We start from the raw sequence: 143,605 nt of genomic DNA, 5'->3' as shown, positions 1-143,605 counted from the left end.
GAGATTTAAATTCAAGATCAAGTCTTGAATGGCGGTGGACAATTAAACACTGAACTGGAGGAGGAGGCATCGACAATATCCCCATGCGCTGTGATGTCAGAGCCAGTCATTGCAAAAGACGGTACTGAACCCTTTGCAAAAAAAAATCAAACAAAGGTTTCATGTGAATAATCCAACTCGACCTCCTCCGGGGGTCCCCTTAATCACAGATGCCAGTCCACAGCGCATTCGATTCACTCTGTGTGATATCCAATCAAGGGATACTGCAAAAGTTATGGGCCCTGACACTATTCTGCGCAATTCTTGGTCTCCAGAACTAGTCGCACCACTAGTCACGTTTCTCACGCTACAGCCCTGACATCTGCCGAGCATTTTGGGAAATTGCCCAGTTATGCACAGTCCACAGAAACTGGATAAAATCCAAGCAGGCTAATTACGCCTCATCACTCTACTCGCAATCATCAGTTAAGTGATGGAATGTGTCATCGATAGTGCCACAATAAGGCACTTACACAGCAATAACTTCCTCCCTGATCCTCAGCTGATCTCAAGGCAGTGTTTGACCATATGTGGCATCAAGGAGCCCGAGCAAACCTGAAGTCAATGAGGGTTACGAGAAACAGCAAACTCCCAGTTGGACCTGTTACAAAGGAAAATGGTGGCAGTGGTTGGACATCAAACCTCTGCGACCCGGTGCTTCACTGCAGGAGAGTCTCACTGTATTGGTCTCAGTCCAAGCGCCTTCAGGTGCTTCACCAATGACATTCCCTCAACCATAAGGTCAGAATTGGCATTTTCACTGATAATTGTGCAATGTTTCATATCACCCACGGCTCCACAGATACTCAAGCAGTGCGTGACCATCTGATGCAATACTTGGACGGTATTCAGTCTTGGGTTGACAAGTACGAACAATATTTTTGTCACCATAGACCATAAGGCCATAAGACATAGGAGCAGAATTAGGCCACTCGGCCCATCGAGTCTGCTCTGCCATTCAATCATGGCTGATATTTTCTCATCCCCATTCTCCTGCCTTCTCCCCATAACCCCTGATCCCCTTTTTAATCAAGAACCTATCTATCTCTGTCTTAAAGACATTCAGTGAATTGGCCTCCACAGCCTTCTACGGCAAAGAGTTCCACAGATTCATCGCCCTCTGGCTGAAGAAATTCCTCCTCATCTCTGTTTCAAAGGATCGTCCCTTTAATCTGAGATGGTGTCCTCTGGTTCTAGTTTTTCCTACAAGTGGAAACATCCTCTCCACGTCCACTCTATTCAGGCCTCGCAGTACCTTGTACGTTTCAATAAGGTCCCCTCTCATCCTTCTAGACTCCAATGAGTACAGACCCAGATTCCTCAAACGTTCCTCATACGACAAATTCTTCATTCCAGGGATCATTCTTGTGAACCTCCTCTGGACCCTTTTCAAGGCCAGCACATCCTTCCTTTGATATGGGCCCAAAACTGCTCACAACCCTCCAAATGGGGTCTGATTAGAGCCTTATACAGCCTCAGAAGTACATCCCTGGTCTTGTATTCTAGCCCTCTTGACATGAATGCTAACATTGCATTTGCCTTCTTAACTGCCGACTGAACCTGCACATTAATCTTAAGAGAATCGTGAACAAGGACTCCCAAGTCCCTTTGTGCTTCTGCTTTCCAAAGCATTTCCCCATTTAGAAAATAGTCTATGCCTAGATTCCTCCTTCCAAACTGCATAACCCCAACTTTTCCACGTTGTATTTCATCTGCCACTTCATTGCCCACTCTCCTAGCTTGTCCAAGTCCTTCTGCAGCCCCCTTGCTTCCTCAATACTACCTGTCCCTCTACAGATCTTTGTATCATCTGCAAACTTAGCAACAGTGTCTTCAGTTCCTTCTTCCAGATCATTAATGTATATTGTAAAAAGTTGTGGTCCCAGCACAGACCCCTGAGGCACACCACTAGGCACCGGCTGCCATCCTGAAAAAGACCCCTTTATCCCCACTCTTTGCCTTCTGCCAGTCAGCCAATCCTTTATCCATGCCAGGATCTTACCCTGAACACCATGAGCCCTTAACTTATTTAACAGTCTCCTGTGCGGCACCTTGTCAAAGGCCTTCTGGAAGTCTAAGTAAATCACGTCCACTGGTTCTCCTTTGTCTAACTTTCTTGTTACCTCCTCAAAGAACTCTAACAGATTTGTCAGACACGACCTCCCTTTGACAAAGCAGTGCTGACTCAGTCCTATTTTACCATGCACTTCCAAGTGCTTCGCGATCTTATCTTTAATAATAGACTCTAAAATCTTACCAATGACCGAAGTCAGGCTAACCGGCCTATAATTTCCCGTCTTCTGCCTCCCTCCCTTCTTAAACAATGACAATGACATAAGTGCTGGGCAATTAGTATACGGAGCGAGAGATAATCTACTCATATTACCTTGACATATAATAACGTTTCCATCGTTGAATATTTCATGATCAACATCCTGATAGTTGCCATAGACCAAAAACTGAACTGGACTAATGATATAAATATCGAGTCTACAAGAACAGGTGGGATGCTGGGAATTCTGCAGTGGGTAACTCACGCCCTGAGTCCCCAAGCTCTGGCCAAAATCTGCAAAGTACACACCAGGGGTGTCTTGGCACACTCTCCATTTGCCTGGATGAGTGCAGATCCAATAACAATCAAGAAGATTGACACTGCCCAGGAAAAAGCAGCCCGCTGGACTGGCACTCCATTCACCAACTTTAACATCCGGTCCCTCCACCATCAACACTCAGTGGCAGCAGTGTGAACCATTTACAAGATGCACTGCAGAAAATCACCAAGATTCCGTCAACAGCACCGCTACATACCATGCTGTCTTGGATATCTATCGCCATTCCATCATTGTCACTGGATCAATATTCTGGAACTCCTCTGTAACTGGACTATGGGTGTCCCTGTTACACTTGTACTGCAGAGGTGCAAGAAATTGCTTCCGCACCAATATCTCAACCGCAATTCGGGATGGGCAATAATTGTTGGCCTCCCCTGCGGTGTCCAGATCCTGTGAAAGAATAACTTAGAATATAATTTCCTTAATGTCACTGTTGATTAAAAAATGAAAAGAAATTTGCTTATTGTCACAAGTAGGCTTCAAATCAAGTTACTGTGAAAAGCCCCTAGTCGCCCCATTCCAGCACCTGTTCGGGAGACTGGTATGGGAATTGAACCGTGCGGCTGGCCTGCTTTAAAAGCCAGCTATTTAGCCCTGTGCTAAACCAGCCCCTGGTTACATTGTTTATCGTCTGAAACCTGTGTCCGATGGTTTTTGACATTTATTCTCTATCTGAGATCAAAGCAAATTACTGCGGCTGCTGGAATCTGAAACAAAAACAGAAAATACTGGACAATCAAAAGATTTGACAAAGTGTCATCCCGACTGGAAATGTTAACTCCCTTCTCTCTCCACAGATGCTGCCAGACCTGCTGAGATTGCCCAGTATTTTCTGTTATTCTCTATCTACCCATTTTAAAGTGAGTCCTCCAACCCCGACCCCATCCTGATTTTCAGCACAATTCAATTTACTCTCAAACTTCCCTTCCCTGAGAAAACAAATGCAGTTTCTCTAATCTATCTGCAAGTTCCTCAAACCTGGAAAAACCTCACGCCCGTTTTGCGACTTTTGAAATGCGTTCACATTGTTCCTCAGGTGTAAATCTCTATCACTCCGTCTCTGGAATTCTCAGGGTACCTGTTTAACATCTTTATCCAATACAGCGATGACTGCGTTCGTTTCAATTCATTCTTTCATTCTGATTTCGGAAACCTCATTAATTTTATCTCTAATACAGGCCCAATCAAACCAACTCTCCTCAAAGGACAGTTGCTGCAATCCTGATATCAGTGTACTGAGCCTGTGCTACATGCTCTCCTTGGTAGTTATATCCGTTGTCAGGTAGGGAGCCAAAAACTGAACACAGAACTCCAGCTGTGGTCTCACCAAGGCCCTGTGTTACTACACTAAGATATGTGTACTTCTGAACTCAAATCCTCTTGCGATGAAGGCTAACTTGCCATTTGTCTTTCTAATTGTTACTGCATCTGCCTCTTCACTTTTGTTTACAAGGAAACACTTTGTACATCCACATTTCCCAAAATATCACCATAAAAACAGCGTCTTCAACGCCCACTCTTTTGTAACAGTGTTCATATCAAAGAACTAATAGAACAAAGAACAAAGAACAATACAGAACAGGAACAGGCCCTTCGGCCCTCCAAGACTGCGCCGATCACGTGTCCTATCTAGACCAACCGCCTGTATCCTACCATACCCCGTCTGTTCATGTGCCTATCCAGATAAGTCTTAAAGGTCACTAACGTATCTGCCTCAACCACCTCACATGGCAATGCATTGCAGGCCACACCGCCCTCTGTGTAAAAACCTTCCCCCCTCACCTTGAACTTGTGCCCCCTTGTAATTTTCAATTGTGCCCTGGGGAAAAGCCTCCAACTGTTCACCCTATCTATACCACTAATAATTTTATAACCTTTTTTCAGGTCACCCCTCAGCCTCCATCTCTCGAGGGAAAACAATCCCAGTTTATTCAATCTCTCCTCATGGCTAATGCCCTCCATACCAGGCAACATCCTGGTAAGCCTTTTTTCTACTCTCGCCAAAGCCTCCGCGTCCTTCTGGTAGTGTGGTGATCAAAATTGGACACAGTATTCCAAATGTGGCCTCCCCAATGTTTTGTATAACTGTAACATAATTTTCGAGCTTCCCCAGCCACCACCCTGTAAAACAATGCTAATCTCTGCCTTTGTTGTCATACTCCTGTGATGATACGCTCACTATTATTGAGACTCAAGTTTGTTCCCGATTTATTTCTTTAGTCAAATACATTCCCCCAGCTGGTGGAACTTTCACTCCAGGACTCCGAATTATTACCCCAGTAATTTAACCACTGTACTAGCGTTCCAGGTGGACATAAGGAATGTGTCACATCTGAATCATGTTATGTACATGATTTAGACTCTCTGAAGATGAGTCCAGAATATGGGTTGTTACAGTGTCAATTTATTGCATAAAATGTGTCTCAGGAGAACGCGAGTGGGCTCTCCTGGCAGCCAAGGTCAGTTTCAGAGTGAAATGGCAAGCGATGGAATGAACAGAGGTCATTGATGTATATTTCATCAATCTTTATTCTGATCAGTGGGGAATTTGGAGAAAGGTGTTCACCAGTCAATGATTTATCGACCCGCAGCGACAATTGTGACTGACTGATTACTCATGTAATAACTGTTACATTTCCGTCTCAATCACAGCCAGATAGGGGAGAGATTTCCCATACCCTCTTTTATTTAAACAGTTGTTTTTTGCCTCGAGTCTTGAGTTTTTCTTTTCCAATTCCACGTTAAGTTTTTCTCTGACATTCTGCACCATCTATTTCTTCTTAAATACTGAATGCCTTCCCCGTCATTTACCTACAAACATTGCATACATCCTATAGTTAAACCTTCTACACAACTCTCCTCTGTCCTATTTCTTACCTAACAATCAATATGTTCCATTAAGTTCCTTTCTTCTCGATTCCTAATTAAACATCACAGCACTTCATTCAAGTTATTTTTATTCTATTCTAATAATAAGTCACTTTGTCCCATTAAATCCACTTTGCTTTGACAAATTACATTATTGTTGCATTCCTCAAAATTCCAATATCCTCCAGTTACAGTTTACGAGTTACCAATTTTGAACTTCCTTTATTCCCATTGTAATTAAGCAATTCCCCTCAATTCACTTCCCTCTCTCTTCAAGGAGCTCCTGTATTACCAGCTCTCCTCTGTTTTCTCTATTTCCGGTCTTAATTCTTGAAGCTCATTAGTGCAAATTCTATCCAACTCGTGACCTCTTAACCCGATTCACCTGTTGATCGTTCCGAACTGCAGGCTCGCTGATAATACGAATGGTTTATTATATCCGTCTCCCTTTTCAATTAGCCAAAATCTCGTAGCTCCGACCAAATACACTTTTGGGTCCTGTGGTTCTAATCTACTAGCCCAGCTCCATCCTGCATTCCCTCTCCAGAATCCTTCAATGTTTTCTCGTCTGCCCAAACCTCTCATCCGCCTGAGGTTTCAGTTTTGTGCCTTTGACACAGCAGTGAAATAACCTTTCACAAAGTTTGAAAAAGGCGATGGTGTCATTCATCCTGTCTTTGACATGGTTGGAGCGCGCCTTCCACTCTAAACTCAAGGCTCCAGTTAGCAGATGGGTGGGACTGCCCTCGCCTGGTCCCACTCTTACCTCTGTGGTCATGACGAATGTGATATAAAATAGTTACTTTAGAGATATTAGTTACTGTAATGTAGAGATAGGCCAATCTCATTCTGGTGAGTTCACAGACAAAGGATTTCAGACCGCATGGCAAAGCAAGGAGGAGGTGTGTCCACCGAAGGAGGAGAAAAGGATGCTGGGTAATAGGGGCCAGAGGAAGGGATTGGAAGTGAGCTAATCAGAATGTCTGACTAGGTCAGGAGGGGTATAGGATGACCTATGGGAATCGTGTATGTGAAACTTGATACCATTTGAATTGATTTGCAGAGATCCCTTTGTCTCTTTGTTCATTCGCTTTCCGGGGTGTAGGAGACTGGATGTGTCTTATGCCTCTGTGAAATGAATCAAGCTTGCAAGCTAAATAAAATAACTAATGCTGTACCTGCAAATCCATCTCGACTTTTATTGAGGCCAGACTGACGGGTAAAGAAATTTGGGATTTGACAATTGGTGCCGAAAACCCGGGATTTCTCAAGACGGTTCTGACCAACTGCAAAATCAGAATTAGACTGATTATGAACAGGAGGATGGGGAAAAAGGGCCCACAATGTACAGCTGGAAAATGACCGCGCGTTGATATTTCCCCTCTTCTTATCGTCTGATTAGTCTGGTCACTCGTGGTTGGTACGGAAAGATCGTCTCGACGAAATCAAAGGTCAGTCTGGGGATTAGAAATTTAATTGATGGGATTTCATATTGTTGATTCGGCTTGGGTTAGGTTTTGGGTTGATGGGACATCTAAAATGATGATTCAATTCCAAGTATAAGTGTTTTTATGGCTGATCAGACTTCAGTAGTGAAGGTTCAGTCCAGTATAAGTGTTTTTATGGCTGATGTGACTTCAGTAGATGGAGGTTCAGTCAAGTATAAGTGTTTTTATGGCTGATGTGACCTCAGGATGAGGGTTCAGTTCAATGAGTGTTTTTAAATCTGAAGATGATTCAATTCCATGTGTGAGTGTTTTAAATCTATAGTTGATTAAGCTAAAAAGAAATTGTACCCTTGGACTGTAGTGGCGAAAAACGCAGTTCTGAGGACTAGTTGAGATTGTGGGGAATTGCTTGGATAAATTTCAAGACAAGAACATCCATAGAACTGGATGTTGCATATTGGTTGAAGCAGAAGTCTCTCAAAGGGTTAACAGCAGCAGCCAAAGTTAAAGACGACAGACAGTGCTTCTCACTCAGGCCTTGAGATAACAGCAGCAGCCTGTAGTGTAATCGGATACCTTTCCTTTGAGTCAGTGAACTCCAGCAAAGTTACGTTTTGAATTAATTAAAGGAAACCAGTGGGTTTCTCCACCTCTTTGATAAAAGTTATTATTTTCGAAAGCAATTGATTGAAATTGCCAGAATCTTAAGTTTTACCTACTTGAAATAATGTTTATCTCATTTTATTTGTGAATTAATAGAAACTTAAAGAAGATCACTGACACCATTTTAAAAACTGTAAATCTGGAGATGATAGTTGACTTTGCCAACATTTTTGTGAATGTAAGAAAAACTTGTTAAAAGAAAAATTGTTAAGATAAAGAATTAATTAAGTTGTAAATGTTATACAAGTTGTGTTAAGCAAATCATAAATTTAGTTCTGAGTTGAGATCAGAGCTAAGCTTGCAAGTTGCAGTAATTCAATTTGAATTTTCAAACATTTTTAAGTTTTAAAAGAACACTGTTAGAACCTTTTCAATCGTTTTGCTTAGAAAAAAAAACAAAAACGCGCAAGTAGAGACAGGAAAGTCTCGGGTCAAACAAAAGATGAGCTACGTAGTTCAATGGCTGGCCTTGAATTGACAGAAAATGATTAATTCAATAATTAAAAAATGTCAGTAAAAGTTTTGACTGCACCTGTAGCATTGTCTGCACTAATTCCAGAACCATCAGAGTATAATAATTTATATCCAGTCACTGCTCCCCATATTCCAATCCTGCCAGTAACTCCAGCCCTTTTGGATGATAGTGCGGGTTCCGATTTACCATCTTCACGATCAGTAGAGAAAGAGGAGCTCTGTTCCGCAAGCCCAGTTAGCTCTAGGACCAGATCTCGGACAGCAAGAGAAGGCTTGATCCTAACCAGAAACAATTAAGCATACCACCTAAAACCCTCCAAACCAAGGAGAAACCGCAAATTTCAGAACAAAGGGAGCTGCAACAGATGATTTTGAAGTGAAAGAACTCCCTCTAGTGACAGGGAGGGACGTCGAAGTCTTGGAAGAACCAGAGGAAATAGCTAGAGTGCCCCCTGGTGAGACTCGGAGACAGTTGCCGATTAGGAAGCTACCAATCACCTGAATTATGCTAGCCACGCCGCACTTCAGCAAGCCCATGCGTTAGACGACGATAGACGGACACAGATCCTGAATGCGTTGAGTAGCACATTTCAAAAGCCCATAAATATTTCTGCTATCTTAGACCTAAAACCTAAGACGACTGAAGAGCCAGAGGAATTTCTGGAGCGTTTTAATGAAATCTACCGTGGGCAGTCAGGCGACTTGCCATATCAAAATGGTCAGAATTCCCCTCAATATTGTGCTATGTTAATGCATTGCCTACCACCTTCTGTGGCTACTGCTGTGAAATGCAATAACATAATTGGACAGAGAACGACCCTTCCCAGGTGGCAAGGGCAGTCAGATTTTATTGGAAGGAGGGTGTAGGCCAGGAAGGAGGCTCAGTTACAAAGGTTAAGACTGAGTATGTAATGAAAAAGGATGATCTGCGACCCCAACAAGCGGCAGAAATGGTAGTTTACCAGCAGGAGCCCCAATATTGTGACTTTGGGTGGGTGGACCAGCGAGGGGAAGGCTATCAAACGCACCCAAATGGACCCTCAGCTCCTTTTTATGGCCCACCGTATGCACCAACAGCTTTACAACCGCCGCCCCTTCTGAGGGGCCATTGGTCTACTGGGAGAAGAGGACGGGGCAGATATAGAGGGAGCAATGCATGTTTTAATTGCGGCCGTGCAGATCACTGGCAACAGGAATGCCCCTTTAAAAGACAGGCAGCAGAAGGAGATTATCCGACCCAAAGGAGGGGGTACCCACCAAGGGGAGGACAGACGAGATACACTGAATTCTCCCAGGCAAACCCTTTCCCAACACAGGATTGACTAGCTAATTTAGTCATAAGGACTCTCCAATCGGACAGGGAACCTATTATCTCTCTGCAGATAGGAGATTAACATCACTCATTTGTAAACAACACTGGAGCAGCCATGTCTTCTGTGCAATCAGAACTTCGACTACCATTATCCGACCACACGCAGCAATTGTCAGGGTTCCAAGGACAGGTGTGTGAGTATCCTATTTCTGAACCTGTGACAGTCACTTACGAGAATAAGTCTGCAGATCATCAGTTTGTAGTGACTCCTGGATTGGACTGTAATTTGTTGGCCTGAGATTTACTGTGTATCTTCCAGCTACAGCTAGAGTATGGAGACGAAGGGGTAACGGTCCAATCATGGAGGATGATACAACAGTGCTATATTTCTATCACCCCCAGTGGTGGACGTTAGACATTGAACATTCATTGCATCACGTTACCCTGGCCTATGACAGAACCGGACAAAACAGGGAGTTGGAGGACAAATACCGGCCATTAATTGGGACCGAATGGCCAGTCAAAGGTACAGCCACAGTCACGGGAAAAGAAGGTACAGCTGATTTTGTTACAATACCACCACATTTATGGCCACAGTCAGCTTCAGTAAGCCCTCATATTACACGTCAGGTCCACGACCAGTACCATGCCAGGAATCTGGGGCAAATGGTAAGGAGGGCAGTGGATCATTCGGATCCAACAGAGTACGCACTTCAAGTCATGCCATAAAATATTTTGAGGTCCCTGAAACAATTAACACTCGACTGCAGCATCACAGGGGACATGATGTTTTGGAATCTGTCAATCCACAGGTCTGGGCGAAATACCCATCACAAGTGGGAAAGACAAATGTTACACCTATAAAGGTAACGATTAAGGATCATGTAAAGCTACCTTCCATTCGGCAATATCCCCTGAAATCCCAAGCTGCTCCGTCTATAGACAAATTAATTCAAGAGCTGTTGCAACAGAGTATTTTGGTCCCTTGCCAATCAGAATGTAACACCCCCATACTTGCTGTGCCTAAACCAGCCAAACCAGACCAGTACCGATTAGTACAGGATTTACGTTCAATCAATGCCATCGCATAGCCGTTACATGCTCTCACCCTCCAACAGGATATTACGGTGTATAGCTCCCACTCGGTCATCGCACTACTGAGGCAACTGCAGACTCAGCATCTTACCGCAGCTCGTCAGAATAGGTATGAGATATACCTTTTGAACAATCCACGTCTGACATTTAAACACTGTACCACTATCAATCCAGCCTGTTTTCTTAGTGGTCCCCCTGTCCATGAAGACGCACCTGGCCACGACTGTTTAGCCTTGATTCAGGAAACTACCACAATAAGGGACGATTTGAGTGACATTTCGTCAGAACAACCTGACATGATTATGTGTGGTCAAATATTCCACCGGGGTTTAGTTAATGACTTACTGCAGGCCCTTCTTATGCCCGCGCAGATTTCCGTTATTAAATGCGCTGCCCACACGAATGGTAAGACCCCAGTTGACATTGGTAATGAACAAGCAGATTGTGCAGCGCGGACAGCCGCGCAAATTCAGCAAGTGATGGTGCCTAAAATGTTAAGTCAGACTAAACGATCTACTATAAATATGTCTGCTTCTGACAAGTCAATGCCAACCATCCAAGACGTCATAAGGTTACAGGAGGATGCTCCTGAGAGTGATAAACAAATGTGGAAACGGTTAGGTTGTACATATGATTCTGTTTCCTCTTTATGGACAACGCCAGCACATCAGACTTGTATGTCTGATGTGCTGGCTTTATGGGTCATCGAATGTGTACACTTTGCACTCATTGTGTGGCTCGGGGGACTAGTGATTTGTAACTGGACACTTGGTGGCACCCTAAAATGCAGGGGTTGGCCCAGAGTACCAGTAATCGGTGTTTGATTTGTCAGCAATATAACACCGGCAAAGGTATCCCTTGTGGGATGGCGCAAACCCCGTTGCCCAGTGGTCCCTTTGAGACGCTCCAAATGGATTACATTGAGTTGGAAAGGTGTCAATGTTATAAATATGTTTTGGTCATTGTGGATGGGTTCAGCAGATGGGTTGAGGCGTATCCGACTACCGATAATAAAGCTGCTACTGTGGTTAAAGTTCTGATGCGGGAAATCATTCCCCGGTACAGTAGACCAGCTCAGTTGAGTTCAGATAACGGGCCTCATTTTCTTGGACAGATTAACCTGCCTCCCTTCTCCAGTGCTATTTTACAGGTGTGGAGCATGATGGTGTGGCTACGCACCATCTGTGTGATATTTGGCCTCACCTCGCTTGGAGTGTTATTGGCGACGGACATAGAAAAGGGGAATATTATCTACATTTGTAACCCCAACCAAGCTACAAGGACAGTTCAGTTATGCAAAGGTGATGTTCTTCGCTGCCCCCATATACGAAGACATGGTATCGACTCATGGAAGGTCGTCAAAGTTAAGGAGAATGCAGGAGTCATGAAGCAATTGCACCGGTCCCGGCGATGGGAAGGGAACATTATATGGACATTGCCTTGTTTTTGGAGTACATGTAAATTTGATTTTGGATGTGTTAAGATTGGTGCGATAAAGGTAACATCAGACCGTCAGGAGAGCGTAGGAAGAGATTGTGAGAGAGAGAGAGGGACGAGAGAGAGGACGGGGCGTGTGAGAAGGGAAGTACAGCTAGAACGTAGGTTATCGGGAGATACACTTAATTTAGTTAAAGGCCAAACTGAGGAAAACCTGGGTAGTATGAATCTCTTCTACCAGATTTACCACCGCTTGTATGGCCACGGACGGGTTGTCTGCTACCCGAGCCCCGCAGCGGTGTCTAGGTTATTTTCTGTTTCACCGCTTTGGGGCACTCCCTAAACGGTGGTTCATTGTCAGCGTTCCGAGCCACCGCCCGAGCAAGTCACTCTTCCTTACGATCCGGGTTCAGCACCACCGGCTATTTGCCTTCCCCTTCCTCGGGATAATTCCCATTCACAGTATGATAGGCTGCAACGGTGGAGGGCATATATACCTAGCCACTTCACTCCCAATAGGGATTCCCGGTCGTACGAGAATTGTTTCAGCAGTGAAGGATACGGCTGTTTGCTGGTAGAGGTGGAAACGAATATAACATGTCTGTTCCCCACATGTACAGACAGGAGGTGCCATATCACCCAGGCGTCTGGCCAATGCGTTTGTTACAACAACACTTGCGTTCCATTGAACGCCGGCCTCCAGCTCCTTTGTCTCTGGGGGAATGTCTCTCATATCACTGTTGGGACGAGGGCTTTCCGCATTGCTAGGCGGCCTGAATGGGCGTTTCGAAGCTAGATAAACTGGGCTTCTGGGGGGTTCCTTGGCTGTCAGCAATAGGAATTATTTCATTTGTGGCCTTACCATCTTGGGAAATGAAACCTTGGGAGCCCTCAGGGCAATAACCAAGGAATTGTCTCAGCTACGGTTGTTTGCAATGCAGAACCGGTATGCTCTTGACTATCTTCTGGCCCGTGAGGGTGGGGTATGCGCCATAGTGCGGGGCAAGTGTATCATGGGAGCTCAGGACTTGACCGCTAACATCACTAAATTTATGGATCACATACGGGATCACCTGGACGGAATGCAGGATCCTGGCGCTTGGGGTAACTGGGGTTTTGGAGGTTGGAAGGACTGGTTGATAAATATGGTCATGTATTTAGTGGTGGCTATCGGCTGCATCTTTGTGGGTCCAGTCATCCTTAAATGTGTGATGGGTAGAATGGGGGTTACACTGGAACAGATCAACGCCCCTAAAATCTTAGCTGTCAAAATCCATGAGGGTGCAGCAGATGAAGGGGGGCTACGCCAGGAATTGGAAATGCAGTGACAGATCTTTTTAGATGAGGGACCGTAGCTATGGATTGGATAGTTCGGTTATCATGGAATGATAAAAGGAGGGAATGACGAATGTGATATAAAATATTTACTTTAGAGATATTAGTTACTGTAATGTAGAGATAGGCCAGTCTCATTCTGGTGAGTTCACAGACAAAGGATTTCAGACCGCATGGCAAAGCAAGGAGGAGGTGTGTCCACCAAAGGAGGAGAAAAGGATGCTGGGTAATAGGGGCCAGAGGAAGGGATTGGAAGTGAGCCAATCAGAATGTCTGACTAGGTCAAGAGGGGTATAGGATGACCAATGGGAATCGTGTATGTGAAACTTGATACCATTTGAATTGATTTGCAGAGATCCCTTTGTCTCTTTGTTCATTCGCTTTCCGGGGTGTAGGAGACGGGATGTGTCTTATACCTCTGTGAAATGAATCAAGCTTGCAAGCTAAATAAAATAACTAATGCTGTACCTGCAAACCCATCTCGACTTTTATTGAGGCCAGACTGACGGGTAAAGAAATTTGGGATTTGACAGTCAGATACAGAGAGAATATCCTGGAATGATTCACCATCGAGTGCTGGCACTGCTACCTCCGCCCTTTCCACTGGTTGTCCCGCTCACCTTGTTATTCTTCATTGTCCAGGCTAACCTTGGCGAAGATATTGAGAAACACCTGATCAGATTTCACATACACATTCCTGACTCTGCCTCGACACCACTTTTCTCGACGCCCACATTGCCTCTTTGTGGTCAAATTCCTTGAGCATGTTCTGCATGTTCAGAGAACATTTTTTCTGTCATGACATTAAACCAAAAATCGGAACAGATGACTCCAGTGCAGAGAACCTAGAAGTGACTGTATAACACGGTGCACACACTTCCAGTGAGAGTAACATATTACATAGAATTTACAGTGATTTGGCCCGTCGGGTCTGCACCTTGGAAAAAGCACCCTACTTAAGCCCACACCTCTGCCGTATCTCCCTACGGCCAATCCACCTAACCTGCACATCTTTGGACTTGTGGGAAGAAACCGGGGCACCCGGAGGAAACCCACACAAACACAGAAAGACAGTGCAGCCTCCACGCAGACAATGACCCAAGCCGGGAACTGAACCTGGGACCCTGGAGCTGTGAAGCAACAGTGCTAACCACTGTGCTCCCGTGCTGCCGATTAATCCGGTTCCCACCTAAACTCAGACCCTGGGTCAGTGAGGCGTAGAACAAGCCAAAAGTAGAAGGTTTCCCATGTGATGTGGCGGGCATGTAAGGTTAGGTTACTAAGGATCAATGTTTTAGACAATACAAATGTGAGGGGCCTTTCATTGTTGCAGTTAAGGGTCCATCAATATGCGAGGGTTTGTGTCTCAAAGATTCATTGTTTGGTCCTCGGCTCCATTTGTGATGTCAGCTGGAGACGGGAATCAGCCCCTAGTTACAATTCATTACCTGGAGTTACCCTGGGCACAGAGTGGAATTACTATCACACCTAAATAAGAGGAGTTATGGCTGGACGAGATGTAGATCCTCACATTATTAATCTGTGTCTGTGCCTATTCCCCAGGTTTAAATGGGCGGAGAAAGGTTTGCAGCCTCGTGATCTTGTCATTCCGTCCCAGTGAATCCCATGGCTCCCTCCCAGAGATGGAGAGAAGCATTTGTGACTGTCTCCTGCACAAACATTTTAACCGAGGGGAAATAAAGAGGAGGAGATGCAGGGTCCCACCCAACAGATGCTTGTCTTGGTGGAGGCCCATTTAGAAGTGTGCATGAGGATGAGGCCAGGAACCCTTCCTCTGTAGCTCAGAGGGACTGCCAGCAATGTGATGGAGGCTCAATAAGTAAATAGAGCGATTTTGCACAAGAGGAGACTGACAAACTTCAGCCGCAGGTTAGTTCTCCAATCCCCACACGCACTCATTCCAGCCAGGAAGACGACAGCACAGAGAGCGGAAGCCGATTCGTAGATGCAGAGCTCAGGTCCCTGCTGGACGCCATGGAAGAAAGGTGGGACACCCTGTTCCCCAAGGTGGGAAGGAGGATGCCAACTGCCATCATACAATGGGCCTGGGCGTTGGTGGCAGAGGCTGTGAGTGCCGTGGGCACCACCATCAGGACTGGACAGCAATGCTGGAAGACGCTGCACCAGTTTCTCAGGGCCGTCAGGGTGAGTAGGCAGAATTGTGCCCCTGGCACTATCGCCCATCCAAAACACCTGTAACCCCCTCCCCCACACCAAACCCCACCCGCCGGCGGTGTGCACGCACCCCGCACTGCAACAAATATCAACACCCATATCGTTCACCATGGCTGGTGCCCTGACCACGGACGTCACCAGCTGCTCCACCGAGTGTGGCACGGGTCTGACTGCCGAACACTGTCCACTTTCTGTCTCCTCCCTCCCACAGGAGAAGATGGCGAATAACCACAGTGAGAGAGGGGACCGCAGCGGGACGGCTTGACCTCAGCAGTTGCGGAACAGCGGGCACTGGACTTTGTAGGTTGGCTCGGAGAGAGGGCAGTCACCGAGACGGAGATCTGAATCGGGCAACCAAGTGAGCTCCTCGCTGCATGGTGGATTCCCATGGCATGCATGGGCACCACGCCCACCCCACCACCACCGCACCCCACACCCACACCACCCACACACCGCCTCGCCCCACACCCACACCATCCCTCCCCCACCCCACCCCACACCACCCACACACCGCCTCGCCCCACACCCACACCATCCCTCCCCCACCCCACCCCACACCACCCCACCCCACCCCCACACCACCCGCATACCACCCCCACACCATCCCACCCCACCCTCACACCACCCCCACAGCACCCCGGCCCACCCCCACACCACTCCCTCATCACCCCACCCCACCCCCACCCCACCTCACTCTCCCACCAACCCCTCACCATCCTCTCACCACCCCAACACCATCCTCTCACCATCACCCTCCAATCATGGGTCACGAATTGTGTCTTGCAGGATCACCGGGCGATGATGCGGGCCCTCCTGGTGTCCCCAACCCCAACACCAGGAGAGCAGCGAGGAGGATGCAGACACGGGCACGGGTGGGCGCCCTCGACCCGCAGCCAGAGGTACCCCAGAGCACCAGTCTGGGGATGAAATTGACTTCCCATCAGAGCTGTCTCCAACACCCTCCACCATCCCAGAGACACTCACCTGGGCTGGGCAATTCAGTGAAGTGGGCCTTGTGGAAGGATCTGGTGCACATCACTCACGTGGAGCAGTACAGCAGGTGGAGGGAGGATCCCCCGAAGGGGTGGACGGTGGGACGGTGACCCTTTCCCAGGGACCAGCTGCCTTGTGGGCAAGTTTCGGGCTTCGGGAAAGGGCGGTCCCATCTATTGTGGAGATGCAGTCTCAGAGCCAGGGACTACATGAGGGGAGTCGGCAACCACCCATCGCCTGAAGGTGCAGTTAGAGCTGGTGAACCAGCTGTAGGGCAGGAGATGGTGCCGACCATGCGTACTACTGAGGTCAACGCCGTACGTGCAGTATCTGCAATGGAGGCCTTGAGGGCGAAGATTTCGGCCATGGGTCAAGATGTCCAAGGCCTGGGCCACTCTGCACTCTCAGTGGCCAAGGCCCAGGACAGGGCTACCCTCTCACAGGCAGCCATGTGCCAGGGCCACCTGGATTTTGCAGCAGCACTCCTGGGCATGGCCCAGTCACAGGGGGACCATGACTGAGGGCCTCGGCAGCATTGCCCGGGTGCTGGCCGCCGTGCCACAGACCCAGAGGGAGGTGGCACAGTCACTGTCCGATGTAGCACAGACCCAGAACGTGGTGGCCCAGTCCCTGGGTGAAATGGCGCAGTCCTAGAGGGATGAGTTCCACTCCCTGCCCTCCATGGCTGCGAGCATTGCGACCTTGGTCTGGGCGCCTCAAAGAGTTCATGAACCGCCAAGTGCGCCAAGGTAAAGGCGCCGCGCGCACTACCCGGGTTTCGGGCGCAGACGTGCATAATGCCCAGGTTTCGGGTGAAGAGGTGCATGATGCACATCTCATGGTCACACACCAGCTGCACGTTCATCGAGAGGAACCTCTTTCAGTTTGTGAAGACCAGCCTGTCCTGTACCGGAGCTCGTAGGGTGACATGCATCCCATCAATCACCGAGCTCTGTGAGATTCACGACAAGCCCCCACTCAGCGCTTGGAAGTTCCCCTTTTCATAAAGGATCAGGGCGACCATCACCTTGATGGCCAATGGGAGCGGGTGTACTCCCCCATTCCCCCGGGGTGCCAGATGCACCATGATCTGGTAGATATGTCTTAGACGGCATGCTCGATCCGGCAGGTCCTGGGATCACATGTGCTACCGGTACACATGAGGCTTTATGCGGAACCTCCTTTGCACCTCCTCCCCCTCGGCCTGTTGGGCGACTGCCTTCAGATACCTTCAGGTACGCGCATTTCTAAAAACACAGGTGGTGTCATTTCCGCTGCTACCCCCACACAGGATACAGGATAGGGCGGTCTCCGGCACCTGGGTAGGGGAGGGGAAGGTGTCGGACATCTACCAGGAATTTCAGGAGGCGGAGGAAGCCCCAGTGGAGGAACTTAACGGTAAATAGGAGAAGAAGCTAGGTGAGGAGCTAGATGCGGGCCTGTGGACGGATGCCCTAAACAGGGTTAATTCTTCATCATCATGTGCCAGGCTTAGCTTAATCCAGTTTAAGGTGGTCCACCGGGCACACATGACGGCAACCAGGATGAGCAAGCTCTTTGGGGTTGAGGATAAATGTGCGAGGTGTGCGGGAAGCCCTGCAGATCATGTCCATATTTTCTGGGCATGCCCGACTCTTGAGGGTTTCTGGCAGGGTTTTGCTCTGGCAATGTCCAAGATCTTAAACACGCGGGTGGTGCCGAGCCCAGTGATAGCGATCTTTGGTGTGTCAGACGTTCCGGGAGTTCAGGAAGCGAAACAGGCCGTCGTATTGACCTTTGCCTCCCTGGTAGCCCAGAGACGGATCCTTTTAATGTGGGAGGACTCAAAGCCCCCGAGTGTAGAGACCTGGGTTAGTGACATGGCTGGCTTTCTCAGTCTCGAGAAAATAAAGTTTGCCTTGAGAGGGTTCTCTCGGAGGTGGCAGCCATTCCTCGACTTTCTAGTAGAGCAGTAATGTTCAGCAGCAGCGGCATCCCGGGGAGGGTGGGGGGAGGAGAATTGTTATGTTGTATTGTTCTTTTCTTTGTATATATGATTAACTTTTACTTCATTTTGTTCTGTTAATGGTTGCGCACGGTTATGCAAAAATTATGTATTTGACAAAAATTTTGAATAAAAATAATGTAAAAAATAATAAAGACAAAGGCCATTGGGTGAAATTATATGAAATCTAAATATGGGAATCATGCTGTTTACAGGAACGATTCTAATGCTGGTTAATACAGCTTCCAATTGTTTTTTATTACATGTGATGGGACTTGTACACTCTTGTGGTAAGGAGGTGGAGTACAATTGCATCACAGAGTTTCTACAAGGGAATTCATTCAGCTGTCGAAACTTGTTTGTGGGAAATTACAAAAAAACAACTTGAACCGTTTTCTAACCTCAGCTTCCCTGGAGAGATCCTGGAGAGTATAAAATGAATGCAGTTTAATTGAGAGACATTGGTTGCTTCTCAACGGAAGAGATTCACTCCACACAGAAAATGCATCGATCAATTCAGATGGTCAGGAAAATATACTACTTGATACTTGCCATAATTGGTGTTCCAGGTAAGGGTTTATAACAAATGAAGTTCTGAAATTATGCACATGCGCTGGTTTCCGGAATTCACCTTCTCATGGCTGCTTTAGTCACAGAAAATCTTTCATCACGAAGGATTAAGAACATTATTGTTTAATTCAAGGACACTGGTTGTTGCTGTTCCTGGAAATCACAGCATTTTAAAAAGTGCCTGGAAAACGGCTTACAAGCTGTTTTTTGGTTTCGGTCTGCGTGCTGAATGCAGAAATTGTTACATAATATATGTTATGTTTGTGGCAGTAATGTGACTAACTAATCTATGTTAAGGTGTCCAGTCTCTATATCAGCTAAAGCTGTGCTTCTGTGTTGTAAAAGGCGTGGCCATTATTGATGACAACCACTTGATTATTTAAAATTCAAGCAACCAATGGAAATGTGTTTTGATTGCTGGAGATTCACTGGAGTACAGATAATTTTACAAGGAGTGGTGGTCAGTCCTAGCTAAACAGGTCATGGAACCTAGTGGGCTACAGATTATATAACCAATGGGAGAAGCCAGATCTGTGTGCAGTTTTTCAGTCTGCCAGAAGGTTTGAGTTGAATAGCAGGCTTGCCAAATGCAGTCTGGCTGGGCACAAGAGTCTGATAAGACAGAAGGATTTTCAGACTTCCTGAAAGGGAACTCTCTCCAATGGTCTGCACAAATAAGCAGGGAAAGCGTTGTGTTAACTTTACTTCTAAGTGGCATTTGAACCATCTTGGGTTGCTTAGTTGGAATATATATGGCGATGGTGTAAGGCATCAGTTTGAGATTTCCCTTATGTTTAAGAGCTCTTTAACTGATAATTGTAAAACTATCTTCTTTGCTCTAAATGTGGGTAATTCTATTCTTAAATTAAAGTTTGTTTGAAATAAAGGATACTTATTAATCAGAGTGATCACTCAGTTTAAGGGGGAATTTACTGGTAAGATTACTCTTTCAGTGAGGACGAGTTTCCTGGGTGTGGAAGAGGTTACTCTAGTTGTTTTGCAAAGAGTGGTTAAAACAAAACTTTTGGCTTTGGCGGTCAAACTGCAATTGACTTCACCTGAAGGGGTGCAGACGTTGGAGATAATTAAAGCGATAGCTCAGCATTTAAATTCACCAAAGGCATCATTCGGAATCACTAGAACTAGCTAAAATTTAATTACGAGTGAAACATTTTGAAATGGAGGAAAAGCTTGAGCTCCTCAAAAGAAAATTGAAATGAGGAAACTTGTTGTGGAAATGGAAAGATGAGCAAGGGATGAAAAGGAAAGAGGCAAACGAAGAAGAAAAGGTAAAGGAAAGAGCAGCAACGGTAGAGGGAAAAGGCAAGCAGAGAGATTTTGAACTTTGGAAAATGAATCTGCAAATAGATTACAAACTGAAAAGTTTGCAGTTAAATGCGGACGTTGAGGCTGTTGTATTATATTACTTCACCTGGTAGCATGTTATATTACTTGAAGTAATGTGTGTTACACATTTGTTTATGCCGAGAAGTTCTTAACTTTGATGATGATGAATACTCAAAGTCATCTCGTGATAGCGAATAATTTATTGAGTAACTAATCAATTAACTTGTGAGTTTGATTCTTCAATACTTTTATCACTACTTTTACTAGCAGTTAAATTAAACAAGATAGGATTGGATTAACTATGAATATTATACTTGTTCTCTGAGCTACCTCTACGCTTCTGTTCTCTAGTCACAACACACCCAAAGAGAACGGGGAAACAGATTGAGCCTGTATTTATACCCCCTATTAGTGTTGCCCTCTAGTGATCAGTTGACTGTACTGACTAACCATTAACCCTTTATGTATATACATATACAGAGATCACTACAGAGGCAAGTTCAGAGGAAGGCAGGACCCCTCTTTGTCAAAAGCCTCGAGTGAAAATGTTTGAATATATTCATGAACTTCCTACGGTTGACGAGAAAGATGTCGAAAAACGTCTTTTGTCTCGTTGAGAAATTAGCCAAATACAATGTGGGTATTGTTGGTTCAAACAAAATTGTTAGATGGAGCGAGTGAAGTGTTTGCATTGTTAGCAGAGGAGTTATCTAGGGATTATGATGAGGTGATAAAAGCCAATTAAATGCATATGGACTAGTGCCAGATTCCTATGGATGAAAGTTTAGAAATCTATGGAAGGAATCACGTCAGCTCAGGTCAGAAAGGAATCGTCTGGGTGTGGAAGAGATTGAAGAAAAGTTCAATGTTTTCATTGTAATAAGTTTGGATCCACAAAGTCACGGTGTTGATGTCTTAAGATAAAAACTTAAGAAGACTAACAGGGTTTATTAAAATGGGAAAAAAATGTGGTTACCTCTCAAGAGATGCACAATACTGCACACTGGCTCAGAGGGTGCATGTTAGGAAGGTGTCTGGTTTGTTTAAATATTTTAGATGTGGGGTAGGGTTTACACATGTCGACAAGGTGGGTATGTAAAGAGATTAAGACCTTCAGGCATACAGGAGGAAGTCAATCTTTAATGGGTGAGAGACAGTGGTATGTAGTTCAGATTAAAATTGCCCGATAAAGTGGTAAAATGTGGGATCACAATGAAGTGTGTCGTATTCCATTATGTAAAACTGGTGAAGTGGCTGCAGGGTAATTATCTTTTACAGGCAGGTCCAGTCCTTTGTGGGTAATTATATAGCGAGTGATGCCTACTGTGGTTGAAAGGCAGTGGAATGTGAAGCGACTGAGGTGTTTCAAGAATCATATCCGAGTGGTGTTACTAGATTGTGTGGGAATAAAATCACAAAGTCACAGGTTCAGACATGAGGCGGAGAAAACAAGGAGTACGGATAGCGAGATTGAGGTTCATTTATCAGGTCCAGCCTTTAACCAGATGACTGATAAAGAACAAGAGCAAGTGGAGGGTGGAGGTCAGCTGTGGAATTCTCTGTCAGCGGATCCTCCGGCCCGCCGGTAGCACACCCACACCACGTTTGCTGACGGCGAGGGTCGGCCCACAATCGGGTACTCCATTGGCCAGCTACGGGAATGGGGAATCCTGCTGCCGACGGGGGTGCGACGTGCAGGACTGGTGGACCGGAAAATTCCGCATATCTTCAGTTCCAGAAAATTAGGAGAATTACAACAGAGGAATTCAGAGATAAAGTTGATCAGAAAGTATACACAGAGATAGAATCTGAGTAGCCAGGAGTGTTATTACACAATAAATAATATATTAATAAGGAAGTGAAGCCCTTTAAATGTTCAGGTTGATGATAAAAGGTCAACGCTTGATCACATGGTATTAACAGTGCGATATAGAAATGAAGTTCTGTGGGTAGCACATGAGATTCCTGTAGGGGGTCATTTAGGAGTAAGGACAACTCCAGTAAATATACAAAAACATTTTCATTGGCCTGTCCTGCAGCGGGATGTAGTTGAACTTTGCCATACATGTCATACTTGATTGGTATTGGAAAATCTTAAACAACAAGCAAGCCAGCTACCTTAATACCCATTCTTGCATTTGAGTAAACATTTGTTGAGGCCTCAATTGTTAAGATGATAAAAAGTAATCAATGTTTGTTGACAATAATGGGTGTGGTTGCTAGATTTCCGGAAGCAATTCTGTTGCAAAATATTGCAGCAAAGAAGGTTGTAGTGGACTTAACTTTGTTTTAGCCACATACGGGCTAACAAAAGATATCTAGTCGGATCAGGGATCCAATTTTATCGCAACGTTATTCAGGGAAGTTATTAATAGCTGAGGAATAAAGTGCATCATCCAGCATCAGAAGGAGCTTTAGAAAGGTGGCGTTTGATAAGTGGAATCAGACTTTAAAGACAACATCCATATTATCATAGAATTTACAGTGCAGAAGGAGGCCATTCGGCCCATCGAGTCTGCATCGACACTTGGAAAGAGCACCCTACCCAAGGTCTACACCGCCACCCTATCCCCATAACCCAGTAACCCCACCCAACACTAAGGGCAATTTTGGACATTAAGGGCAATTTATCATGGCCAATCCACCTAATCTGCACATCTTTGGACTGTGGGAGGAAACCAGAGCACCCGGAGGAAACCCACGCACACACGGGGAGGATGTGCAGATTCCGCACAGACAGTGACCCAAGCCGGAATCGAACCTGGAGCTGTGAAGCAATTGCGCTGTCCACAAGGCTACCGTGCTGCCAACATTTTGACTGTGTTGTCTTCTTTATTTCTCTGTGAACCACAAGCTGTTTCCTATATTGACTGAATGACCACACGACTGGTGTACTAGTTCAAAGACAGTTTATTAATAACACAAGACTTATTTCTATATGCAATGATATTTAGTTTACGCACTAAACTAGACCTAATCACTAAGATGACCTTTACTTCACTTCGGGGTGACCGGCTCTGTGCAAGAGATCAGGCCTTTAACTATGTCCACGTGGGTCGGTTGGAAGTCTTCAGGTTTGTCGCGGCTGGGCTCGTCCTTCAGGTAGTGATCGTGGGTCCTTGAACTTGGCTAGTTGATATGCTGCAATTGGTCTCACACAGGCTGGTCCAAAAGAGGCCGATCTTTCGGTTTGCAGTTCTTCTTATCCCCCTGGGCTTTCGCGCCCTTTGGGGTGGTTCGAACTCCAGATCCAATAGATCAATAGAGTTCCGATCACCCTCATTGATCCTGGCCAATTAGGGGGCGGATACCTCAGTGGCTGGGCGGGTCCTAGCTACCATTGTCATAGGCACGACGGCCTTTACAACTAATGGCAAGTGGCGCCGGTTCGTCTGCTACTGTTGTAACTCCTTAATTCAAACTTGATTGTCCTGGCGGAAATGGTGATTGACTCTTTATGGGTACAAGTTTCAGTCAGGCCTGGCTTCTTTGCACAATACACAGAGGCTGTGTTCCTGTCTGTGTTCAAGCTGACCACAATTCCCATGATCTTTTGCAGGTAGCCATTTTAGATGGCTACAGATACAAAGATCGCGCAGATACAAAAGGAGATTGCAAGCATGCTTAAGAATATCATTGAAGTCAGTTACAATGATTGGAGATCAACTATTCTGATGGTACCAAAACCAGATGGAATGAAACGATTGTGTGTTGGACAAGCAAAGTGTAATATCAAAGTTTATTTACTAAAAGTATACTGAGCAGTACCTTTAACAGAAAGGGTGAAGGAGATTCTGGCTTTTGATCATAGATCATAGAATTTACAGTGCAGAAGGAGGCCATTCGGCCCATCAAGTGCTCTTGAGAGCACCCTACCCAAGATCAACACTGCCATCCTATCCCCATAACCCAGTAACCCCACCCAACACTAAGGGCAATTTTGGACAATAAGGGCAATTTATCATGGCCAGTCCACCTAACCTGCACATCTTTGGACTGTGGAAGGAAACCGGAGCACCCGGAGGAAACCCACGCACACACGGGGAGGACGTGCAGACTCCACACAAACAGTGACCCAAGCCGGAATCGAACCTGGGACCCTGGAGCTGTAAACCAATTGTGCTATCCACAAGGCTACCGTGCTGCCCCAAATGGCATGCATCAGTTTAAAGTGGTTGGGGCAACACGGTAGCATGGTGGTTAGCACAATTGCTTCACAGCTCCAGGGTCCCAGGTTCGATTCCCCACTGGGTCACTGTCTGTGTGGAGTCTGCACGTTCTCCCCGTGTCTGCGTGGGTTTCCTCCGGGTGCTCCGGTTTCCTCCCACAGTCCAAAGACGTGCAGGTTAGGTGGATTGGCCAAGCTAAATTGCCCTTAGTGTCCAAAATTGCCCTTAGTGCTGGGTGGGGTTACTGGGTTATGGGGATAGGGTGGAGGTGTGGACTTGGGTAGGGTGCTCTTTCCAAGAGCCGGTGCAGACTCGATGGGCCGAATGGCCTCCTTCTGCACTGTAAATTCTATGTATATCTATGTATAAAGTGGTGCCATTTGGAATGAATAATGCGTGAGCAACATTGCGAAGACTAACTGGACTACACAATTGTGCAGTGTACACTGCAGGTTTGGTGGTGTTCAGGTCACTGCGAAAGGAGCTTTTGGAACATCTGAAGGATTTGCTCGATTGTCCACAGTGGGATGATTTGGTGGTAAACCTGACTCAACGTCTGTTTACCAAAGCTAAATCACATTATGAAGCCACATTGTTAGTCATGGTCAGATTAACGCATGGAATGAGAAACTTAAAGCGATTGGGCACTTCACAATGCCATCGACGAGAAGAGAAGTTTTGAGATTTCTGATATTGTATCCCTTTTGGCAGAAACCCCACGCCACATTTCACCATGATGGTTGTTCCACTGTGTTCCGCCACCCTGGGCTAGTGCGCCGTCAATTCCAGCCTCACTTTACCCTGAGTCGCAGCACAATTTAAATTGACAATTAATTCTTCGAAAATATCCACGGGCTCTGGACTGTCGCTGACAAAAGACGACAGTCATCAGGTTTGTAAATGTAAACACATTTTGAAAAATTAATAACAATAACTATAATTAACTATGCAGTAGATAAAAATGGTTAACGATTATCTAATTACTAACCCACCTCTTTTACTCACCCCCACTCTCTGTACACACAAACGCAAGACTGACAAACAAACACAGAGGGGAAAAAGGTGTAAATACAATGATGGAAGTAAAAGGATAAGGGTCTTTGTTTCAAATGGTTGTATTATAGTTCAGCTTTTTCATACGTTAGCCTTCTCGTACTCCTTTCTACAGTCTAGCCCTTCAGTTCGAGGTTTTTGTTTTCAGTCCATAATGGTTTTCAATACAGATTCATCCAAGTCTAAAGAAGCTCTCCGCAGGTACACACATCCTCATTAGGCAGCATTAATGGAGGAAGAGAGAGCGAGAGGGAGAATGTGAAAGAGAAAGATACATATTCACAGCTGCTCAACTCAGCGTCCAGGCTCCGAATGTCCTTTCTATGGTGATCTGAAAACAATTCCACTCAGGTAGGACCCATCATTGCCTGTCACCGGGCAGAATATGGCCCTTTGCCAATTCATTGGCTACCAGCCAACCAATTGAACCGCCTACCTCCGATCTCTCGGGTGCCACAAAGTCTGAGTTCTGCTGTTCAAAAACTCCACAGTTCATTATTTTACAACGTTTGAGTTCCTTGCTTGCTCTTTCACCTTAAAGGGAAATGTTCAGAAAATATCCATGATCAAAATGATAACCACCAAGTAAAAGGAATGGGAAATAAAGGAATCACCACAAAAGGCACCTTACAACTGACTGACCTTGGAAGAAAGAACTAGAAATTCCTTTGGATGGCTGACCGTTTGGAGGTACTGACAAACTGAAAACTATGCTAGCTGTCGCATCAGTTTGAATCACACCGAATTACCACAAGCAATTTCAGGTGGCCATTGATGCCAGTGATGTGGGCCTTGGTGCTGTTATGTTACAAGAAAATGAAGAAGCTATGGAAAGACTTGTTTGCTCCCCCACCCCGCAAAAGCCAAATACTCGTCAAAGGATGTATTCGACCATTGAGAAGGAGGCGTTGGGTTTGGCATTGGCTTTGCAACCTTTTGGCATTGATGTTGCTACAAATTCATCAGCGATAATTGTTTACACAAACCATAATCCATTGAAGTATTTGGTGAAGTTTAAAGATTGAAACAAAATACTTATTAGATGGAATTTATTGCTACAACAATTTAACTTGAAAGTTATACATGTGGCAGGAAGAGAGAATGTGAATGCCGATATTTTATCATCATTTGAGATGAAAGAAGAATGGAACGTCAAAATTGGGAAAGACAGACTTAAATGTACTATACTGCTGTTTAAATGTTCATGCATAAATATGAGGGGATATGTATCATATAGAGCAATGTGAGTGTATAGTAATGAGTAGTGTTTAAAGTTGAAAATGTTATGCAAAATGAAGCCATATTTTCATATTGCTAGTTCATTCTGTTAAGGGGTTAAGTGTGAGGAATGTACAGAATTGGTATATTTCCATTGCATTTCATATCTGTTGCAGGAATGCTCTTCAAAGTCTGGTTAAGGTAATATCTGTTGCAGTCATATTATTAAAGAACCTTGATTATGATATCCAGACTGTGTTTCTGTTAAAACTTATTTTAAGATGAGTAAAACATTAGGTAACCATTGTTTCTATCTATTTATGTCTTTTCATACAGAAAGTTAATGAAACATTATTATTGTTTCTGGAAATCCCCTGGGTAATAGATCATTTATGAGAGATTGTATTTTGTGCTAGCTGATTAAGTGGCGGGATATTATAGTGGGATACAATGATGAAATTAATGGGACGAGCCTTGTATTGCTGTAGTTTTGCAGTGTGTAATCAGCTTTTATGTTGAACAGCAGTTATGCAAATTCTGCCAGGGCCTATTAAGACGCAGTGTATTGCATCTGCTGTTAAAAGAGTCTCTCTTTCTCCAAAAGGTCTACACCGAGATAAGCAAGTAACCTATTTTGTCAACTTTACGTAGAAATGATATTTGAACTGTATTGGGTTGTTTAATTGGAATGAGTGAGTGAGGTGCAGACAGTAAGTACACGTTTTAAAATTTTATTTAAGACCTGTTAACAAAGTTATTTATTTGATGCTAATCTTGTTAATTCTGTGTTTAAATTAACATGTGTTTTGACATAGACTATACTTATTGGTCAGAGTTATCATTCCTGGGGTGAAGTACCCTTCCTTACAGTTTTACAAATAGAAAAAGAGCTCTGGGTTCCCGTCTGGTATTCAAAGAAAATTTGGGGCCTGTCCGTTTCCCCAATAGTATTAGTTTTAAACAACATTTTGTAAGAGCTGACTGAAAGTTCAGAAATCTGCTGATAAAAGGTGTTTTTTTGGACAAACGCAGCATTTGCGTGAAATTGTTGGGAAGCGGCATATTCATTCGCATAGAGTCCAGTTGATCAGTTGAATGCAATGATTTCAACATAGGCTAGGATGATTTTTTACACTGGCAGTTGCAAGTTTGGCTTTAAAAAATAAACAATCTCTTCATATTGCTAGTTAGGGGGAAGGTATGTAGAAATTGTTATATATTACATATAATAATTATATTTGAGGCAGTAATGTTTTAATAGCCTGGATGAGGTATATATTTGATGCAGTAATATTATTACAGAATCTATGTTGTGATATCCAGACTGTATGTCTGTTAAAGCTGTAATTAAGAGTGGCAAATGGTGGGGAAATGCTTGATCCCGACCATTCACTACTTTTTACAGATAAATGGGCTATTAACTTGTGATCCGATTGCTGGAGATTCCCCGGAGTGTCGGTAATTTATGGGAGAGTGGTGCTAAATCCAAGCTAAGCAGGCCATGGAACTTAGTGGGATACAAGGATAAAATGAATGCAGGCTAGGTATATCTGTAGTTTTGCTGTCTGCTAGAAATTTTAAGTTGAACAGCGCTTTTGCCAAATGTGGTCAGCTTGGGAGGAGAATTCTGACAAGGCAGAAGAATTTTCAGTTTGTTCCTGAAAGGCAATCTCTCTCCAAAGGTCTGCACAAATAAGCAAGTAATCATGTTCTGTTAACTTTATTTATCAGTAGAATTTTAACTTTATTGTGTTGCTTTGTTGGAATAGAGAAATCGGGAAGGTGTGAGGCATGAGTTGAAGTTTTTCCTTGTGTTCAAACACTGTTTACCCGATAATTGCTGTTATTTTCCTTGATGTTAATGCGGTCACTTCTTTGTTTAAATTTGCCATTCTCATCCCGTACCAATGCAATTTTGTGTTCTGGACCAGGATCTTGACATCTGGAAGAAAGGAGAAGGATCAACTGGGTGCTTGAAGAAATCAGCTCTTTGCATTTCAGAGCGTGCCCACAGCGGCACATATTTAGAAGCTGAGTGTCTGAAGATTATTCTCATGTCCGCCTGAAAAACAGTGCAAGAGTCATGGTTGGATTTATTGAGCTATGACCCAATTGTAAGCCACACATATTACCTGGCTAATGCTTCCTGCCTGGTCTCAGGAATAGGCAATATTTTCTGTAATTCCACTCTCTTTTCCTTTTTATGTGTCACAGTGAATTTGGTGTCAATTTTGATTCTTTCCCGTGGAAAGTGCCGCCTCTCCACCTGCACCACACGCTATTTGGTGGCTATGGCAACAGCGGATCTTCTGGTCATTATCACTGAGGTCATACTAAACCGAATCGATGATTATTATTTCCCATTGAATTTCCTAAAAATCACCCCTGTGTGTAGTGTTCGCTACGTCCTGCTCCGTATAGCCATAGCCTGTTCTGTCTGGTTCACTGTCGCTTTCACTTTTGATCGATTTGTCGCCATTTGTTGTCAGAAGCTGAAATCTAAATATTGCACCAAGAGAACTGCAGCTGTGGTCCTAGCAATTATCGGCATTCTGTTCACTGTGAAAAACATCCCCATCTACTTTCGATTTAAACCGAGATGGATTATCGACAATGTACCATGGATGTGTTCAAATAAGCGGAGCTATTTTACTGACCCTGTTTGGATTGGATTCAGAAAATTTGAAAAAGTTCTAACGCCACTGATACCATTCGGTTTAATTTTGCTGCTGAACGTACTGACAGTCAGACACATTTTGGTGACCAGCCGGGTCCGTGAGCAACTGAGAGGTCAGAGCGTGGGGGATAATCACAGTGACCCGGAGATGGAGAGCAGAAGGAAGTCGATGATTTTACTCTTCTCCATATCCGGCAGCTTCATCCTCCTGTGGTTTGTTTATGTTTTGTATTTCTTTGATGTGAATGACTTCTTAGATGATGATTCATTTTACATCTTTGAAAATGTTGCCTATATGCTGCGGAACTTAAGTTGCAGCACAAACACCCTGATTTACGTCCTGACTCAGTCTAACTTCAGAGAGCAATTGAAGAGCATGCTGAAATACCCAGTTATATCAATTATTAAATTAATTAATAAACAACACACCTGAGACCAATCAGATGGTGAGGCAGTGCTGAAATGCAAGAGGGTAAAGCAGGTAGCTCGGAAAGGAAAGGCCAGGAGGAGTGGGGGAAACAAAATAACTGTTAGGGATGGGCAAGGGTGAATATGAATGTTTCAGGAGAGGAGTCAGATGATTTCCTGGTGTGCTGGAAATAAATGAGCAAACACCATCGTTCCTTTACCTCCTCTGCTTGATTTCCCATTTCCTCGCATTTTCCCAAAAGTAAAACTTAGCGGGTTCACAGAAAAACAAAATTGTTCGTATATTAGAAATATTACTGTGACAATGCATTATTCTTATTTATTTATCAATATATTCATTGAGTCAATAAACGCTTTATTAAATCTGAGTCCCGAGCTTTCTTAACGCCTGGCTGGGTAATTGGGAAGGTGGGGAATGGGAAGATGGGGAATGTGGCATATGGGAGTTTGTGGAAGGTGGGTGATGGGGAAGATCGGGTTTGGGAAAGGTGGTGTGTGGAGTGGGAAGGTTGACTAGGTGATGTGGAAGATGGGCTTAATGAACATGCGGGATGGAGCAGGTGGGACTGGAATTTGTGGGAAATGGGAAGGTGAGAGGGTGGAGAATGTGCAGGATGGAAAATGTAGTGGATGCGGATTGTGGAGGATTGAAAATGTGGGTTGGGGCAAGTTGAGGAATGGCTAAGTTGGGGGATGGGAAAATAGGCATTGGGAAAGTTGGGTGACGAGGAAGGGGGTGGGGTTGGGAATGTTTTGTTGGGGCAGGTGGGTGCGAAATTAGTGTCATGGGGGTGGAGTGGGGTATTGGCATGGTGAGGGTGGGAAAGTTAGGGGATGGGATGGTTGGGATGGCAAAGGTGTCCTTTGTGGAACATTCATGATTGGGAAGGTGGCGACAGGAGAAGGTATGGAATGTGGTACATCAGGGATGGGGAATGTTGGGAATGAGGAATGTGGAATACACAGAAGGTGGGGGGTGGGGAAGATGGGGATGGTGAATTTGCTGGACGTGCAAGGTGGGGTGTGGTCAAGCCTAGACTCTGGCAGAGCGGTGTGGAGGTTGGTCATCACCACCAGGACCCATTTTCCTTGTGGGGTGGCTGTGGGAGGACGGGGTGGGGAGGTCTTGGGGAGGGGGAGCAGAGATCCTTGGCCATGTCAGTCGGGATGGTCAGTGTCTGAAGCAGCAACTCCTGCAGGTAGATCATTCTAACTGACAGGACAATGGAACAATGATAGATGATGTTGTGATGCAACAAAGATCATTGATCAAAAAGTAGGAGTGACTGGATTCCTTTCTCAAATTGTAGCTTCATATTGCCCTGGGTTTCGTGTAGTTTTGCTTATTCAGGCTTCAGACCGAGACAGAGAGCAAGGACTTTATGTCCATTCTTTCTAAGTGAGTACCCCTCATAGCAACATCGCCGACGACACAAATTGCCACCCCTGTCCCCTGTAAAATGATGGAAAGAGCTTTCCTCTTCATTTTCAAATACTCCATTGCCTGGAGCCAACCTCTGGTCGCTGAACCATTTGGAGATGGAAAGCTTGCTCCCTCTTCCTCTTCCCCTATGCAACTGGCAACAGATGTTGAAGAAGGTGGCACCATGTAAGGGTGCAGTGTAAGCACAGGAGCAGGCAGCTCGATGCCACCAGGCATAGTGATAAACCGAATCTGCCTGCAGACTCCCGCAGGTGGAGCAAAGATGCTACATTGAGATCTGAAAGACTGATCATCATAAATCTTGCCCTACCTGGGTGTATAATCCAGGTGGCATGGTGCCTGTGTCAGCAATTCAGCTCTCTCATATAAATTTAGTTTGGCATAATTTTGAAGTATATAAAAGCCTGAATGGTATCGACAAGGTCTGTGTGGAAAGATGTTTCCTCTTTTGAGCTGAGATCTAGGGGGCGCTGTTTTTAACATCCAGGCACCCTTATGGGCTAGAGAAGATTGATTTTTCTCTGTCCATGGGTTGTCCAACTTTGAGGCTTTACCTCAGAAAGCAATGGAAGCGGGGTCACTGAATATTGTTAAATCAGAGATAAATTGATCTTGTTGGGCAGCAAAAGTTTTTGAGAGTTGTTGGGAATTTAAAAACCGAAACACAATCAAAACATCCATAATCTTATTGAATGTTGGTGCTGTCTTGAGAGGCCCAGTCACCTTCTTCTGCTCCAGTTTTGTATGTTCAAATGGAACCAATTTGAAAGCAAACACATTTGCACAGCGAATTCCTCATTGTAACGCAAAGAAAATGGCCAAATATTTTTTCAGCGAAAGAATTTAAATGGGGAAACCTTGGCGTCCTTAAAACGGATCAGTTGAAAATGTTTGCTGGGGAAAGATGTCCGCCGACACCCTCACCCATTTACCGCCTCTGGTTGGGGTCCCAGCTCCCAGCAGTGAACATTTTCCAGTAAAATCAAACAAAATGGGCTGATCCAGTCGTCAGTGGAACATCTGGATCTCGCGTCTCCCGTTGAGCACTCGGATCAATAGCTCAATGGTGACTCCAAATCTATGGCCTCGTCAATTTAATTGCAGCTACAATTACGAGGAGGTGGAGAGAGAGGAAGAAGCTCATGAGAGGGAAAGAGAGCGTGGGGAATGTTAAAGAGAGGGAAAGTGAGAAAGAGAAGGAAGGGAGAGGGAGGGATCAAGAAAAGGAAAGAGAATTTGCTTTTTCCGAATATTGGAAATGGAGCTGGCAACTCAAAGGTAAGGAGAGTATAGACGGCGTCGCTGCAAGTTAATATCTCTCTCGATGAGGAAATACCCACCCCATCCCCCTCACCATCCCTCTCACGTGGGACTACTTTCTGAGACCATCAAGTTTGTGAGATTCCTTTCCAAATTTGAAGAGAATGATGTGAAGCCATTTTTGTTCTTTTAGAAAATAGGAGGGCAGCTAAAATGGCCCCCAGATATCTGGACATTTTTAGTTCATGGGGAGCTGTTTGAGAGCGTCTAAGCGGTCTACTTCATGCTGCATTGTGATGGGCACCAGGGCCATAGGTCCCCAAGGCACAGGGCACCGATGGAGCCAGGGTTGTGGAGGGCAGAGTGCTGGAGGAGTGGCCGGGGGGGGAGGGAGCAGGACAAGTGGGGGCACAGTCTGCAGTACAGCCTGTTGGACCTGGCTGGGCATGCGAGTACGCACCATGCTAACATGTCTGACTTTTACCCCCTGCAGACAATGGCCTTCAGGCAGCACGTTAGCGCAGTGCTTAGCACAGTTACTTCACAGCTCCAGCGTTCCAGGTTCGATTTCTGGTTTGGGTCACTGTCTGTGCGGAGTCTGCACGTTCTCTGTGTGTGTGGGGGTTTTCTCCGGGTTCTCCGGCTTCCTCCACAGTCCAAAGATGTGCAGGTTAGGTGGATTGGACACCCTAAATTGCCCTCAGTGTCCAAACCGTTTCGGTGGGGATACTGGGTTACGGGGATAAAGGGGATAGGGTGGAGGCGTGGGGCTTAAGTAGGGTGCTCTTTCCAAGGGCCGGTGCAGACTCACTGGTGGCCTTTTGTGGAACATAGGAGCAGGAGGAAGTCTTTCGGCCCTTCGAGCCTGCTCCGCCATTCATCACGATCATGGCTGATCATCCACCTCAAAAGCCTAATCCTGCTGTCTCCCCATAGCCTTTGATCCCATTCACCCCAAGTGCTATATCTAGCCGCCTCTTGAATATATTCAATGTTTTAGCATCAACTACTTCCTGTGGGAATGAATTCCACAGGCTCACCACTCTTTGGGTGAAAAAATATCTCCTCATCTCTGTCCAAAATGGTTTCCCCTCAATCCTCAGACTGTGACCCCTGGCTCTGGACACACCCACATTGGTAACATCTTCCCCGCATTTACCCTGTCTAGTCCTGTCAGAATTTTATAAGTCTCTATGAGATCCCCCTCATTCTTCTGAACTCCAGCGAGAATAATCCTAACCTAGTCAATCTCTCCTCATATGATAGTCCAGCCATCCCTGGAATCAGTCTGGTAAACCTTCGCTGCACTCCCTCGAGAGCAAAAACATCCTTCCACAGAGGAGGAGACCAAAACTGCACGCAATACTCCAGGTGTGGCCTCACCATGGCCCCTTATAATTGCAGCAACACATCCCTCCTTCTATACTCGAAACACCTCGCAATGAAGGCCAACGTACCACTTTACCACCTGCTGCACCTGCATGCTTACCTTCAGCGACTGGTGCACAAGGACACCCAGGTCCCGCTGCACAGCAAAAACAGCACGGGAGCAGAGAGAGGCGGGACAGCGAAAACAGCGCCGGAGGAGAGAGCCGGGAGATTTAAAAAGCGCGGGAGGAGAGAGCCGGGACAGCGAAAACAGCGCGGGAGCAGAGAGAGCCGGGACAGCGAAAACAGCGCCGGAGGAGAGAGCCGGGAGATTTAAAAAGCGCGGGAGGAGAGAGCTGGGACAGCGAAAACAGCGCGGGAGCAGAGAGAGCCGGGACAGCGAAAACAGCGCCGGAGGAGAGAGCCGGGAGATTTAAAAAGGGCGGGAGGAGAGAGCCGGGAGATTTAAAAAGCACGGGAGGAGAGAGCCGGGAGATTTAAAAAGCGCTGGAGGAGAGAGCCGGGACAGTGCTGGGAGAGGTGAGTGCACAAAAGGTGTGGCAGGAGTGCCTTTAGTCACGGAGTGCTGATTGGAACAGAGTGCATCTGAGTTTAGGTGAGTGACTGAGTTCGGGTGAGTGGCCAGAGAGGGCTGTGTTTTTGTTGGTGCTCGGGTTTACCTTGAGGTTCGACAAAAAATGTTTTTTTTTTTTTAATATTTAAATTAATTAACTAGTTGAATATGGCTGGACAGGTGATGTGCTGTTGCTGTATGATGTTGGAACTGGTGGATCCCATTGAGACCGTCAGTGACTACATCTGCAGCAAGTGTTGGCTGCTCGAGGAATTTCGGCTCAGAATTGATGAGCTGGAGACCGAGCTGCACACACTGCGGCACATCAGGGAGGGGGAACATTACCTGGACGCTTTGTTTCAGGAGGCAGTCACACCCGGTAGAATAAGTTCTGTTAATTTGGACAGTGGTCAGGGACAGAGTGGTGTGACTGCAAGGGAGGCAGATAGGGGGATCCTGAGTTTAGGAGTTGAGGAGCCTCAGCCCTTGACCTTGCCCAACAGGTATGAGGTACTTGCTCCCTGTGTGGATGAGGAAGAGGGCTGTAGGGAGGATGCGTTGACTGACCACTGCACCGTGGTACAGGAAGCCATTCAAGAGGGGGGAGCAAAAAGACAAGTGGTAGTTGTAGGGGATTCTATAATTAGGGAGATTGATGGCATCCTTTGTAAGCCAGATCGAGAGTCCCGCATGGTATGTTGCCTGCCCGGTGCCAGGGTGAGGGACATCTCTGATCGGCTTGAAAGGATTTTGGAGAGGGAGGGGGAGGATCCAGTTGCTGTGGTCCACGTTGGGACTAACAACATAGGTAAGACTAGGAAAGAGGACCTGTTTGGGGATTATCAAACACTCGGGACTAAATTAAAGAGCAGGTCCTCCAGGGTTATAATCTCTGGATTACTACCCGAGCCACGTGCCAATTGGCAGAGGGTTGAGAAAATTAGAGAAGTTAACACGTGGCTAAAGGAGTGGTGCGGGAAAGAGGGATTCCATTTCATGGGGCATTGGAATCAGTACTGGGGCAGGAGGGACCTGTACCGTTGGGACGGTCTTCACCTGAACCATTCTGGTACCAGTGTTCTAGCGAATAGGATAAATAGGTTGGTCACAAGGACTTTAAACTAGCAAGTTGGGGGGAAGGGAAGTGTAAAGCTATGGACAGTATAATGGTTAATGAAGATCAAGGCAGCAGGTTACGTGACAGGTTATTTTGTAGAGATATGGGTTCAAAGACAAGGAGAATTAGGAGAAAGGGGAAGAGGAAAAATAAATTGCGATAAGTTGCTGATCAAGGTGTTAGGATTCAGAACAAAAACATAAAAAACAGCATAAGTGTACTTTATCTGAATGCTCGTAGTATACGAAATAAGGTAAATGAGTTGATGGCACAAATCATCGTGAATGACTATGATTTAGTGGCCATTACTGAAACATGGTTAAAAGATGGTCACGACTGGGAGTTAAATATCCAAGGGTATCAGACTATACGAAAGGATAGAATGGACGGTAAGGGCGGTGGTGTAGCTTTGTTGCTTAAGGATGGCATCCGGGCAATAGTAAGGGATGATATTGGTGCTATGGAGGACAAGGTTGAATCAATTTGGGTGGAAATCAGGAATAGTAAGGCGAAAAGGTCACTGATAGGAGTAGTCTATAGGCCACCAAATAGTAACAGAATGGTAGGGCAGGCAATAAGCAAAGAAATAACGGATGCATGTAGAAATGGTACAGTGGTTATCATGGGAGATTTTCATCTGCATATTGATTGGTTTAACCAGGTTGGTAAAGGCAGCCTTCAGGAGGAGTTTATAGAATGTGCCCGGGATAATTTCCTGGAACAGTATGTAATGGAACCTACAAGGGAACAAGCGGTCCTAGATATGGTCCTGTGTAATGAGGCAGGATTGATTAATGATCTTATAGTTCGGGATCCTCTTGGAAGGAGCGACCACAATATGGTGGAATTTAAAATACAGTTGGAGGATGACAAGGTAAAATCAAACACTAGTGTTTTGTGCTTAAACAAAGGCGATTACAATGGGATGAGAGAAGAACTAGCTAAGGTAGACTGGGAGCAAAGACGTCATGGTGAAGCAGTTGAGGAACAGTGGAGAACCTTCCGTGCAATCTTTCACAGTGTTCAGAAAAGGTTCATACCAACAAGAAAGAAAGACGGTAGAAAGGGGAAAAATCGACCGTGGATATCTAAGGAGGTGAAGGAGAGTATCAAATTGAAGGAAAAAACATACAAAGTGGCAAAATTTAGTGGGAGACTAGAGGACTGGGTAGTCTTTAGGGGACAACAGAAAGCTATAAAAAAGCCATAAAGAAGAGTAAGGTAGACTGTGAAAGTAAACTGGCTCAGAACATAAAAGCAGATAGTAAAAGCTTCTACAAATATCTAAAACAAAAAAGAGTCGCTAAGGTAAATATTGGTCCTTTGGAAGATGAGAAGGGAGATTTAATAATAGGAGACGGGGAAATGGCTGAGGAGCTGAACAGGTTTTTTGGGTCAGTCTTCACAGTGGAGGACACAAATAACATGCCAGTGACTGATGGAAATAAGGATATGATAGGTGAGGACCTTGAGAGGATTGTAATCACTAAGGAGGCAGTATTGGGCAAGCTAATGGGGCTAAAGGTAGACAAGTCTCCTGGCCCTGATGGGATGCATCCCAGAGTGTTAAAAGAGATGGCTAGGGAAATCGTAAACGCACTAGTGATAATTTATCAAAATTCACTAGACTCTGGGGTGGTCCCAGAGGATAGGAAAGTAGCAAACGTGACACCACTGTTTAAAAAAGGAGGTCGGCAGAAAGTGGGTAATTATAGGCCGGTAAGCTAAACTTCGGTTGCAGGGAAAATGCTGGAATCTATCATTAAGGAGGAAATAGCGGGGCACCTGGAGGGAAATTGTCCCATTGGGCAGACGCAGCATGGGTTCACAAAGGGTAGGTCGTGTCTGACTAATTTGGTAGAATTTTTTGAGGACGTTACCAGTGCAGTAGATAACGGGGAGCCAATGGATGTGGTATATCTGGATTTCCAGAAAGCTTTTGACAAGGTGCCACACAAAAGGTTGCTGCATAAACTAAAGATGCATGGCATTGAGGGTAAAGTGGTAGCATGGGTAGCGGATTGGTTAACTAACAGAAAGCAGAGAGTGGGGATAAATTGGTGTTTCTCTGGTTGGCAACCTGTAACTAGTGGGTTCCCTCAAGGATCAGTGTTGGGCCCGCAGTTGTTCACAATTTACATAGACAATTTAGAGTTGGGGACCAAGTGCAATGTGTCAAAGTTTGCAGACACTAAGATGAGTGGTAAAGCAAAAAGGGCAGAGGATACCGGAAGTGTGCAGAAGGATTTGGATAGGTTAGGTGAATGGGCTAGGTCTGGCAGATGGAATTCAATGTTGCCAAGTGTGAGGCAATCCATTTTGGGAGGAATAAGAGCAGAATGGATTATTATTTAAACGGTAAGATGTTAAAACATGCTGCTGTGCATTGGGACCTGGGTGTGCTGGTGCACCAGTCGCAAAAAGTTGGTGTGCAGGTGCAACAGGTGATTAAGAAGGCTAATCGAGTTTTGTCTTTCATTGCTAGAGGGATGGAGTTCAAGACTAGTGAGGTTATGCTGCAATTGTATAGGGTGCTGGTGAGGCCGCATCTGGAGTATTGTGTTCAGTTTTGTGCTCCTTACCTGAGAAAGGACATATTGGCACTGGAGGGAGTGCAGAGCAGATTCACTAGGTTGATCCCAGAGTTGAGGGGATTGGATTATGATGAGAGGTTGAGTAGACTGGGACTGTAATCATTGGAGTTTAGAAGGATGCGGGGGGGATCTTATTGAGACATATAAAATTATGAAGGGAATAGAAAGGATAGATGCGGGCAGATTGTTTCCACTGGTCGGGTAAAATGCGAGTGAAATTTGAAGAATTTGAGAAAGGAAACCAAAGGGAGGCTGCCGGTTTGCTTGCGAGGGAAATGAGCTGGAGAGGCTGAATTACCAGTGAAGGAAATTCAAAAGATACAATATGAGACTTTGAAGTGAGCTATGAAAATATTTTCATAATGGGCCCTGATAGCTCAGTCGGTAGAGCTTCTGACTTTTAATCTGAGGGTCCAGTGTTCAAGTCCCTGTCAGGGTTTTGATTATGGCTCAAGGCGTTTGCTTCCCAATGAACGGCAGGAAATAAAAATGAAAAATGCAGGATGCTTTATGGAAAGTGGAAGAACCGTGACAACGTCGTGTTTGCCAAATTGCAACAGCCGTCCAGAATTTTAAAGAATTTTTGCTAGATTTTCAGTTGATGTAAAAACTCTCTCCTGGTCTTATCCAGCATTATACCACTGTAGTAATCTGGCAATGTTTAATCACTTCCCAATTCACAAAATATTTCCTGTTTGTATACTTCTTTCCAGCATAACTGCTTTTAAATTAATAACTTTCAGAATAACTGCAATTTTTACAGTTTCAAAAGCCCAATGCCGATGAATATTTTAATTTGCACTCTCAAAGTCAGCAGGAGAAATCAACAATACTGATGTTTAATCAAAACAATTGAAATCTGCTCTACACTTGCAAAGTTGACTTGCAGATTGGTGCTGTGGCTTAGATGGTTAAAGCGCCTGTCTTGTAAACAGGAGATCCTGAGTTCAAATCTCAGCAATACCGTTGTACATTTAGGTCAGAGCATGTAACCTGTGAAGAATGCTCTTCATTTAATGGTGAACACAGAAAATGTTGACATCAATTCTGTGGGACTGACCTTCAAGCTTGTTTTATGTCAAACTTGATTCAAACTTCCATATCTCCCATTTTTCACGCAACTTCCATTTTCCTCATCTACTCCATTGCATGTAACCTCGCTTCAGCTCTGAATAAGGATCACACGGATTTGAAACATTAACTTTGTGTCTGGTTCCACAGACGTCCTCAAATTTGATGAGCTTTAATCCAATCATTTTTAGTTTCTCATGCAGATTCACAGATTTACTCTGATGAAGAGTGACCCAGCCTCGAAACGTTAGCTCGGTTCTCTCTTCACAGATGCTGCCAGACCCACTGAGATTTTCCATCATTTCCTGTTTTTTTTCAGATTTCACATCTGCAGTAATTTGCCTTTTTATTGGACGATATATGTTGCTGCATGTCAGCAAGAACGATTTGGGCGGGATAAAGGATGGGGCGTTTTCCATGAAGATGTGGCATTGACAGACCTATTTACACCCTGAAACTTTGCGATTTGCATAATTTGCTACTTTACTCGATGAGCTTACTTGCGTTCACACTCTGCCACAACAAACAACAGATGACACGCTTTATTCCCTCTCTCAAAATACAATCTGTATCTCTGCAGCTTCCCACTGATATCTCAGCGAACTAACCGTAATCTTCAATGTCTTGAAGTCCCAGTGCATGTCCCTGGGTAACAACAGTTGTCACATCACAGGTCATTGGTAAAATGCGAGTCCACGTTGAAGAATTTGAGAAAGAAAGCCGAAGGGAGGCTGCCGGTCTGCTTGCGAGGGAAATGAGCTGGAGAGGCTGAATGACCAGTGAAGGAAATTCAAAAGATACAATATGAGACTTTGAAGTGAGCTGTGAGAACGCTTTTTAAATGGGCCCTGGTAGCTCAGTCGGTAGAGCATCAGACTTTTAATCTGAGGGTCCAGGGTTCAAGTCCCTGTCAGGGCTTTGATTTTGGCTCAAGGCATTTGCTTCCCAATGAACGGTAGGAAATAAAAATAAAGAATGCAGGATGCTTGATGGAAAGTGGAAGAACCGTGACAACGTCGTGTTTGCCAAATTGCAACAGCCGTCCAGAATTTTCAAGAATTTTTGCTAGATTTTCAGTTGATGTTTAAACTCTCTCCTGGTCTTATCCAGCATTATACCATTGTAGTTTTCTGGCCATGTTTAATCACTTCCCAATTCGCAAAATATTTCCTGTTTGTATACTTCTTTCCTGCAGAACTGCTTTTAAATTAATAACATTCAGAAATAACTGCAATTTTTACAGTTTCAAAAGGCCAGTGCTGATGAATATTTTAGTTTGCACTCTCAAAGTCAGCAGGAGAAATCAACAATACTGATGTTTAATCAAAACAATTGAAATCTGTTCTACACTTGCAAAGTTTCTTTACAGATTGGTGCTGTGGCTTAGATGGTTAAAGCACCTGTCTTATAAACAGGAGATCCTGAGTTCAAATCTCAGTGGTGCCTTTATACATTCTGGTCAAAGCATGTAGCCTGTGAAGAATGCTTCTCATTTAATGGTGAATACAGAAAACGTTGACATCATTTCTGTGGTACTGACCTTCAAAATTGTTTTCGCTTGTTTTATGTCAAACTTGATTCAAACTTCCATATCTCCCATTTTTCACGCAACTTCCATTTTCCTCATCTACTCCATTGCATGTAACCTCGCTTCATCTCTGAATAAGGATCACATGGATTTGAAACATTAACTTTGTGTCTGGCTCCACAGACATCCTCAAATTTTATGAGCTTTAATCCAATCATTTTTAGTTTCTCATGCACATTCACAACATGTGCAGTAATTTGCCTTTTTATTGGACGATATATGTTGCTGCATGTCAGCAAGAACGATTTGGGCGGGATAAAGGATGGGGCGTTTTCCATGAAGATGTGGCGTTGACAGATTTATTTACACCCTGAAATTTGCGATTTGCATAATTTGTTACTTTACTAGATGAGCTTACTTGCGTTCACTCTCTGCCACAACAAACACCAGATGACACCCTTTATTCCCTCTCTTAAAATACAATCTGTATCTCTGCAGCTTCCCACTCATATCTCAGCGAACTAAACATAATCTTCAATGTCTTGAAGTCCCAGTGCATGTCCCTGCGCAACAACAGTTGTCACATCACATGTCATTGGTAAAATGCGAGTCCAAGTTGAAGAATTTGGGAAAGGAAACCAAAGGGAGGCTGCCGGTCTGCTTGTGACGAATGTGATATAAAATAGTTACTTTAGAGATATTAGTTAATGTAATGTAGAAATAAGCCACTTTGATTCTGGCAAGTAGAGACAAAGGTTTTAGACCGCATGGAAAAAAGCAGGAAGAGGTGTGTCTATGAGAGTGATGCTGCATTGATAGGGGCCGGAGGAAGGGATTGGAAGTGAGCCAATCAGAATAGATCAAACAAGTCAGGAGGGACATAGGATGACCTATGGGTGTCGAGTATGTGAAACTTGATGCCATTTGAATGTATCAGTACTGATCTCTTTGTGTGGGACATTCACTTAGCTCCCGGGGCTGCAGAGAGCAACATGTTATCTGTATCACTGTGGGCTAGGTAGCTTGCAAGCTGAATAAAATAACTAATGTTATACCTGCAAATCCATCTCGACTTTTATTGAGGCCAGACTGACGGAAAAAGAAATTTGGGATTCAACATTTGGTGCCGAAAACCTGGATTTCTCAGGGCGATCCTGGTTTCAACTGCAAAATCAGAATTAGACTGATTATGAATAGGAGGATGGGGAACGAGGGCCCTCAATGTAGAACTGGAAAATGACCGCACATTGATTGTTCCCCTCTTCTTATCGTCTGATTAGTCTGGTCACTCGCGGTTGGCACAGAAAGACCGCCTCGACGAAATCACAGGTCAGTCTGGGGATTAGCATTTTAATTGATGGGATTTCATTTGTGAGTTAATTCGGCTGGGGTAGGCTATATTGTTGATGGGACATTTAAAACTATAAATGGTTCAACTTCATTTGTGAGTTAATTCGGTTGGCTCAAGGCGTTTGCTTCCCAATGAACGGTCGGAAATAAAAATAAAGAACGCAGGATGCTTTATGGAAAGTGGAAGAACCGTGACAACGTCGTGTTTGCCAAATTGCAACAGCCGTCCAGAATTTTCAAGAATTTTTGCTAGATTTTCAGTGAATGTATAAACTCTCTCCTGGTCTTGTCCTGCATTATACCATTGTAGTTTTCTGGCCATGTTTAATCACTTCCCAATTCGTAAAATATTTCCTGTTTGTATACTTCTTTCCTGCAGAACTGCTTTTAAATGAATAACTTTCAGAATAACTGCAATTTTTACAGTTTCAAAAGCCCAGTGCCGATGAATATTTTAATTTGCACTCTCAAAGTCAGAAGGAGAAATCAACAATACTGATGTTTAATCAAAACAATTGAAATCTGTTCTACACTTGCAAAGCTTCTTTGCAGATTGGTGCTGTGGCTTAGATGGTTAAAGCGCCTGTCTTGTAAACAGGAGATCCTGAGTTCAAATCTCAGCAGTACCTAAATACATTCAGGTCGAAGTATGTATTCTGTGAAGCATGCTCCTTGTTTAATGGTGAACACAGAAAATGTTGACATCATTTCTGTGGTACTGACCTTCAAAATTGTTTTCGCTTGTTTTATGTCAAACTTGATTCAAACTTCCATATCTCCCATTTTTCACGCAACTTCCATTTTCCCAGTACCAACATTTTGAATGTCTGTCAGCGATGTCTGTGAGCAAAGATTGAATGATTAAATGATTTACTCTGATGAAGTGTGACCCAACTTCGAAACGTTAGCTCGGTTCTCTCTTCACAGATGCTGCCAGACCCACTGAGATTTTCCATCATTTCCTGTTTTAATTCAGATTTCACATCCGCAGTAATTTGCCTTTTTATTGGACGATATATGTTGCTGCATGTTAGCAAGAACGATTTGGGCGGGATAAATTGTTGGGCATTTTCCATGAAGATGTGGCGTTGACAGATCTATTTACACCCTGAAACTTTGCGATTTGCATAATTTGCTACTTTACTCGATGAGCTTACTTGCGTTCACACTCTGCCACAACAAACAACAGATGACACCCTTTATTCCCTCTCTCAAAATATAATCTGTATCTCTGCAGCTTCCCACTGATATCTCAGCGAACTAACCGTAATCTTCAATGTCTTGAAGTCCCAGTGCATGTCCCTGGGTAACAACAGTTGTCACATCACAGGTCATTGGTAAAATGCGAGTCCAAGCTGAAGAATTTGAGAAAGAAAGCCGAAGGGAGGCTGCCGGTCTGCTTGCGAGGGAAATGAGCTGGAGAGGCTGAATGACCAGTGAAGGAAATTCAAGAGATACAATATGAGACTTTGAAGTGACCTATGAAAACATTTGCGCAATGGGCCCTGGTAGCTCAGTCGGTGGAGCATCAGACTTTTAATCTGAGGGTCCAGGGTTCAAGTTCCTGTCAGGGCTTTGATTTTGGCTCAAGGCGTTTGCTTCCCAATGAACGGAAATAAAAATAAAGAATGCAGGATGCTTTCTGGAAAGTGGAAGAACCGTGACAACGTCGTGCTTGCCAAATTGCAAGAGCCGTCCAGAATTTTCAAGAATTTTTGCTAGATTTTCAGTGAATGTAAAAACTCTCTCCTGGTCTTATCCAGCATTATACCACTGTAGTTTTCTGGCCATGTTTAATCACTTCCCAATTCACAAAATATTTCCTGTTTGTATACTTCTTTCCTGCAGAACTGCTTTTAAATTAATAACTTTCAGAAATAACTGCAATTTTTACAGTTTCAAAAGCCCAGTGCCGATGAATATTTTAGTCTGCACTCTGTGGCGCACATAGACTCCGTGAGACAAATAGAGTGAAGTCGATGAGGCTTTATTAAGCGTGTCTGTTCCCCAGCAGCCCGATAGAAAACTGGCATGCGGGGGAAGGCACCGGCTTCTTATACTTCGCCTTCAGGGCGGAGTATGAGGTCAACGGCCAACCAGGACCCGGGATCTGTCAGCCAATGACATTAGGGCTTTCAGTCCCACATGACCCCCAATACATACTACCACATTCACCCCTTGTCAAAAATGAACCCGGCGGGGTGATGCTTCGTATGGTGGTAAGGGTTTACAGTACTGGTCCTGGGAGGAGAGAACAGTTACATGGTAGTACAGTACTGGACAGTATCGTCCTGTTACAACTATTTATAGAGGGTATAGGAAAAACAAATGTTCATTGAACAGTCCAGATTTGTTTTACATCGACGCCACGAGTCGGTCGGGCGGTCTGGTCGTCCGTGTCGATCGCCTCGGCCCCGGCGGTGGTGGTGGTGCTTGTACCAGCGTTGTCGCCTCCGGGAGCCGCACGGTTTCAGCTGTCGGTGCAAAGGGGAGGGGGACTGATCCTCCTGGGAAGGGGGCGGTCGCGGGGTGCGGCGGTGGCAGGAAGGGGGGGCGGTTGGGTTGATGGTGCCGGGGGGGTGTGCGTGGTGCCGGCGGGCGCCAGATCCCGCATGGAGACCGTGTCCTGTCGGCCGTCGGGGTACTCCACGTAGGCGTACTGGGGGTTTGCGTGGAGGAGGTGAACCCTTTCGACCAACGGGTCCGCCTTATGTGCCCGTACGTGCTTTCGGAGCAGGATGGGTCCTGGGGCCGCCAGCCAGGTCGGCAGCGACGTTCCAGAGGAGGACCTCCTAGGGAAGACAAGGAGACGCTCGTGAGGCGTTTGATTAGTGCTCGTACATAATAACGACCGGATGGAATGGAGAGCGTCCGGGAGGACCTCCTGCCACCGTGAAACTGGGAGATCCCTGGACCGTAGGGCCAGTAGGACGGCCTTCCAGACCGTGCCGTTCTCCCTTTCTACTTGCCCGTTCCCCCGGGGGTTGTAGCTGGTCGTCCTGCTTGAAGCTATACCCTTGCTGAGCAGGAACTGGCGCAGCTCGTCATTCATGAAAGAGGACCCCCTGTCGCTGTGGATGTATGCTGGGTAACCGAACAGTGTGAATATGCTGTTCAGGGCTTTAATGACTGTGGCCGCGGTCATGTCGGAGCAGGGAATGGCAAAAGGGAAGCGGGAGTATTCGTCCACTACATTAAGGAAATACGCGTTGCGGTCGGTGGAGGGGAGGGGCCCTTTGAAATCGAGACTGAGGCGTTCAAAGGGACGGGAAGCCTTAATCAGGTGCGCTCCATCTGGCCTGAAAAAATGCGGTTTGCATTCTGCGCAGATGTGGCAGTCTCTTGTGACTGTACGAACCTCCTCTAAGGAGTATGGGAGATTGCGGGACTTGATGAAGTGGTAAAACCGAGTGACCTCCGGGTGGCAGAGGTCCTCGTGGAGGGCTTGGAGGCGGTCAATTTGTGCGTTGGCACATGTCCCGTGGGATAGGGCATCAGACGGCTCGTTCAGCTTTCCGGGCCGGTACAAGATCTCATAGTTGAAGGTGGAGAGTTCGATCCTCCACCGCAAGATCTTGTCGTTCTTGATCTTGCCCCGCTGTGCATTATCGAACATGAAGGCTACCGACCGTTGGTCAGTGAGGAGAGTGAATCTCCTGCCGGCCAGGTAATGCCTCCAATGTCGCACAGCTTCCACTATGGCTTGGGCTTCCTTTTCCACTGAGGAGTGGCGGATTTCTGAGGCGTGGAGGGTTCGGGAGAAGAAGGCCACGGGTCTGCCCGCTTGGTTAAGGGTAGCCGCTAGAGCTACGTCAGAGGCGTCGCTCTCGACCTGGAAGGGGAGGGACTCGTCGATGGCGCGCATCGTGGCCTTTGCGATGTCCGCTTTGATGCGGCTGAAAGCCTGGCAAGCCTCTGTCGACAGCGGGAAAGTCGTGGTCTGTATTAGGGGGCAGGCCTTGTCTGCGTACTGGGGGACCCACTGGGCGTAGTATGAAAAGAACCCCAGGCAGCGTTTCAGGGCTTTTGGGCAGTGCGGGAGGGGAAATTCCATGAGTGCGCGCATACGTTCGGGGTCGGGGCCTATTATCCCATTGCGCACTATGTAGCCCAGAATGGCTAGCCGATCGGTGCTAAAAAAGCACTTGTCCTCGTTGTACGTGAGGTTCAAGGCTTTGGCGGTCTGGAGGAACTTTTGGAGGTTGGCGTCGTGGTCCTGCTGATCGTGGCCGCAGATGGTTACATTGTCGAGGTACGGGAACGTGGCCCGTAACCCATGTTGATCAACCATTCGGTCCATTTCCCGTTGGAAGACCGAGACGCCGTTTGTGACGCCAAAAGGGACCCTTAGGAAGTGGTATAATCGCCCGTCTGCCTCGAAGGCTGTGTACCTGCGGTCACTTGGGCGGATGGGGAGCTGATGGTAGGCGGACTTGAGGTCCACGGTGGAGAAGACTTTATACTGGGCAATCCGATTGACCATGTCGGATATGCGGGGGAGAGGGTACGCGTCTAGTTGTGTGTACCTGTTGATGGTCTGGCTATAGTCAATGACCATCCTTTGTTTCTCCCCTGTCTTCACTACTACCACCTGCGCTCTCCAGGGACTATTGCTGGCCTGGATTATGCCCTCCTTTAGTAGCCGCTGGACTTCGGAGCGAATGAAGGTCCGGTCCTGGGCGCTGTACCGTCTGCTCCTAGTGGCGACGGGTTTGCAATCCGGGGTGAGGTTCGCAAACAAGGACGGGGGTTGCACCTTGAGGGTGGCGAGGCCGCAGATAGTGAGTGGGGGTATGGGGCCGCCGAATTTAAACGTAAGGCTCTGTAGGTTACATTGGAAGTCTAAGCCCAGCAAGGTGGGGACACAGAGTTGGGGAAGGACGTTAAGTTTGTAGTTTTTGAATTCCCTCCCCTGTACCGTTAGGGTAACTATGCAGAATCCCTGGATCTGTACGGAGTGGGATCCTGCAGCTAGGCAAATCTTTTGTGCGCTGGGGAAGGTAGTTAAGGAACAGCGTCTTACCGTGTCGGGATGTATAAAACTTTCGGTGCTCCCGGAGTTGACTAGGCATGGCGTCTCGTGGCCGTTAATTAGGACCGTTGTCGTCGTCGTCTGGAGAGTCCTGGGCCGAGCCTGATCGAGTGTAACCGAAGCGAGCCGTGGTTGTAATAGTGGGGTGGGGTCCGTTGTTGCCGTCCAAGATGGCGTCGGGGATGGACAAAATGGCCACCCCCATACCTCGCCCGTAGCTGAGGGGTCACAAGATGGCGTCGGGGGTGGACAAAATGGCCGCCCCATGCGTCGTACAGGTCGGGGGCGGTCCAAGATGGCGGGGCCCCTCCTCCCCTCGTGGTGGTCGGGACCCAAAATGGCGGCGTCTGCGGGTCGCACATTGAGTGCTGGGGGGGTCTGGGGTGCGCTAGGACCGCGCGGAGTTCCTGCATTGCGAGCGCCCGGGCCGCGGGCGCTAGGACCGCGCGGAGTTCCTTGGCTGCGAGCGCCAGGGCCGCGGGCGCTAGGACCGCACGGAGCTCCCTCTCCGGGGACAGCGGTGGTCGGGGCCAAGGCCGGCGGGTCAGTACTGCGAGCGCTGGGACCGTGAGGAGGTCCCTCGCCGGGGACGGAGATCGGGGTCCAGGTAAGTTGTATTGCCGGCGGGTCAGGCGTGGGGCGCGGGACGGGGGTGAGGGCCCAGGTCGGCGGCGCTGGCGGGTCAGGCATGGGGCGCGGGACGGGGGTGAGGGCCCAGGTCGGCGGCGCTGGCGGGTCAGGCGTGGGGCGCGGGACGGGGGTGAGGGCCCAGGTCGGCGGCGCTGGCGGGTCAGGCGTGGGGCGCGGGACGGGGGTGAGGGCCCAGGTCGGCGGCGCTGGCGGGTCAGGCGTGGGGCGCGGGACGGGGGTGAGGGCCCAGGTCGGCGGCGCCGGCGGGTCAGTCGTGGGCCGCGAGCGCTGGCACCGCGCGGAGCTCCCTCGCCGGGGACAGCGGTGGTCGGGGCCCAGGCCGGCGGGTCAGGCGTGGGGCGCGGGACGGGGGTGAGGGCCCAGGTCGGCGGCTCCGGCGGGTCAGTCGTGGGGCGCGGGACGGGCGTGAGGGCCCAGGTCGGCGGCGCCGGCGGGTCAGGCGTGGGGCCGCGAGCGCTGGCATCGCGCGGAGCTCCCTCGCCGGGGACAGCGATGGTCGGGGTCAAGGTAGGTGGCGCCGGCGGGTCAGGCGTGGGGCGCGGGACGGGGGTGAGGGTGGCGTTAGGGATGCGAAAAACCCCCTCCTCTCCGTGGAGAGTGTTGGCCGGCACCCAAATCGGGAGCGCCGGCGGCGGGTCGTACATGGGCTGCGGGGAGGGGGGTTGGGGAGCGTAGGCGGCGTGCAGGGCTCCCAGATCTCCCGGGGCCGCGGTGATCGGGACCCAAAATGGCGGCGCCTGCGGGTCGCACATGGCGTGCTGGGGGGGTTGGGAGGCATAGACTGCCTGTAGGGCTCCCTGTTCTCCCGGGACGGCGGCGGCCACGCGGGATCGGCACACCACCGCATACTGGCCCTTTTTCCCGCAGCTTTTGCAGATGGCTGCGCGGGCCGGACAGCGTTGTCGGGGGTGCTTCGCCTGGCCGCAGAAATAACAGCGGGCGCCCCCGGTGCGACTCGGCGTTTGGACTGCGCAAGCCTGTGGGGTGTCCGGGGGGGGGGGGGTAGGGGGTTTGCCGCGGCGGGTACGTACGGGGCCCAATGGCCTGCCGCGCGGTCGGGGCCGTAGGCGCGGGTATTACGCGCGGCTACGTCCAGCGAGGCTGCCAGGGCCCGTGCCTCTGAGAGTCCTAGTGACTCTTTTTCTAGAAGTCTTTGGCGGATTTGGGAGGATTGCATACCTGCAACAAAAGCATCGCGCATTAACATGTCCATGTGTTCGTTTGCGTTCACCGACGGGCAGCTGCAGGCTCGTCCCAAAATCAGCAGCACGGCGTAGAACTCGTCCATCGATTCTCCGGGAGCTTGCCGTCTTGTCGCGAGCTGGTAGCGAGCGTAGATTTGGTTAACTGGGCGAACATAGAGACTTCTCAGTGCTGTGAAGGCCGTCTGGAAATCGCGGGTGTCTTCAATGAGGGTGAAAATCTCCGTGCTCACCCTCGAGTGCAGGACCTGCAGTTTTTGTTCGTCTGAGACGCGGCCTGTGGTCGATGTGATGTAGGCCTCAAAGCAAGTCTGCCAGTGTTTGAAGGCTGCTGCCGCATTCACTGCGTGGGGGCAGATCCTCAGGCATTCTGGAATGATCCTGAGCTCCATAGTCCTTTTTAGGCACGCTTAATAAATTGTGGCGCACAAAGACTCCGTGAGACAAATAGAGTGAAGTCGATGAGGCTTTATTTAGCGTGTCTGTTCCCCAGCAGCCCGATAGTAAACTGGCCTGCGGGGGAAGGCACCGGCTTCTTATACTTCGCCTTCAGGGCGGAGTATGAGGTCAACGGCCAACCAGGACCCGGGATCTGTCAGCCAATGATATTAGGGCTTCCAGTCCCACATGACCCCCAATACATACTACCACACACTCTCAAAGTCAGCAGGAGAAATCAACAATACTGATGTTTAATCAAAACAATTGAAATCTGTTCTACACATGCAAATGTGTTTTGCAGGTTGGTGCTGTGGCTCAGATGGTTAAAGCGCCTGTCTTATAAACAGGAGATTCTGAGTTCTAATCTCAACTGTACCTTTACCTGTTCAGATGAAAGCATGTAGCCTGTGAAAAATCCTCCTCATCTAATGGTGATCACAGAAAATGTTGACAACATTTCTGAGGTACTGACCTTCAAGATTGTTTTCCTTTGCTTTATGTCAAACTTCCATATCTCCCATTATTCACGCAACTTCCATTTTCCTCATCTACTCCATTGCATGTAACCTCGCTTCAGCTCTGAATAAGGATCACACGGATTTGAAACATTAACTCTGTGTCTGGCTCCACAGACATCCTCAAATTTTATGAGCTTTAATCCAATCATTTTTAGTTTCTCATGCAGATTCACAACATGTGCAGTATTTTCCTTTGAATGCACGACAGGATTGACCTCAGGAAATCCAGTAGGAACATTTTGAATGTCTGTCAGCGATGTCTGTGAGCAAAGATTGAACGATTAAATGATTTACTCTGATGAAGAGTGACCCAGCCTCGAAGCGTTAGCTCGGTTCTCTCTTCACAGATGCTGCCAGACCCACTGAGATTTTCCATCATTTCCTATTTTAATTCAGATTTCACATCCGCAGTAATTTGCTTTTTTATTGGACGATATATGTTGCTGCATGTCAGCAAGAACGATTCGGGCGGGATAAATTATTGGGCGTTTTCCATGAAGATGAGGCGTTGACAGATCTATTTACACCCTGAAACTTTGCGATTTGCATAATTTGCTACTTTACTAGATGAGCTTACTTGCGTTCACTCTCTGCCACAACAAACAACAGATGACACCCTTTATTCCCTCTCTCAAAATACAATCTGTATCTCTGCAGCTTCCCACTGATATCTCAGCGAACTAAACGTAATCTTCAATGTCTTGAAGTCCCAGTGCATGTCCCTGGGTAACAACAGTTGTCACATCACAGGTCATTGGTAAAATGCGAGTCCAAGTTGAAGAATTTGAGAAAGAAAGCCAAAGGGAGGCTGCCGGTCTGCTTGCGAGGGAAATGAGCTGGAGAGTCTGAATGACCAGTGAAGGAAATTCAAAAGATACAATATGAGACTTTGAAGTGAACTATGAGAATGTTTTTATATTGGGCCCTGGTACCTCAGTCGGAAGAGCGTCAGACTTTTAATCTGAGGGTCCAGGGTTCAAGTCCCTCTCAGGGTTTTGATTTTGGCTCAAGGCGTTTGCTTCCCAATGAACGGTAGGAATTAAAAATAAAGAATGCAGGATGCTTTATGGAAAGTGGAAGAACCGTGACAACGTCGTGTTTGCCAAATTGCAACAGCCGTCCAGAATTTTCAAGAATTCTTGCTAGATTTTCAGTGAATGTATAAACTCTCTCCTGGTCTTGTCCTGCATTATACCACTGTAGTTTTCTGGCCATGTTTAATCACTTCCCAATTCGCAAAATATTTCCTGTTTGTATGCTCCTTTCCTGCAGAACTTCTTTTAAATTAATAACTTTCAGAAATAACTGCAATTTTTCAGTTTCAAAAGCCCAGTGCCGATGAATATTTTAGTTTGCACACTCAAAGTCAGCAGGAGATATCAACAATACAAAATTTAATCAAAACAATTGAAATCTGTTCTACACTTGCAAAGTTGTCTTGCAGATTGGTGCTGTGGCTTAGATGGTTAAAGCGCCTGTATTGTAAACAGGAGATCCTGAGTTCAAATCTCAGCAGTACCTTTATACATTCAGGTCAAAGCATGTATCCTGTGAAGAATGCTCCTTGTTTAACGGTGAACACTGATAATGTTGACAACATTTCTATGGTACTGACCTTCAAGATTGTTTTCGCTTGTTTTATGTCAAACTTGATTCAAATTTCCATAATCTCCCGTTTTTCATGCAACTTCCATTTTCCTCATCTACTCCATTGCATGTAACCTCGCTTCAGCTCTGAATAAGGATCACACGGATTTGAAACATTAACTTTGTGTCTGGCTCCACAGACATCCTCAAATTTTATGAGCTTTAATCCAATCATTTTTAGTTTCTCATGCAGATTCACAACATGTGCAGTATTTTCCTTTGAATGCACGACAGGATTGACCTCAGGAAATTCAGTAGGAACATTTTGAATGTCTGTCAGCGATGTCTGTGAGCAAAGATTGAATGATTGAATGATTTACTCTGATGAAGAGTGACCCAGCCTCGAAACGTGAGCTCGGTTCTCTCTTCACAGATGCTGCCAGACCCACTGAGATTTTCCATCATTTCCTGTTTTTTTTCAGATTTCACATCCGCAGTAATTTGCCTTTTTATTGGACGATATATGTTGCTGCATGTCAGCAAGAACGATTTGGGCGGGATAAAGGATGGGGCGTTTTCCATGAAGATGTGGCATTTGCAGATCTATTTACACCCTGAAAAATTGCGATTTGCATAATTTGTTACTTTACTAGATGAGCTTACTTGCGTTCACTCTCTGCCATAACAAACAACAGATGACACCCTTTATTCCCTCTCTTAAAATACAATCTGTATCTCTGCAGCTTCCCACTGATATCTCAGCGAACTAAACGTAATCTTCAATGTCTTGAAGTCCCAGTGCATGTCCCTGGGTAACAACAGTTGTCACATCACAGGTCATTGGTTAAAATGCGAGTCCAAGTTGAAGAATTTGAGAAAGAAAGCCGAAGGGAGGCTTCCGGTCTGCTTGCGAGGGAAATGAGCTGGAGAGGCTGAATGACCAGTGAAGGAAATTCAAATGATACAATATGAGACTTTGAAGTGAGCTATGAGAACATTTTTATAATGGGCCCTGGTAGCTCAGTCGGTCGAGCATCAGACTTTTAATCTGAGGGTCCAGGGTTAAAGTCCCTGTCAGGGATTTGATTTTGGCTCAAGGCGTTTGCTTCCCAATGAACGGTAGGAAATAAAAATAAAGAATTTAATGGAAAGTGGAAGAACCGTGACAATGTCGTGTTTGCCAAATTGCAACAGCCGTCCAGAATTTTCAAGAATTTTTGCTAGATTTTCAGTGAATGTATAAACTCTCTCCTGGTCTTGTCCTGCATTGTACCACTGTAGTTTTCTGGTCATGTTTAATCACTTCCCAATTCGCAAAATACTTCCTGTTTGTATACTTCTTTCCTGCAGAACTGCTTTTAAATTAATAACTTTCAGAATAACTGCAATTTTTCAGTTTCAAAAGCCCAGTGCCGATGAATATTTTAATTTGCACTCTCAAAGTCAGCAGGAGAAATCAACAATACTGATGTTTAATCAAAACAATTGAAATCTGTTCTACACTTGCAAAGCTGTTGTGCAGATTGGTGCTGTGGCTTAGATGGTTAAAGCGCCTGTCTTGTAAACAGGAGATCCTGAGTTCAAATCTCAGCAGTACCTATATATGTTCAGGTCAAAGCATGTAGACTGTGAAGCATGTTTAATGGTGAACACAGAAAATGTTGACAACATTTCTGTGGTACTGACCTTCAAGATTGCTTTCCCTTGATTTATGTCAAACTTGATTCAAACTTCCATCTCTCCCATTTTTCACGCAACTTCCATTTTCCTCATCTACTCCATTGCATGTAACCTCGCTTCAGCTCTGAATAAGGATCACACGGATTTGAAACATTAACTTTGTCTTTGGCTCCACAGACATCCTCAAATTTTATGAGCTTTAATCCAATCATTTTTAGTTTCTCATGCAGATTCACAACATGTGCAGTATTTTCCTTTGAATGCACGACAGGATTGACCTCAGGAAATCCAGTAGGAACATTTTGAATGTCTGTCAGCGATGTCTGTGAGCAAAGATTGAATGATTAAATGATTTACTCTGATGAAGAGTGACCCAGCCTCGAAACGTGAGCACGGTTCTCTCTTCACAGATGCTGCCAGACCCACTGAGATTTTCCATCATTTCCTGTTTTTTTTCAGATTTCACATCCGCAGTAATTTGCCTTTTTATTGGACGATATATGTTGCTGCATGTCAGCAAGAACGATTTGGGCGGTATAAAGAATGGGGCGTTTTCCATCAAGATGTGGCTTTGACAGATCTATTTACACCCTGAAACTTTGCGATTTGCATAATTTGTTACTTTTCTAGATGAGCTTACTTGCGTTCACTCGCTGCCACAACAAACATCAGATGACACGCTTTATTCCCTCTCTGAAAATACAATCTGTATCTCTGTAGCTTCCCACTGATATCTCAGCGAACTAAACGTAATCTTCAATGTCTTGAAGTCCCAGTGCATGTCCCTGGGTAACAACAGTTGTCACATCACAGGTCATTGGTAAAATGCGAGTCCAAGTTGAAGAATTTGAGAAAGAAAGCCGAAGGGAGGCTGCCGGTCTGCTTGCGAGGGAAATGAGCTGGAGAGGCTGAATTACCAGTGAAGGAAATTCAAAAGATACAATATGAGACTTTGAAGTGAGCTATGAGAACATTTTTGTGATGGGCCCTGATAGCTCAGTCGAGAGAACATCAGGCTTTTAATCTGAGTGTCAAGGGTTCAAGTCCCTGCCAACGTTTGATTTTAGCTCAAGGCGTTTGCTTCCCAATGAACGGTCGGAAATAAAAATAAAGAATGCAGGATGCTTTATGGAAAGTGGAAGAACCGTGACAACGTCGTGTTTGCCAAATTGCAACAGCCGTCCAGAATTTTCAAGAATTTTTGCGAGATTTTCAGTGAATGTATAAACTCTCTCCTGGTCTTGTCCTGCATTATACCACTGTAGTTTTCTGGTCATGTTTAATCACTTCCCAATTCGCAAAATATTTCCTGTTTGTATACTTCTTTCCTGCAGAACTGCTTTTAAATTAACAACTTTCAGAATCACTGCAATTTTTACAGTTTCAAAAGCCCAGTGCCGATGAATATTTTAATTTGCACTCTCAAAGTCAGCAGGAGAAATCAACAATACTGATGTTTAATCAAAAGAATTGAAATCTGTTCTACACTTGCAAAGCTGTCTTGCAGATTGGTGCTGTGGCTTAGATGGTTAAAGTGCCTGTTTTGTAAACAGGAGATCCTGAGTTCAAATCTCAGCAGTACCTTTATAAATTCAGGTCAAAGCATGTAGCCTGTGAAGCATGTTTAATGGTGAACACAGATAATGTTGGCAACATTTCTGTGGTACTGACCTTCAAGATTGTTTTCGCTTGTTTTATGTCAAACTTGATTCAAATTTCCATAATCTCCCGTTTTTCATGCAACTTCCATTTTCCTCATCTACTCCATTGCATGTAACCTCGCTTCAGCTCTGAATAAGGATCACACGGATTTGAAACATTAACTTTGTGTCTGGCTCCACAGACATCCTCAAATTTAATGAGCTTTAATCCAATCATTTTTAGTTTCTCATGCAGATTCACAACATGTGCAGTATTTTCCTTTGAATGCACGTCAGGATTGACCTCAGGAAATTCAGTCGGAACATTTTGAATGTCTGTCAGCGATGTCTGTGAGCAAAGATTGAATGATTGAATGATTTACTCTGATGAAGAGTGACCCAGCCTCGAAACGTGAGCTCGGTTCTCTCTTCACAGATGCTGCCAGACCCACTGAGATTTTCCATCATTTCCTGTTTTTTTTCAGATTTCACATCCGCAGTAATTTGCCTTTTTATTGGACGATATATGTTGCTGCATGTCAGCAAGAACGATTTGGGCGGGATAAAGGATGGGGCGTTTTCCATGAAGATGTGGCATTTGCAGATCTATTTACACCCTGAAAAATTGCGATTTGCATAATTTGTTACTTTACTAGATGAGCTTACTTGCGTTCACTCTCTGCCATAACAAACAACAGATGACACCCTTTATTCCCTCTCTTAAAATACAATCTGTATCTCTGCAGCTTCCCACTGATATCTCAGCGAACTAAACGTAATCTTCAATGTCTTGAAGTCCCAGTGCATGTCCCTGGGTAACAACAGTTGTCACATCACAGGTCATTGGTTAAAATGCGAGTCCAAGTTGAAGAATTTGAGAAAGAAAGCCGAAGGGAGGCTTCCGGTCTGCTTGCGAGGGAAATGAGCTGGAGAGGCTGAATGACCAGTGAAGGAAATTCAAATGATACAATATGAGACTTTGAAGTGAGCTATGAGAACATTTTTATAATGGGCCCTGGTAGCTCAGTCGGTCGAGCATCAGACTTTTAATCTGAGGGTCCAGGGTTAAAGTCCCTGTCAGGGATTTGATTTTGGCTCAAGGCGTTTGCTTCCCAATGAACGGTAGGAAATAAAAATAAAGAATTTAATGGAAAGTGGAAGAACCGTGACAATGTCGTGTTTGCCAAATTGCAACAGCCGTCCAGAATTTTCAAGAATTTTTGCTAGATTTTCAGTGAATGTATAAACTCTCTCCTGGTCTTGTCCTGCATTGTACCACTGTAGTTTTCTGGTCATGTTTAATCACTTCCCAATTCGCAAAATACTTCCTGTTTGTATACTTCTTTCCTGCAGAACTGCTTTTAAATTAATAACTTTCAGAATAACTGCAATTTTTCAGTTTCAAAAGCCCAGTGCCGATGAATATTTTAATTTGCACTCTCAAAGTCAGCAGGAGAAATCAACAATACTGATGTTTAATCAAAACAATTGAAATCTGTTCTACACTTGCAAAGCTGTTGTGCAGATTGGTGCTGTGGCTTAGATGGTTAAAGCGCCTGTCTTGTAAACAGGAGATCCTGAGTTCAAATCTCAGCAGTACCTATATATGTTCAGGTCAAAGCATGTAGACTGTGAAGCATGTTTAATGGTGAACACAGAAAATGTTGACAACATTTCTGTGGTACTGACCTTCAAGATTGCTTTCCCTTGATTTATGTCAAACTTGATTCAAACTTCCATCTCTCCCATTTTTCACGCAACTTCCATTTTCCTCATCTACTCCATTGCATGTAACCTCGCTTCAGCTCTGAATAAGGATCACACGGATTTGAAACATTAACTTTGTCTTTGGCTCCACAGACATCCTCAAATTTTATGAGCTTTAATCCAATCATTTTTAGTTTCTCATGCAGATTCACAACATGTGCAGTATTTTCCTTTGAATGCACGACAGGATTGACCTCAGGAAATCCAGTAGGAACATTTTGAATGTCTGTCAGCGATGTCTGTGAGCAAAGATTGAATGATTAAATGATTTACTCTGATGAAGAGTGACCCAGCCTCGAAACGTGAGCACGGTTCTCTCTTCACAGATGCTGCCAGACCCACTGAGATTTTCCATCATTTCCTGTTTTTTTTCAGATTTCACATCCGCAGTAATTTGCCTTTTTATTGGACGATATATGTTGCTGCATGTCAGCAAGAACGATTTGGGCGGTATAAAGAATGGGGCGTTTTCCATCAAGATGTGGCTTTGACAGATCTATTTACACCCTGAAACTTTGCGATTTGCATAATTTGTTACTTTTCTAGATGAGCTTACTTGCGTTCACTCGCTGCCACAACAAACATCAGATGACACGCTTTATTCCCTCTCTGAAAATACAATCTGTATCTCTGTAGCTTCCCACTGATATCTCAGCGAACTAAACGTAATCTTCAATGTCTTGAAGTCCCAGTGCATGTCCCTGGGTAACAACAGTTGTCACATCACAGGTCATTGGTAAAATGCGAGTCCAAGTTGAAGAATTTGAGAAAGAAAGCCGAAGGGAGGCTGCCGGTCTGCTTGCGAGGGAAATGAGCTGGAGAGGCTGAATTACCAGTGAAGGAAATTCAAAAGATACAATATGAGACTTTGAAGTGAGCTATGAGAACATTTTTGTGATGGGCCCTGATAGCTCAGTCGAGAGAACATCAGGCTTTTAATCTGAGTGTCAAGGGTTCAAGTCCCTGCCAACGTTTGATTTTAGCTCAAGGCGTTTGCTTCCCAATGAACGGTCGGAAATAAAAATAAAGAATGCAGGATGCTTTATGGAAAGTGGAAGAACCGTGACAACGTCGTGTTTGCCAAATTGCAACAGCCGTCCAGAATTTTCAAGAATTTTTGCGAGATTTTCAGTGAATGTATAAACTCTCTCCTGGTCTTGTCCTGCATTATACCACTGTAGTTTTCTGGTCATGTTTAATCACTTCCCAATTCGCAAAATATTTCCTGTTTGTATACTTCTTTCCTGCAGAACTGCTTTTAAATTAACAACTTTCAGAATCACTGCAATTTTTACAGTTTCAAAAGCCCAGTGCCGATGAATATTTTAATTTGCACTCTCAAAGTCAGCAGGAGAAATCAACAATACTGATGTTTAATCAAAAGAATTGAAATCTGTTCTACACTTGCAAAGCTGTCTTGCAGATTGGTGCTGTGGCTTAGATGGTTAAAGTGCCTGTTTTGTAAACAGGAGATCCTGAGTTCAAATCTCAGCAGTACCTTTATAAATTCAGGTCAAAGCATGTAGCCTGTGAAGCATGTTTAATGGTGAACACAGATAATGTTGGCAACATTTCTGTGGTACTGACCTTCAAGATTGTTTTCGCTTGTTTTATGTCAAACTTGATTCAAATTTCCATAATCTCCCGTTTTTCATGCAACTTCCATTTTCCTCATCTACTCCATTGCATGTAACCTCGCTTCAGCTCTGAATAAGGATCACACGGATTTGAAACATTAACTTTGTGTCTGGCTCCACAGACATCCTCAAATTTAATGAGCTTTAATCCAATCATTTTTAGTTTCTCATGCAGATTCACAACATGTGCAGTATTTTCCTTTGAATGCACGTCAGGATTGACCTCAGGAAATTCAGTCGGAACATTTTGAATGTCTGTCAGCGATGTCTGTGAGCAAAGATTGAATGATTGAATGATTTACTCTGATGAAGAGTGACCCAGCCTCGAAACGTGAGCTCGGTTCTCTCTTCACAGATGCTGCCAGACCCACTGAGATTTTCCATCATTTCCTGTTTTTTTTCAGATTTCACATCCGCAGTAATTTGCCTTTTTATTGGACGATATATGTTGCTGCATGTCAGCAAGAACGATTTGGGCGGGATAAAGGATGGGGCGTTTTCCATGAAGATGTGGCATTTGCAGATCTATTTACACCCTGAAAATTTGCGATTTGCATAATTTGTTACTTTACTAGATGAGCTTACTTGCGTTCACTCTCTGCCATAACAAACAACAGATGACACCCTTTATTCCCTCTATCAAAATACAATCTGTATCTCTGCAGCTTCCCACTGATATCTCAGCGAACTAAACGTAATCTTCAATGTCTTGAAGTCCCAGTGCATGTCCCTGGGTAACAACAGTTGTCACATCACAGGTCATTGGTTAAAATGTGAGTCCAAGTTGAAGAATTTGAGAAAGAAAGCCGAAGGGAGGCTGCCGGTCTGCTTGCGAGGGAAATGAGCTGGAGAGGCTGAATGACCAGTGATGGAAATTCAAAAGATACAATATGAGACTTTGAAGTGAGCTATGAGAAAACTTTTATAATGGGCCCTGGTAGCTCAGTCGGTCGAGCATCAGACTTTTAATTTGAGGGTTCAGGGTTCAAGTCCCTGTCAGGGTTTTGATTTTGGCTCAAGGCGTTTGCTTCCCAATGAACGGTAGGAAATAAAAATAAAGAATGCAGGATGCTTTATGGAAAGTGGAAGAACCGTGACAACGTCGTGTTTGCCAAATTGCAACAGCCGTCCAGAATTTTCAAGAATTTTTGCTAGATTTTCAGTGAATGTATAAACTCTCTCCTGGTCTTGTCCTGCATTATACCACTGTAGTTTTCTGGTCATGTTTAATCACTTCCCAATTCGCAAAATATTTCCTGTTTGTATACTTCTTTCCTGCAGAACTGCTTTTAAATTAATAACTTTCAGAATAACTGCAATTTTTCAGTTTCAAAAGCCCAGTGCCGATGAATATTTTAATTTGCACTCTCAAAGTCAGCAGGAGAAATCAACAAGACTGATGTTTAATCAAAACAACTGAAATCTGTTCTACACTTGCAAAGCTGTTGTGCAGATTGGTGCTGTGGCTTAGATGGTTAAAGTGCCTGTCTTGTAAACAGGAGATACTGAGTTCAAATCTCAGCAGTACCTATATACATTCAGGTCAAAGCATGTAGCCTGTGAAGAATGTTTAATGGTGAACACAGATAATGTTGACAACATTTCTGTGGTACTGACCTTCACGATTGTTTTCGCTTGTTTTATGTCAAACTTGATTCAAACTTCCATATCTCCCATTTTTCACGCAACTTCCATTTTCCTCATCTACTCGATTGCATCTAACCTCGCTTCAGCTCTGAATAAGGATCACACGGATTTGAAACATTAACTTCGTCTTTGGCTCCACAGACATCCTCAAATTTTATGAGCTTTAATCCAATCATTTTTAGTTTCTCACGCAGATTCACAACATGTGCAGTATTTTCCTTTGAATGCACGACAGGATTGACCTCAGGAAATTCAGTAGGAACATTTTGAATGTCTGTCAGCGATGTCTGTGAGCAAAGATTGAATGATTGAATGATTTACTCTGATGAAGAGTGACCCAGCCTCGAAACATGAGCTCGGTTCTCTCTGCACAGATGCTGCCAGACCCACTGAGATTTTCCATCATTTCCTGTTTTTTTTCAGATTCCACATCCGCAGTAATTTGCCTTTTTATTGGACGATATATGTTGCTGCATGTCAGCAAGAACGATTTGGGCGGTATAAAGGATGGGGCGTTTTCCATGAAGATGTGGCGTTGACAGATCTATTTACACCCTGAAACTTTGCGATTTGCATAATTTGTTACTATTCTAGATGAGCTTACTTGCGGTCACTCGCTGCCACAACAAACAACAGATGACACGCTTTATTCCCTCTCTGAAAATACAATCTGTATCTCTGTAGCTTCCCACTGATATCTCAGAGAACTAAACGTAATCTTCAATGTCTTGAAGTCCCAGTGCATGTCCCTGGGTAACAACAGTTGTCACATCACAGGTCATTGGTAAAATGCGAGTCCAAGTTGAAGAATTTGAGAAAGAAAGCCGAAGGGAGGCTTCCGGTCTGCTTGCGAGGGAAATGAGCTGGAGAGGCTGAATTACCAGTGAAGGAAATTCAAAAGATACAATATGAGACTTTGAAGTGAGCTATGAGAACATTTTTGTGATGGGCCCTGATAGCTCAGTCGAGAGAACATCAGGCTTTTAATCTGAGTGTCAAGGGTTCAAGTCCCTGCCAACGTTTGATTTTAGCTCAAGGCGTTTGCTTCCCAATGAACGGTCGGAAATAAAAATAAAGAATGCAGGATGCTTTATGGAAAGTGGAAGAACCGTGACAACGTCGTGTTTGCCAAATTGCAACAGCCGTCCAGAATTTTCAAGAATTTTTGCTAGATTTTCAGTGAATGTATAAACTCTCTCCTGGTCTTGTCCTGCATTATACCACTGTAGTTTTCTGGCCATGTTTAATCACTTCCCAATTCGCAAAATATTTCCTGTTTGTATACTTCTTTCCTGCAGAACTGCTTTTAAATTAACAACTTTCAGAATCACTGCAATTTTTACAGTTTCAAAAGCCCAGTGCCGATGAATATTTTATTTTGCACTCTCAAAGTCAGCAGGAGAAATCAACAATACTGATGTTTAATCAAAAGAATTGAAATCTGTTCTACACTTGCAAAGCTGTCTTGCAGATTGGTGCTGTGGCTTAGATGGTTAAATAGCCTGTCTTGTAAACAGGAGATCTTAAGTTCAAATCTCAGCAGTACCTTTGTACATTCAGGTCAAAGCATGTAGCCTGTGAAGCATGTTTAATGGTGAACACAGATAATGTTGACAACGTTTCTATGGTACTGACCTTCAAGATTGTTTTCGCTTGTTTTATGTCAAACTTGATTCAAATTTCCATAATCTCCCGTTTTTCATGCAACTTCCATTTTCCTCATCTACTCCATTGCATGTAACCTCGCTTCAGCTCTGAATAAGGATCACACGGATTTGAAACATTAACTTTGTGTCTGGCTACACAGACATCCTCAAATTTTATGAGCTTTAAACCAATCATTTTTCGTTTCTCATGCAGATTCAGTACATGTGCAGTATTTTCCTTTGAATGCACGACAGGATTGACCTCAGGAAATTCAGTAGGAACATTTTGAATGTCTGTCAGCGATGTCTGTGAGCAAAGATTGAATGATTGAATGATTTACTCTGATGAAGAGTGACCCAGCCTCGAAACGTGAGCTCGGTTCTCTCTTCACAGATGCTGCCAGACCCACTGAGATTTTCCATCATTTCCTGTTTTTTTTCTGATTTCACATCCGCAGTAATTTGCCTTTTTATTGGACAATATATGTTGCTGCATGTCAGCAAGAACGATTTGGGCGGTATAAAGGATGGGGCGTTTTCCATGAAGATGTGGCGTTGACAGATCTATTTACACCCTGAAACTTTGCGATTTGCATAATTTGTTACTTTTCTAGATGAGCTTACTTGCGTTCACTCGCTGCCACAACAAACAACAGATGACACGCTTTATTCCCTCTCTGAAAATACAATCTGTATCTCTGTAGCTTCCCACTGATATCTCAGCGAACTAAACGTAATCTTCAATGTCTTGAAGTCCCAGTGCATGTCCCTGGGTAACAACAGTTGTCACATCACAGGTCATTGGTAAAATGCGAGTCCAAGTTGAAGAATTTGAGAAAGAAAGCCGAAGGGAGGCTGCCGGTCTGCTTGCGAGGGAAATGAGCTGGAGAGGCTGAATTACCTGTGAAGGAAATTCAAATGATACAATATGAGACTTTGAAGTGAGCGATGAGAACATTTTTGTGATGGGCCCTGATAGCTCAGTCGAGAGAACGTCAGGCTTTTAATCTGAGTGTCAAGGGTTCAAGTCCCTGTCAACATTTGATTTTAGCTCAAGGCGTTTGCTTCCCAATGAACGGTCGGAAATAAAAATAAAGAATGCAGGATGCTTTATGGAAAGTGGAAGAACCGTGACAACGTCGTGTTTGCCAAATTGCAACAGCCGTCCAGAATTTTCAAGAATTTTTGCTAGATATTCAGTGAATGTATAAACTCTCTCCTGGTCTTGTCCTGCATTATACCACTGTAGTTTTCTGGTCATGTTTAATCACTTCCCAATTCGCAAAATATTTCCTGTTTGTATACTTCTTTCCTGCAGAACTGCTTTTAAATTAACAACTTTCAGAATCACTGCAATTTTTACAGTTTCAAAAGCCCAGTGCCGATGAATATTTTATTTTGCACTCTCAAAGTCAGCAGGAGAAATCAACAATACTGATGTTTAATCAAAAGAATTGAAATCTGTTCTACACTTGCAAAGCTGTCTTACAGATTGGTGCTGTGGCTTAGATGGTTAAAGCACCTGTCTTGTAAACAGGAGATCCTGAGTTCAAATCTCAGCAGTACCTTTATACATTCAGGTCAAAGCATGGAGCCTGTGAAGCATGTTTAATGGTGAACACAGATAATGTTGACAACATTTCTGTGGTACTGACCTTCAAGATTGTTTTCGCTTGTTTTATGTCAAACTTGATTCAAATTTCCATAATCTTCCGTTTTTCATGCAACTTCCATTTTCCTCATCTACTCCATTGCATGTAACCTCGCTTCAGCTCTGAATAAGGATCACACGGATTTGAAACATTAACTTTGTGTCTGGCTCCACAGACATCCTCAAATTTTATGAGCTTTAATCCAATCATTTTTAGTTTCTCATGCAGATTCACAACATGTGCAGTATTTTCCTTTGAATGCACGACAGGATTGACCTCAGGAAATTCAGTAGGAACATTTTGAATGTCTGTCAGCGATGTCTGTGAGCAAAGATTGAATGATTGAATGATTTACTCTGATGAAGTGTGACCCAGCCTCGAAACGTGAGCTCGGTTCTCTCTTCACAGATGCTGCCAGACCCACTGAGATTTTCCATCATTTCCTGTTTTTTTTCAGATTCCACATCCGCAGTAATTTGCCTTTTTATTGGACGATATATGTTGCTGCATGTCAGCAAGAACGATTTGGGCGGTATAAAGGATGGGGCGTTTTCCATGAAGATGTGGCGTTGACAGATCTATTTACACCCTGAAACTTTGCGATTTGCATAATTTGTTACTTTTCTAGATGAGCTTACTTGCGTTCACTCGCTGCCACAACAAACAACAGATGACACGCTTTATTCCCTCTCTGAAAATACAATCTGTATCTCTGTAGCTTCCCACTGATATCTCAGCGAACTAAACGTAATCTTCAATGTCTTGAAGTCCCAGTGCATGTCCCTGGGTAACAACAGTTGTCACATCACAGGTCATTGGTAAAATGCGAGTCCAAGTTGAAGAATTTGAGAAAGAAAGCCGAAGGGAGGCTGCCGGTCTGCTTGCGAGGGAAATGAGCTGGAGAGGCTGAATGACCGGTGAAGGAAATTCAAATGATACAATATGAGACTTTGAAGTGAGCTATGAGAACGTTTTTGTGATGGGCCCTGATAGCTCAGTCGAGAGAACATCAGGCTTTTAATCTGAGTGTCAAGGGTTCAAGTCCCTGTCAACGTTTGATTTTAGCTCAAGGCGTTTGCTTCCCAATGAACGGTCGGAAATAAAAATAAAGAATGCAGGATGCTTTATGGAAAGTGGAAGAACCGTGACAACGTCGTGTTTGCCAAATTGCAACAGCCGTCCAGAATTTTCAAGAATTTTTGCTAGATTTTCAGTGAATGTATAAACTCTCTCCTGGTCTTGTCCTGCATTATACCACTGTAGTTTTCTGGCCATGTTTAATCACTTCCCAATTCGCAAAATATTTCCTGTTTGTATACTTCTTTCCTGCAGAACTGCTTTTAAATTAACAACTTTCAGAATCACTGCAATTTTTACAGTTTCAAAAGCCCAGTGCCGATGAATATTTTATTTTGCACTCTCAAAGTCAGCAGGAGAAATCAACAATACTGATGTTTAATCAAAAGAATTGAAATCTGTTCTACACTTGCAAAACTGTCTTGCAGATTGGTGCTGTGGCTTAGATGGTTAAATAGCCTGTCTTGTAAACAGGAGATCATGAGTTCAAATCTCAGCAGTACCTTTGTACATTCAGGTCAAAGCATGGAGCCTGTGAAGCATGTTTAATGGTGAACACAGATAATGTTGACAACATTTCTATGGTACTGACCTTCAAGATTGTTTTCGCTTGTTTTATGTCAAACTTGATTCAAATTTCCATAATCTCCCGTTTTTCATGCAACTTCCATTTTCCTCATCTACTCCATTGCATGTAACCTCGCTTCAGCTCTGAATAAGGATCACACGGATTTGAAACATTAACTTTGTGTCTGGCTACACAGACATCCTCAAATTTTATGAGCTTTAAACCAATCATTTTTAGTTTCTCATGCAGATTCACAACATGTGCAGTATTTTCCTTTGAATGCACGACAGGATTGACCTCAGGAGATTCAGTAGGAACATTTTGAATGTCTGTCAGCGATGTCTGTGAGCAAAGATTGAATGATTGAATGATTTACTCTGATGAAGAGTGACCCAGCCTCGAAACGTGAGCTCGGTTCTCTCTTCACAGATGCTGCCAGACCCACTGAGATTTTCCATCATTTCCTGTTTTTTTTCTGATTTCACATCCGCAGTAATTTGCCTTTTTATTGGACGATATATGTTGCTGCATGTCAGCAAGAACGATTTGGGCGGTATAAAGGATGGGGCGTTTTCCATGAAGATGTGGCGTTGACAGATCTATTTACACCCTGAAACTTTGCGATTTGCATAATTTGTTACTTTTCTAGATGAGCTTACTTGCGTTCACTCGCTGCCACAACAAACAACAGATGACATGCTTTATTCCCTCTCTGAAAATACAATCTGTATCTCTGTAGCTTCCCACTGATATCTCAGCGAACTAAACGTAATCTTCAATGTCTTGAAGTCCCAGTGCATGTCCCTGGGTAACAACAGTTGTCACATCACAGGTCATTGGTAAATGCGAGTCCAAGTTGAAGATTTTGAGAAAGAAAGCCGAAGGGAGGCTGCCGGTCTGCTTGCGAGGGAAATGAGCTGGAGAGGCTGAATTACCAGTGAAGGAAATTCAAAAGATACAATATGAGACTTTGAAGTGAGCGATGAGAACATTTTTGTGATGGGCCCTGATAGCTCAGTCGAGAGAACATCAGGCTTTTAATCTGAGTGTAAAGGGTTCAAGTCCCTATCAACGTTTGATTTTAGCTCAAGGCGTTTGCTTCCCAATGAACGGTCGGAAATAAAAATAAAGAATGCAGGATGCTTTATGGAAAGTGGAAGAACCGTGACAACGTCGTGTTTGCCAAATTGCAACAGCCGTCCAGAATTTTCAAGAATTTTTGCTAGATTTTCAGTGAATGTATAAACTCTCTCCTGGTCTTGTCCTGCATTATACCACTGTAGTTTTCTGGTCATGTTTAATCACTTCCCAATTCACAAAATATTTCCTGTTTGTATACTTCTTTCCTGCAGAACTGCTTTTAAATTAATAACTTTCAGAATAACTGCAATTTTTCAGTTTCAAAAGCCCAGTGCCGATGAATATTTTATTTTGCACTCTCAAAGTCAGCAGGAGAAATCAACAATACTGATGTTTAATCAAAAGAATTGAAATCTGTTCTACACTTGCAAAGCTGTCTTACAGATTGGTGCTGTGGCTGTCTTGTAAACAGGAGATCCTGAGTTCAAATCTCAGCAGTACCTTTATACATTCAGGTCAAAGCATGTAGCCTGTGAAGCATGTTTAATGGTGAACACAGATAATGTTGACAACATTTCTGTGGTACTGACCTTCAAGATTGTTTTCGCTTGTTTTATGTCAAACTTGATTCAAATTTCCATAATCTTCCGTTTTTCATGCAACTTCCATTTTCCTCATCTACTCCATTGCATGTAACCTCGCTTCAGCTCTGAATAAGGATCACACGGATTTGAAACATTAACTTTGTGTCTGGCTCCACAGCCATCCTCAAATTTTATGAGCTTTAATCCAATCATTTTTAGTTTCTCATGCAGATTCACAACATGTGCAGTATTTTCCTTTGAATGCACGACAGGATTGACCTCAGGAAATTCAGTAGGAACATTTTGAATGTCTGTCAGCGATGTCTGTGAGCAAAGATTGAATGATTGAATGATTTACTCTGATGAAGAGTGACCCAGCCTCGAAACGTGAGCTCGGTTCTCTCTTCACAGATGCTGCCAGACCCACTGAGATTTTCCATCATTTCCTGTTTTTTTTCAGATTCCACATCCGCAGTAATTTGCCTTTTTATTGGACGATATATGTTGCTGCATGTCAGCAAGAACGATTTGGGCGGTATAAAGGATGGGGCGTTTTCCATGAAGATGTGGCGTTGACAGATCTATTTACACCCTGAAACTTTGCGATTTGCATAATTTGTTACTTTTCTAGATGAGCTTACTTGCGGTCACTCGCTGCCACAACAAACAACAGATGACACGCTTTATTCCCTCTCTGAAAATACAATCTGTATCTCTGTAGCTTCCCACTGATATCTCAGCGAACTAAGCGTAATCTTCAATGTCTTGAAGTCCCAGTGCATGTCCCTGGGTAACAACAGTTGTCACATCACAGGTCATTGGTAAAATGCGAGTCCAAGTTGAAGAATTTGAGAAAGAAAGCCGAAGGGAGGCTGCTGGTCTGCTTGCGAGGGAAATGAGCTGGAGAGGCTGAATGACCGGTGAAGGAAATTCAAATGATACAATATGAGACTTTGAAGTGAGCTATGAGAACTTTTTTGTGATGGGCCCTGATAGCTCAGTCGAGAGAACATCAGGCTTTTAATCTGAGTGTCAAGGGTTCAAGTCCCTGTCAACGTTTGATTTTAGCTCAAGGCGTTTGCTTCCCAATGAACGGTCGGAAATAAAAATAAAGAATGCAGGATGCTTTATGGAAAGTGGAAGAACCGTGACAACGTCGTGTTTGCCAAATTGCAACAGCCGTCCAGAATTTTCAAGAATTTTTGCTGGATTTTCAGTGAATGTATAAACTCTCTCCTGGTCTTGTCCTGCATGATACCACTGTAGTTTTCTGGCCATGTTTAATCACTTCCCAATTCGCAAAATATTTCCTGTTTGTATACTTCTTTCCTGCAGAACTGCTTTTAAATTAACAACTTTCAGAATCACTGCAATTTTTACAGTTTCAAAAGCCCAGTGCCGATGAATATTTTATTTTGCACTCTCAAAGTCAGCAGGAGAAATCAACAATACTGATGTTTAATCAAAAGAATTGAAATCTGTTCTACACTTGCAAAGCTGTCTTGCAGATTGGTGCTGTGGCTTAGATGGTTAAATAGCCTGTCTTGTAAACAGGAGATCTTAAGTTCAAATCTCAGCAGTACCTTTGTACATTCAGGTCAAAGCATGTAGCCTGTGAAGCATGTTTAATGGTGAACACAGGTAATGTTGACAACATTTCTATGGTACTGACCTTCAAGATTGTTTTCGCTTGTTTTATGTCAAACTTGATTCAAATTTCCATAATCTCCCGTTTTTCATGCAACTTCCATTTTCCTCATCTACTCCATTGCATGTAACCTCGCTTCAGCTCTGAATAAGGATCACACGGATTTGAAACATTAACTTTGTGTCTGGCTACACAGACATCCTCAAATTTTATGAGCTTTAAACCAATCATTTTTAGTTTCTCATGCAGATTCACAACATGTGCAGTATTTTCCTTTGAATGCACGACAGGATTGACCTCAGGAAATTCAGTAGGAACATTTTGAATGTCTGTCAGCGATGTCTGTGAGCAAAGATTGAATGATTGAATGATTTACTCTGATGAAGAGTGACCCAGCCTCGAAACGTGAGCTCGGTTCTCTCTTCACAGATGCTGCCAGACCCACTGAGATTTTCCATCATTTCCTGTTTTTTTTCTGATTTCACATCCGCAGTAATTTGCCTTTTTATTGGACGATATATGTTGCTGCATGTCAGCAAGAACGATTTGGGCGGTATAAAGGATGGGGCGTTTTCCATGAAGATGTGGCGTTGACAGATCTATTTACACCCTGAAACTTTGCGATTTGCATAATTTGTTACTTTTCTAGATGAGCTTACTTGCGTTCACTCGCTGCCACAACAAACAACAGATGACATGCTTTATTCCCTCTCTGAAAATACAATCTGTATCTCTGTAGCTTCCCACTGATATCTCAGCGAACTAAACGTAATCTTCAATGTCTTGAAGTCCCAGTGCATGTCCCTGGGTAACAACAGTTGTCACATCACAGGTCATTGGTAAAATTCGAGTCCAAGTTGAAGAATTTGAGAAAGAAAGCCGAAGGGAGGCTGCCGGTCTGCTTGCGAGGGAAATGAGCTGGAGAGGCTGAATTACCAGTGAAGGAAATTCAAATGATACAATATGAGACTTTGAAGTGAGCGATGAGAACATTTTTGTGATGGGCCCTGATAGCTCAGTCGAGAGAACATCAGGCTTTTAATCTGAGTGTCAAGGGTTCAAGTCCCTGTCAACGTTTGATTTTAGCTCAAGGCGTTTGCTTCCCAATGAACGGTCGGAAATAAAAATAAAGAATGCAGGATGCTTTATGGAAAGTGGAAGAACCGTGACAACGTCGTGTTTGCCAAATTGCAACAGCCGTCCAGAATTTTCAAGAATTTTTGCTAGATATTCAGTGAATGTATAAACTCTCTCCTGGTCTTGTCCTGCATTATACCACTGTAGTTTTCTGGTCATGTTTAATCACTTCCCAATTCGCAAAATATTTCCTGTTTGTATACTTCTTTCCTGCAGAACTGCTTTTAAATTAACAACTTTCAGAATCACTGCAATTTTTACAGTTTCAAAAGCCCAGTGCCGATGAATATTTTATTTTGCACTCTCAAAGTCAGCAGGAGAAATCAACAATACTGATGTTTAATCAAAATAATTGAAATCTGTTCTACACTTGCAAAGCTGTCTTACAGATTGGTGCTGTGGCTTAGATGGTTAAAGCGCCTGTCTTGTAAACAGGAGATCCTGAGTTCAAATCTCAGAAGTACCTTTGTACATACAGGTCAAAGCATGCAACCTCCATTTTCCTCATCGACTCCATTGCATGTAACCTCGCTTCAGCTCTGAATAAGGATCACACGGATTTGAAACATTAACTTTGTGTCTGGCTCCACAGACATCCTCAAATTTTATGAGCTTTAATCCAATCATTTTTAGTTTCTCATGCAGATTCACAACATGTGCAGTATTGTCCTTTGAATGCACGACAGGATTGACCTCAGGAAATTCAGTAGGAACATTTTGAATGTCTGTCAGCGATGTCTGTGAGCAAAGATTGAATGATTGAATGATTTACTCTGATGAAGAGTGACCCAGCCTCGAAACGTGAGCTCGGTTCTCTCTTCACAGATGCTGCCAGACCCACTGAGATTTTCCATCATTTCCTGTTTTTTTTCAGATTTCACATCCGCAGTAATTTGCCTTTTTATTGGACGATATATGTTGCTGCATGTCAGCAAGAACGATTTGGGCGGGATAAAGGATGGGGCGTTTTCCATGAAGATGTGGCATTTGCAGATCTATTTACACCCTGAAAATTTGCGATTTGCATAATTTGTTACTTTACTAGATGAGCTTACTTGCGTTCACTCTCTGCCATAACAAACAACAGATGACACCCTTTATTCCCTCTCTCAAAATACAATCTGTATCTCTGCAGCTTCCCGCTGATATCTCAGAGAACTAAACGTAATCTTCAATGTCTTGAAGTCCCAGTGCATGTCCCTGGGTAACAACAGTTGTCACATCACAGGTCATTGGTTAAAATGCGAGTCCAAGTTGAAGAATTTGAGAAAGAAAGCCGAAGGGAGGCTTCCGGTCTGCTTGCGAGGGAAATGAGCTGGAGAGGCTGAATGACCAGTGAAGGAAATTCAAAAGATACAATATGAGACTTTGAAGTGAGCTATGAGAACATTTTTATAGTGGGCCCTGGTAGCTGAGTCGGTCGAGCATCAGACTTTTAATCTGAGGGTCCAGGGTTCAAGTCCCTGTCAGGGTTTTGATTTTGGCTCAAGGCGTTTGCTTCCCAATGAACGGTAGGAAATAAAAATAAAGAATTTAATGGAAAGTGGAAGAACCGTGACAACGTCGTGTTTGCCAAATTGCAACAGCCGTCCAGAATTTTCAAGAATTTTTCCTAGATTTTCAGTGAATGTATAAACCCTCTCCTGATCTTATCCAGCATTATACCATTGTAGTTTTCTGGCCATGTTTAATCACTTCCCAATTCGCAAAATACTTCCTGTTTGTATACTTCTTTCCTGCAGAACTGCTTTTAAATTAATAAATTTCAGAATAACTGCAATTTTTCAGTTTCAAAAGCCCAGTGCCGATGAATATTTTAATTTGCACTCTCAAAGTCAGCAGGAGAAATCAACAATACTGATGTTTAATCAAAACAATTGAAATCTGTTCCACACTTGCAAAGCTGCCGTGCAGATTGGTGCTGTGGATTAGACGGTTAAAGTGCCTGTCTTGTAAACAGGAGATCCTGAGTTCAAATCTCAGCAGTACCTTAATACATTCAGGTCAAAGCATGTAGACTGTGAAGAATGTTTAATGGTGAACACAGAAAATGTTGACAACATTTCTGTGGTACTGACTTTCAAGATTGCTTTCCCTTGATTTATGTCAAACTTGATTCAAACTTCCATATCTCCCATTTTTCACGCAACTTCCATTTTCCTCATCTACTCCATTGCATCTAACCTCGCTTCAGCTCTGAATAAGGATCACACGGATTTGAAACATTAACTTTGTGTTTGGCTCCACAGACATCCTCAAATTTTATGAGCTTTAATCCAATCATTTTTAGTTTCTCATGCACATTCACAACAGGTGCAGTATTTTCCTTTGAATGCACGACAGGATTGACCTCAGGAAATCCAGTAGGAACATTTTGAATGTCTGTCAGCGATGTCTGTGAGCAAAGATTGAATGATTAAATGATTTACTCTGATGAAGAGTGACCCAGCCTCGAAACGTTAGCTCGGTTCTCTCTTCTCAGATGCTGCCAGACCCACTGAGATTTACCATCATTTCCTGTTTTTTTTCAGATTTCACATCTGCAGTAATTTGCCTTTTTATTGGACGATATATGTTGCTGCATGTCAGCAAGAACGATTTGGGCGGTATAAATTATTGGGCGTTTTCCATGAAGATGTGGTGTTGACAGATCTATTTACACCCTGACACTTTGCGATTTGCATAATTTGTTACTTTACTAGATGAGCTTACTTGCGTTCACACTCTGCCACAACAAACAACAGATGACACCCTTTATTCCCTCTCTTAAAATACAATCTGTATCTCTGCAGCTTCCCACTGATATCTCAGCGAACTATACGTAATCTTCAATGTCTTGAAGTCCCAGTGCATGTCCCTGGGTAACAACAGTTGTCACATCACAGGTCATTGGTAAAATGCGAGTCCAAGTTGAAGAATTTGAGAAAGGAAACCAAAGGGAGGCTGCTGGTCTTCTTGCGAGGGAAATGAGCTGGAGAGGCCGAATTACCGGTGAAGGAAATTCAAAAGATACAATATGAGACTTTGAAGTGAGCTATGAGAATGTTTTCATAATGGGCCCTGGTGGCTCAGTCGGTAGAGCATCAGGCTTTTAATCTGAGGGTCCAGGGTTCAAGTCTCTGTCAAGGCTTTGGTTTTGGCTCAAGGCGTTTGCTTCCCAATGAACGGTAGGAAATAAAAATAAAGAATGCAGGATGCTTCATGGAAAGTGGAAGAACCGTGACAACGTTGTGTTTGCCAAATTGCAACAGACGTCCTGAATTTTCAAGAATTTTTGCTAGATTTTCAGTGAATGTATAAAAACTCTCCTGGTCTTGTCCTGCATTATACCACTGTAGTTTTCTGGCCATGTTTAATCACTTCCCAATTCGCAAAATATTTCCTGTTTGTATACTTCTTTCCTGCAGAACTGCTTTTAAATTATTAAATTTCAGAAATAACTGCAATTTTTCAGTTTCAAAAGCCCAGTGCCGATGAATATTTTATTTTGCACTCTCAAAGTCAGCAGGAGAAATCAACAATACAAAATTTAATCAAAACAATTGAAATCTGTTCTACACTTGCAAAGTTGTCTTGCAGATTGGTGCTGTGGCTTAGGTGGTTAAAGTGCCTGTCTTGTAAACAGGAGATCCTGAGTTCAAATCTCAGCAGCACCTTTCCACATTCAGGTCAAAGCATGTAGTCTGTGAAGAATGTTCCTCATTTAATGGTGGACACAGAAAATGTTGACAACATTTCTGAGGTACTGACCTTCAACATTGCTTTCCCTTGATTTATGTCAAACTTGATTCAAATTTCCATATCGCCCACTTTTCACGCAACTTCCATTTTCCTCATCTACTCCATTGCATGTAACCTCGCTTCAGCTCTGAATAAGGATCACACGGATTTGAAACATTAACTCTGTGTCTGGCTCCACAGACATCCTCTAATTTTCTGAGCTTTAATCCAATCATATTTAGCTTCTCATGCATGTTCACAACATCTGCAGTATTTTCCTTTGAATGCACGACAGGATTGACCTCAGGAAATCCAGTAGGAACATTTTGAATGTCTGTCAGCGATGTCTGTGAGCAAAGATTGAATGATTAAATGATTTACTCTGATGAAGAGTGACGCAGCCTCGAAACGTTAGCTCGGTTCTCTCTTCACAGATGCTGCCAGACCCACTGAGATTTTCCATTATTTCCTATTTTTTTTCAGATTTCACATCTGCAGTAATTTGCCTTTTTATTGGACGATATATGTTGCTGCATGTCAGCAAGAACGATTTGGGCGGGATAAAGGATGGGGCGTTTTCCATGAAGATGTGGCGTTGACAGATCTATTTACACCCTGAAATTCGCGATTTGCATAATTTGCTACTTTACTAGATGAGCGTACCTGCGTTCACACTCTGCCACAACAAACACCAGATGACACCCGTTATTCCCTCTTTTAAAATACAATCTGTATCTCTGTAGTTTCCCACTCATATCTCAGCGAACTAACTTTAATCGTCAATGTCTTGAAGTCCCAGTGCATTGTCCCTGCGCAACAACAGTTGCCACATCGCAGGTCATTGGTAAAGTGCGAGTCCAAGTTGAAGAATTTGGGAAAGGAAACCAAAGGGAGGCTGCCGGTCTGCTTGTGACGAATGTGATTTAAAATAGTTACTTTAGAGATATTAGTTAATGTAATGTAGAAATAAGCCACTTTGATTCTGGCAAGTAGAGACAAAGGATTTTAGACCGCATGGAATAAAGCAGGAAGAGGTGTGTCTATGAGAGTGATGCTGCATTGATAGGGGTCGGAGAAAGGGATTGGAAGTGAGCCAATCAGAATAGATCAAACAAGTCAGGAGCGACATAGGATGACCTATGTGTGTCGAGTATGTGAAACTTGATGCCATTTGAATGTATCAGTACTGATCTCTTTGTCTGGGACATTCACTTAGCTCCCGGGGCTGCAGAGAGCAACATGTTATCTGTATCACTGTGGACTAGGTAGCTTGCAAGCTGAATAAAATAACTAATGTTATACCTGCAAATCCATCTCGACTTTTATTGAGGCCAGACTGACGGATAAAGGAATTTGGGATTCAACATTTGGTGCCGAAAACCGGGATTTCTCAGGGCGATCCTGGTCCAACTGCGAAATCAGAATTAGACTGATTATGAACAGGAGGATGGGGAACGAGGGCCCTCAATGTAGAACTGGAAAATGAACGCGCATTGATTGTTCCGCTCTTCTTATCGTCTGATTAATCTGGTCACTCGCGGTTGGCACAGAAAGACCGCCTCGACGAAATCACAGGTCAGTCTGGGGATTAGCATTTTAATTGATGGGATTTCATTTGTGAGTTAATTCGTCTGGGGTAGGCTATATTGTTGATGGGACATTTAAAACTATAAATGGTTCAACTTCATTTGTGAGTTAATTCGGCTGGGGAAGGCTATATTGTTGATGGGACATTTAAAACTATAAATGGTTCAACTTCATTTGTGAGTTAATTCGGTTGGGTTAGGTTATGGGAGGTCGATGCGACATTTGAAATTGAAAATGGTTCACCTCCATGTGTGTGTGTTAAAAATATAGTTGATTAAGCTAAAATTATCTCCTTGGACTGTAGTGGCGAAAAACACAGTTCCGAGGACTGGTTGAGATTATGGGGAATTCCTTGGATAGCACAAATGATCCAGGCATGCCACTGCAAATATTATGTGATAAGTATCCGGACAAAGCGAAGGATTTTAGAAAATTGTCAGCACAGTTAAGAACTAAAATGGGAGATGAATGGCCACTAGGGGGCAGCACAGACCTAGAAATGGTTAAGAAAATCCAGGGACAAATTTGGAGAAAAAATCAAAGTATGAAAGCTAAAGAATTAATTGGATTATGGAGGCAATATTGTCAAGAGGAAAGAGATAAGATTATGTTGTCTAGCTGGCAGGACAATGCCCTTAAAATGGGGATTCCAATTAGTGAACAGGGTAACCTAAAAACATTACAGATCTTGAAAAAGGAATGTGCATTTAAAAAAAGAGCAAGTAGAGACAGGAAAGACGCGGGTCAAACAAGAGATGAGCTACGTAGTTCAATGGCTGGCCTTGAATTGACAGAAAAAGAAAAATTCAATAATTTGGAAAAGTCAGTAAAAGTTCTGTCTACACCCGTAGCATGGTCTGCGCTCATTCCAGAACCACCAGAGTACAATAATATAAACCCAGTCATTGCTCCCCAGATTCCAAATATGCCAGAAACTCAAGCCCTTTTGGATGATAGTGTGGGTGATAGTGTGGGTCCTGATTTACCAACTTCACGACCAGAAGAGCAAAAGGAACTCTGTCCCACAAGCCCAGTTAGCTCTAGGACAAGATCTCGGACAGCGAGAGAGGGGCTTGACCCTCACCAGAAACAATTAAGCATATCACCTAAGTCTCTCCAAACTAAGGAGAAACCACAAGATTCGGAAACAAAGGAAGCTGAAACAACTTCTTTTGAAGAGAAAGATCTCCCCCTAGTGACAGGGAGAGACGTTGAAGTCTTGGAACAGCCAGGGGAAATAGCTAGAGTGCCCCCTGGTGACATTCGGAGACAGTTACCGATTAGGAAGATGCGAAACCCCGACGCAGTGACTGCGGGAGCGAACCCCACGATAGACGTTTACTTCCCATGGACACCCAGTGAGATGATGGCTATTATGGCTACAATCCCAGATAGAAAAAAATCTCCTGCTGCCTTCGTGGATTCCTTGAGAACTACCATCTCAATTTATCAAGCTGATTCAAGGGACCTCTGGGCCCTAGTCCAGCAGATTTTAACCCCAGCAGAGTACCGCAATTATCTTAACCACCTGAATTATGCTAGTCATGCCGCACTTCAGCAGGCCTATGCGTTAGACGACGATGGAAGGACACAAATCTTGAATGCGTTGAATACACATTTCAAAGGCCCATAAATCTTCCTGTTATCTTAGACCTAAAACCTAAGAAGACTGAAGAGCCAGAGGAATTTCTGGAGCGTTTTAATGAAATCTACCGGGGGCAGTCAGGCAATTTGCTGTATCAAAATGGTCAGAATTCCCCTCAATATTGTGCTATGTTAATGCATTGCCTACCACCTTCTGTGGTTACTGCTGTGAAATGTAGTAACATGAATTGGACAGAGAACGACCCTTCCCAGGTGGCAAGGGTAGTCAGATTTTATTGGAAGGAGGGTGTAGGCCAAGAAGGAGGCTCAGTTACAAAGCATAAGACTGAGTATGTAATGAAAAAGGATGATTGGTGATCCCAACAAGCGGCAGAAATGGCAGTTTACCAGCAGGAGCCCCAATATAGTGACTTTGGGTGGGTGGATCAGCGAAGAGGAGGATACCAAACCCACCCAAAGGGACCCTCACCCCCTTTTTATGGCCCACCGAACGAATCAACAGCTCTACAACCGCAGCCCCCTCTGAGGGGCCATTGGTCTACTGGAAGAAGAGGACGGGGCAGAAATAGAGGGAGCAATGCATGTTTTAATTGCGGCCATGTAGATCACTGGCAACAGGAATGCACCTTTAAAAGACAGGCAGTAGAAGGAGATTATCCGACCCAAAGGAGAGGGTACCCACCAAGGGGAGGACAGACGAGATACACTGAATTCTCCCAGGAAAACCCTTTCCCAACACAGGATTGACTAGCTAATTTAGCCATAAGGACTCTCCAATCGGACAGGGAACCTATTATCTCTCTGCAGATAGGAGATCAACATCACTCATTTGTAATCGACACCGGGGCAGCCATGTCTTCTGTGCAATCAGCACTTAAATTACCATTATCCGATCACACGCAGCAATTGTCAGGGTTCCAAGGACAGGTGTGTGAGTATCCTATTTCTGAACCTGTGACAGTCACTTACGAGAATAAGTCTGCAGAGCATCAGGTTGTAGTGACTACTGGATTGGACTGTAACTTGTTGGCCCGAGATTTACTGTGTATCTTCCAGCTACAGCTAGAATGCGGAGATGAGGGGGTAACGGTTACATCATGGAGGATGAGACAACAGTGCTATATTTCTATCACCCCCCAGTGGTGGACGTTAGATGTTGAACAGTCACTGCATCACGTTACCCTGGCCTATGACAGAACTGGACGAAACAGGGAGTTGGAGGACAAATGCCGGCCATTACTTGAGACCGAATGGCCAGTCAAGGTTACACCCACAGTCACGGGAAAAGAAGGTACAGCCAATTTTGTTACAATATCACCACATTTATGGCCACAGTCAGATTCGGTAAGCCCTCATATTACACGTCAGGTCCATGACCAGTACCATGCCAGGGATATGGGGCGAATGGTCGGGAGGGCGGTGGATCATTCGGATCCAACAGACTACGCACTTCAAGTCATGCCGGACGGCACTACCAATAAATATTTTGAGGTCCCTGAAATGATTAACACTCGACTGCAGCATCACAGGGGACATGATGTGTTGGAATATGTCAATCCACAGGTCTGGGCGGAATACCCATCACAAGTGGGAAAGACAAATGTTACACCTATTAAGGTGATGATTAAGGATCATGTAAAGCTACCTTCCATTCGACTATACCCCCTGAAATCTCAAGCTGCTCCATCAATAGATAAATTAATCCGAGAGCTGTTGAAACAGGGTATTTTGGTCCCTTGCCAATCAGAATGTAACACCTCCATACTTGCTGTGCCTAAACCAGCCAAACCAGACCAGTACCGATTAGTACAGGATTTACGTTCAATTAATGCCATCGTACAGCCGTTACATGCTCTCGTCCCTAACCCTGCCCACATACTGGCTCAAATTCCAGCTCAAGCCCGGGTCTTCGCCGTAATTGACCTTCAGCACGCCTTCTTTGCCCTCCCACTTGTGACTGAAAGTCAATATTTGTTTGCCTTCACTTCCAATGGACAGCAGTATACCTGGACCCGACTGCCACAGGGGTTCGTCAATTCACCTACACTCTTCTCCAGATGTCTGCAGACCCAACTCCAGGCCTTGACATTGGAGCATGGTTCCACTCTGGTGCAGTATGTAGATGACATATTGGTGGCAAGTCCTGACGAGCCCAGTAATAGGGATGATGTGATCCAATTATTGAACCACCTATCCTCGTTGGGTTATGTTGTTTCACAAGCAAAGGTCTTGGTGGCTCAGAGAAAAGTTAAGTTCTTAGGAGTTTTACTTACAGCCACAGAAAGAAGTCTCGAACCCAGTAGGATTGAACCAATATGCCAATTCCCCGCCCCTACAATAGCCAAGGAGGTTCGTCATTGGCTGGGTATGATGAATTATTGTCGGCAGTGGATACCAAACATCGCTGTCTATACAAAGCTGCTGACGCCTTACACTAGTGAAGGGAGGAATTTTACTCTCACCACCGAGGCACTCGAGGCCTTCCGTTGCCTGAAGCAGGCCTTGCTACAAGCACCGGCCCTCGGTAGGCCCCTATACGACCGACCATTCCAGATATACTGTACTGTTCTGGAAGGATGTTCAACAGCGGTACTCACCCAGCAACATGGGGACAAGCACCGGCCCGTAGCATATTACTCTTCCAAACTCGACCCAGTGGCGTTGGGCCACCCTGTTTGCACCCAGATCTTGGCAGCGATATACAATAGTTTGCAGGCTGCTGCCAACATCACTCTCCAACAGGATATTACGGTGTATAGCTCCCACTCGGTAATCGCACTATTGGGGCAACTGCAGACACAGCATCTTACCGCAGCTCGTCAGAATAGGTATGAGATATACCTTTTGAACAATCCACGTCTGACATTTAAATACTGTACCACTATCAATCCAGCCTGTTTTCTTAGTGGTCCCCCTGTCAATGAGGACGCGCCTGGTCACGACTGTTTAGCCTTGATTCAGGAAACTACAACAATAAGAGACGATCTGAGTGATATTCCGTTAGAACAACCTGACATGATTATGTATGTTGATGGCAGTGCATTAGTAAGCCCCACTGGCCGGAGACTGTCGGGTTATGCAATCATAGATCAGGATGGTCTGATTCTAGAAGCGGCAGCTTTCCAGACCCCTTACTCAGCACAACAATCCGAACCTTTTGCCCTCACCCGTGCATGTATACTTGGGGGAGATCGCCGGGTAAATATCTACACTGACTCCCGATATGCTTTCGGGGTAGTTCATGACTTCGGACAACTCTGGAAGAATAGGGGATTCCTTACCTCGGCAGGCACAGAAATATCCAACCGGGGTTTAGTTAATGACCTACTGCAGGCCCTCCTTATGCCCGCGCAGATTTCCGTTATTAAATGCGCTGCCCACACGAATGGTACAACCCCAGTTGACGTTGGTAATGAACGAGCAGATTGTGCAGCGCGAACAGCCGCGCAAATTCAGCAAGTGATGGTGTAGAAGACAGATATGAAAGTGTATAACTGAAAAGTTTCTCCCGGCCATTTTAGGTGAGGTTTGGTTTTAGTGTTTAGTTTAGTCAGTTTTGTCCTTTATAGTCTCCATTTTAGAGATGTCTTTTGGGCATTCTGTCAGTCTAACAGTCTGTGTCAGTGATGTTAGTCCACTTTTGACTTTGAGTTTGAGTTTAGCTGAAGATTAGCTCTCTCTCTCTCTTCATGTTTCATTGCCAGACTTTGACCTTTAAAAAGTTACTTTTGAGCTGTCTGCCTAAGCAAAGAAAGATAATGTCTGTAATTCTCTGAAAGCTTCGAATTGTCTACGAATTGCCTTTTAAATGACTTTCAAATTGTAATCAAGCGACTACAAATAAAACAATTCTTTTTGGCACCTGAGGAGTTTATACTGCAAATTTCTGCTGAGTTCCAGTATTCGCAAAGTGCTACTGATAACCGAATAGCAGAGATGATATAAATTCCTTCAACTATACACAGTCGAATAATACAAGGAATCGAACAACTTAACACAGTCTACAAATATTATAAATCTTACAACTTGTCGTATTGCGCCAGGACTTGATTCATCAACTAAGCTTCCCCCAAACTTGGCGTAGTTCGGCAGGTTAAGAATCTCTATAAATTATAGTTTCCTTTAATTGGCGAGCCAGCCAGGAGTCGAACCTAGAATCTTCTGATTACAAGTCATTCGTTTTGGCGTAGTCAGGCAGTGGGGGGGAGTACTGAGGACGACCTTCGGAGGCCCAGGTGACGACGGAAAGCTTCGAAGATAATCGGAGGAGGTCGGAAACCTTCGGGAAGCTTCTGAGATAATCGGAGGAGGCCCAGAAGACAGCCGGAACCCACGGCTAGACTAGGGTAAGAAATATCTTTTTCACCCATTAAAAGTCTTAAAGCCGCATCAATCAGTACTTCGACCCTTGAAAAGAACATTTTTTATAAACTGTGTTAAATACATCAAGTACCAGTCGGTCAGACTATCAGACGTGACTGGAAGATGAGTCACTGCAGTAACTAAAATAAAACGGCAGTCAGCGATCAAGAAAAGTTATGGCTGATCCTAATCAAAGTGTAGATTCAGAGCCTTTAGAAGGCAGAAAATTACTCCCCACTACATCCAAGGGGGGTGCTGGAATACCAGATGTTTCTGTTGAAGATACGTTGGGGGATTGTAGATCTTTCACTCGTAGACATTTTAACCTATGTGAAACCTCAAAGAAAATTGAATCAAAGTATGATATCCCCAGAGGACAGTGGTCCTTCAATAATATCAAGAGAGCATGGGGAAAATGCACATGATTACACGGTGCAGAACGTGTAAAATGGTCCTTGGTAATTACGGGACAGATACACAGTCAGCAAGAGATCATTGTTAAAAATAAAAGTGATCATCAGCTTCAGTCCACTAAAGACCAACTAAGTGCAGTTCTTGAAGATTTGCAAGTTGCAAAATCCAAACTTGAGCATTATGATGAAATTAAAACAGAATTGCAAGATGCAAAATCCAAACTTGAAACAGATTTGCAAGATGCAAAATCCAAACTTGAGCATTCTGATGAAATTAAAACAGATTTGCAAGTTGCAAAATCCAAACTTGAGCATTATGATGAAATTAGAACAGATTTGCAAAACCAAACCTCTGATCTCCAACAATTTCAAATCCAAGTTTTTAAAGTGGAGTCAAAATACCAACAGTTGCAATGAACTACTGAGTGAAGCGATGATGAGTATAGGTCCACTAAAAAGCAACTAATTGCAGTTGTTGAAGAATTGCAAGATGCAAAATCCAAACTTGAGCATTCTGATGAAATTAAAACAGAATTGCAAGTTGCAAAATCCAAACTTGAGCATTATGATGAAATTAAAACAGATTTGCGAAACAAAACCTCTGAACTCCAGCAGTTATCTTTTCAAATAACAGAATTCCAAAATCAAGTCTTTGAAGTGGAGTCAAAATACCGACAATTGCAATTAAAAACTGAGCGAATTGAACTTGAAAATTGCAAGTTAGTGAAAGAAAGATGCGTTTTAGAAAGGAATATAACCAGCGTGACTGAACATTGCAATTCTTTGACAAACATGCTTTCTGTACAAAAGATTGAACCAACTCAGAAAGCAGTCCAAGCCACCCACCTAGTGGCACAATCGGCAATTGCACAGCCGAGATCAATTGTTAAACATAAATCATTTTCTCTGTCGGATGAATCAGACGAAGATAGTGTTCCTACAATACAAAATACTAAAGCAATTCGACTAGCCCCTTTAAAACGCAAACGGGTTAGGGTTGGAAGCAAAAAAATAGAAGAAGATGGTGAAACTATCACTAGAAACATATTTGACCACCAATGGGTTCATGAACAAATTGATCCTTCTAAAATTGACGAATGGTCCAAGGGTCTTCCACACCCTAAAAAGGGTGGTATGACCACATGGGATGGAATTCACAGATTACAAGCCATTTACAGTCTCCACCCACTTGATGGAGTACAAATTCTGACTATCATGCTAGGTACTCGTATAGGTTTAACCCTTAAAAATGAAGTAGAAGTTCCCTTTGGAGACGATTTGCAAAATTTAGAAGCTGGTTGGCAAGCAGTCAAGAATTGGCTATTAAAATTCCGTCCCCCGAGGACCAATTGGTCTAAGATCACAGCTTGCATTCAAAAAAATGATGAAGATATTCAGGATTTTGAGGAAAGATTTTTACATACTTGGATGGAATATTCAGGGATGACACTCGACCAGGAAAATGACACATGGGATGCAAGCACTTTAAGTCCATTAAAAACGGCTTTTATAGCCGGTGTTAAACCTGGAATTTCTGCTGCCTTGAATTTGGTTTTACCAGCTTGGGCCACAGCTGGCACATACCGAGACATAGTTGACCGATGCATTCAGATAGATCGTGGTTTGTACAATCAGGCAACTTTTAACACTGCAGCTGCTCAAATGCAGCCTATTGCTCAAATCCAGCCCATGTTACCTGCTGCTCCAGCGGCGGCTGTTGCAGCACCTGCAGGAATATCAGCAGTAACTACAATTTCACCACCGGCGCCAGGGCAAACATGTACCCTTGCTCCATTAAAATCACGTAAGGAAATACCACAATGTCTTTTCTGTGGTAGAGTAGGACACTGGATGGCAAAATGCTATCAAAAACAACGGATGGATTCAAGAGATGATAATGAAGTAGAAAATATTCATTACAATACATACCCACCTCGTGGTCAATTACGTAACTCACACAAACAAGACGCACCTAGGGTTACGTTCCAACAAGACACACCCAGACTTGCGTACAGGGATTCTAGACCCTCCCAGCCGTACCCACGTAGGGAGGAACCGTACCCACGTAGGGACGAGCTGTACCCACGTAGGGAGGAACCGTACCCACGTAGGGACGAGCTGTACCCACGTAGGAATCTATACGATGATGATAATGCTATGAATGAAATGTTAAACAGCTGTCCTCCAGCTCAAAGAAGTTCTCTGTATGATAATTCAAAAAACTACTAGAACCCACTCTTGATGATTCTCTCCATTTCTCTCTACATGCACTTGTGGAACAAAAAAATGATGGACTATATATTTCATTAAGAGTGGGAGGCATTTATATCGATTTTTTATTCGACACTGGAGCTGAACTTACCTGTGTTACTGAACAGAGTGCTGCTTTCTTTCCCCTAACTGTAGAAAAAATTGAAGCTTTTGCCGCAGGAGGAGGCTCGGTCACTCTTCGGAAGACTAAACCAATGCTTTTAGAATTTGGACCACATCAACTGATGACATCAATATGGGTAGGTCCGGTAACACAAGCACTTCTAGGTATGGACATCTTATCACAACTAAATTCTTCACTCAATTTCAATAATGGAAAAATCACCTGGTCCATTAGACACATCAAAAAAGATGAAATACAAAGCCATCCAATTTGGGCAATTGACAAAAATGATTGTGGTCTTTTAAAAATGGAACCAGTCACTTTTATGGGATCCGCTCCACCTTGTACCAAACAATACCCTATTAATAAAACTTCAATTCAAGGCATTCTACCTATAATAAAACAACTTGAAGAGAGGGGTATTTTAATGCGCATTCACAGTTCATCAAACAGCCCTGTATGGCCTGTAAAAAAGGCTAATGGCACATGGCACCTCACTATTGACTATAGAAAGGCAAATCAATTCATTGTCAGAAAAGCTCCTTTAGTGGCAGATCCATCTACAATCTTTAACTCTTTAACTCCTGACCTTCAATGGTTTTCAGTTATTGACATGGCAAATGGCTTCTGGTCAGTACCACTGGCTAAACATGTACAACCATGGTTTGCTTTTACAGTCAATCAGCAACAGCACACATGGACTAGACTACCGCAAGGTTTTCATAATAGCCCAACTGTTTACCACATGGCTCTGCAGAATCATCTCAGGCAACTGCCTGATCTGCCTTCCACCATTATTCAGTATGTAGATGATGTTCTAATAGCCTCCATCAATAAAGATGATCATGACAAAGACTTACGGGTGGTCTTGAACCACCTCAGTACAAATGGTCACAAAGCTAGCTTTGCCAAAGCACAAATTGCCCAGGAAGAAGTTGTTTACTTGGGTCAGAAAATTTCCAAAGGCAAAAGGGAACTTACTCAGAACAGAACAATTGCCATCAAAGCAGCTAAAGAACCCTCAACTGTACAGGAAGTCAGATCTTTCTTGGGCCTCTGTAATTTTAACAGAAATTGGATTGATTCTTATACTCAGTTATGTCAGCCATTAAATGATCTTTTAAAAGGAAACAGAAAATCAAAAGATCAAGTTAAACTCAATTCAGAACAAAAACAATCATTTCTGAATTTGAAAAAGGTCTTGTGTTCGGCACCAGCCTTAGGTATTCCAAACAACGGAAAACCTTTTACCATGTTTGTTCATGAAAGAGATGGTTACATGACTGCAGTTCTAGCTCAAGAACATGGTGATCAGTTAAGACCAGTTGGGTACTATTCCCTTAAACTTGACAATGTGGCACTGGCATTTGGCAGTTGTTTACGAGCCATGGAAGCCACATGTCGAGCTGTAATGATGACATCAGGCCTTGTTCTAGACCAAAAATTAACCATTAAATGTCCACACTCAGTCCATTCTCTACTATCCATGAACAGAGTGTCACAAGTTACATCAGCTAGATGGACTAGGTGGACAGCAGTACTGGAAGCTCCCAACCTATATTTTCACAAAGCTAGTCCTATAAACCCATCATCCTTGCTCCCGCTTCCCGAGGAACAAAAGGGAGGGGAGGGAGAAGGGCATGACTGTGTGAAAATAATAGAGGAAATGGAAGAAGTACGCTTAGTAGAAGAAGAGCCACTACAGAACCCAGATTTAATCCTATTCACTGATGGTTCCTCTTTTATTGACAAGGGTATCAGAAAAGCTGGGTGGGCAGTCACAAGCCCATACGAAGTATTAGCTGAAGGAAGCTTGCCCCCAGGTACATCAGCTCAGCAGGCCGAATTAAAGGCACTAACAGAAGCATGTCATGTGGCAAGAGATAAAACTGCTAACATCTATACTGACTCCAGATATGGTTTTGGAGTAGCACATGATTTTGGCCATCTGTGGAGAAAAAGAGGATTTTTCACAACGGCAGGTACACCTATCCGAAATGGACAGGAAGTACAAAATCTTCTAGAAGCTATGGTTTTACCAAAAGAAGTATCAGTTCTAAAATGCAAAGCCCATACTCATGGGGACTCTATGGAAGCAAGAGGAAATGCTCTTGCTGACCAAGCAGCAAGGGAAGCTGCCTCCCTTTGTGCCTCTCAGTGGCATCAGGAATCCAGTCACATTTACAAATTGGGAGTAGCTACCTTATTACATGATTTACGTGAAATGCAGAATGATTGTACAAAGGAAGAAAAATGGACATGGTTAGAATCAGGTATTCAACCAGGTGATGATGATGACATTTGGAGAGAAGTTCAAACTTGTAAACCAGTTGCACCACAATCGCTAATGCCTTTTTTAGCTCAACAAATTCATTCATGGGGACACATATCACCTCAACAAATGATGGATCGATTCCATAGAAGTTGGTGTGGTAAAGGATTTAAAAAACATGCACAATTGGTAGCAAACTGCTGTGTAACCTGTCAAAAGAATAACTTGGTACCCATAACATCAATGCCAAAATTAAGAGCTCCTGCTCCTGCAGGTCCATTCCAGGATATACAGGTAGATTACATCAGCCTTCCTAAATGACAAAAGTACAATGACGTCCTTGTAATAGTGGATAAATTCTCCAGATGGGTGGAAGCTGCTCCAGCTAGAAGAGGGACAGCTGCCCATACAGCCAAAGTGCTATGCAAAGACTTTATCCCTAGATGGGGAGTTCCAGCTAGCATTGACTCAGACAATGGATCACACTTCACAGGTGCTGTTTGTAAGGAAGTCTGTAAACTACTAAACATTATCTGGAATTTTCACTGTCCTTACATCCACAATCACCAGGAAAAGTGGAACGTATGAATCGAACTTTGAAAGAAAGACTGTCTAAATACAGCCAGGAAGGCATGAATTGGGTCCAAGCTTTGCCAATAGTGTTATGCAGTATTAGAGCTACACCAAACAGAACAACAGGCCTGAGTCCTTTTGAAATCATCACAGGCAGACCAATGTCTCTGCCAGGATCTATTGACTTGCGGAAAGCAGACTGTCATTTAATGAGTGATACTTTGTTGTCTTACTGTCAAGATCTAACAAATGCAGTTAGCTCTGCTTCTCAACAGGTGTTAGCTGCTTGGGGAGATCCTCCAGAAGGTGGGCACGACCTGGTGCCTGGTGAAGAAGTGTACGTTAAAAAGCTGCAAAAGGAACCCTTAGGATCAAAGTGGGAAGGTCCTTTCGTAATCCTTCTCACCACCCAATCCGCTGTGAAGTTAAAAGGAAAGAAAAGTTGGATTCACGCATCACACGTGAAGCGCGCATACAAGTAAAATGTTTGCCGCAATTTTAATTTTCAGTTCTGTGATTGGCTTTGTGAACGTTGTATCAGAACTGAATAAGAACACATTCCTTTACACATCTACGATATATGCTAAAAACGTTAATATTTCCAATTGTTGGGTATGCATTGCAACCCCTACTAACTCAGGGGAGGGTATTCCCTTTCTAACTATTCCCTTTAATGCTTCAGAAACGGCAGAATGGTACATCTATCAAAGTGTCCCTCACTCTGTGGTGATCCGTTCTGGAGCATATTCATGTGAAAAAGGAAGGTTCCAGGTTCGCATCCAAAAATATATTAAACTATGGAAATCTGCAGGTTATCCACTAAATACCTTTTTAGGATGGCACCAACTTAAATATAACCCTAACCAAAAACCTCAACATCTCAACCTCCCAACTAATGGTAAACAAAACGGATCAATTTGCTTCATGAGTAAGAACCCTAAAGGGATACAAATGGGTAATAGTATTTGTACTAATTATGTCGATGTTAACACAGCTTATAAATGTACAAACAATCTCTTACAAAGAGTTCTGCGGTCCTCAAAGATAACAGGCATACCTAATCTCAAAGATAATAAAACATTCGAAGACCGATGGTTCTTAGAAAATATTTACTTATATTCTGCTTATAATGGAACTTATTTTATTTGTGGTAATAAAGCATATCCCTGGCTCCCAACATCCTGGTCAGGATCTTGCTATTTAGGATACATTGTACCGGCCATTCGTCATGTGATTAATCTTCCTCATGCTTCAGAAGCAGTTGCTCGAAGGAACAAACGTTCCATTTTCTTAAAAGATGCAATTTTTGATAGAATGATTCCTTTCTATCAGGAAATGAGGATGGAGAATAAATTGAATAAAATAACAACCATCCTACAAAACGTAGCAGATTACACCGCCACTGCCCTAGATAAAATTTCTGACGAAATGCGAGCAATTCGAACCATGGTATTACAAAATCGAATGGCACTTGACTATGTGCTAGCTGGAAAATGTGGCACCTGCGCCCTGATTGGTGCAGAATGTTGCACTTTCATTCCCGATAACTCGAAAGAAGTTAAAGATTTGGCATTACATATCCAAAACGAAATCAAAAAACTTGATCCACCCCAATTTATCTCTCTCTGGGATAAAATTTGTGGGTGGCTTGGACCCACTGGAATGTCCACAATAAGAATAATCTCATTCTCCTGTGTAGCTGTATTCACCATTTACATAACATACCAATGTGCTAAGTGCATAAAAAACCTATTCGCTAAACGCAGGGGACCAACTATCAGAATGATTCAAACTAACCCAACGGTACCCGCAATTGATGAACTTGAGCTGAAATACTATTATTGAAATATTACTGATCAATCAACTACTTGACTATTATTAACATATTGTATCATTTATTAATACTGAATCAGTAGGATAAAATTTGATTAATTCATTAATTATAATAATTATTTTGACTGTATTATTAACATTGTATAATTTATTAATACTGAATCAGTAGGGTCAAATTTGATTAATCTATTAATTATAATAATTATTTTGAAATGCCTGTTGTATTTTAAGTGTCAATTTTATTGTTTAAAACTGCAATGATTCTTTGCGCTTTTACCTATCCTATCGCATTAATGATGTATTTTAATCTTTTCTGATATATCTCAATTTTTCGATTTATCAAAGGGCCGACTGTAGAAGCCAGGTATTTCGAATACAACTAGTATAGGTAAAAGATAGTTGTTTAAGCATAAATGTTGAGCCCCAGTTTTAATACCCATTTATACAGCATAATTCACTTTTACTGAAGTCCGTTGTTCTGGCAAATGCATATTTTCAAAGACAGTGTGACATTAAAACAGCAAGATAATTTGACACTGCTTGTGCTAATTGTCAAGGACAGGGACTGAATACACAGCACCATTGTTCACAATGCCGATAACAGTTAGGTCAGAAAAGCTGATGTTGCACATTGAAGATGGACGGCTTGCCATCAAATCAAATGTGTTTGAGTCTAACCCAAACCAATTAGGATTATATTGGGGTGTAATTAGACGACTTAAGACAGATATGAAAGTGTGTAACTGAAAAGTTTCTCCCGGCCATTTTAGGTTAGGTTTGGTTTTAGTGTTTAGTTTAGTCAGTTTTGTCCTTTATCGTCTCCATTTTAGAGATGTCTTTTGGGCGTTCTGTCAGTCTAACAGTCTGTGTCAGTGATGTTAGTCCACTTTTGACTTTGAGTTTGAGTTTAGCTGAAGATTAGCTCTCTCTAACTCTTCATGTTTCATTGCCAGACTTTGACCTTTAAAAAGTTACTTTCGAGCTGTCTGCCTAAGCAAAGAAAGATAATGTCTGTAATTCTCTGAGAGCTTCGAATTGTCTACGAATTGCCTTTTAAATGACTTTCAAATTGTAATCAAGCGACTACAAATAAAACAATTATTTTTGGCACCTGAGGAGTTTATACTGCAAATTTCTGCTGAGTTCCAGTATTCGCAAAGTGCTACTGATAACCGAATAGCAGAGATGATATAAATTCCTTCAACTATACACAGTCGAATAATACAAGGAATCGAACAACTTAACACAGTCTACAAATAGTACAAATCTTATAACTTGTCGTATTGCGCCAGGACTTGATTCATCAACTAAGCTTCCCCCAAACTTGGCGTGGTTCGACAGGTTAAGATCCTATAAATTAAAGATTCCTTCAGATGTTAAGATGCCTAAGATGTTAAGTCAGACTAAATGATCTACTATAAATATGTCTGTTTCTGACAAGTCAATGCCAACCATCCAAGACGTCATAAGATTACAGGAGGACGCTCCTGAGAGTGATAAACAAATGTGGAAACGGTTAGGTTGTACATATGATTCTGTTTCCTCTTTATGGACCACGCCTGCACATCAGACTTATATGTCTGATGTGCTGGCTTTATGGGTAATTGAATGTGTACACTTTGCAACTCATTGTGGGGCTCGAGGGACTAGTGATTTGTTGCTGGACACTTGGTGGCACCCTAAAATGCAGGGGTTGGCCCAAAGTATCAGTAATCGGTGTTTGATTTGTCAGCAATATAACACCGGAAAAGGTATCTCTTGTGGGATGGGGCAAACCCCGTTGCCCAGTGGTCCCTTTGAGACGCTCCAAATGGATTACATTGAGTTGGAAAGGTGTCAATGTTATAAATATGTTTTGGTCATTGTGGATGTGTTCAGCAGATGGGTCGAGGCGTATCCGACTATCGATAATAAAGTTGCTACTGTGGTTAAAGTCTTGATGAGGGAATTCATTCCCCGGTACGGTATACCAGCTCAGTTAAGTTCTGATAATGGGCCTCATTTAATTGGACAAATTAACAAGGAGTTTTGCTCACAGTTGGGCATACGCCAGCAGTTACACTGTGCTTATAGACCGCAGGCGGCCGGGTTGGTTGAGAGACACAATCAGACCCTCAAAACTAAATTGGCTAAATTAAGAGCAGACACGGGACTGACATGGCTTAAGTTGCTCCCCGTTGCCCTCTTCCAGCTGCGGGTTACACCTGCGGGACCGGCCCGGCTCTCTCCCGCCGAGATTCTTTATGGCAGGCCTCTTAGAACTCCCTGGAGCCTGCAGGTTCCCAGACTGGTTCAGTTTCATCAGATGACTGAAGAGATGACCACCTATGTTCTAGCCCTCACGCAAGTGCTCAAGGAACTCCATGGCCAGGTCCACGCGGCTCACCAGCCATCGCCCCCAGTACTTAGCTCACTTTCAGTCCAGCCCGGTAGTTATGTCATGGTCAAAAATTGGACTAGGAAGGGATCGGAGCCGCGATGGGACAGGCCCTTCCAAGTTCTCCTTACCACCCCCACAGCAGTTAAAGTGGAGGGGCGAAGTGCTTGGGTCCACCTACATCACTGTAAATTGAGTCCATCTCCACTACTGTAAAAGGTCGGATACTAAACTGCCTCCCTTCTCCAGTGCTATTTTACAGGTGTGGAGCATGATGGAGTGGCTACGCATCGTCTGTATGATATTTGGCCTCACTTCGCTTGGCGTGTTATTGGCGATGGACATGGAAAAGGGGAATATTATGTATCTGTGTAGCCCCAACCAATCTACAAGGTTACATCACCTTTGCAATGGTGATGTTCTTCGCTGCCCCCAGAGACGAGGACATGGTATCGGCTCATGGAAGGTCATCAAAGTTAAGGAGAATGCAGGAGTCATGAAGCAGTTGCACCGGTCCCGGGGATGGGAAGGGAACATTATATGGACATTGCCTTGTTTTTGGAATACATGTAAATTCGATTTTGGATGTGTTAAGAGTGGTGCAATAAAGGTAAAATCAGGCCGTCAGGAGAGCGTAGGAAGAGGCTATGAGAAAGTGAAAGGGACTAGAGAGAGGACGGGGCGTATGAGAAGGGAAGTACAGCTAGAACGTAGGTTACCGGGAGATACACTTAAGTTAATTAAAGGCCAAACTGAGGAAAACCCGGGTAGTATGAATCTCTTCTACCAGATTTACCACCGCTTGTATGGCCAGGGACGGGTTGTCTGCTACCCAAACCCCGCAGCGGTGTCTAGGTTATTTTCTGTTTCACCGCTTTGGGGCACTACCCAAACGGTGGTCCATTGTCAGCATTCCGAACCACTGCCCGAGCAAGTCACTCTTCCTTACGATCCGGATTCAGCACCACCGGCTATTTGCCTTCTCTTCCTCGGGATAATTCCCATTCACAGTACGATAGGCTGCGACGGTGGAGGGCGTACATACCTAGCCACTTCACTCCCAATAGGGATTCCTGGTCATACGAGAATTGCTTCAGCAGTGAAGGATATGGCTGTTTGCTGGTAGAGGTGGACACAAATATAACATGTCTGTTTCCCACCTGTACGGACAGGAGGTGCCATATCACCCAGGCGTCTGCCCAATGCGTTTGTTACAACACCACTTGCGTTCCATTGAACGCCGGCCTCCAGCTCCTTTGTGGCTGGGCGAATGTCTCTCATATCACTGTTGGGACTAGGGCTTTCCGCATTGCTAGGCGGCCCGAATGGGCGTTTCAAAGTTGGATAAACTGGGCTACTGGAGGGTCCTTACGCAACCGATATGCTGATTGTGATGCTAGCCTGCACACGGAGCAAGGATACTACTTTTTATTTAATGGTACAGCGACCAATGTTTTGTCACCCCCATTTCCCCGCCGAATTGCTATAGGGACTCTAGTCCCTACCACAGTCCCCTGCCCTTCGGCGTGGAACCTGCATAATCAGTTAGCACGCCGGGCAGTCTCTGCTGAATTTTGCGAGAACTGGAAAAAACCTCAGGTTCTTGCACCCAACCGGGGCCACTCAGCCGGGTGGGGCATTCTGGGCGTATTGACACTGGGAGGTGTGGGGGGTTCCTTGGCTGTCAGTGATCGGAATTATTTTATTTGCGGCCTTACCATCTTGGGAAATGAAACCTTGGGAGCCCTCGGGGCAATAACCAAGGAGTTGTCTCAGCTACGGTTGTTTGCAATGCAGAACCGGTATGCTCTTGACTATCTTCTGGCCCGTGAGGGTGGGGTATGCGCCATAGTGCAGGGCAAGTGTATCGTGGGAGTTCAAGACTTGACCGCTAACATCACTAAATTTATGGATCGCATACGGGATCACTTGGACGGGATGCAGGATCCTGGCTCTTGGGGTAACTGGGGATTTGGAGGTTGGAAGGACTGGTTGATAAATATGGCCATGTATCGAGTGGTAGCTATCGGCTGCATCTTTGTGGGCCTGGCCATCCTTAAATGTGTGATGGGTAGAATGCGGGGTGCACTGGATCAGATCACCGCCCCAAAAAATTTAACTGTTAAAATCCATGAGGGTGAAGCAGATGAAGGGGGGCTTAGACAGGAATTGGAAATGCAGCGGCAGGTCTTTTTAGATGAGGAACCGTAGCTATGGATTGGATAGTTCGGTTATCATGGAATGATAAAAGGAGTGAATGACGAATGTGATATAAAATAGTTACTTTAGAGATATTAGTTAATGTAATGTAGAAATAAGCCACTTTGATTCTGGCAAGTAGAGACAAAGGATTTTAGACCGCATGGAAAAAAGCAGGAAGAGGTGTGTCTATGAGAGTGATGTTGAATTGATAGGGCCCGGAGAAAGGGATTGGAAGTGAGCCAATCAGAATAGATCAAACAAGTCAGGAGGGACATAGGATGACCTATGGGTGTCGAGTATGTGAAACTTGATGCCATTTGAATGTATCAGTACTGATCTCTTTGTCTGGGACATTCACTTAGTTCCCGGGGCTGCAGAGAGCAACACGTTATCTGTATCACTGTGGACTAGGTAGCTTGCAAGCTGAATAAAATAACTAATGTTATACCTGCAAATCCATCTCGACTTTTATTGAGGCCAGACTGACGGATAAAGAAATTTGAGATTCAACATTTGCGAGGGAAATGAGCTGGAGAGGCTGAATTGCCAGTGAAGGAAATTCAAAAGATACAATATGAGACTTTGACGTGAGTTATGAGAGAACTGTTGAAATGGGCCCTGATAGCTCAGTCGGTTGAGCATCAGACTTTTGATCTGAAGGTTCAGGGTTCAAGTCCCTGTCAGGGTATTGATTTTGGTTCAAGGCGTTTGCTTCCCAATGAACGGTTGGAAATAAAAATAAAGAATGCAGGATGTTTTATGGAAAGTGGAAGAACCGTGACAACGTCGTGTTGGCCAAATTGCAACAGCCGTCCAGAATTTTGAAGAATTTTTGCTAGATTTTCAGTGAATGTAAAAACTCTCTCCTGGTCTTATCCAGCATTATACCACTGTAGTTTTCTGGCCATGTTTAATCACTTCCCAATTCACAAAATATTTCCTGTTTGTATACTTCTTTCCTGCAGAACTGCTTTTAAATTAATAACTTTCAGAAATAACTGCAATTTTTACAGTTTCAAAAGCCCAGTGCCGATGAAGATTTTGGTTTGCACTCTCAAAGTCAGCAGGAGAAATCAACAATACTGATGTTTAATCAAAACAATTGAAATCGGTTCTACACTTGCAAACATGTCATGCAGGTTGGTGCTGTGGCTTAGATGGTTAAAGCGCCTGTCTTGTAAACAGGTGATCCTGAGATCAAATCTCAGCAATACATTTACACTTTCAGGTCAAAGCATGTAGCCTGTGAAAAATGCTTGTCATTTAATGGTGAACACAGAAAATGTTGACAACATTTCTGTCGTGCTGTCCTTCAAGATTGCTTTTCCTTGATTTATGTCAAACTTGATTCAAACTTCCATATCTCCCACTTTTCACGCAACTTCCATTTTCCTCATCTACTCCATTGCATGTAACCTCGCTTCAGCTCTGAATAAGGATCACATGGATTTGAAACATTAACTTTGTGTCTGGCTCCACAGACATCCTCAAATTTTATGAGCTTTAATCTAATCATTTTTAGTTTCTCATGCAGATTCACAACATGTGCAGTATTTTCCTTTGAATGCACGACAGGATTGACCTCAGGAAATCCAGAAGGAACATTTTGAATGTCTGTCAGCGATGTCTGTGAGCAAAGATTGAATGATTAAATGATTTACTCTGATGAAGAGTGACGCAGCCTCGAAACGTTAGCTCGGTTCTCTCTTCACAGATGCTGCCAGACCCACTGAGATTTTCCATCATTTCCTGTTTTTTTTCAGATTTCATAACTGCAGTAATTTGCCTTTTTATTGGACGATATATGTTGCTGCATGTCAGCAAGAACGATTTGGGCGGGATAAAGGATGGGGCGTTTTCTCTGAAGATGTGGCGTTGACAGATCTATTTACACCCTGAAACTTTGCGATTTGCATAATTTGCTACTTTACTAGATGAGCTGACTTGCGTTCACTCTCTGCCACAACAAACAACAGATGACATGCTTTATTACCTCTCTAAAAATACAATCCGTATCTCTGCAGCTTCCCACTGATATCTCAGCGAACTAACCGTAATCTTCAATGTCTTGAAGTCCCAGTGCATGTCCCTGGGTAACAACAGTTGTCACATCACAGGTCATTGGAAAAATGCGAGTCCAAGTTGAAGAATTTGAGAAAGGAAGCCGAAGGGAGGCTGCCGGTCTGCTTGCGAGGGAAATGAGCTGGAGAGGCTGAATGACCAGCGAAGGAAATTCAAAAGATACAATATGAGACTTTGAAGTGAGCTGTGAGAAACTTTTTTAAATGGGGCTTGGTAGCTCAGTCGGTAGAGCATCAGACTTTTAATCTGAGGGTCCAGGGTTCAAGTCCCTGTCAGGGTTTCAATTTTGGCTCAAGGCGTTTGCTTCCCAATGAACGGTAGGAAATGAAAAATAAAGAATACAGGATGCTTTATGGAAAGTGGAAGAACCGTGACAACATCGTGTTTGCCAAATTGCAACAGCCGTCCAGAATTTTCAATAATTGTTGCTAGATTTTCAGTTGATGTTTAAACTCTCTCCTGGACTTATCCTGCATTATATCACTATAGTTTTCTGGCCATGTTTAATCACTTGCCAATTTGCAAAATATTTCCTGTTTGTATACTTCTTTGTTGCAGAACTGCTTTTAAATTAATAACTTTCAGAAATAACTGCAATCTTTACAGTTTCAAAAGCCCAGTGCCGATGAATATTTTAATTTGCACTCTCAAAGTCAGCAGGAGAAATCAACAATACTGATGTTTAATCAAAACAAACGAAATCTGTTCCACACTTGCAAGCCTGTCTTGCAGATTGGTGCTGTGGCTTAGATGGTTAAAGTGCCTGTCTTGTAAACAGTAGATCCTGAGTTAAATCTCAGCAGTACCTTTATACATTCAGGTCAAAGCATGTAGCCTGTGAAGAATGCTCCTCATTTAATGGTGAACACAGAAAATGTTGACAACATTTCTGTGGTACTGACCTTCAAGATTGCTTTCCCTTGTTTTATGTCAAACTTGATTCAAACTTCCCTATCGCCCATTTTTCACGCAACTTCCATTTTCCTCATCTACTCCATTGCATGTAACCTCGCTTCAGCTCTGAATAAGGATCACACGGATTTGAAACATTAACTTTGTGTTTGGCTCCACAGACATCCTCAAATTTTATGAGCTTTAATCCAATTATTTTTGTTTCTCATGCACATTCACAACATGTGCAGTATTTTTCTTTGAATGCACAACAGGATTGACCTCAGGAAATCCAGTAGGAACATTTTGAATGTTTGTCAGCGATGCCTGTGAGCAAAGATTGAACGATTCAATGATTTACTCTGATGAAGAATGACCCTGCCTCGAAACTTTAGCTCGGTTCTCTCTTCACAGATGCTGCCAGACCCACTGAGATTTTCCATAATTTCCTGTTTTTTTTCAGATTTCACATCTGCAGTAATTTGCCTTTTTATTGGACGATATATGTTGCTGCATGTCAGCAAGAACGATTTGGGCGGGATAAAGGATGGGGCGTTTCCCATGAAGATGTGGCATTGACAGATCTATTTACACCCTGAAACTTAGCAATTTGCAGAATTTGCTACTTTACGAGATGAGCTTACTTGCGTTCACACTCTGCCACAACAAACAACAGATGACATGCTTTATTCCCTCTCTCAAAATACAATCTTTATCTCTGCAGCTTCACACTCACATCTCAGCGAACTAAATGTAATCTTCAATGACTTGAAGCCCCAGTGCATGTCCCTGCGTAACAACAGTTGTCACATCACAGGTCATTGGTAAAATGCGAGTCCAAGTTGAAGAATTTGAGAAAGAAAGCCGAAGGGAGGCTGCCGGTCTGCTTGCGAGGGAAATGAGCTGGAGAGGCTGAATGACCAGTGAAGGAAATTCAAAAGATACAATATGAGACTTTGACGTGAGCTATGAGAGAACTGTTGAAATGGGCCCTGATAGCTCAGACGGTTGAGCATCAGGCTTTTAATCTGAAGGTCCAGGGTTCAAGTCCCTGGCAGGGCATTTCTTTTGGTTCAAGGCGTTTGCTTCCCAATGAACGGTTGGAAATAAAAATAAAGCATTCAGGATGTTTTATGGAAAGTGGAAGAACCGTGACAACATCGTGTTGGCCAAATTGCAACAGCCGTCCAGAATTTTGAAGAATTTTTGCTAGATTTTCAGTGAATGTAAAAACTCTCTCCTGGTCTTATCCAGCATTATACCACTCTCGTTTTCTGGCCATGTTTAATCACTTACCAATTCGCAAAATATTTCCTGTTTGTATACTTCTTTCCTGCAGAACTGCTTTTAAATTAATAACTTTCAGAAATAACTGCTATCTTTACAGTTTCCAAAGCCCAGTACCGATGAATATTTTAATTTGCAAACTCAAAATCAGCAGGAGAAATCAACAATACTGATGTTTAATCAAAACAATTGAAATCTGTTCTACACTTTCAAAGCTGTCTTGCAGATTGGTGCTGTGGCTTAGATGGTTAAAGTGCCTGTCTTGTAAACAAGCGATCCTGAGTTCAAATCTCAGCAGTACCTTCATACATTCAGGTCAAAGCATGTAGCATGTGAAGAATGCTCCTTGTTTACTGGTGAACACAAATAATGCTAACAATATTTCTGTAGTACTGACCTTCAAGATTGCTTTCCCTTGACTAATTTCAAACTTCCATTTTTCACGCAATTTCCATTTACCTTTATACATTCAGGTCAAAGCATGTAGCCTGTGAAGAATGCTCCTCATTTAATGATGAACACAGACAATGGTGACAACATTTCTGTGGTACTGACCTTCAAGATTGCTTTCCCCTGTTTTATGTCAAACTTGATTCAAACTTCCATATCTCCCATTTTTCACGCAATTCCATTTTCCTCATCTACTCCATTGCATGCAACCTCGCTTCAGCTCTGAATAAGGATCACACGGATTTGAAACATTAACTTTGTGTCTGGCTCCACAGACATCCTCAAATTTTATGAGCTTTCATCCAAGCATTTTTAGTTTCTCATGCAGATTCACAACATGTGCAGTATTTTCCTTTGAATGCATGACAGGATTGACCTCAGGAAATCCAGTACCAACATTTTGAATGTTTGTCAGCGATGTCTGTGAGCAAAGATTGAATGATTAAATGATTTACTCTGATGAAGAGTGACCCAACTTCGAAACGTTAGCTCGGTTCTCTCTTCACAGATGCTGCCAGACCCACTGAGATTTTCCATCATTTCCTGTTTTAATTCAGATTTCACATCCGCAGTAATTTGCTTTTTTATTGGACGATATATGTTGCTGCATGTTAGCAAGAACGATTCGGGCGGGATAAATTGTTGGGCATTTTCCATGAAGATGTGGTGTTAACAGATCTATTGACACCCTGAAATTTGCGATTTGCATAATTTGTTTTTTTTCTAGATGAGCTTTCTTGCGTTCACACTCTGCCACAACAAACAACAGATGACACCCTTTATTCCCCCTCTTAAAATACAATCTGTATCTCTGTAGCTTCCCACTCATATCTCAGCGAACTAACCGTAATCTTCAATGTCTTGAAGTCCCAGTGCATGTCCGTGGGCAACAACAGTTGCCACATCTCAAGTCATTGGTAAAATGCGAGTCCAAGTTGAAGAATTTGAGAAAGGAAACCAAAGGGAGGCTGCCGGTCTGCTTGCGAGGGAAATGAGCTGGAGAGGCTGAATTACCAGTCAAGGAAATTCAAAAGATACAATATGAGACTTTGAAGTGAGCTATGAGAACATCTTTACATTGGGCCCTGGTAGCTCAGTTGGTAGAGTATCAGACTTTTAATCTGATGGTCCAGGGTTCAAGTCCCTGTCAGGGCTTTGATTTTAGCTCAAGGCGTTTGCTTCCCAATGAACGGTCGGAAATAAAAATAAAGAATGCAGGATGCTTTATGGAAAGTGGAAGAACCGTGACAACGTCGTGTTTGCCAAATTGCAACAGCCGTCCAGAATTTTCAAGAATTTTTGCTAGATTTTCAGATGATGTTTAAACTCTCTCCTGGTCTTGTCCTGCATTATACCACTGTAGTTTTCTGGTCATGTTTAATCACTTACCAATTCGCAAAATATTTCCTGTTTGTATACTTCTTTCCTGCAGAACTGCTTTTAAATTAATAACTTTCAGAAATAACTGCAATCTTTACAGTTTCAAAAGCCCAGTGACGATGAATATTTTAATTTGCACTCTCAAAGTCAGCAGGAGAAATCAACAATACTGATGTTTAATCAAAACAATTGAAATCTGTTCCACAACTTGCAAAACTGTCTGGCAGATTGGTGCTGTGGCTTAGATGGTTAAAGCGCCTGTCTTGTAAACAGGAGATCCTGAGTTCAAATCTCAGCAGTACCTTTGTACATTCAGGTCAAAGCATGTAGCCTGTGAAGAATGATAAACACAGAAAATGTTGACAACAATGCTGTGGTATTGACCTTCAAGATTGCTTTCCCCTGTTTTACGTCAAACTTCCATATCTCCCATTTTTCACGCAACTTCCATTATCCTCATCTACTCCATTGCATGTAACCTCGCTTCAGCTCTGAATAAGGATCACACGGATTTGAAACATTAACTTTGTGTGTGGCTCCACAGACATCCTCAAATTTTATGTGCTTTAATCAAATCATTTTTAGTTTCTCATGCACATTCACAACATGTGCAGTATTTTCCTTTGAATGCACGACAGGATTGACCTCAGGAGATCCAGTAGGAACATGTTGAATGTCTGTCAGCGATGTCTGTGAGCAAAGATTGAATGATTAAATGATTTACTCTGATGAAGAGTGACGCAGCCTCGAAACGTTAGCTCGGTTCTCTCTTCACAGATGCTGCCAGACCCACTGAAATTTTCCATAATTTCCTGTTTTTTTTCAGATTTCACATCTGCAGTAATTTGCCTTTTTATTGGACGATATATGTTGCTGCATGTCAGCAAGAACGATTTGGGCGGGATAAAGGATGGGGCGTTTTCCATGAAGATGTGGCGTTGACAGATCTATTTACACCCTGAAAATTTGCGATTTGCATAATTTGCTACTTTACTAGATGAGCTTACTTGCGTTCACACTCTGCCACAACAAACAAAGATGACACGCTTTATTCCCTCTCTCAAAATACAACCTGTATCTCTGCAGCTTCCCACTCACATCTCAGCGAACTAAACATAATCTTCAATGTCTTGAAGTCCCAGTGCATGTCCCTGGGTAACAACAGTTGTCACATCACAGGTCGTTGGTAAAATGCGAGTCCAAGTTGAAGAATTTGAGAAAGAAAGCCGAAGGGAGGCTGCCGGTCTGCTTGCGAGGGAAATGAGCTGGAGAGGCTGAATTACCAGTGAAGGAAATTCAAAAGATACAATATGAGACTTTGAAGTCAGCTATGAGAATATTTTCATAATGGGCCCTGGTAGCTCAGTCGGTAGAACATCAGACTTTTAATCTGAGGGTACAGGGTTCAAGTCCCGGTAAGGGGTTTGATTTTGGCTCAAGGCGTTTGCTTCCCAATGAACGGTCAGAAATAAAAATAAAGAATGCAGGATGCTTTATGGAAAGTGGAAGAACCGTGACAACGTCGTGTTTGCCAAATTGCAACAGCCGTCCAGAATTTTCAAGAATTTTTGCTAGATTTTCAGTTGATGTTTAAACTCTCTCCTGGACTTGTCCTGCATGATATCACTATAGTTTTCTGGCCATGTTTAATCACTTACCAATTCGCAAAATATTTCCTGTTTGTATACTTCTTTCTTGCAGAACTGCTTTTAAATTAATAACTTTCAGAATAACTGCAATTTTTACAGTGTCAAAAGCCCAGTGCAGATGAATATTTTAATTTGCACTCTCAAAGTCAGCAGGGGAAATCAACAATACTGATGTTTAATCAAAACAATTGAAATCTGTTCCACACTTGCAAGCCTGTCTTGCAGATTGGTGCTGCACATATTGTGAATCTGCATGAGAAACTAAAAATGCTTGGGTGAAAGCTCATAAAATTTGAGGATGTCTGTGGAGCCAAACACAAAGTTAATGTTTCAAATCTGTGTGATCCTTATTCAGAGCTGAAGCGAGGTTACATGCAATGGAGTAGATGAGGAAAATGGAAGTTGCGTGAAAAATGGGAGATATGGAAGTTTGAATCAAGTTGGACATAAAAGAGGGGAAAGCAATCTTGAAGGTCAGTACCACAGAAATGTTGTCAACATTTTCTGTGTTCACCATTAAATGAGGAGAATTCTTCACAGGCTACATGCTTTGACCTGAATGTATAAAGGTACTGCCGAGATTTGAACTCTGGATCTTCTGTTTACAAAATTGGCACTTTAACCATCTAAACCACAGCACCAATCTGCAAGACAGGCTTGCAAGTGTGGAACAGATTTCAATTGTTTTGATTAAACATCAGTATTGTTGATTTCCCCTGCTGACTTTGAGAGTGCAAATTAAAATTGGTAAGTGATTAAACATGGCCAGAAAACTATAGTGATATCATGCAGGACAAGTCCAGGAGAGAGTTTAAACAGTCAAGGAAATTCAAAAGATACAATATGAGACTTTGAAGTGAGCTATGAAAACATCTTTACATTGGGCTCTGGTAGCTCAGTTGGTAGAGTATCAGACTTTTAATCTGATGGTCCAGGGTTCAAGTCCCTGTCAGGGCTTTGATTTTGGCTCAAGGCGTTTGCTTCCCAATGAACGGTCGGAAATAAAAATAAAGAATGCAGGATGCTTTATGGAAAGTGAAAGAACCGTGACAACGTCGTGTTTGCCAAATTGCAACAGCCGTCCAGAATTTTCAAGAATTTTTGCTAGATTTTCAGTTGACGTTTAAACTCTCTCCTGGTGTTGTCCTGCATTATATCACTATAGTTTTCTGGCCATGTTTAATCACTTACCAATTCGCAAAATATTTCCTGTTTGTATGCTCCTTTCCTGCAGAACTGCTTTTAAATTATTAACTTTCAGAATAACTGCAATTTTTACAGTGTCAAAAGCCCAGTGGCGATGAATATTTTAATTTGCACTCTCAAAGTCAGCAGGAGAAATCAACAATACTGATGTTTAATCAAAACAATTGAAATCTGTTCTACATTTGCAAAGTTGTCTTGCAGATTGGTGCTGTGGCTTACATGGTTAAAGCGCCTGTCTTGTAAACAGGAGATTGTGAGTTCAAATCTCAGCAATACCTTTATACATTAAGGTTTAAGCATGTAGCCTGTGAAGAATGCTCTTCATTTAATGGTGAACACAGAAAACGTTGACAAAATTTCTGTGGTACTGACCTTCAAGATTGCTTTCCCTTGATTTATGTCAAACTTGATTCAAACTTCCATATCTCCCACTTTTCATGCAACTTCCATTTTCCTCATCTACTCCATTGCATGTAACCTCGCTTCAGCTCGGAATAAGGATCACATGGATTTGAAACATTATCTTTGTTTCTGGCTCCGCAGCCATCCTCAAATTTTATGAGCTTTAATCCAATCATTTTTAGTTTCTCATGCAGATTCACAACATGTGCAGTATTTTCCTTTGAATGCACGACAGGATTGACCTCAGGAAATCCAGTAGGAACATTTTGAATGTTTGTCAGCGATGTCTGTGAGCAAAGATTGAATGATTACATAGAACATAGAACATAGAACGATACAGCGCAGTACAGGCCCTTCGGCCCATGATGTTGCATCTAAACAAAAGCCATCTAACCTACACTATGCCATTATCATACATATGTTTATCCAATAAACTTTTAAATGCCCTCAATGTTGGCGAGTTCACTACTGTAGCAGGTAGGGCATTCCACGGCCTCACTACTCTTTGCGTAAAGAACCTACCTCTGACCTCTGTCCTATATCTATTACCCCTCAGTTTAAAGCTATGTCCCCTCGTGCCAGCCATTTCCATCCGCGGGAGAAGGCTCTCACTGTCCACCCTATCTAACCCCCTGATCATTTTGTATGCCTCTATTAAGTCTCCTCTTAACCTTCTTCTCTCCAACGAAAACAACCTCAAGTCCATCAGCCTTTCCTCATAAGATTTTCCCTCCATACCAGGCAACATCCTGGTAAATCTCCTCTGCACCCGCTCCAAAGCCTCCACGTCCTTCCTATAATGCGGTGACCAGAACTGTACGCAATACTCCAAATGCGGCCGTACCAGAGTTCTGTACAGCTGCAACATGACCTCCTGACTCCGGAACTCAATCCCTCTACCAATAAAGGCCAACACTCCATAGGCCTTCTTCACAACCCTATCAACCTGGGTGGTAACTTTCAGGGATCTATGTACATGGACACCTAGATCCCTCTGCTCATCCACACTTCCCAGAACTTTACCATTAGCCAAATATTCCGCATTCCTGTTATTCCTTCCAAAGTGAATCACCTCATACTTCTCTACATTAAACTCCATTTGCCACCTCTCAGCCCAGCTCTGCAGCTTATTTAAATCCCCCTGTAACCTGCTACATCCTTCCACACTATCGACAACACCACCGACTTTAGTATCGTCTGCAAATTTACTCACCCACCCTTCTGCGCCTTCCTCTAGGTCATTGATAAAAATGACAAACAGCAACGGCCCCAGAACAGATCCTTGTGGTACTCCACTTGTAACTGAACTCCATTCTGAACATTTCCCATCAACCACCACCCTCTGTCTTCTTTCAGCTAGCCAATTTCTGATCCACATCTCTAAATCACCCTCAATCACCAGCCTCTGTATTTTCTGCAATAGCCTACCGTGGGGAACATTATCAAACGCTTTACTGAAATCCATATACACCACATCAACTGCTCTACCCTTGTCTACCTGTTCAGTCACCTTCTCAAAGAACTCGATAAGGTTTGTGAGGCATGACCTACCCTTCACAAAGCCATGCTGACTATCCCTGATCATATTATTCCTATCTAGATGATTATAAATCTTGTCTCTTATAATCCCCTCCAAGACTTTACCCACTACAGACGTGAGGCTCACTGGTCTATAGTTGCCGGGGTTGTCTCTGCTCCCCTTTTTGAACAAAGGGACCACATTTGCTATCCTCCAGTCCTCTGGCACTATTCCTGTAGCCAATGATGACATAAAAATCAAAGCCAAAGGTCCAGCAATCTCTTCCCTGGCCTCCCAGAGAATCCTAGGATAAATCCCATCAGGACCCGGGGACTTATCTATTTTCAGCCTGTCCAGAATTGCCAACACCTCTTCCCTACGTACCTCAATGCCATCTATTCTATTAGCCTGGGTCTCAGCATTCTCCTCCTCAACATTATCTTTTTCCTGAGTGAATGCTGACGAAAAATATTCATTTAGTATCTCCCCTATCTCTTCAGACTCCACACACAACTTCCCATCCCTGTCCTTGACTGGTCCTTCTCTTTCCCTAGTCTAAGAGTAGGGAGGGCACCTTCAAGGTTAGTGCCATGGAGATTTTGCCAATAAACTCTGCATTCACCATTAAATTGGGAGCTTTTCATAACAGGTTACTTGTTTTGACCTAAAGGTATAAAGGCACTGCTGAGATTTGAACTTAAAATCTCCTGTTTACTTAGACAGGCGCTTTAACAAGCTAAGCCACAGCACCAACTTAAACCAGTACTGAGCCGACTTCCAGTTGCGGCAGAGATGAGCTAGCCGCACGTTTCGGCGGCTCAAGCTCCGACGGAACTTCGGGCTCTTTTAAGAGCCCCAACGGGAACTTTTACAGCCGAAAAACCCGGTGCGAGGCGCGAGGGAAGGGAGTCCCCCCCGAACGACGGAGGGAAAAACCGGCGGCGGCGGCTGCTGCCCGAAGAATCTGCAGCCAGAAGGTCAGAGGGAGTGGAACAAAATGGCGGCGGAGAAACCACAGGTGACATGGGGGCCTGAGCAGGACGAGGTGGTGAGACGGTGCGTGGACCTGCTGAAGAAGGAGGTAATGACCCCGTTGTTACAGGCAATTGAGGGGCTTAAGGAGACTTTAAAGACCCAGGAGACTGAACTTCGCGTGGTGGAGCAGAAGGTGTCAGGTATTGAGGACGAGGTCCTGGGCCTGGCGGTCAAGACTCAGACGCACGAGGCACTTCATAAAAAGTGTGCTGACAGGATTGAGGCCCTTGAAAATGGAGTGCGAAGGAAGAACCTCAGGATACTAGGTCTCCCGGAGGGTGTGGAAGGAGTGGACTGTGGAGCGTACGCAAGTGAGATGCTGAGCTCACTGATGGGTGCTGAGGCCCCTGCGGGCCCCATGGAGGTGGAGTGGGCAAATCGGATCCCGGCGAGAAGACCAAAAGCGGGAGAGCTACTGAGGGCGATAATCGTGCGATTCTACCGCCTTAAGGACAGAGAAGAGGTCCTGAGATGGGCTAAAAAGGTGCGGAGTCGCAGATGGGAGAATGCGGTGGTAAGGGTCTACCAGGATTGGAGTGCGGAGGTGGCGAGAAGGAGGGCGAGCTTCAACCGAGCCAAAGAGGTTTTGCACAAAAGGAAGGTGAAGTTTGGGATGCTGCAGCCGGCAAGACTATGGGTCACGCATCAGGAGAGACACTATTATTTCGAGACGGCGGAGGAAGCATGGTCCTTCATCAATGAAGAGAAACTGGACCGGAACTGAGGGACTGATGCTGCAGGGAACTGTTATTGTTGTTATTATTGTTTTTGTTAATGGGATGGTGAAAGTTAATCGAGAAGTAAACAGGGAAGGGGGGGGACACTGGGGAAATGTGGGCGCCGGTGAGGGGGGAGAGGCGGGACATAGTCGGAGAATGGGGAAGGAGAGGGGGAGGGGAAAGGGAGCTGCGCCATAAGAGGCGGGTCAGGTAAAGGGATGTTCCCGCGCCAGAAAGAATAAGGCGGGAAAATAGGCGCAAGGCGGATGGGAGTTCCCTCACACCGGGGGGGGGGTCGAGGAGCGAGCAGGAGTAGCCGGGGTCAGTTGAAGTCAGCTGACTTACGGAAGTGATATGAGGGGAGCAATCAAGCTAGATAGGGATCTAGCGGGGCGGGGGGGGGGGGCGGGGGGGGCGGGGGGGGGGGGGGGGGGGGGGCGGGGGGAACAACCGGGTTGCTGCTGTGAAATCCAAAAGGAAATGGCTAAAGAGAGGGTGGTCGGGGGCGGAATGCGACGCTGGGGGAGCGAGCGGGAGCGCGGAGGCGGGATATGGGACTGGCCTAGAGAAGGTAATGGCTAGTCGACACGGGAGGGGGGCAGGTAGCCCCCCAGTGAGGCTGATCACGTGGCACGTGAGAGGCCTGAACGGACCGATAAAAAGGGCCCGAGCGGTCACGCATTTGAAAGGACAAAGGGCAGACGTGGTTATGCTCCAAGAGACGCACCTAAAGGTGGCAGACCAAGTTAGGCTAAGGAAAGGATGGGTGGGACAGGTGTTCCACTCAAGACTGGACGCAAAGAACAGAGGGGTGGCCATTTTGGTGGGGAAACGGGTAGCATTTGAAGCAAAGAACATCGTAGCAGATAGTGGAGGTAGATATGTAATGGTGAGTGGTATGCTGGAGGGAATGGAGGTCGTGTTGGTTAATGTGTATGCCCCAAATTGGGATGATGCGGGGTTCATGAGATGGATGCTGGGACGTATACCGGACCTGGAGGTAGGAAATTTGATTTTAGGAGGGGACTTTAATACGGTGCTGGACCCGGGGCTAGATAGATCCAGCTCAAGGACTGGAAGAAGGCCGGCAGCGGCCAAGGTACTTAAGGGGTTTATGGACCAAATGGGGGGAGTGGATCCATGGCGATTTCTTAGACCCAGGGCTAGGGAGTATTCCTTCTTCTCCCACGTCCATAAAGTGCACTCCTGGATAGATTTTTTTGTTTCAGGAAGGTCGTTGATCTCTAGGGTGGAAGAAGCTGAATACTCAGCCATAGCGGTTTCGGATCATGCCCCACATTAGGTGGACCTGGAAGTAGGAGAGGACAGGGAGCAGAGAACACTCTGGCGATTAGATGTGGGACTGATGGCGGATGAGGGAGTGTGTGCAAGTGTGAGGGGGTGTATCGAGAGATACCTGGAGGTCAATGACGACGGCGAGGTCCCTGTGGGAGTGGTCTGGGAAGCACTAAAAGCGGTGGTCAGAGGAGAGCTGATTTCTATTGGGGCCCACAAAAGGAAAACAGAGGCCAAGGAAAGGGATAGATTACTGGGGGAGATTTTAAGGGTGGACAGGGAATTTGCAGAGACCCCGGATGAGGAGCTATACAGGGAGAGGAGGCGACTCCAGACCGAGTTTGACCTTCTGACCACCAGAAAGGCGGAGGTACTGTGGAGGAAGGCACAGGGGAGGAGGTATGAATATGGGGAAAAGGCTAGTCGCCTGTTGGTGCACCAACTGCGAAAGAGGGCAGCAGCGAGGGAGATAGGAGGAATTAGGGATGAAAGGGGAGACACTGTGCGAAGGGCAGGAAAGATAAATGAGGTGTTTAAGACCTTTTATGAAGAACTGTATAGGTCTCAGCCCCCAGAGGGAGAGGAGGGGATGCGGCAGTTCCTGGACCAGTTGAGGTTCCCGAAAGTGGAGGAGCAGGCGGTGGCAGGCCTGGGGGCGCCGATTGAGCTGGACGAGGTTATTAAGGGACTGGGAAGCATGCAAGCAGGGAAGGCCCCGGGGCCGGACGGGTTCCCGGTGGAATTCTACAGAAAATATGTTGACTTGCTGGCCCCGTTGTTGGCGAGGACGTTCAATGAGGCCAGGGAAGGGGGGACACTACCCCCGACAATGTCGGAGGCGACGATATCGCTAATTTTGAAGAGGGACAAAGATCCGATGCAGTGTGGGTCCTATAGACCTATTTCACTATTGAACGTGGACGCCAAACTGCTAGCAAAGGTGCTGGCATCGAGGATAGAGGACTGTGTCCCAGGGGTGGTGCACGAAGACCAGACAGGGTTCGTAAAAGGGAGACAATTGAATGTTAACGTGCGACGGCTATTAGGGGTGATAATGATGCCCTCAGTGGAGGGGGAGGCAGAGATAGTGGCGGCAATGGACGCAGAGAAGGCATTTGATAGGGTGGAGTGGGAGTATTTATGGGAAGTGTTAAGGAGGTTTGGGTTTGGGAACGGATTTATTCGCTGGGTTAGACTACTTTATGGGGCACCAACGGCAAGCGTAGTTACAGGTCGACATAGATCGGAGTATTTCCGATTATATAGGGGAACAAGACAGGGATGCCCGCTGTCTCCATTGTTGTTTGCGCTGGCAATTGAACCTCTGGCCATGGCGCTGAGAGACTCCAGGAAATGGAGAGGGGTGACTAGAGGGGGAGAAGAACACCGAGTCTCGTTATACGCGGATGACCTATTGCTATACGTGTCGGACCCAGCGGGGGGGATGATAGAGGTTATGCGAATCTTGAGGAGGTTCGGGGAATTTTCGGGGTATAGGTTAAACATGGGGAAGAGTGAATTATATGTGATAAATCCAGGGGACCAGAGTAGAGAGATAGAAGGCTTGCCGCAAAGGAAAGTGGAAAGAAACTTCCGATACTTGGGGATTCAGATCGCTAGGAGCTGGGGAACCTTGCACAGACTTAATCTGACACGGCTGGTAGAACAAATGGAGGAGGACTTTAAGAGCTGGGACATGCAGCCTTTATCGCTGGCGGGCAGGGTGCAGGCAATTAAGATGATGGTCCTCCCGAGGTTCTTATTTGTATTTCAATGTCTCCCTATTTTAATCACCAGGACCTTTTTTAATAAAATAGATAGGAGCATTACGAGCTTTGTGTGGGCAGGGAAAGTTCCGAGAGTAAGGAGGGGGTTCCTGCAGCGCAGTAGGGACAGAGGAGGACTGGCACTACCGAACTTGGGAGATTATTATTGGGCCGCCAATGTGGCAATGATACGTAGATGGATGATGGAGGGTGAGGGAGCAGCATTTAAAAGGCTGGAGAGAAGGTCCTGTAAAGGGACGAGTCTCGAGGCGCTGGTGACGGCGCCGCTACCGTTCTCACCGAAAAAGTACACCACGAACCCGGTGGTGGCGGCAACACTGAACATATGGGGACAGTGGAGGCGACAGAGAGGAGTGCGGGGAGCCCTGGTGGGGTCCCCTATCAGGAACAACCATAGGTTCGCCCCAGGAAGAATAGATGGAGGATTTCAGAGCTGGTACCAGTTGGGAATTAGGAAGGTGGGAGATTTATTCATAGATGGGACTTTTGCGAGCTTGGGAGCACTGGAGGAAAAGTGTAAGTTACCCCGGGGGAATTTCTTGAGATATATGCAGGTGAGGGCGTTTACTAGACAACAGGTGAGGGAATTTCCGCGGCTCCCGACACAGGGGATACAGGACAGGGTGCTTTCAGGGGTGTGGGTCGGAGAGGGCAAGGTGTCAGAGATTTACAGAGAGATGAGGGAAGAGGGGGAGGAGTCGGTGGGCGAACTAAAAAGAAAGTGGGAAGAAGAATTAGGGGAGGAGATAGAGGAGGGTATGTGGGCTGATGCCCTAAGCAGGGTAAATTCCTCTTCCTCATGCGCCAGGCTTAGCCTGATTCAATTTAAGGTGCTACATAGAGCACACATAACGGGGGCAAGATTGAGCAGGTTCTTTGGAGTGGAGGACAAATGTGGGAGGTGTGGCGGGAGCCCGGCAAACCACGCACATATGTTTTGGGCGTGCCCGGCACTGGAAGGATACTGGAAGGGAGTGACGGGAGTGTTTCGCAGGTGGTGAAGGCCTGGGTCAAACCAGGCTGGGGGTTAGCTCTATTTGGAGTTGCGGAAGAGCCGGGAGTGCAGGAGGCGAAAGAGGCCGATGTCGTGGCCTTTGCGTCCCTCGTAGCCTGGCGCAGGATCCTACTCATGTGGAAGGAGGCGAAACCCCCCGGACTGGAGGCCTGGGTAAACGATATGGCGGGGTTTATTAAACTGAAGCAGATAAAGTTTGCCCTGAGAGGATCGGCTCAAGGGTTCACCAGGCGGTGGCAGCCATTTCTCGACTACCGAGGGGAACGTTAGAGGGAAGACAGATGACCAGCAGCAGCAACCCAGGAGGGAGGGGCGGGGGGGGCGGGAGGGGGGGAGGAGGCTTAGTTGAGTATAGGTCAATAGAGTATGAGGTTTTGTTACTTGTATATTATTATTATTATTATTATTGTTAAAAAGTTTTTAAAAATTCTGTTTTGTTATTGTTATCGTTTCGTTTGTTTTGTAAGCGGGAAAAATGTTGCTCAGGGAAAAAAAATTTCAATAAAACCAGTACTGAGCCTCTGACTGTGTGTAACTATCCCCAGTACTGAGCCTCTGACTGTGGCACTATCCCCAGTACTGAGCCTCTGAATGTGTGGCACTATCCCCAGTACTGAGCCTCTGAACGTGTGGCACTATCCCCAGTACTGAGCCTCTGACTGTGTGGCAATATCCCCAGTACTGAGCCTCTGACTGTGTGGCAATATCCCCAGTACTGAGCCTCTGACTGTGGCACTATCCCCAGTACTGAGCCTCTGACCGTGTGGCTCTATCCCCAGTACTGAGCCTCTGACTGTGTGGCACTATCCCCAGTACTGAGCCTCTGACCGTGTGGGACGATCCCCAGTACTGAGCCTCTGACTGTGTGGCACTATCCCCAGTACTGAGCCTCTGACTGTGTGGCACTATCCCCAGTACTGAGCCTCTGACTGTGGCACTATCCCCAGTACTGAGCCTCTGACTGTGTGGCACTATCCCCAGTACTGAGCCTCTGACTGTGTGACACTATCCCCAGTACTGAGCCTCTGACTGTGTGGCACTATCCCCAGTACTGAACCTCTGACTGTGTGACACTATCCCCAGTACTGAGCCTCTGACTGTGTGGCACTATCCCCAGTACTGAGCCTCTGACTGTGTGGCAATATCCCCAGTACTGAGCCTCTGACTGTGGCACTATCCCCAGTACTGAGCCTCTGACTGTGTGGCACTATCCCCAGTACTGAGCCTCTGACTGTGTGGCACTAACCCCAGTACTGAGCCTCTGACTGTGTGGCACTATCCCCAGTACTGAGCCTCTGACCGGGTGGGACGATCCCCAGTACTGAACCTCTGACTGTGTGGCACTATCCCCAGTACTGAGCCTCTGACTGTGTGGCAATATCCCCAGTACTGAGCCTCTGACTGTGTGGCAATATCCCCAGTACTGAGCCTCTGACTGTGGCACTATCCCCAGTACTGAGCCTCTGACTGTGTGGCACTATCCCCAGTACTGAGCCTCTGACTGTGTGGCACTAACCCCAGTACTGAGCCTCTGACTGTGTGGCACTATCCCCAGTACTGAGCCTCTAACTGTGTGGCACTAACCCCAGTACTGAGCCTCTGACTGTGTGGCACTATCCCCAGTACTGAGCCTCTGACCGGGTGGGACGATCCCCAGTACTGAACCTCTGACTGTGTGGCACTATCCCCAGTACTGAGCCTCTGACTGTGTGGCACTATCCCCAGTACTGAGCCTCTGACTGTGTGGCACTATCCCCAGTACTGAGCCTCTGACTGTGTGGCACTATCCCCAGTACTGAGCCTCTGACTGTGTGGCACTATCCCCAGTACTGAGCCTCTGACTGTGTGGCACTATCCCCAGTACTGAGCCTCTGACTGTGTGGCACTATCCCCAGTACTGAGCCTCTGACCGTGTGGCACTATCCCCAGTACTGAGCCTCTGACCGTGTGGCACTATCCCCAGTACTGAGCCTCTGACTGTGGCACTATCCCCAGTACTGAGCCTCTGACTGTGTGGCTCTATCCCCAGTACTGAGCCTCTGACTGTGTGGCACTATCCCCAGTACTGAGCCTCTGACCGTGTGGCACTATCCCCAGTACTGAGCCTCTGACCGTGTGGCACTATCCCCAGTACTGAGCCTCTGACTGTGGCACTATCCCCAGTACTGAGCCTCTGACTGTGTGGCACTATCCCCAGTACTGAGCCTCTGACTGTGTGGCACTAACTCCAGTACTGAGCCTCTGACTGTGTGGCTCTATCCCCAGTACTCAGCCTCTGACTGTGTGGCACTATCCCCAGTACTGAGCCTCTGACTGTGGCACTATCCCCAGTACTGAGCCTCTGACCGTGTGGGACGATCCCCAGTACTGAGCCTCTGACTGTGTGGCACTATACCCAGTACTGAGCCTCTGACTGTGTGGCACTATCCCCAGTACTGAGCCTCTGACCGTGTGGCACTATCCCCAGTACTGAGCCTCTGACTGTGTGGCTCTATCCCCAGTACTGAGCCTCTGACCGTGTGGCACTATCCCCAGTACTGAGCCTCTGACTGTGTGGCACTAACCCCAGTACTGAGCCTCTGACTGTGTGGCACTATCCCCAGTACTGAGCCTCTGACTGTGTGGCAATATCCCCAGTACTGAGCCTCTGACTGTGGCACTATCCCCAGTACTGAGCCTCTGACTGTGTGGATCTATCCCCAGTACTGAGCCTCTGACTGTGTGGCACTATCCCCAGTACTGAGCCTCTGACTGTGTGGCACTAACCCCAGTCCTGAGCCTCTGACCGGGTGGGACGATCCCCAGTACTGAACCTCTGACTGTGTGGCACTATCCCCAGTACTGAGCCTCTGGCCGTGTGGCACTATCCCCAGTACTGAGCCTCTGACTGTGTGGCACTATCCCCAGTACTGAGCCTCTGACTGTGTGGCACTATCCCCAGTACTGAGCCTCTGGCTGTGTGGCACTAACCCCAGTACTGAGCCTCTGACTGTGTGGCACTATACCCAGTACTGAACCTCTGACTGTGTGACATTATTCCCAGTACTGAGCCTCTGACTGTGTGGCACTATCCCCAGTACTGAGCCTCTGACTGTGTGGCACTAACCCCAGTCCTGAGCCTCTGACTGTGTGGCATTATCCCCAGTACTGAGCCTCTGACTGTGTGGCTCTCCACCCAGTACTGAGCCTCTGACTGTGTGGCTCTATCCCCAGTATTGAGCCTGACTGTGTGGCACTATCCCCAGTACTGAGCCTCTGACCGTGTGGCTCTATCCCCAGTACTGAGCCTCTGACTGTGTGGCACTATCCCCAGTACTGAGCCTCTGACTGTGTGGCACTATGCCCAGTACTGAGCCTCTGACTGTGTGGCACTATCCCCAGTACTGAGCCTCTGACCGTGTGGCACTATCCCCAGTACTGAGCCTCTGACCGTGTGGCACTATCCCCAGTACTGACCCTCTGACCGTGTGGCACTATCCCCAGTACTGAGCCTCTGACTGTGTGGCACTATCCCCAGTACTGAGCCTCTGACTGTGTGGCACTATCCCCAGTACTGAGCCTCTGACTGTGTGGCACTATCCCCAGGACTGAGCCTCTGACTGTGTGGCTCTATCCCCAGTACTGAGCCTCTGACTGTGTGGCACTATCCCCAGTACTGAGCCTCTGACTGTGTGGCACTAACCCCAGTACTGAGCATCTGACTGTGTGGCACTATCCCCAGTACTGAACCTCTGACTGTGAGGCACTATCCCCAGTACTGAGCCTCTGACTGTGTGGCACTATCCCCAGTACTGAACCTCTGACTGTGTGGCACTGTCCCCAGTACTGAGCCTCTGACTGTGTGGCACTAACCCCAGTACTGAGCCTCTGACTGTGTGGCACTATCCCCAGTACTGAGCCTCGGACTGTGTGGCACTGTCCCCAGTACTGAGCCTCTGACTGTGTGGCACTATCCCCAGTACTGAGCCTCTGACTGTGTGGCACTATCCCCAGTACTGAGCCTCGGAATGTGTGGCACTATCCCCAGTGCTGAGCCTCTGAATGTGTGGCACTATCCCCCAGTACTGAGCCTCTGAATGTGTGGCACTATCCCCAGTACTGAGCCTCTGACTGTGTGGCACTATCCCCAGTACCGAGCTTCTGACTGTGTGGCACTAACCCCAGTACTGAGTCTCTGACTGTGTGGCACTATCCCCAGTACTGAGCCTCTGACTGTGTGACACTATCCCCAGTCCTGAGCCTCTGACTGTGTGGCACTATCCTCAGTGCTGAGCCTCTGACTGTGTGGAACTATCCCCAGTACTGATCCTCTGACTGTGTGGCACTGTTGTCAGTACTGAGCCTCTGACAGTGTGGCACTATCCCCAGTACTGAGCCTCTGACTGTGTGGCACTGTTGTCGGTACTGAGCCTCTGACTGTGTGTAACTATCCCCAGTACTGAGCCTCTGACTGTGGCACTATCCCCAGTACTGAGCCTCTGACAGTGTGGCACTATCCCCTGTACTGAGCCTCTGACCGTGTGGCACTATCCCCAGTACTGAGCCTCTGACTGTGTGGCAATATCCCCAGTACTGAGCCTCTGACTGTGTGGCAATATCCCCAGTACTGAGCCTCTGACTGTGGCACTATCCCCAGTACTGAGCCTCTGACCGTGTGGCTCTATCCCCAGTACTGAACCTCTGACTGTGTGACACTATCCCCAGTACTGAGCCTCTGACTGTGTGGCACTATCCCCAGTACTGAGCCTCTGACTGTGTGGCACTATCCCCAGTACTGAACCTCTGACTGTGTGGCAATTTCCCCAGCACTGAGCCTCTGACTGTGTGGCAATATCCCCAGTACTGAGCCTCTGACTGTGGCACTATCCCCAGTACTGAGCCTCTGACTGTGTGGCACTATCCCCAGTACTGAGCCTCTGACTGTGTGGCACTAACCCCAGTACTGAGCCTCTGACTGTGTGGCACTATCCCCAGTACTGAGCCTCTGACCGGGTGGGACGATCCCCAGTACTGAACCTCTGACTGTGTGGCACTATCCCCAGTACTGAGCCTCTGACTGTGTGGCAATATCCCCAGTACTGAGCCTCTGACTGTGTGGCAATATCCCCAGTACTGAGCCTCTGACTGTGGCACTATCCCCAGTACTGAGCCTCTGACTGTGTGGCACTAACCCCAGTACTGAGCCTCTGACTGTGTGGCACTATCCCCAGTACTGAGCCTCTAACTGTGTGGCACTAACCCCAGTACTGAGCCTCTGACTGTGTGGCACTATCCCCAGTACTGAGCCTCTGACCGGGTGGGACGATCCCCAGTACTGAACCTCTGACTGTGTGGCACTATCCCCAGTACTGAGCCTCTGACTGTGTGGCACTATCCCCAGTACTGAGCCTCTGACTGTGTGGCACTATCCCCAGTACTGAGCCTCTGACTGTGTGGCACTATCCCCAGTACTGAGCCTCTGACTGTGTGGCACTATTCCCAGTACTGAGCCTCTGACTGTGTGGCACTATCCCCAGGACTGAGCCTCAGACTGTGTGGCTCTATCCCCAGTACTGAGCGTCTGACTGTGTGGCACTATCCCCAGTACTGAGCCTCTGGCTGTGTGGCACTAACCCCAGTACTGAGCCTCTGACTGTGTGGCACTATCCCCAGTACTGAACCTCTGACTGTGTGGCACTATCCCCAGTACTGAGCCTCTGACTGTGTGACATTATTCCCAGTACTGAGCCTCTGACTGTGTGGCACTATCCCCAGTACTGAGCCTCTGACTGTGTGGCACTAACCCCAGTACTGAGCCTCTGACTGTGTGGCACTAACCCCAGTACTGAGCCTTTGACTGTGTGGCGCTATCCCCAGTACTGAGACTCTGACTGCGTGCGACTATCCCTAGTACTGAGCCTCTGACTGTGTGGCACTATCCCCAGTACTGAGCCTCTGACTGTGTGGCTCTCCACCCAGTACTGAGCCTCTGACTGTGTGGCTCTATCCCCAGTACTGAGCCTGACTGTGTGGCACTATCCCCAGTACTGAGCCTCTGACCGTGTGGCCCTATCCCCAGTACTGAGCCTCTGACTGTGTGGCACTATCCCCAGTACTGAGCCTCTGACTGTGTGGCACTATCCCCAGTACTGAGCCTCTGACTGTGTGGCACTATCCCCAGTACTGAGCCTCTGACTGTGTGGCACTATCCCCAGTACTGAGCCTCTGACCGTGTGGCACTATCCCCAGTACTGACCCTCTGACCGTGTGGCACTATCCCCAGTACTGAGCCTCTGACTGTGTGGCACTATCCCCAGTACTGAGCCTCTGACTGTGTGGCACTATCCCCAGGACTGAGCCTCTGACTGTGTGGCTCTATCCCCAGTACTGAGCCTCTGACTGTGTGGCACTATCCCCAGTACTGAGCCTCTGACTGTGTGGCACTATCCCCAGTACTGAGCCTCTGACCGTCTGGCACTATCCCCAGTACTGAGCCTCTGACTGTGTGGCACTATCCCCAGTACTGAGCCTCTGACTGTGTGGCACTATCCCCAGGACTGAGTCTCTGACTGTGAGGCACTATCCTCAGTACTGAGCCTCTGACTGTGTGACACTATCCCCAGTACTGAGCCTCTGACTGTGTGGCACTATCCCCAGTACTGAGCCTCTGGCTGTGTGGCACTAACCCCAGTACTGAGCCTCTGACTGTGTGGCACTATACCCAGTACTGAACCTCTGACTGTGTGACATTATTCCCAGTACTGAGCCTCTGAAAGTGTGGCACTATCCCCAGTACTGAGCCTCTGACTGTGTGGCACTAACCCCAGTCCTGAGCCTCTGACTGTGTGGCATTATCCCCAGTACTGAGCCTCTGACTGTCTGGCTCTCCACCCAGTACTGAGCCTCTGACTGTGTGGCTCTATCCCCAGTACTGAGCCTGACTGTGTGGCACTATCCCCAGTACTGAGCCTCTGACCGTGTGGCTCTATCCCCAGTACTGAGCCTCTGACTGTGTGGCACTATCCCCAGTACTGAGCCTCTGACTGTGTGGCACTATGCCCAGTACTGAGCCTCTGACTGTGTGGCACTATCCCCAGTACTGAGCCTCTGACCGTGTGGCACTATCCCCAGTACTGAGCCTCTGACTGTGTGGCACTATCCCCAGGACTGAGCCTCTGACTGTGTGGCTCTATCCCCAGTACTGAGCCTCTGACTGTGTGGCACTATCCCCAGTACTGAGCCTCTGACTGTGTGGCACTAACCCCAGTACTGAGCATCTGACTGTGTGGCACTATCCTCAGTACTGAGCCTCTGACTGTGTGGCACTATCCCCAGTACTGAACCTCTGACTGTGTGGCACTGTCCCCAGTACTGAGCCTCTGACTGTGTGGCACTAACCCCAGTACTGAGCCTCTGACTGTGTGGCACTATCCCCAGTACTGAGCCTCTGACTGTGTGGCACTATCCCCAGTACTGAGCCTCGGACTGTGTGGCACTGTCCCCAGTACTGAGCCTCTGACTGTGTGGCACTATCCCCAGTACTGAGCCTCGGACTGTGTGGCACTATCCCCAGTACTGAGCCTCTGACTGTGTGGCACTATCCCCAGTACTGAGCCTCTGACTGTGTGGCTCTATCCCCAGTGCTGAGCCTCTGAATGTGTGGCACTATCCCCCAGTACTGAGCCTCTGAATGTGTGGCACTATCCCCAGTACTGAGCCTCTGACTGTGTGGCACTATCCCCAGTACCGAGCTTCTGACTGTGTGGCACTAACCCCAGTACTGAGTCTCTGACTGTGTGGCACTATCCTCAGTACTGAGCCTCTGACTGTGTGGCACTATCCCCAGTACTGAGCCTTTGACTGTGTGACACTATCCCCAGTCCTGAGCCTCTGACTGTGTGGCACTATCCTCAGTGCTGAGCCTCTGACTGTGTGGCACTATCCCCAGTACTGATCCTCTGACTGTGTGGCACTGTTGTCAGTACTGAGCCTCTGACAGTGTGGCACTATCCCCAGTACTGAGCCTCTGACTGTGTGGCACTGTTGTCGGTACTGAGCCTCTGACTGTGTGTAACTATCCCCAGTACTGAGCCTCTGACTGTGGCACTATCCCCAGTACTGAGCCTCTGAATGTGTGGCACTATCCCCAGTACTGAGCCTCTGACCGTGTGGCACTATCCCCAGTACTGAACCTCTGACTGTGTGGCAATATCCCCAGTACTGAGCCTCTGACTGTGTGGCAATATCCCCAGTACTGAGCCTCTGACTGTGGCACTATCCCCAGTACTGAGCCTCTGACCGTGTGGCTCTATTCCCAGTACTGAGCCTCTGACCGTGTGGGACGATCCCCAGTACTGAGCCTCTGACTGTGTGGCACTAACTCCAGTACTGAGCCTCTGACTGTGTGGCACTATCCCCAGTACTGAGCCTCTGACTGTGTGGACCTATCCCCAGTACTGAGCCTCTGACTGTGTGGCAATATCCCCAGTACTGAGCCTCTGACTGTATGGCACTATCCCCAGTACTGAGCCTCTGACTGTGTGGCACTATCCCCAGTACTGAGCCTCTGACTGTGGCACTATCCCCAGTACTGAGCCTCTGACCGTGTGGGACGATCCCCAGTACTGAGCCTCTGACTGTGTGGCACTATCCCCAGTACTGAGCCTCTGACTGTGTGGCACTATCCCCAGTACTGAGCCTCTGACCGTGTGGCAATATCCCCAGTACTGAGCCTCTGACTGTGTGGCAATATCCCCAGTACTGAGCCTCTGACTGTGGCACTATCCCCAGTACTGAGCCTCTGACTGTGTGGCTCTATCCCCAGTACTGAGCCTCTGACTGTGTGGCACTATCCCCAGTACTGAGCCTCTGACTGTGTGGCACTAACCCCAGTACTGAGCCTCTGACCGGGTGGGACGATCCCCAGTACTGAACCTCTGACTGTGTGGCACTATCCCCAGTACTGAGCCTCTGACTGTGTGGCACTATCCGCAGTACTGAGCCTCTGACTGTGTGACACTATCCCCAGTACTGAGCCTCTGACTGTGTGGCACTATCCCCAGTACTGAACCTCTGACTGTGTGACACTATCCCCAGTACTGAGCCTCTGACTGTGTGGCACTATCCCCAGTACTGAACCTCTGACTGTGTGGCAATATCCCCAGTACTGAGCCTCTGACTGTGTGGCAATATCCCCAGTACTGAGCCTCTGACTGTGGCACTATCCACAGTACTGAGCCTCTGACTGTGTGGCACTATCCCCAGTACTGAGCCTCTGACTGTGTGGCACTAACCCCAGTACTGAGCCTCTGACTGTGTGGCACTATCCCCAGTACTGAGCCTCTGACCGGGTGGGACGATCCCCAGTACTGAACCTCTGACTGTGTGGCACTATCCCCAGTACTGAGCCTCTGACTGTGTGGCAATATCCCCAGTACTGAGCCTCTGACTATGTGGCAATATCCCCAATACTGAGCCTCTGACTGTGGCACTATCCCCAGTACTGAGCCTCTGACTGTGTGGCACTATCCCCAGTACTGAGCCTCTGACTGTGTGGCACTAACCCCAGTACTGAGCCTCTGACTGTGTGGCACTATCCCCAGTACTGAGCCTCTAACTGTGTGGCACTAACCCCAGTACTGAGCCTCTGACTGTGTGGCACTATCCCCAGTACTGAGCCTCTGACTGGGTGGGACGATCCCCAGTACTGAACCTCTGACTGTGTGGCACTATCCCCAGTACTGAGCCTCTGACTGTGTGGCACTATCCCCAGTACTGAGCCTCTGACTGTGTGGCACTATCCCCAGTACTGAGCCTCTGACTGTGTGGCACTATCCCCAGTACTGAGCCTCTGACTGTGTGGCACTATCCCCAGTACTGAGCCTCTGACTGTGTGGCACTATCCCCAGGACTGAGCCTCAGACTGTGTGGCTCTATCCCCAGTACTGAGCCTCTGACTGTGTGGCACTATCCCCAGTACTGAGCCTCTGGCTGTGTGGCACTAACCCCAGTACTGAGCCTCTGACTGTGTGGCACTATCCCCAGTACTGAACCTCTGACTGTGTGGCACTATCCCCAGTACTGAGCCTCTGACTGTGTGACATTATTCCCGGTACTGAGCCTCTGACTGTGTGGCACTATCCCCAGTACTGAGCCTCTGACTGTGTGGCACTAACCCCAGTACTGAGCCTCTGACTGTGTGGCACTAACCCCAGTACTGAGCCTTTGACTGTGTGGCACTATCCCCAGTACTGAGCCTCTGACTGTGTGGCTCTCCACCCAGTACTGAGCCTCTGACTGTGTGGCTCTATCCCCAGTACTGAGCCTGACTGTGTGGCACTATCCCCAGTACTGAGCCTCTGACCGTGTGGCCCTATCCCCAGTACTGAGCCTCTGACTGTGTGGCACTATCCCCAGTACTGAGCCTCTGACTGTGTGGCACTATCCCCAGTACTGAGCCTCTGACTGTGTGGCACTATCCCCAGTACTGAGCCTCTGACTGTGTGGCACTATCCCCAGTACTGAGCCTCTGACCGTGTGGCACTATCCCCAGTACTGAGCCTCTGACTGTGTGGCACTATCCCCAGTACTGAGCCTCTGACTGTGTGGCACTATCCCCAGGACTGAGCCTCTGACTGTGTGGCACTATCCCCAGTACTGGGCCTCTGACCGTGTGGCACTATCCCCAGTACTGAGCCTCTGACTGTGTGGCACTATCCCCAGTACTGAGCCTCTGACTGTGTGGCACTATCCCCAGTACTGAGCCTCTGACCGTGTGGCACTATCCCCAGTACTGAGCCTCTGACTGTGTGGCACTATCCCCAGTACTGAGCCTCTGACCGTGTGGCCCTATCCCCAGTACTGAGCCTCTGACTGTGTGGCACTATCCCCAGTACTGAGCCTCTGACTGTGTGGCACTATCCCCAGTACTGAGCCTCTGACTGTGTGGCACTATCCCCAGTACTGAGCCTCTGACCGTGTGGCACTATCCCCAGTACTGAGCCTCTGACCGTGTGGCACTATCCCCAGTACTGAGCGTCTGACTGTGTGGCTCTATCCCCAGTACTGACCCTCTGACCGTGTGGCACTATCCCCAGTACTGAGCCTCTGACTGTGTGGCACTATCCCCAGTACTGAGCCTCTGACTGTGTGGCACTATCCCCAGTACTGAGCCTCTGACTGTGTGGCACTATCCCCAGGACTGAGCCTCTGACTGTGTGGCTCTATCCCCAGTACTGAGCCTCTGACTGTGTGGCACTATCCCCAGTACTGAGCCTCTGACTGTGTGGCACTAACCCCAGTACTGAGCATCTGACTGTGTGGCACTATCCCCAGTACTGAACCTCTGACTGTGTGGCACTATCCCCAGTACTGAGCCTCTGACTGTGTGGCACTATCCCCAGTACTGAACCTCTGACTGTGTGGCACTGTCCCCAGTACTGAGCCTCGGACTGTGTGGCACTAACCCCAGTACTGAGCCTCTGACTGTGAGGCACTATCCCCAGTACTGAGCCTTGGACTGTGTGGCACTGTCCCCAGTACTGAGCCTCTGACTGTGTGGCACTCTCCCCAGTACTGAGCCTCTGACTGTGTGGCACTATCCCCAGTACTGAGCCTCGGAATGTGTGGCACTATCCCCAGTGCTGAGCCTCTGAATGTGTGGCACTATCCCCCAGTACTGAGCCTCTGAATGTGTGGCACTATCCCCAGTACTGAGCCTCTGACTGTGTGGCACTATCCCCAGTACCGAGCCTCTGACTGTGTGGCACTAACCCCAGTACTGAGTCTCTGACTGTGTGGCACTATCCTCAGTACTGAGCCTCTGACTGTGTGGCACTATCCCCAGTACTGAGCCTCTGACTGTGTGACACTATCCCCAGTCCTGAGCCTCTGACTGTGTGGCACTATCCTCAGTGCTGAGCCTCTGACTGTGTGGCACTATCCCCAGTACTGATCCTCTGACTGTGTGGCACTGTTGTCAGTACTGAGCCTCTGACTGTGTGGCACTATCCGCAGTACTGAGCCTCTGACAGTGTGGCACTATCCCCAGTACTGAGCCTCTGACTGTGTGGTCATGTCCCCAGTACTGAGCCTCTGACTGTGTGGCACTGTTGTCGGTACTGAGCCTCTGACTGTGTGGCACTATCCCCAGTACTGAGCCTCTGACTGTGTGGCACTATCCCCAGTACTGAGCCTCTGACTGTGTGGCACTATCCCCAGTACTGAGCCTCTGACTGTGTGGCACTATCCCCAGTACTGAGCCTCTGACTGTGTGGCACTATCCCCAGTACTGAGCCTCTGACTGTGTGGCACTATCCCCAGTAATGAGCCTCTGACTGTGTGGCACTGTCCCCAGTACTGAGCCTCTGACTGTGTGGCACTATCCCCAGTACTGAGCCTCTGACTGTGTGGCACTATCCCCAGTACTGAGCCTCTGACTGTGTGGCACTATCCCCAGTACTGAGCCTCTGACTGTGTGGCACTATTGTCAGTACTGAGCCTCTGACTGTGTGGCACTATTCCCAGTACTGAGCCTCTGTCTGTGTGGCACTATCCCCTGTACTGAGCCTCTGACTGTGTGGCACTAACCCCAGTACTGAGCCTTTGACTGTGTGGCACTATCCCCAGTACTGAGACTCTGACTGCGTGCGACTATCCCTAGTACTGAGCCTCTGACTGTGTGGCACTATCCCCAGTACTGAGCCTCTGACTGTGTGGCTCTCCACCCAGTACTGAGCCTCTGACTGTGTGGCTCTATCCCCAGTACTGAGCCTGACTGTGTGGCACTATCCCCAGTACTGAGCCTCTGACCGTGTGGCCCTATCCCCAGTACTGAGCCTCTGACTGTGTGGCACTATCCCCAGTACTGAGCCTCTGACTGTGTGGCACTATCCCCAGTACTGAGCCTCTGACTGTGTGGCACTATCCCCAGTACTGAGCCTCTGACTGTGTGGCACTATCCCCAGTACTGAGCCTCTGACCGTGTGGCACTATCCCCAGTACTGAGCCTCTGACTGTGTGGCACTATCCCCAGTACTGAGCCTCTGACTGTGTGGCACTATCCCCAGGACTGAGCCTCTGACTGTGTGGCACTATCCCCAGTACTGGGCCTCTGACCGTGTGGCACTATCCCCAGTACTGAGCCTCTGACTGTGTGGCACTATCCCCAGTACTGAACCTCTGACTGTGTGGCACTATCCCCAGTACTGAGCCTCTGGCTGTGTGGCACTAACCCCAGTACTGAGCCTCTGACTGTGTGGCACTATACCCAGTACTGAACCTCTGACTGTGTGACATTATTCCCAGTACTGAGCCTCTGACTGTGTGGCACTATCCCCAGTACTGAGCCTCTGACTGTGTGGCACTAACCCCAGTACTGAGCCTCTGACTGTGTGGCATTATCCCCAGTACTGAGCCTCTGACTGTGTGGCTCTCCACCCAGTACTGAGCCTCTGACTGTGTGGCTCTATCCCCAGTACTGAGCCTGACTGTGTGGCACTATCCCCAGTACTGAGCCTCTGACCGTGTGGCTCTATCCCCAGTACTGAGCCTCTGACTGTGTGGCACTATCCCCAGTACTGAGCCTCTGACTGTGTGGCACTATCCCCAGTACTGAGCCTCTGACTGTGTGGCACTATCCCCAGTACTGAGCCTCTGACCGTGTGGCACTATCCCCAGTACTGAGCCTCTGACCGTGTGGCACTATCCCCAGTACTGACCCTCTGACCGTGTGGCACTATCCCCAGTACTGAGCCTCTGACTGTGTGGCACTATCCCCAGTACTGAGCCTCTGACTGTGTGGCACTATCCCCAGTACTGAGCCTCTGACTGTGTGGCACTATCCCCAGGACTGAGCCTCTGACTGTGTGGCTCTATCCCCAGTACTGAGCCTCTGACTGTGTGGCACTATCCCCAGTACTGAGCCTCTGACTGTGTGGCACTAACCCCAGTACTGAGCATCTGACTGTGTGGCACTATCCCCAGTACTGAACCTCTGACTGTGTGGCACTATCCCCAGTACTGAGCCTCTGACTGTGTGGCACTATCCCCAGTACTGAACCTCTGACTGTGTGGCACTGTCCCCAGTACTGAGCCTCGGACTGTGTGGCACTAACCCCAGTACTGAGCCTCTGACTGTGAGGCACTATCCCCAGTACTGAGCCTCGGACTGTGTGGCACTGTCCCCAGTACTGAGCCTCTGACTGTGTGGCACTCTCCCCAGTACTGAGCCTCTGACTGTGTGGCACTATCCCCAGTACTGAGCCTCGGAATGTGTGGCACTATCCCCAGTGCTGAGCCTCTGAATGTGTGGCACTATCCCCCAGCACTGAGCCTCTGAATGTGTGGCACTATCCCCAGTACTGAGCCTCTGACTGTGTGGCACTATCCCCAGTACCGAGCCTCTGACTGTGTGGCACTAACCCCAGTACTGAGTCTCTGACTGTGTGGCACTATCCTCAGTACTGAGCCTCTGACTGTGTGGCACTATCCCCAGTACTGAGCCTCTGACTGTGTGACACTATCCCCAGTCCTGAGCCTCTGACTGTGTGGCACTATCCTCAGTGCTGAGCCTCTGACTGTGTGGCACTATCCCCAGTACTGATCCTCTGACTGTGTGGCACTGTTGTCAGTACTGAGCCTCTGACTGTGTGGCACTATCCCCAGTACTGAGCCTCTGACAGTGTGGCACTATCCCCAGTACTGAGCCTCTGACTGTGTGGTCATGTCCCCAGTACTGAGCCTCTGACTGTGTGGCACTGTTGTCGGTACTGAGCCTCTGACTGTGTGGCACTATCCCCAGTACTGAGCCTCTGACTGTGTGGCACTATCCCCAGTACTGAGCCTCTGACTGTGTGGCACTATCCCCAGTACTGAGCCTCTGACTGTGTGGCACTATCCCCAGTACTGAGCCTCTGACTGTGTGGCACTATCCCCAGTACTGAGCCTCTGACTGTGTGGCACTATCCCCAGTAATGATCCTCTGACTGTGTGGCACTGTCCCCAGTACTGAGCCTCTGACTGTGTGGCACTATCCCCAGTACTGAGCCTCTGACTGTGTGGCACTATCCCCAGTACTGAGCCTCTGACTGTGTGGCACTATCCCCAGTACTGAGCCTCTGACTGTGTGGCACTATTGTCAGTACTGAGCCTCTGACTGTGTGGCACTATTCCCAGTACTGAGCCTCTGTCTGTGTGGCACTATCCCCAGTACTGAGCCTCTGACTGTGTGGCACTATCCCCAGTACTGAGCCTCTGACTGTGTGGCACTATCCCCAGTACTGAGCCTCTGACTGTGTGGCACTATCCCCAGTACTGAGCCTCTGACTGTGTGGCACTATTGTCAGTACTGAGCCTCTGACTGTGTGACACTATCCCCAGTACTGAGCCTCTGACTGTCTGGCACTATTGTCAGTACTGAGCCTCTGACTGTCTGGCACTATTGTCAGTACTGAACCTCTGTCTGTGTGGCCCTGTCCCCAGCACTGAGCCTCAGACTGTGAGTTGTTATTCACAGCACTAAACCTCTTGTTATGTGGAACTATCCCAAGTATTACGATCTGACAATGCGGCCGCTCTTCAATGCTGACTTGAACTCACACGGTTCTGATGCTAGAAACGGGCTGTGATGTGCAGATTGATTGGAATAACACAATGGTTAAAATGGCTGAACTGGGAGTATGTACTCCAACCTCGAATATTATCTTGAATAAATTAAAATAAATTTAGAATAATTGGAATCATGAATATAGTAATACACAGGATCAGCAATAGGCGATTCGGCCCATCGAGCAGCGAAACCGTGGATGGCCTGATTGTGATCTTAGTTCCACTTTCCTGACAGTCCCTCTGGTCAGAGCTTCCACTGCTGGCTGGGAAAGGGAATGGAAATACCAGCGACCCTCAGGTTGAACCAATTCCCACTCCGCTCCATCTTAAATTTAACCTCGCCCCGCTTTTAATGTTCACGAAGCTCCAGATTACTGAAATGAGAGGAACATCTTCTCCTAATCTTGCCTGCCACGCCTCCTCGGAATGGGACATGTTTCACTAGGATCACCTCTCATTCTTCAACGATTTAATGAGTATTGCCCAACATGGGCAAAGTCTCCTCATAACCAACACCTTCATAACAGGAAAAAGCCAAGTGAAACGATTCTGAGTGTCATCTAATTGGAGCTGACCAACACTGTGTTCTCTCCAATGCCATGTACATCAAGAAATCTCATCTTTTATACTTGTAATAAAGTTGAGCATCCGATTTGCATTTTGTGAGTCATGTACACTGCAAACATACTGCTCACCCATGTCAATCTAGTTCTGCTCTTCGGCAATCCCTGTCCAAGTGAGCAACTCTGTGACCCTGTATGTAAGATTCTGTAGGATTTGGTGTATTCTCCTCCTCATCATGACCTTCCCTGTCGCCCCTCCGCTCTGTACAGATATTTGTTGTTCCTCGTCCCACATCTAGGGGTCCACAGCGAGCTTTACTTTGCACAGGTGGTTCCCCTGAACCAGGCTCGAGTGTGGCTGAAAGTGCATGCCTCAAATATCATGTTCATGTGTTCTCCTGTTCACGTGTCACGTGCTGTCCCAGCTGAGATTGTGATAAAAATAACATGCAGAAAAGTAAGCCATGACTAAATGTATCACAGGTCAGAGAATGCTCCTTAGGTTTTATTGTTATTTATTGGAAGGGGAAGAATTTGGATGGAACGCTGAGTACAAATATGTCCACAGTGTTGTCATTGAATACTCACGGGATGTATTTACACTCGATTATCCACAGAATAAATCTCGTTCTGCACCGCACTTATCAAATGCCCCCAAACACAGGGTTCGATACAAAGTAAAGCTAGCTCTACAATGTCCCTCCCAGGGAATATGGAGCTAGATACATCCAAAGCTCCCTCGATATTGTCCCTGTCAAGCACTTCCATCAAATGGTTCTCTAGAGATTGCAGTCCCCGAAACTGTCCAAAAACGACGTCCTGGGCAGGTGTATCAAGATGTAATTGAAGAGTAAATGCCCCTTTAGATTGTCCCATCCACATTTCCAGGGCAATTAAAGTGCCCATTAGATGCAGAATAAGGTTCTCTACACGTTTTTGTTAGACCCATTCAGGGGCCTGCATTGGAAGAAACGCAATGGGTGTGGACAGATTGCAAGGAAGGGGAGAGACAGAGGGTGAGACTGAGAGAAAGGGGAGCAAGCAGTATGGTTGATAAATAGAGAGTGGGAGAGCGAAATAAAATAAAATGTGTGGAAATGATTATAGGGAGGCGAGAGGGACTGATTATGCTGGAGAGTGAGGAAAGGTAGTGGGAGAAGAATTCAGTGTGATGTTGAGCGAGAGATAAAGTAGGAGAGTGAGTATTGAGCAGGAGGCAGAAAGCAAAAGTGGAGCCTGAGGGTTGAAGGTGGGAACAATGGACTGTGAAGAGACATATTGGTGTTGGGCAGTGAGAAGGAGAGTGGTGGATATCTGGTTAGAAACTTGTCTGATGTCAGATGTGAACAGTCTGCAAACAGGCAGTGCCAGCTGCAGACAGTTCCCTGGAAGAGGGATGGAGTCGTCAAGAAAGCCCCAAGCTAAGTCTAAGGGTTGTCAGTACCGTTTGCCAATCCATTCTCTGCCCTCGCATCCCTGACTGTTCTCAGCTCCCCACTGAGGTCCTTATATCTACCCCCCCCCACCCCCCCCCCCCTCTCCGCCCACTGTCTGTCTATCCAGGGGAGAGGAGGGATAGAAAGAGAGAGAGAGAGTTCGCAATGATCAGGCGGGCGAATGAAAGTGGCACATATAAATAAATAGAATAATAAATAAATAAAATGTATTCACACAAGGTTTCCACAATGGGCAGCCTGTTGTTTTTGTGAAAGCTCTATTCTTTCTTCTGAGACGACTGAAGGTGTTGAGAATCGAGACAGAGGAGGTGGAGGAGGCACGGGCCTGCTGTTGTATTTCCTGATGCATCAAGAAGTCCAGGTTAAAGCCCAACAGGTTTGTTTCAAATCAGTAGCTTTCGGAGCGCAGCGCATTCCTCAGGTGAATGAAGAGGTTAGTTCCACATCCACATATACAGACAAAGTCAATGTTGCAAGACGATACTTTGAATGCGAGTCTTTGCAGGTAATTATGTCTCTACAGGTTCAGATGGAGCAACTGGAGAGAAGTATCATCGCAGGTTAAACAGGTGTCAATTGTCTCAAGCCAGGACAATTGGTAGGAGTTTGCAAGCCCAGGCTGTCATGATATTCAAACACACACATCATGATGGACATACCAACAGACAAATCAGAGCACACAACACCACAACCAATCACACACAAGGACAGCAACCACATAAAAGCACGAGCACGACACCTAGTGGACAGTAGGTCTGGGGACAAAGACACGGACAAGACCTGTTACAAGATCACAAACAGGGAATCCCCACGTGCAGAGTATCAAGACAAAACTGTACATAGAAAGTTTAAATAAAATAGCGTTGTACCATATACAACCGTGTTGGCTCATCTGTGTGTCAGAACGCCCAACACCACATGGTACAGGAGTGGATCGATACTTGCCAACTAACCTGCCATTCTGGACATGGACCGCACCGACAAACCGCAGCCGTTGCAAGTCGCGGGGAACCTAGGTACCAATTGGAAGCTCTTCAGGCAGCGATTTGACCTGTACATCCGAGCCAACGAAAAACAGAGTGCCTCGGATGAAACGAAGATTGCAATGCTCCTCTTCTACGCAGGTCAGCACGCCCTCGACGTCTTCAACTCACTGGTGTTCGAAGAAGGCGAAAACCAAGCCAAGTATGACACGGTCATCCTCAAACTGGACCAGCACTTTAAGGTTGAAGTGAATGAAAGTTTTGAAAGATACCTCTTTCAGCAATGCCTGCAAGGTAAGGAGGAGCTTTTTCAACCCTTTTTGACGCACCTCCGAATTCTAGCGCAGTCCTGCGGTTACGGCAGCACCACAGAGTCCATGATCAGGGACCAGATTGTTTTTGGCGTTGCCTCTAGTGGCCTACGCCAGCAGCTTCTTAAAATAAAAAGCCTCACCTTAGCGTCTGCTGTGGAAGCCTGTGTCCTCCACGAGGATTCAACCTGCCGTTTTGCCCGATTTCAGGCGTCCGAGTTGGCACGGAGGGGGTCCCCAGCCGTCGAATCGGCAAGCCAGGCCGCCCACGACGCCGAACGCATCCAGGCCGTCGATTACTTCCCGACCCACGGCCCGGACGACAGCGGCCGCTTCCCGCGGTCTCCCACGCTGGTGCGCGCCAAAAATAACGGCCACATCGAGGGACGCATTGCGCAGGCGCACCCACCGCAAGATCGCACTGCGCATGCGCAGTGGCGCAACGAACGCCGTGATGTCATGACGTGCGGCAATTGTGGAGCTGTACACTTAAAAGGGCAATGTCCTGCTAAAAACCGACAGTGCCTTAGATGTGGCAAGGTGGGCCATTATGCTGCCCACTGTCGTTCGGCTCAACCCATGGATCCTGCACATCCCCGACAATCTCGCAGACAAGTCAGGACCGTCCAGCCCACGCATCAAGACTTCCAGTTAAGTGATGCAGATGACCAGGATGCCTTCCGCGTTTCCGTCATCTATGTCAACAAGGTCAATGCCATCAATCCAGCCGATGAGTGGTGTGCCACCCTGACGGTCAACCGATCGCGCGTCACCTTCCGTCTGGACACCGGCGCATCCGCCAACCTGATTGCATATTCTGCATTCCAGGCCATGAAGGTCAAACCACCCATCACGCCATCCCGGCTCAAGATGGTTGATTATAACGGGAACGTCATCCCGTCCATGGGATCTTGCCAGCTACAGATAACTCACAAGATGCACACGGCCACACTCCCCTTCGAAGTTGTCGGCTCATCAAAAGACTCGTTACTGGGCGCACAGGCGTGTAAGGTCCTTCACCTGGTACAGCGCATTATGTCTCTCTCTCCAGATGAGATATCCGACTTCCCGGATGCTGAGTTCCACGCAAATCTCCATTCCCTCCTTGCTCACAACCAGGAGGTTTTTGAAGGCATGGGGACATTGCCATACACGGACAAGATTCGACTCAAACCGGACGCCATCCCTGTCGTTCACGCACCTCGCAGGGTTCCTGCGCCACTCAAAGACCGCCTCAAGTTGCAGCTGCAGGATCTTCAGGACCAAGGGTTCCTATCCAGGGTCACGGAGCCCACGCCATGGGTCAGCTCCATGGTCTGTGTAAAGAAGCCCTCTGGCGAGCTCCGCATATGGAAAGATCCTAAAGATCTGAATAACAACATCATGCGGGAACACTATCCCATCCCGAAATGAGAGGACCTCACCAGCGAGATGGCGCAAGCCAAAATATTTACCAAATTGGATGCGTCCAAAGGATTTTGGCAGATCCAATTGGACCCGGCCAGCCGAAGGCTATGCACGTTCAACACCCCTTTTGGCAGATTCTGCTACAACCGGATGCCATTCGGCATCATTTCAGCATCTGAAGTTTTCCACCGCATTATGGAGCAGATGATGGAAGGCATCGAAGGAGTACGTGTATATGTGGACGATATCATCATTTGGTCCACCACTCCGCAGGAACACATGCATCGTCTACGACGTGTCTTCACCCGCATACGACAAAATGGCCTGCGTCTCAACCGCGCCAAGTGTGCCTTCGGCCAGATGGAGCTGAAATTCCTCGGGGACCACATCTCACGATCAGGGGTCCGTCCCGATGCAGACAAAGTTAGCGCCATCACAGCCATGCCACGACCGGCTGACCAGAAGGCTGTCCTAAGATTCCTGGGCATGGTCAACTTCCTTGGGAAGTTCATTCCCAACCTGGCTTCTCATACAACGAATATGCGCCATCTCGTAAACAAATTAACAGAATTCCACTGGCAGCAATCGCATCAGCTGGAATGGGAGGAGCTCAAGCACAAACTGGTCACGGCACCAGTGCTGGCGTTCTTTGACATGACTCGCCCTACAAAGATCTCAACAGACGCCAGCCAATCTGGTATTGGAGCGGTACTCCTGCAAAAAGACAGCACGATGTCATGGGCCCCGGTTGCATATGCCTCACAAGCCATGACCCCTACCGAACAGCGCTACGCGCAAATAGAAAAAGAATGCCTGGGCTTGTTAACTGGACTGGACAAGTTCCACGACTTTGTGTATGGCCTGCCACGATTTACGGTTGAAACTGCCCACCGCCCCCTGGTCAACATCATTAACAAAGACCTGAACGACATGACCCCTCGCCTTCAGCGCATCTTACTTAAACTCAGGAGGTATGATTTCGAACTGATCTACACTCCGGGGAAGGATCTCATCGTGGTGGACACGCTCTCCCGAGCAGTGAGCACACCACCAGATGCGGAGGGGTTCGTGCGTCAAATTGAGGCACACGTGACTCTGACAGCAGCAAATCTGCCAGCTGATGATCCAAGTCTGGCCCACATACGCGCAGAGACGGCGACTGACCCCCTTCTGCAGCGAGTGATGCGCCACATGACGGAAGGGTGGCTCAAAGGGCAGTTCCCCCAGTTTTATAATGTGCGAGATGACCTTACCAACATAGACGGGGTCCTTATGAAATTAGACAGGATCGTTATTCCGCACAGCATGCGCCAGATGATTCTTAATCAACTACACGAAGGCCACTTGGGCGTCGAAAAATGCAGACGAAGGGCCCGAGAGGCGGTATATTGGCCGGGTATTAATGAAGACATAGCCAACATGGTGCTCAATTGCACAACCTGTCAGAGGTTTCAGCCAGCGCAAACTTCGGAGACGCTTCTACCACACGAGTTGGTGACGTCCCCCTGGGCGAAGGTGGGTGTTGACCTATTTCACGCGCTCGGCAGAGATCACATCGTTATTATAGACTACTTCTCAAACTACCCGGAAGTCATGCCTCTCCATGATCTGACGTCGTCCGCAGTCATTGGGGCCTGCAAGGAAACATTTGCTCGCCATGGCATTCCAAGGACTGTCATGTCAGACAATGGACCCTGCTTCGCCAGCCGTGAATGGTCGTCCTTTGCCGCAGCATATGGTTTCACTCATGTGACATCCAGCCCTCTACATCCACAGTCGAACGGGAAGGCTGAAAAGGGCATCCACATTGCCAAGCGGCTCCTGTGCAAGGCGGCTGCTGCCGGATCGGACTTTAACCTCGCCTTGCTGGCCTATCGATCGGCCCCGCTATCCACGGGTCTCTCGCCAGCGCAGCTCCTAATGGGTCGCTCCCTCAGGACGACGGTACCGTCCATCCTGGCACCAACAACAGACCATGAGACAGTTCTTCGGAACATGCAAATGCAGCGTGATCACCAGAAAAGTCAGTACGACACACGAGCGACGGACCTGCCCCCCCTGTCCTCCGGAGACAAAGTACGCGTCCATCAACCGTATGGTGGCTGGTCAGCACCGGCCGAAGTCCTCCGACATGTGGCTCCCCGCTCGTTCCTGGTTCGCATGCTGGATGGTTCAGTGCGTCGCCGCAATCGGCGCGCCCTTCGCCGGCTTCCATGCTTGCAGTCAAACAGTACACACACGCCAGATCCTCAACAGGCTTCCGAGGATGACTTTGTGGAGCTGCCGCAGATCACGCCCTCTCCATCGCCACCCGTGGCCATGCTTGCACATCAGCCGGTGGTTCTTGACCCACCCTTGAGGCGGTCAACCCGAACTCGTCGCAAGCCCATTAGACTGGACTTATAACACCGCTCATATGTCGAACAAGTTACACAATTTTATATGATAACCTGTTATTGTTTATCGTTCCAGATATCGTCTGACTGGACCACTGTTCAAGTTTTTTTTCTCGTTCGCATTCATGTTCTGTTATGGTACAACCTTGTTCATGTGACGCACCCGACATCGCCCCATGTAAATAGTTACGTCATACGCACATGCTGTACACAACACACACACACTCTTAGATGCACTCACAACGCGATCATATTTATTACCACGTAGGCACATATCTTTGTAAAAAGGGGGGATGTCATGATATTTAAACACACACATCATGATGGACACACCAACAGACAAATCAGAGCACACAACACCACAACCAATCACGCACAAGGACAGCAACCACATAAAAGCACGAGCACGACACCTAGTGGACAGTAGGTCTGGGGACAAAGACACGGACAAGACCTGTTACAAGATCACAAACAGGTAATCCCCACGTTCAGAGTATCAAGACAAAACTGTACATAGAAAGTTTAAATAAAATAGCGTTGTACCATATACAACCGTGTTGGCTCATCTGTGTGTCAGAACGCCCTACACCACACAGGCCAGATGGTGGGGGATGAATGTAATGCAATATGAGTCCAAGGTTTCGGTTGAGGCTGTAGTGCAGAACCTGGCTATCAGTTTCTGCTCGGCGATTCTGCATTGTCGTGCATCCTGAAGGCCGCCTTGGAGAACGCTTACCCGAAGATCAAAGGTTAAATACCCTTGACTGCTGAAGTGTTCCGCGACTGGAAGGGAACATTTCTGCCTGGAAATTGTCGCACGATGTCCGATCATTCGTTGTCGCAGCGTCTGCATGGTCTCGCCAATGTGCCACGCTTCGGGACATCCTTTCCTGCAGCGTACGAGGTAGACAACGTTGGCCTGTTAGAGGCTGTGTGGTTGTCTGAAGGCAAGCAGTGGGGTGTGGGGATGGCCTTGTCAAGATGTTCGTCTCCATTGATGGCATGTTAAAGGCTGCGAAGAAGATGTCGTAGTTTCTCTGCCCTGGGGAAGTACTGGACGGCGAACGGTACTCTGTCGGTTGTGTCCCATGTTTGTCTTCTGTGGAGCTTGGTGCGGTTTTTTGCTGTGGCACGTTGGAACTGTTGATCGATGAGTCGTGCACCATATCCTGTTCTTACGAGTGCGTCTTTCAGTGTCTGCAGATGTCTGTTACGTTCCTCCTTGACTGAACAGATCCTGTGCATATGGAGGGCTTGTCCATAGGGGATGGCTTCTTTAATGTGTTTAGGGTGGAAGCTGGAGAAGTGGAGCATCGTGAGATTGTCCTTGGGCTTGCGGGAAGTGCTGAGGTGACCGTCCTTGATGGAGATGCATGTGTCCAAGAATGCAACTGATTCTGGAGAGTAGTCCATGATGAGTCTGATGGTGGGATGGAACTTATTAATGTCATTGTGTTGTCATTTCAGTGATTCATCGCTGTGGGTCCAAAGGAAAAAAATGTAATCAATGTGTCTGATGTTGAAGGTCCTGTGCAGTGAGGAGGTCTTGTTCGAACTTGTGCGTGATGATGTTGGCGTATTGGGATGCAAATCTGATCCCATGGCTGTTCCGTGAGTCTGGACGAAGAACTTGTTGTCGATGGTGAAGACGTTGTGATCCAGGATGAAGCGGATGAGTTGCAGAATTGCGTCTGGAGATTGGCAGTTGTTGGTGTTGAGGACTCAGGCTGTTGCAGCAATGCCGTCGTCATGGGGGATGCTGGTGTCGAGTGATTTTGTCAATGTATGGGTTGTGGAACCCACCTCTTCACTCACCTGCTGAAGGAGCAGTGCTCTGAAAACTAGTGATTCGAAACAAACCTGTTGGATTTAACCTGGTGTTGTCAGACTTCTTACTGTGCCCACCCCAGTCCAACGCCAGCATCTCCACATCAGTATTTCCTGATATTCAGAGACTGTGCTGTCTGCCCTCCTGGCCCCTTTACAGCCACTCCTCTGAATGTCAGCGATTATCCATCGTGACCCGATCTGTCGTATTCCCTCCTCGGGGGGTTTCCTTCCAGTCCTCCTGCATTCCTCTGTTACCCTTGAGCACTGGGCCATTGAGCTCCTCTCAGTGTTTCTGTTTCTTCATTAATTTAATAATTGACACAGCCGGATATCTCACTAACTTCACAACCTGTTCTCTAAATTTGGACTGAGTCAACACATAAATAAACGCATTGGTGCAGCAATTTAAATTCCGCAGCATGTATGAGACTTTTTCAAAGATATAAGAAGAACTATTATCTAAATATCCATCGACATCAAAAAAATATAAAATATACATAAACCACAGGAGTATGAAGCTGCCCGATAGAGTGAAGAGTAAAATCATAGATTTCCTTCTGCTCTCCATCTCTGGGTCACTGACATTCTCTCTCTTCCTCTGACCCCTTAGTGCCTTCCGGGCTCGACTGGCCACTAAAATGTGTCTGACTGTCAGAGCGTTGAGCAGCAGAATTAAACCGAATGGCAGCAAAGGAGTTAAAACCTTATCAAACATTCTGAATCCAATCCAAACCGGGTCAGTAAAGTAGCTTGGCTTATTAGAACATCTGATTTCAACATTGTTAACTATCCTTCTGGGTTCAAATCTGAAGTACAGGGGAATGTTTTTTAAACAGAGAAAAATGCCGGGTGTTGCTAGTATCACCTCCGCAGTTGTCTTGGTGCAATATTTAGATTTCAGCTTCTGACAACAAATAAGGACAAATCGATCAAAAGTGAAGGTGACGGTGAACCATACAGAACAGTCAATGCCTATACGGAGCAGGACATATCGAACTCGACACGCAGGGGTGAATTCCATTAAAACCATTGGGAAATAATAATTATTGATTCGGTTGAGTATGACCTCAGTGATAATTGACAGGAGATCTGCCATTGCCATGGCTACCAGGTAACGAACGGTACCAGCGGAGAGGCCACACTTTCCCTGCGACACAACCACAATTACCATTATATTCGCTGTCAGAGAAAGAGGGAAGACTGAAAATTATTAATAAACATTCCTGGTTTCTGAGCCCATGTAGTAAGGACTGCTTTTGTCACGCAAACATTGGATTTGTGATTGCTTAAGAGGTAAAAGAAAATCGCAATAATGACCTCACCTTGTCTCCGATCTAAACCTCCAGGCTTAACAGATAAGCAGCTGGGACATGCAGCAGATCACTTGCAGGTGGCAGGGGAAGGGGACGCAGACTGTTACCAGAATAGGGACAGAGTGTATCACAGAAAAACAATCAAGTCAGAGGGAATACAGTGGCAGTAAGTTGCAGGAGAGTAAGAGAACGCTGAATGGCCTCTGGTTTATTAATGGAGTATTACAGGTAAAACGGATGAGTTAAGGGCGAGGATTGACACGAGGAATTATGATATAGTAGCCATCGCGGACACGTGGTTGAGAGAGGGGCAGGATTGGCAGCTTAACCTCCCGGGATACAGAATCTTCAGGACGGACAGGGGAGGGGGCAAAAGAGGGGGAGGAATTGCACTATTAGTTAAGAAGACAATTACTGAAGTAAGGAGAGATGAGAGAGAACATACAGTGCAGAAGGAGGCCATTCGGCCTTACTGACCCACGTAAGCCCTCACTTCCACCCTATCCCCGTAACCCAATAACCTCCCGAACCTTTTTTGGTCACGAAGGGCAATTTATCATGGCCAATCCATCCAAGCTGCACGTCTTCGGACTGTGGGAGGAAACCGGAGCAAACCCACACGGACACGGGAAGAAGGTGCAGACTCTGTACAGAAAGTGACCCAGTGGGGAATCGAATCTGGGACCCTGGTGCTGTGAAGCCACAGAGCTATCCACTTCTGATACCGTGCTGCCTAGTGTTGCATCTTGGGGGTTGCATTAATTGAAGCTTTGTGGGTAGAGCTTAGAATAAAAAAGGGACAGCCACATTGCTAGGTGTTTATTATAGACCCCCGAATAGCCAGAGGGAAATTGAGAAGCAAATATGGGCGTAATATGCAGATATAAAAATAACAGAGTAATTATACGGGGGGTGAATTCAACTTTCCCAACATTAACTGGCATAGTCATTGTGTTAAGGGCTTCGATGGAGCAGAGTTCATAAAACTTATGTGTGGAGGGTCCAACAAGTGATGTTGCAGTGCTGGACCTAATGCTGGGGAATGAAGCCAGACAGAGTGGTAGACGTGATGGCGGGGGAGCATTTTTGTGATAGCGACCTCAACATGGTGCAATGTCAATTTATTATGTGCAAGGAAATAAGCAAATTGCAGAAAATTTTGTTGGATTGGGGAAGAGCAGACTTTAATAAAATAAGGCCGGATCTGGCCAAGGTAGATTGGGAAAAGTTACTGGCGGGGAGATCTACGGAAGAGCATTGGGGGGGGGGGGGGGGGGGGTGAGGTGGGGGGCGGTGGTTTCAAAGAGGAAATGGGGAGGGTACAGGCCCAACATGTTCCCTTTAGGGTAACAGGAAGGAGTAACAAGCCCAGAGAAGCATGGATGGCCAGAGATATTCAGGATACAATGAGAAGGAAGAGAGAGGCCCTTCATAAGTACAAGGGAAACAAATCAACATACACATTCGTGGAGTACAGAAAGGGCAGGATTGAGCTTAAGAAAGCAAAGAGGGGATATGAGAAATCTCTAGCTGGTAAAAGTAGGGAAAATCCCAGGATATTCTCTAAGTATATCAATGGGAAGAGGATAACTAGAGAAACAGTAAGGTCCATTCGGGACCAAGGGGGGAATCTGTGGTGGAGCCAGAGGGATTGGTAGTGTGTTAAATTAATATTTCACATTTATCTTCACCCAGGAGAATGAGGAGGCAGCTATGGAACTCTGGGAGAGAGATTGTGAGGTTATTGAGCAAGTTGTCACAGGGAGGGAAAGTTATCGGAAAGTGTGAGGCGTTACATTTTGGAAGGAGCAAGTTGACAAGGAAATATTCAATGAATGACACCACACTGGGAAGTCCTGTGGAACAAGGAGACCTTGGCGTGTTTGTAATTAGATCTCTGAAGGCAGAAGGGCAGGTTAATAGGGTGGTGAAAAAGGCATATGGTACACTTGCAAGTATCAATCGAGGCATAGATAGTAAAAGCACGGAAGTCATGTTGGAGTTATGTAGAGCATTGGTGATGCCACAGCTGGAATACTGTGTGCAGTTCTAGTCATCGTATTATAGTAAGTATGTGTTTGCACGGGAGCGCCTGAAGAGGCGTTGCAACAGATGTTGCCTGGGATGGGACATTTTAGTTATGAAGAGAGGTTGGATAGGTTTGGATTGTGTTCACTAGAGCAGAGAATACTGAGGGGTGACCTAATCAAGGTGTACAAGATTATGAGGCGCATGGACAGGGTGGATGGAGAACAGCTGTTCCCCGTAGCTGAAGGCTTGGTTACGAGGGGACACAAGTTCAAGGTGAGGAGCAGATGGTTCAGGGAGGGTTTGAGGAAAAACCTTTTTACCCAGAGGGTGATGACGGTCTGGAATACACTGCCTGGGAGAGTAGTAGAGGCAGGTTGCCTCACATCCTTCAAAACTACCGGGATGAGCACTTGGCATCTCTTAACATTCGAGGCTATGAGCCAAGTGCGGTAAATGGGATTAGGATGGGCAGACCATGCGGCGGTGCAGACTCGATGGGCCGAAGGGCCTTTTCTACACTGTATTTTTCTGTGATTCTGTGAGGCATGTTTAATATTCTAATCATGAAACAAAGAAACTGATCGGTTGGCAAACCCTTCTCTGGACTTCGGTCACTCCCGAGGTTGTAACCCATCCAGGATTCGGATCAGTCCCCGGAATAGGAGACATTCCTCCCTGGCTCAAATCATTCAGTTAGATTGTGGACTCTCATTTGAATCGCTGACTATTATTAGGATACCGGGGTTGCAAATGCATCAAGTATTGAAATGAAAGCGAGTTTATTTTGATTATGTTAATATGTTCAAAGCACTGGGTGCATGCCTACAAGAAGACCACTAAAAGAAACAAGGTCATATTAGCTTATGTAAAACCAAGGTTATAGCACATTTAGCACAGTATATACGGTTCTAGTCTACAAATCATGTCGAGGCATTGAAGTAGGTGCACACGGTATTTTCAGTAATAATGCCACCATTGGAAATGATCGGTGTGGTGAAATATTGAACCGACTGAGGCACTATTCTAAGGATGGGAGAAGACTGCGTGATGACCCAATAGATTACCCTAAAATTATAGACTGGTTTGAGAGGTGCATATGTAGAAGTTATTTCCACATGTGAGCGTGTCTATTTAGAAAGTAAAGGCAGAACTGTTTGTTCCGAGTGGTGAGAATGGGGAATTCTTGGGAAACGGAATAGTTCAGAATCGAAACATTTAAAGGACGTGAGCTCAGTGCATGAAGGAGACAGGGATGGAAATGCATTCTGATGGGATTCGATGAGCTGGAACAGAGGAGGCAGGTGCGCAGCACAAAGTCAGATGGAACTCAGTTGGCACAAATGCCACGTTTCTCTGCTGTAACATCTGTAACTTCATAATCAGCAGAGTTTTAACTTCATAATATTGAAGTCATTTAAAATTTAATACAGTTCATTCCTGACTCAGCCACTCTCTGGACTGAAGAAGGCAATTATTCAGTTGCAAAAGGTGCTGTCATTACCCCTACCCAGAGTAAGAATAAGATGGTTCCCCACACCGAACGTAATTGAACAATGGAAGATTCTGCAGGAACAATATCCTAACCGTGGTGAGGTGTTACACACCAGTTAGTGATCCACACTCTGTGCTTTGTAACATTGACAGATACTCCCGGTAGCATACACTAACTGCGGTCAGATATTCCACTCTGGTTAATGATCCACACACAGTCCAATTCTACACGGACAGATAGTCCCAATGATACATCTTCACTGGAGTCAGGTATTCCACTCTGAATAGCGACAAACACAGTTGAATTATTCCCTGACAGGAACTCCCAGTAATAAAGGGTCACTACTGTCAGGTATTCATTCTGATTAGTGGCCCACATTCTAGACAGACAGTAAACCTCAGTAATACATCATCACTAGGGTCAGGTCTTCCACTATTACTCATGATTCACAGTCAAGACAATTCTACATCAACAATGGGAAATAGGAAAATATCAAGACATTTCTCTTTATACGTGCACTGCCACACATCACGAGCCAACAGAAAAGCTCTTCCTGTTTTTAAACTATTGTATTGGTGAAACACAGATGGAGCTCCATTAATTGGAGAGATATTCTCCAAATAAGGTGTCATTTCAAAATAGGGTCACCGTATTCCACTTGTATTAGTGCCTTACAGTCAGCAAAATTTAGGTGCTCCCAGTAACACATGCTAACTGGGGACCGGTATTACACTATAGTTCGTGTCTCACACTCGGTACAATTCTACACTGACAGCTGCTCCCAGTAACACATGGCAACCGGGGTCATGTAATCCACTCTTGTTCGTGACCCACACTGAGTACAATTCTACACTGACAGGTGAACCCAGAAACATATGGGGTCAGGGAGGCACTGTTGTTAGTGACCCGCAATCTGTACAATTCTGCTCCCAAAAATAGCCACAGTAACACAGGGTCGTTGAGATCAGGGGCGTCATTCTCCGACCCACCAGCGGGTCGGAGAATGGCCGTTGGCCGCCGTGAATCCTGCCCCCGCCGGCTGCCGAAGTCTCCGGTATCGGATATTCGGCGGTGGCAGGAATCGGGCTGCGCCGGTTGGCGGGCCCCCCCCGCTCGATTCTCCGGCCCGAATGGGCCGAAGTCCCGCCAATAAATTGCCTGTCCCGCCGGTGTAAATTAGAGTAGCTATTTACCGGCGGGACAAGGCGGCGTGGGCGGGCTCCGGGGTCCTGGGGGGGGGGTCGCGGGGCGATCTGACCCCGGGGGGTGCCCCCACGGTGGCCTGGCCCGCGATCGGGGCCCACCGATCCGCGGGCGGGCCTGTGCCGTGGGGGCACTCTTTCCCTTCCGCCTCCGCAACGGCCTCCACCATGGCGGAGGCGGAAGAGACTCTCCCCACTGCGCATGCGCGGGAAACTGTCAGCGGCCGCTGACAGTTTCCCGTGCATGCGCCGCCCGGAGATGTCATTTCCGCGCCAGCTGGTGGGGCAACAAAGGCTGTTTCCGCCAGCTGGCGAGGCGGAAATCCCTCCGACGCCGGCCTGGCCCCTCAATGTTGGGGCTCGGCCCCCAAAGATGCGGAGCATTCCGCACCTTTGGGGCGGCGCGATGCCCGTCTGATTGGCGCCGTTTTTGGCGCCAGTCGGCGGACATCGCGCCGTTTGGGGAGAATTTTGCCGGGCCACTGACAGTTTCCCACACATGCGCAGTGGGATCATCCGGGCCAGAGAATCGAGCGGGGGGGCCCGCCAACCTGCGCGGCCCGATTCCCGCCCCCGCTGAATATCTGATACCGGAGACTTCGGCAACCGGCGGAGGTGTTATTCACGGCGGCCAACGGCCATTCTCCGACCCGCTGGTGGGTCGGAGAATGACGCCCCTGGTTAGTGACAGAAATCAGTATAATTCTGCATTCACAGATACTCTCAGTATAACACGTTTACAAGGGTGAAATGTTCCACTGCAATAATTCACCCACTGAATCCACAATTCAACAACTATAAATAATCCCAGTAATACTTACAACTCACAGGGTTTCCTGCTTTCAATTTGTTTCAACATTAAAGAATATTTCACTGAATGCAGTTACTTTATACTGTGGAGTGCCTGTGAACTAGAAACAATTGAGACAACAGAATAAAACAGCTCAGGTAATTCAGGTCATTTAATTAACGTTATTATATTACTGAGTGTGTGCCTTATAACTGTGAGAATTTAATCTGCTGGGACATTATCATTCACAGCGTAATAACAGAAATCATTTCAAACAAAGGTTTACACAACTTCATTATTTATAATGTGGAGATGCCGGCGTTGGACTGGGGCCAGCACAGTAAGAAGTCTGACAACACCAGGTTAGAGTCCAACAGGTTTGTTTCGAATCACGAGCTTTTGGAGCACAGCTTCTTCCTCAGGTGAATGCAATTTGTTTATTTAATTATTATTATTTAGAGACACTTACCAGGTGCACCAATTATCACAAGAATCGTATAGTATATTTTCCTGACCGGTATCATTATACGGTGCATTTTCCTGTGCGTAGGAAATCTTCTCTTCCGTGCAGGAGACAATGGGCGAAATTCTCCGTTATCGGCGGAAAGTCCGCCGATCGACGCAAAAAACGGCGCAAATCCGACTTGCGTCTCGTCGGAAAAATGGGTCGATATTCTCCGGCCCGAAATGGGCTAGCAGCGACGTAACGGGATCCGCGCTTGCGCAGTGGTTCACGCTGTGCAGCGTCATACGCGCTGCACGGCGTGACGGCTCATAAGGCCGCGCTGCTCCCCCCCACCCGACCGGAACACCCGACCGCAACACCCGACTGGATGGCTGGCCGTCGCTCAGCCCCGAGGTTCGAGTCACGCGATGTGGAGGCGCTCATGGACGCGGTGGAGCAGAGGAGGGACGCCCTGTATCCCGGGCACGGCCGCAGAGTTGCCCCACGCCACAGCCGGCGTCTATGGAGGGAAGTGGCAGAGGCCGTCACCGCTGTGGCCCTGACACCACGGACAGGCACCCAGTGCCACAAGAAGGTGAACAACCTCATCAGAGCAGGCAGGGTGAGCCTCCCCATATCCCCACTCCCCATATCCCCCCTCTCCCATATCCCCCCTCCCCCATATCCCCCCTCCCCCATATCCCCCTCCCCCATATCCCCCCCAGATCCCCCCCCATATCCCCCATATCCCCCCTCCCCCATATCCCCCCTCCCCATATCCCCCCTCCCCCATATCCCCCATATCACCCCTCCCTCATATCCCTCCCTCCCCCATATCCCCCATATTCCCCCTCCCCATATCCCCCCTCCCCCATATCCCCCTCCCCCATATCCCCCCTCCCCATATCCCCCATATCCCCCTCCCCATATCCCCCCTCCCCCATATCCCCCCTCCCCCATATCCCCCCACCCCCATTTACCCCTATCCCTTATATCCCCCCTTCTCCATATCCCCCTCCCCATATCCCCCATATCCCCCTCCCCATATCGCCCATATCCGCCCTCCCCCATATCCCCCTCCCCCATATCCCCCCTCCCCCAAATCCCCCCTCCCCATATCCACCCCTCCCCCATATCCCCCATATCCCCCCTCCCCCATATCCCCCCTCCCCATATCCCCCCATATCCCCCCTACCCCATATCCCCCCTCCCCCATATACCCCCTCCCCCTATCCCCCCTCCCCCATTTCCCACCCACCCCCATATACTCCATATCCCCCCTCTCCCATATCCCCCCTCCCCATATCCCCCATATCCCCCCTCCCCCATATCCCCCCTCCCCCATATCCCCCTCCCCATATCCCCACCTCCCCATATCCCCCATATCCCCCCTCCCCCATATCCCCCCTCCCCCATATCCCCCTCCCCATATCCCCACCTCCCCATATCCCCCATATCCCCCCACCCCCATATACCCCATATCCCCCATATCCCCCCTCCCCCATATCTCCCATATCCCCCTCCCGCATACCCTCTCCCCCATATCCCCCATATCCCCCCTCCCCATATCCCCCATATCCCCCATAATCCCCTCCCCCATATCCCCCCTCCCCCATATCCCCCCTCCCCATATCCCCATATCCCCCCTCCCCATACCCCCCTCCTCCATATCCCCCTCCCCCATATCCCCCCTCCCCCATATCCCCCCTCCCCATATCCCCATATCCCCCCTCCCCATACCCCCCTCCTCCATATCCCCCTCCCCCATATCCCCCCTCCCCCATATACCCCCTCCCCAGATCCCCCCTCCCCCATATCCCCCATATACCCCCTCACCCATATACCCCATATCCCCCATAGCCCCCCTCCCCCATATCCCCCCTCCCCCATATCCCCCTCCCCTATATCCCCATATCCCCCCTCCCCCATATCCCCCACCCCCTTATACCCCATATCCCCCCTCCCCCATATCCCCCATATCCCTCCTCCCCCTTACCCCTCTCCCCCATATCCCCCATATCCCCCTCCACCATATCCCCCATATCCCCCATATACACCCTCCCCCATATCCCCCTCCCCCATATCCCCCCTCTCCCATATCCCCCATATCCCCCCTCCCCCACACCCCCCCTCCCCATATCCCCCCTCCCCATATCCCCCCTCCCAATATCCCCTCCCCCATATCCCCCCTCCCCATATCCCCCATATCCCCCCACCCCCATATACCCCATATCCCCCCTACCCATATCGCCCCTCCCCCATATACCCCCTCCCCCTATCCCCCTCCCCCATTTCCCACCCACCCCCATATACTCCATATCCCCCCTCTCCCATATCCCCCCTCC

At 46.3% G+C, this 143,605-nt stretch overlaps 1 protein-coding gene and 25 non-coding genes across 26 annotated transcripts; all 26 read left to right on the top strand.

The window, feature by feature from the left end:
- The first annotated feature begins 23,945 nt into the window (after positions 1-23,945).
- On the top strand, positions 23,946-30,182 carry LOC140411331 (probable G-protein coupled receptor 139). Its single transcript, XM_072500453.1, has 2 exons — positions 23,946-24,099; positions 28,887-30,182. The coding sequence occupies exons 1-2, from the start codon at positions 23,946-23,948 to the stop codon at positions 29,921-29,923; spliced, it is 1,191 nt and encodes a 396-aa protein (XP_072356554.1). The 3' UTR covers positions 29,924-30,182.
- An 8,460-nt stretch (positions 30,183-38,642) lies between these two features.
- trnak-uuu (transfer RNA lysine (anticodon UUU)) lies at positions 38,643-38,715 on the top strand. The gene has a single exon. It is a non-coding gene; the product is annotated as a tRNA-Lys (tRNA).
- Positions 38,716-39,168: 453 nt separating this feature from the next.
- Positions 39,169-39,242, top strand: trnat-ugu (transfer RNA threonine (anticodon UGU)). The gene has a single exon. It is a non-coding gene; the product is annotated as a tRNA-Thr (tRNA).
- Positions 39,243-40,192: 950 nt separating this feature from the next.
- trnak-uuu (transfer RNA lysine (anticodon UUU)) lies at positions 40,193-40,265 on the top strand. The gene has a single exon. It is a non-coding gene; the product is annotated as a tRNA-Lys (tRNA).
- A 454-nt stretch (positions 40,266-40,719) lies between these two features.
- Positions 40,720-40,793, top strand: trnai-uau (transfer RNA isoleucine (anticodon UAU)). Its single transcript has one exon. It is a non-coding gene; the product is annotated as a tRNA-Ile (tRNA).
- A 1,987-nt stretch (positions 40,794-42,780) lies between these two features.
- On the top strand, positions 42,781-42,854 carry trnat-ugu (transfer RNA threonine (anticodon UGU)). Its single transcript has one exon. It is a non-coding gene; the product is annotated as a tRNA-Thr (tRNA).
- Positions 42,855-43,727: 873 nt separating this feature from the next.
- On the top strand, positions 43,728-43,800 carry trnak-uuu (transfer RNA lysine (anticodon UUU)). Its single transcript has one exon. It is a non-coding gene; the product is annotated as a tRNA-Lys (tRNA).
- A 7,716-nt stretch (positions 43,801-51,516) lies between these two features.
- On the top strand, positions 51,517-51,590 carry trnat-ugu (transfer RNA threonine (anticodon UGU)). The gene has a single exon. It is a non-coding gene; the product is annotated as a tRNA-Thr (tRNA).
- A 1,591-nt stretch (positions 51,591-53,181) lies between these two features.
- On the top strand, positions 53,182-53,255 carry trnat-ugu (transfer RNA threonine (anticodon UGU)). The gene has a single exon. It is a non-coding gene; the product is annotated as a tRNA-Thr (tRNA).
- A 1,591-nt stretch (positions 53,256-54,846) lies between these two features.
- On the top strand, positions 54,847-54,920 carry trnat-ugu (transfer RNA threonine (anticodon UGU)). Its single transcript has one exon. It is a non-coding gene; the product is annotated as a tRNA-Thr (tRNA).
- A 1,584-nt stretch (positions 54,921-56,504) lies between these two features.
- Positions 56,505-56,578, top strand: trnat-ugu (transfer RNA threonine (anticodon UGU)). Its single transcript has one exon. It is a non-coding gene; the product is annotated as a tRNA-Thr (tRNA).
- Positions 56,579-58,169: 1,591 nt separating this feature from the next.
- Positions 58,170-58,243, top strand: trnat-ugu (transfer RNA threonine (anticodon UGU)). Its single transcript has one exon. It is a non-coding gene; the product is annotated as a tRNA-Thr (tRNA).
- Positions 58,244-59,311: 1,068 nt separating this feature from the next.
- Positions 59,312-59,384, top strand: trnak-uuu (transfer RNA lysine (anticodon UUU)). The gene has a single exon. It is a non-coding gene; the product is annotated as a tRNA-Lys (tRNA).
- Positions 59,385-59,836: 452 nt separating this feature from the next.
- Positions 59,837-59,910, top strand: trnat-ugu (transfer RNA threonine (anticodon UGU)). The gene has a single exon. It is a non-coding gene; the product is annotated as a tRNA-Thr (tRNA).
- Positions 59,911-63,167: 3,257 nt separating this feature from the next.
- On the top strand, positions 63,168-63,241 carry trnat-ugu (transfer RNA threonine (anticodon UGU)). Its single transcript has one exon. It is a non-coding gene; the product is annotated as a tRNA-Thr (tRNA).
- A 6,570-nt stretch (positions 63,242-69,811) lies between these two features.
- trnat-ugu (transfer RNA threonine (anticodon UGU)) lies at positions 69,812-69,885 on the top strand. The gene has a single exon. It is a non-coding gene; the product is annotated as a tRNA-Thr (tRNA).
- A 1,451-nt stretch (positions 69,886-71,336) lies between these two features.
- On the top strand, positions 71,337-71,410 carry trnat-ugu (transfer RNA threonine (anticodon UGU)). The gene has a single exon. It is a non-coding gene; the product is annotated as a tRNA-Thr (tRNA).
- A 1,066-nt stretch (positions 71,411-72,476) lies between these two features.
- On the top strand, positions 72,477-72,549 carry trnak-uuu (transfer RNA lysine (anticodon UUU)). Its single transcript has one exon. It is a non-coding gene; the product is annotated as a tRNA-Lys (tRNA).
- Positions 72,550-73,001: 452 nt separating this feature from the next.
- On the top strand, positions 73,002-73,075 carry trnat-ugu (transfer RNA threonine (anticodon UGU)). Its single transcript has one exon. It is a non-coding gene; the product is annotated as a tRNA-Thr (tRNA).
- A 20,277-nt stretch (positions 73,076-93,352) lies between these two features.
- On the top strand, positions 93,353-93,425 carry trnak-uuu (transfer RNA lysine (anticodon UUU)). The gene has a single exon. It is a non-coding gene; the product is annotated as a tRNA-Lys (tRNA).
- Positions 93,426-95,026: 1,601 nt separating this feature from the next.
- trnak-uuu (transfer RNA lysine (anticodon UUU)) lies at positions 95,027-95,102 on the top strand. The gene has a single exon. It is a non-coding gene; the product is annotated as a tRNA-Lys (tRNA).
- A 1,597-nt stretch (positions 95,103-96,699) lies between these two features.
- Positions 96,700-96,772, top strand: trnak-uuu (transfer RNA lysine (anticodon UUU)). Its single transcript has one exon. It is a non-coding gene; the product is annotated as a tRNA-Lys (tRNA).
- Positions 96,773-97,226: 454 nt separating this feature from the next.
- Positions 97,227-97,300, top strand: trnat-ugu (transfer RNA threonine (anticodon UGU)). Its single transcript has one exon. It is a non-coding gene; the product is annotated as a tRNA-Thr (tRNA).
- Positions 97,301-98,529: 1,229 nt separating this feature from the next.
- On the top strand, positions 98,530-98,602 carry trnak-uuu (transfer RNA lysine (anticodon UUU)). The gene has a single exon. It is a non-coding gene; the product is annotated as a tRNA-Lys (tRNA).
- A 455-nt stretch (positions 98,603-99,057) lies between these two features.
- Positions 99,058-99,131, top strand: trnat-ugu (transfer RNA threonine (anticodon UGU)). The gene has a single exon. It is a non-coding gene; the product is annotated as a tRNA-Thr (tRNA).
- Positions 99,132-101,360: 2,229 nt separating this feature from the next.
- Positions 101,361-101,433, top strand: trnak-uuu (transfer RNA lysine (anticodon UUU)). The gene has a single exon. It is a non-coding gene; the product is annotated as a tRNA-Lys (tRNA).
- The last annotated feature ends 42,172 nt before the right edge of the window (positions 101,434-143,605 follow it).

The sequence above is a fragment of the Scyliorhinus torazame genome, chromosome 4 (genome assembly GCF_047496885.1).
Source record: "Scyliorhinus torazame isolate Kashiwa2021f chromosome 4, sScyTor2.1, whole genome shotgun sequence".
In the NCBI taxonomy this organism is placed as follows: domain Eukaryota; kingdom Metazoa; phylum Chordata; class Chondrichthyes; order Carcharhiniformes; family Scyliorhinidae; genus Scyliorhinus; species Scyliorhinus torazame.
The sequence above is the reverse complement of the archived record's forward strand: the minus strand, read 5'-3'. Positions and strand labels throughout refer to the sequence as shown.

Bases quoted from the DNA above. Each gene is read 5' to 3' on its own strand.
- LOC140411331 (XM_072500453.1), top strand. From the start codon at position 23,946: ATGGCTACAGATACAAAGATCGCGCAGATACAAAAGGAGATTGCAAGC. The intron at 24,100-28,886 runs GTAATATCAAAG...CCTGAAAAACAG, and splicing joins GTGTGTTGGACAAGCAAAGT to TGCAAGAGTCATGGTTGGAT.